The sequence below is a fragment of the Equus asinus genome, chromosome 25, assembly GCF_041296235.1.
Source record: "Equus asinus isolate D_3611 breed Donkey chromosome 25, EquAss-T2T_v2, whole genome shotgun sequence".
Lineage (NCBI taxonomy): Eukaryota > Metazoa > Chordata > Mammalia > Perissodactyla > Equidae > Equus > Equus asinus.
In genome coordinates this window covers 5,809,432-5,953,610 of record NC_091814.1, presented here as the reverse complement: position 1 = coordinate 5,953,610, position 144,179 = coordinate 5,809,432, and positions in this window count along the sequence as shown.

The window sequence follows — 144,179 nt, the reverse complement described above, 5'->3', positions numbered from 1 at the left end:
CCTAGTGTGCTCAGTGTGGCTCCAATCAAATTCTCTCCCCCTACCTCTTGCCACATAAGGATTATTGACTATGTGTTTTGACACCATATGTAAGGAAGTGGGCTGAAAATTTGGACATTACAATTCTGTTTCAAGAAAAATAAAGAAGCCAGGGCTGAGGATGTAAGGCAAACAAATGGCACAGCCTATAGAAATAAAGTAAGCCCGTATCTAGAGGAAATCTAGGAGAACATTCAAGGATCAGGTGTCAAGTTCGAAACTTTCCAAATCCAGAAAAAGACAGAAAAATATCTTTCCTGGAGAGATGAATTCATCAGATTTGTCTAATTTGTCTTGGAAACATTGTGTCCGTGAAGGGTGTTGCCAGGACCCCCACGAATTTGGAGTTTCTGATTAGGATGTCAAACCAACCCAGATGACCATGTGTTCTCAGTGCTTAGTTTGACCTATGCTAGGGTAGCAAAGATGGCTACTAGTGACTGGTGAAAATTCAAAGGGAACCACCAAGAATCGTGAAAGCAGTCATACCTCGGCCAAGAGAACATAGAGTGATTAAGGAAATACAAAACTAATCACTTAGACTGAAGGAGAATGGACTGATAAGCATGTCTAAGGGAGATAGCTGAGAATGACCATGACAAGTATACTATAGAAAAGAAAAAATGCTCCCATAAAATGGAAGGCGAACAGAAATCACACCTGAATAATCCACAATGAATGATGTCACTCTTTAGACAGACTCTGCTTGAACCTTTGAAAGTCAGAGAAATTTACTAGCCAAAAAATGGCAGCGAAGGTCAAACCTGGGCTAACTGGGAAAGGTGAGTTATGAGACTGCTATAAGCGGGCTCTGAAACCCTGTGTCCATGAAGCTTGGTGGGACAGAAGACACACAATTATGACAAATCCTCTGACATCACAATGTACGCGAAAAACAAACTGGCCTCATCTACACAGTGCCAGAGTTGGGCTCAAGTAGCATATACAAGTCCCATTGCAGTCAACTGCAGGTGGCCAATGGAACAGGAAAGCGGATGGCCAGAGGTGCAGAAGTGAGGCCCGCACCTACTGCGACGATTGCCTGGGGTGGGCCGGGTGGAATCCTGGGCGTGAGCCTGCTCACCACTGCTTCAGTCACTGGGGGGCAGGCGTTCGAGGTAGTGTAGAGGCAGATGGGAAGGGACGTTAGACAGGGCCAGACTTCCACAGCAAATACAGGAGCATTGCCAGAAGATGTGAGCACAGCGATGCACTTCTGCCAAAATAAAACCAATTAAAACTTGCACAGAATAGAAAAACTGACTCTGAAATAGAAAAAACCAGCTTGCCAGTTAGAAGAATAAGATCTCTATGAAGAATCGTAGCAAAACAGGTGTTAGCTATGTCAATCGAAAACTAGCAAACGTTTCGGTAAAGAAATTCAAGAAGACACAAGGAGAAAGAAGGATATTCCAGGATCTAGGAATGGAAGAATTAACACACTTGAAACGTCCATACTGGAAAAAGGAATCTCTGGATTCCATGCAATCCCAGTCAAAGTTGCAGCCATACTTGCCACAGAGATCGAAGAGAGAATCCTAAAATTTCTAGGCAGCAACAAGAGACCCTAACTAGGCAAAGGAATCCTCAGGAAAACGAAAAAAGCAGGACGTGGCACACTTTCTGATTTCAACATAGAGGATGAAGCGCTAGTTACCGAAATGGCACAATCTTGGCCCAAAAACATGCACAAGACCCATGCAACAGAATCGAGAGCCCAGAGCCCAACTCAAACGTACATGGACAGCCCATTTTCGGCCAGGGAGCCAAGAGGAGACAGCGAAGAAAGGAGAGTCTCTACAATAAATGGTGCTGGGAAGCCCGCACAGCCACATGGAACACAACGAGAGTACACCATGATCTTACACGTGGCACACACACCACCTCAAAATGGATTATAGCCTTGAATGGCAGACTTCAAACTATGAACCTTGTAGGAGAAGACATAGGCACACTGCTCTTTGCCATCTGAGTGAGAAACCTATTTGGAAGAAGCATGTCTGACTGGGAAAGGGCAACAAAGGAAACAAGAAACAAACGGGACCACATCAAATGCGGACGCTTCTGCCCAGTGAAGGAAACCATCGACTGAATGCAAAGATAGCACAAGAACTGGGAGAGGATGTTTGCAAACCACAAATCGGACACGGGATGAAAAGCCCAAAGATACAACCAACTCACATGTCTCCCCAAGAAAAAAAACAAGAACCCAATGAAAGCCTGGGCAAAAGATGGAAACAGAGATTTCTCCCAAGAAGAACTAAAGAGGGCCAACAAGTGCATGAAAACTTGTTCAGCATCATTAAGTCTCAGGCCATGGCAAATCCAAACTGCAAGGACATAGCATCTCACTGTGGTCAGAATGGCTATAAGGAAGCAGACAGGAAACCACAACTGTTAGAGGGGAGGTGGAGAGAAGGGAAGCCTTCTGTACTGCTGGTGGGAGTGTAAACTGGTGCATCCACTAAGCCAAGACGTGTGTAGCTGCATCAGAAGTTTAAGAATCCATGTTCCATATGATCCAGCTATTCCTCTGCAGCACGTTTATCCAAAGAACTGGGAAACACTACAGCATAAAGACATGTGCACAGCTGAGTTCACCACAGCCTTAATCTCGCTATCCAAGACTTGGTAGCCACCCTGGTGTGCAGCAAGGGATGAATGCAGAAGGAATATGGGCTATAACCACACCATGGCATACCACTCAGCCGGAACAAAGGATGCAATCCAGCCATTTGTGACCACCTGTATAGCTGTGAGGGTTTTAGGGGAAGTGAAAGAAGCCCCAGGGAGAATGTCAGATACCATAGGATCTCACTTACAAGAAGAAGAAAACGCAAGCACTAACCAACAGGTGGCAAGGGACATTAGATTCGGCGATCCCAGAGGCAAAGTGCAGGGGTGGGGAAGGGTGAAAGAGATGATGAGGCACAAGTGTGTGATGAGGGCCTGTGATTCGGCTTACGCAGGTGAAGGTGATGTAACCTACACAGATCCATGAGGATGCAAATCTGAAAGATATAGGATGTTCTAATGCAGGGTATGGCAATAAATTCACCTAAAATTAAAAATCCAAAAAGGGGTCCAGAATGACGGCATAAAGCTTTGGGGGTTGAAAGAGATTAGAGAAGGTGAACTTCCAAGGATGGAAAATCACCCCAAAATGCTTAATGATGCTACAGAAAGGTAGACCTTTCAAAATAGATGAAGATGAATACTACCCTGAAACCATCATCCATGCTAAACCCATGAACCAAGGGAAAATGTTACCGTCCATGATGTTACTACTAATCACCTCCAACAATAATACAAACAGGCCCACGTGTTCCCAAGCTCAGGCAAAAGGTTGATCCAAAAGTACAATTAAGGTCCGGTCATTGGTGGGGAGGGTAGGTGCCCACGTTCCGCTTGGGCGGCCCGAGTCTCACTGTTACACATCACGGGTGTAGATCACATTAGCAGTGTTAGGAAATATAGATTTCATAGTACGGTGTGGACAGGGATGATAAATAAGTAGCAATTGTGAGGATACGTTAATAATATGCACCAGAAAAAGAACGCTGAGAATATTACAATCGATGAAGGCATCTGGTACAATTCCCCAAAGAAAGTGGGAAGGAAAACATGTGACCTACCAACGTGGAATTGGCAGAGTGCTAGGAGATGACACGATCATTGTGCATCAGATAGCCTGGGCAACTTCAACTTGGGAGGGAGTCCAGGACTTTCTCTGGGGAAGGTCCACACACTTGGCCATCTACAAAAGATATAAGAGATACAATCCAGGATAATCTTACAGGAAAGAAAACAGTGTCTAGAGAGGATGTAGCAGCCTTTTTGAAGTTCGAGGAGAATGTCAGAAACTGACAAGAAATCCAGAAAAAGGACAACTATCCTACCTGGAAAGGGTGACGAGTCAGACTGGTCTGAGATGGCTCTGAAGATCTGTGTGCATGGAGGTTGTCAGGACAACTTAGAATTTTGAGGTTGTTTATGACATCACGGTGACCCTGTCCCCCAATATGGCCGCATGGTTGCAGTCTGAGGATTGGCCTAGGCTAGGCTATTAAAGGGACAGATACCCAGAAACAGCTTTGAAAAACAGAAAGTGGGCTCAGAAACTGGAAGAGATAAAACAGAGTCTGAATCAAGGGATAAGAGAGGAATCCTTGGCGAGAAGCGAGAATAGAGGGACAAGCACCGAGAGGAGAACATTGTCATCTATTCAAGTCTATGGGCAGGCCATGCTGACTCAAGCTTGCAACTTGATTGGAAACAAGAGGCCAGACTTGGGGCTCATCAGAACTACAGTGTGCTTCTGCCTTAAGCATAATGCAAAGTCAACAATGACGTCTTGAGGACATTGAAGAGAAGAATCGATGCCTCCTTTCCTAGGCCCCTGGCATTCTTTGCAGATCAGTCTCACTTTCCATAGCTCTGGCATCATGGGGGCCCACTGTGTACATGCTAATGTGTCCCAAGAGATGTCTTGGAAGCCTTGAAGGAATGGAGCCCTGTCACGCTTGGGGTATGTCTCTTTGAGTGGAAGGGCTCTACAAGTGTGCTGAAAATCACCCTTTTCCAGAGAGCTTCATTCCTTTGTGAAGGTTGCCCTCCCAGGCTAGAGTGGTCAGTTTTGCACCAATGAAATTCTCTGACCCTACTTCGTGCCGTGGAAGATTTATAGAGTGTGTGTTTTGACACCATATGTAAGGGAGTTGGCTGAAAAGTAGAATATTACAATCCTGTTTCAAGTAAAATAAACAGGCCAGGGCTGAGGATGTAAGGCAAACAAATGGCACAGCCTATAGAAATAAAGTAGGCCTGTATCTAGAGGAAATCTAGGGGAATGTTCTAGGATCAGGGGTCAAGTTTGAAACTTCCCAAATCCAGAAAAGAGACAGAAAGCTATCTTTCCTGGAGAGAGGAATTCATCAGATTTGTCTAATTTGTCTTGGGAACATTGTGTCCGTGAAGGGGGTTGCCAGGACCAACTAGAATTTGGAGTTTCTGATTAGGATGTCAAACCAACCCAGATGACCATGTGTTCTCAGTGCTTAGTTTGACCTAGGCTAAGATAGCAAAGATTCCTACAAGTGACCGGTGCAAATTCAAAGACAACAACCAAGAGTCACGAAAGCACTCACACCTTGGTGTAGATAACATACGGTTATTAAAGAAATACAAGATTAATCACTTGGAATGAAGGAGAACGGACTGATAAGCATGTCTAAGGGAGATAGCTGAGAAAGACCATTATGATTATACTATAGAAAAGAAAAAAAGTCCCAGAAAAAGGATGACGAACGGAAATCACACCTGGATAATCCACAATGAAAGATGTCAGTCTTTAGACAGACTCTGCTTGAACGTTTGAAAGTCACAGAAATTCACAAGCCAAAAAACGGCAGCAAAGGTCAAACCTAGCTAACTGGGAGGGGTGACTTATGAGACGGCTCCAAGTGGGCTCTGAAACCCTGTGTCCATGAAACTTGCTGGGACAGCAGAGACACAATTATGACAAATCCTCTGACATCACAGTGGACCCGAAAAACAACGTGGTCTGAACTACACAGTGCCAGAGTTGGGCTCAAGTAGCATATTGATGTCCCATTGCCCTCAACTGCAGGTTGGCAATGGAACATGAAAGAGGCCGGCCGGTGGTGCAGCAGTGAGTTCTGCACCTTCTGGGTAAGTGGCCCAAGGGTGGACCGGGTGGTATCCTTGGGGTCATCCTGCACTCCACGGCTTCAGTCATTCTGGGGCTGGCATCCCAGGTGGTGTAGAGGCAGATGGGAAGGGACGTTAGACAGGGCCAGACTTCCACAGCAAATACAGGAGCATTGCCAGCAGATGTGAGCTCAGCGATGCACTTCTGCCAAAACAGAACCAATTAAAAGTGGCACAGAATAGAAAAACTGCAGCTAAAAAAAAAAAGTACAGCTTTCCAGTGAGAAGAATAAGATCTGTAAGAAGAACATTAGCAAAACATTAGTAAGCTATGTCAATCGAAAACTAGCAAACATTTGGGGAAAGAAATTCAAGAAGACACAAGGAGAAAGAAGGATATTCCAGGATCTAGGAATGGAAGAATTAAAACACTTGAAACGTCCATACCGGAGAAAGGAATCTCTGGATTCCATGCAATCCCAGTCAAAGTTGCAGCAGTATTTGCGACAGAGATAGAAGAGAGAATCCTAAACTTTCTACCCAGCAACAAGAGATACTGAATAGACAAAGGAATCCTCAGGGAAATGAACAAAGCAGCACGTGTCACACTTTCTGATTTCAACATAGAGGACGAAGCGCTAGGTACCGAAACGGCAGTCTTGGTCCAGAAACAGGCACACAAACCCATGCAATAGAATCGAGAGCCAAAAGCCCAACTCAAACGTACATGGACAGCCCATTTTCGACCAGGGAAACAAGAGGAGACAGTGGAGAAAGGAGAATCTCTTCAATAAGCAGTGCTGGGAAGCCTGCATAGTCACATGGAACACAACGAGAAAAGATCATGATGTTACAGCTGGCACACATACCACCTCGAAATGGATTAAAGCCTTGAATGGCAAACTTGAAACCATGAACGTTGTAGAAGAAGACCTAGGCACACTGCTCTTTGTCATCTGAGTGAGAAGCCTATTTGGAAGAAGCATGTCGGACTGGGCAAGGGCAACAAGGGAAACAAGAAACAAACGGGACCACATCAAATGCACACACTTCTGCCCAGTCAAGGAAACCATCGACTCAATGCCAAGACAGCACAACAACTGGGAGAGGATGTTTGCAAACCACACATCGGACAAGGGGTGAAAAGCCCAAAGATACAATCAACTCGCACGTCTCCACAAGAAAAAAACAAGAAGCCAATGAAAACCTGGGCAAAAGATGGAAACAGAGATTGCTCCCAAGAAGATCAAAAGAGGGCCAACAGGTCCATGAAAACTTGTTCACCATCATTCAGTCTAAGGCCAATGCAAATCCAAACTGCATGGCAGCTCACTGTGGTCAGAATGGCTATAAGGAACCAGAGAGGAAACAACAAGTGTCAGAGAGGAGGTGGAGAGAAGGGAAGCCTCCTGCACTGCTGGTGGGAGCATAAACTGGTGCAGCCACCACGCCAAGCCATGTGGAACTGTCTCAGAAATTTAAGAAACCATTTCTGATATGATCCAGCTATTCCTCTGCGACGTGTTTATCCAAAGAACTCGGAAACAGTACTGAATGGGGACATGTGCACCTCGGAATTCAGCGGAGCCTTACTCCCGCTATCCAAGACTTGGAAGCTGCCCTGGTGCCCAGCAAGGGAAGAATGCAGAAGGAAGAAATGCTATAGCCACACAACGGCATACCACACAACTGGAACAAAGGATGCAAAGCGGGCACAGAAACTGGAAAAGATAAAACAGACGCTGATTCAAGGGGTAAGAAAGGAATCCTTGGCAAGAAGCGAGAATACAGGGACAAGCACTGAGAGGAGAACGTTGTCATCTATTCAAGTCTATGGGGAGGCCATGCTGATTCAATCTTGCAACTTGATTGGAAGCAAGAGGCCGGACTTGGGCCTTATCAGACCTACGTTGTCCTTCTGCCTTAAGCATAATCCAAAGTCAAGAGTGATGACTTGAGGACATTGAATAGAAGAATCAATGCATCCTTTACTAGGCCCTTAGCACGTTTTGAAGATCAGTCTCTTTTTCCATAGCTCTGGCGTCACAGGGGCCCACTGGGTACATGCTAATGTGTCCCAAGGGATGTCTTTGAAGCCTTGAAGGAATGGAGCTCTGTTATGCTTGGGGTATGTCTCCTTGTTTAGAAGGGCTCTACAAGTGTGCTGAAAAGCACCCTTTTCCACAGGGCTTGGTTCCCTTGTGAAGGCTGCCCTCCCAGTCTAGAGTGCTCAGTTTGCCTCCAATGCAATTCTCTCCCCCACCTCTTGCCGGAGACGGATCATTGATTATGTGTTTTGACACCATATGTAAGGAAGTTGGCTGAAAATGAGAACATTACAATTCTGTTTCAAGAAAAATAAACAGGCCAGGGCTGAGGATGTAAGGCAAACAAATGGCACAGCCTATAGAAGTAAAGTAAGCCCGTATCTACACGGAATCTAGGGTAAAGTTAGACGATCAGGGGTCAAGTTCGAAACTTCCCAAATCCAGTAAAGGGACACAAAAATATCTTTCCTGGAGAGTGGAATTCATCCGATTTGTCTAATTTGCCTCGGAAACATTGTGTCCCTGAAGGGGGTTGCCAGGACCAACTAGAATTTGGAGTTTCTGATCTCAGGATGTCAAACCAACCCAGATGACCACGTGTTCTCAGTGCTTAGTTTGACCTGGTCCAGGATAGCCAAGAGTCCTACAAGTGACCGGTGCAAATTCATAGACAACAACCACGAGGCACGAAAGCACTCACAGCTCGGCCTAGAGAACATACGGTTATTAGAGAAATACAAAATTAATCACTTGGACTGAAAGAGATCGGATCGATAAGAATATCTAAGAGAGATAGCTGAGAAAGACCATTACGAGTATACTATGGAAAATTAAAAAGGTCCCAGAAAATGGAAGGCGAACAGAAATCATACCTGAATAATCCACAATGAAAGACGTCAGTCTTTAAACAGAGTCTGCTTGAACGTTTGAATGTCAGAGAAATTCACAAGCCACAAAATGGCAGCGAAGGTCAAACCTGGGCTAACTGGAAAGGGCGAGTTATGAGACTGCTCCAAACGGGCTCTGAAACCCTGTGTCCATGACCCTTGCCGGCACAGCAGAGACACAATTATGACAAATCCTCTGACATCACAGTGGACCCGAAAAACTACCTGGTCTCATCTACACATCTGTAGCATCTGTAAGCATTTTGAGGTGATTTTCCATCCTTGGAAGTTCACCTTCTGTAAACTCTTTCCGCCCCCAAAGCTTTATGACATCATTCTGGACCCCTTTTTGGATTTTTGATTTTAGGTGAATTTATAGCCATGACCCTGCATTAGAACGTACTATAACTTCCAGATTCACATCCTCATTGCTTTAGACTTCTGTGTAGCTTACATCATCTTCACCAGTGTAAGACTAATCACAGGCCCTCACCACACACTTGTGCCTAATCTTCTCTTTCACCCTCCGTCACCGCCCCTCTTTGCCTCTGGGAGCCCGCATACAAATGTTCAGTGCCACCTGTTGGTTAGTGCTTGCTTTTTCTTCTCCTTGTAAGTGAGATTCTATGGTATTTGAATTTCTCACTGGGGCTTGTTACACTTCCCCTAAAACCCTCACAGCCATTCTGGTGGTCACAAATGGCTGGCTTGCATCATTTGTTCCGGCTGAGTGGTATGCCATTGTGTGGCTATAGCCCATCTTCCTTCTCCAATCATCCCTTGCTGGACACCAGGGTGCTTTCCAAGTCTTGGATATCAGGAGTAAGACTGTGGTGAACACAGCCATGCACATGTCTTTATGCGGTAGTCTTTCTGACTTTTTTGGATAAACAAGCGGCAGATTAATAGCTGGGTCATATGGGACATGGATACTTAAATTTCTGAGGCAGTTCCACACCTTTGGCATCGTGGCTGCACCGGGTTACACTCCCACCAGCAGTGCAGGAGGCTTCCCTTCTCTCCACCTCCTCTCTGACACTTGTGGCTTCCTGTCTGCTTCCTTCTAGCCATTCTGACCACAGTGAGCTGCCATGTCCTTGCAGTTTGGATTTGCATTTTCCTGAGACTTAATGATGGTGAACAAGTTTTCATGCACCTACTGGCCCTCTTTCTATCTTCTTCGGAGAAATCTCTGCTTCCATCTTTTGACCAGGTTTTCATTGGCTTGTTGTTTTTCTTGTGGAGACGTGCGAGTTGATTGTATCTTTGGGCTTTTCACCCCTTGTCCGATGTGTGGTTTGCAAACATCCTCTCCCAATTGTTGTGGTGTCTTAGTATTCAGTTGATGGTTTCCTTGACTGGCAGAAGTGTGTGCATTTGATGTGGTCCCGTTTGTTTCTTGTTTCCTTTGTTGCCCTTGCCCAGTCAGACATGCTTCTTCCAAATAGGCGGCTCAGACAGATGGCAAAGAGCACTCTGCGTAGGTCTTCTCCTACAAGGTTCACGGTTTCAAGTCTGCCATTCAAGGCTTTAATCCATTTCAGGTGGTGTGTGTGCCAGGTGTAACAGCATGGTGTACTCTCGTTGTGTTCCATGTGGCTGTGCAGGCTTCCCAGCACCGTTTATTGTAGAGACTCTCCTTTCTGCGCTGTCTCCACTTGGCTCCCTGGTCCAAAATGGGCTGTCCATGTAAGTTTGAGTTGGGCTCTGGGCTCTCAATTCTTTTGCATGGGTCTTCATGCCTGTTTTTGGGCCCAGACTGTGCCGTTTCGGTACCTAGGGCTTCGTCCTCTATGTTGAAATCAGAAATTGTGACACGTGCTGCTTTGTTCGTTTTCCTGAGGATTCCTTTGCCTAGTCAGGGTCTCTTGTTGCTGGCTAGAAACTTTAGGATTCTCTCTTCTTCTCTGTGGCAAATACTGCTGCAACTTTGACTGGGATTGCATGGAATCCAGAGATTCCTTTCTCTGGTATGGACGTTTCAAGTGTGTTAATGCTTCCATTCCTAGATCCTGGAATCTTCTTCTTTCTCCTTGTGTCTTCTTGAATTTCTTTCCCCCAATGTTTGTTAGTTTTCGATTGACATGGCTTTCACCTGTTTTGCTAAGGTTCTTCATAGAGATCTCATCCTTCTCACTGGCATGCAGTTTTTCACTTTTTCTTTTCAGCTTCAGTTTCTCTATTCTTTGCAACTTTGAATCGGTTTTGTTCTGGCAGAAGTGCATCGCTGAGCTCACATCTGCTGGCAATGCTCCTGTATTTGCTGTGGAAGTCTGGCCCTGTCTAACGTCCCTTCCCATCTGCCTCTACACTACCTCGGACGCCTGCCCCAGAATGACTGAAGAAGTGGTGAGGACGATCACCCACTTCATTCCACCCGGCCCACCCTGGGCCACCAAACCTGAAGGTGCTGACCTCGCCACTGCACCACCGGCCGGCCCCTTTCATGTTTATTGGAAACCTGTAGTTGAGGGCAGTGGAACTTGAATGTGCTACTTGAGCCCAACTTTGGCACTGTATAGATGAGGCCACGAAGTTATTCAGGCCCACTGTGATGTCAGAGGATTTGTCGTAATTGTGTCTCTGCTGTCCCGGCAATCTTCATGGACACAGGGTTTCAGAGCCCGCTTGGAGCAGTCTCATATCTCTCCCTTCCCAATTAGCCCAGGTTTGACCTTCGCTGTCGCTTTTGGCTTATGAATTTCTCTGACTTTACGACGTTCAAGCAGAGTCTGTGTAAAGCCTTACATCCTTCATTGTGAATTATTCAGGTGTGACTTCTGTTCGCCTTCCATTTTCTGTCACCTTTTTTTCTTTTCGACAGTATAATCGTCATGGTCCTTCTCAACTATCTCCCTTAGATATGCTTATCAGTCCGTTCTCCTTCAGTCCAAGTGATTAATTTTGTATATCTTTAATCACCGTATGTTCTCTAGGACGAGGTGTGAGTGCTTTCGTGATTCTTGGTTGTTGTCTTTGAATTTGCACCAGTCACTGCCAGGACTCTTTGCTAACCTAGCCTAGGTCACACTAAGCACTGAGACCACGTGGTCATCTGGGTTTGTTTGACATCCTGAGATCAGAAACTCCAACTTCGAGCTGGTCCTGGCAACCCCATTCAGGGACATACTGTTTCTAAGACAAATTAGAGAAATCTGATAAATTCCTCTCTCAGGAAAGAAATTTTTTCTTCTCATTTCTGGATTTTGGAAGTTTTGAACTTGACCCCTGATCCTTGGACTTTCCCTTAGAATGTGTCTTGATAGGGGCTTACTTTAATTCTCTAGAGTGTGCCATTTCTTTGCCTTACATCCTCAGCTCTGGAATGTTTATTTTTCTTGATACAGACTTGTAATGTTCTAATTTTGAGCCAAATTCCTCACATATGGTATCAAAACACATAATCAATAATCCTTGTACAGAAAGAGTTAAGGGGAGACAATTTCATTGGAAGCAAAGTGAGCACTCTAGCCTGGGAGGTCAGCCTTCACAAAGGAATGAAGCCCTCTGGAAAAGGGTGCTTTTCAACACACTTGTAGAGTGCTTCCAGACAAGGAGACATACCCACAGTGACAGGGATCCATTCCTTCAAGGCTTCCAAAACATCTCTTGAGACACATAAGCATGTACCCAGTGGGAACCCGTGACGCCAGAGCTATGGAAAGTGAGACTTATCTTCAAAGAATGCTAGGGGCCTAGGAAAGGAGGCATCGATTCTTTTCAGCAATGTTCGGAACAGATAATGCTTGACTTTGCATTATGCTTAAGGCAGAAGGACACTATGTCCGTGAAGGGGGTTGCCAGGACCTCCTCGAATTTGGAGTTTCTGATCTCAGGATGTCAAACCAAAACAGATGACCACGTGTTCTCAGTGCTTAGTTTGACCTAGGCTAGGATAGCAAAGATTCCTACAATGACCAGTGTAAATTCAAAGACAACAACCAAGAGTCACGAAAGCACTCACACCTCGGACTAGAGAACATATGGTGATTAAAGAAGTATAAAATTAATCACTTGGAATGAAGGAGAACGAACTGATAAGCATGTCTAAGGGACATAGCTGAGAAAGACCATGACGAGTATATTATAGAAAAGAAAAAAAGGTCCCAGAAAATGGAAGGTGAACAGAAATCACACCTGGATAATCCACAATGAAAGATGATGTCAGTCTTTAGACAGACTCTGCTGGAACGTTTGAAAGTCACAGTAATTCACAAGCCAAAAAGCAGCGAAGGTCAAACCTTTGCTAACTGGGAAGGGCGAGTTATAAGACTGCTCCAAGCAGGCTCTGGAACCCTGTGTCCATGACTATTGTTGGGCTAGCAGAGACACAATTATGACAAATCCTCTGACATCACAGTGGAAACAAAAAACACCTGGCCTCATCTACACAGTGCCATAGATGGGCTCAAGTACCATATTCAAGTCCCACTGCACTCAACTGCAGGTTGCCGATGGAACATGAAAGGGGCCGGCCGGTGGTGCAGCAGTGAGGTCCGCACCTTTTGGGTCAGTGGCCGGGTTTGGGCCGGGTGGAATCCTGGGGGTGAGCCTGCTCACCACTGCTTCAGTTATTCTGGGGCAGACGTCAGAGGTAATGTAGAGGGAGATGGGAGGGCACGTTAGACAGTGCCAGACTTAAACAGCAAATACAGGAACATTGCCAGCAGATGTGAGCTTAGTGATGCACTTCTGCCAAAGCAAAATCAGTCAAAATTTGCAAAGTATAGAAAACCTGAAACTGGAAGAAAAAACAACAGCTTGCCAGTTAGGCGAACAAGATCTCTATGAAGAACCTTAGCAAAACAGGTGAAGCTATGTTAATCGAAAACTAGCCGTCGTTTGGTGAAAGATGTTCGAAAAGACACAAAGAGAAAGAAGGAGATTCCAGGATCTGGGAATGGAAGAATTAGCACATATGAAACGTCCATACCAGAGAAAGGAATCTCTGGATTCCATGCAATCCCAGTCAAAGTTGCAGCAATATTTGCCACAGAGATAGAAGAGAGAATCTTAACGTTTCTAGGCAGCAACAACAGACCCTGAATAGGCAAAGGAATCCTCAGGAAACGAAAAAAGCAGGACGTGGCACACTTTCTGATTTCAATATAGAGGGCGAAACTCTAGGTACCAAAACGGCATAACCTGGGCCCAAAAACAGGCACACATACCCATGCAACAGGAGCGAGAACCCAGAGCCCAACTCAAACGTGCATGGACAGCCCATTTTCTACCAGGGAGCCAAGAGAAGACAGTTGAGAAGGGAGAGTCTGTACAATAAACGGTGCTGGGAAGCCTGCACATCCACAGGGAACACAACGAGAGAAAACCATGATGTTACACCTGGCACACACACCATGTGAAATGGATTGAAGCCCTTAATGGTAGACTTGAAACTGTGAAACTTGTAGCAGAAGACCTAGGCAGAATGCTCTATTCCATCTGTCTGAGCCACCTATTTGGAAGAAGCATGTCTGACTGGGCAAGGGCAACAACGGAAACAAGAAACAAACGGGACCACATCAAATGCACACGCTTCTGCCCACTCAAGGAAACCATCGACTCAATGCAAAGACAGCACAACACCTGGGAGAGGAAGTTTGCAAACCACAAATCGGAGAAGGGGTTAAAAGCCCAAAGATACAATGAACTCGCACGTCTCCACAAGAAAAAAAACAACAAGCCTATGAAAACCTGGTCAAAAGATGGAAACAGAAATTTCTCCGAAGAAGATGGAAAGAGGGGTAACAGGTGCATGAAAACTTGTTTACCATCATTAAGTCTCAGGAAAATGAAAATCCAAACTGCAAGGACATAGCAGCTCACTGTGGTCAGAATGGCTATAAGGAAGCAGACAGGAAACAACAAGTGTCAGAGAGGAGGTGGAGAGTACGGAAGCCTCCTGCACTCCTGCTGGGAGTGTAAAACAGTGCAGCCAGTATGTCAAGTGGTGTGTAACTGCCTCTGAAATTTAAGAATCCATGTCCCATATGATCCAGCTATTCCTCTGAGGCGTGTTTATCCAAAGAATTCGGAAACACTACCACATAAAGACATGTGCATGGCTGATTTCACCACAGCCTTACTCCCACTATCCAAGACTTGTAAGCCGCACTGGTGCCCAGCAAGGGACGAATGCAGAAGGAAGATGGGCTCTAGCCACACAATGGCATACCACTCAACCGGAGCAAAGGATGCAAACCAGCCATTTTTGACCACCAGAATGGCTGTGAGGGTTTTAGGGGAAGTGAAACAAGCTCCAGGGACAATGTCAAATACCGTAACATCTCACTTACAAGTAGAAGAAAAAGAAAGCAATAACCAATATGTGGCACGGGATATTTGTGCCTTCCCAGAGGCAAAGCAGTGCGGTGGAGAAGGGTGAAAGATATGATTAGGCACAAGTATGTGGTGAGGGCCTGCGATTCGGCTTACGATGGTGAAGATGATTTAACCTACACAGAAGTCTAAATCGATGAGGATGTAAATCTGAAAGAAATAGGATGTTCTAATGCAGTGTTACGGCAATAAATTCACCTAAAATCACAAATCCAAAAACGTTTCCAGAATGACGGCATAAAGTCCTGGGGACTGAAAGAGATAGGAGAAGGTGAACTTCCAAGCATGGAAAATCACCTCCAAATGCTTACTGATGCTACTGAAGGGTAGACCGTTCCAAATAGATGAAGAGGAATACTACCATGAGAAGATGATCAGTCCTAATCCCATGAACCAAGGGAAAAAGTTACCGTCCAGGATGTTACAACTAATAACCTTCATGACTAATCCAAACAGGCCCACGTCTTCCCCCATTCAGGCAAAAGCTTGGTCCAACAGGACAATTCATGGCCGGCCCTGTGGTGGAGTGTGTAAGTGCCCATGTTCCGCTTGTGTGGCCTGGGCCTCACTCCTTCACATCACGGGTGCCGATCACATGAGCAGTTTTAGGAAATATAGATTTCATGGTACGGTGCAGACAGGGATCATATATAAGTAACAATTGTGAGGATATGTTATCAATACACACCAGAAAAAGAACCATGAGAATATTACAATCTATGAACGCATCTGGTACACTTCCCCAAAGGAAGAAGGGAGGAAAACATGTGACATGCTAAGGAGGAATTGCCAGAGTGCTAGGAGATGACATGATCATTGCGCATCAGAGGATTGCCTGGGCAACTTCAACTTGGGAGGGAGTCCAGGACTTTCTCTGGGGAAGGTCCTCCCACTTGGCAATCTACACAAGATATAAGATACAACCCAGGATAATCTTACAGGAAAGAAACCAGTGTCTAGAGAGAATGTAGCAGGCCTTTCAAAGTTCAAGGAGAAAGTGAGAAACCGACAAGAAATTCAGAAAAAGGAAAACTATCCTACCTGGAAAGGGTGAGGAGTCAGACTGGTCTGAGATGGCTCTGAAACTCTGTGTGCATGCAGGTTGTCAGGACAACTTAGAATTTTGACGTTGTTTATGACATCATGGTACACATGTCCCCCAAGACGGCCGCATGGTTACAGTCTGAGGATTGGCCAAGGCTAGGCCATTAAAGAGAGAGATACCCTGAAACAGCTTTGAAAAACAGAAAGCAGGCACAGAAACTGGAACAGAGAAAACAGACTCTGATTCAAGGGATAAGAAAGGAATCCTTGGCAAGAAGCGAGAATAAAGGGACAAGCTCTGAGAGTAAAACATTGTCATCTATTCAAGTCTATGGGGAGGCAATGCTGATTCAAGCTTGCAACATGATTGGAAACAAGAGGCCAGACTGGGCCTTTTGAGACCTACAGTGTCCTTCTGCCTTAAGCATAATCCAAAGTGAAGAATGATGTCTTGAGGACATTGAAGAGAAGAATTGATGCCTCCTTTCCTAGGCCCCTAGCCTGCTTCAAAGATCAGTCTCACTTTCCATAGCTCTGGTGTCACGTGGGCCCACTGGGTACATGCTAATGTGTCCCAAGAGATGTCTTGGAAGCCTTGAAGGAATGGAGCCCCTGTCATGCTTAGGGTATGTCTGTTTGTTTGGAAGTGCTCCACAAGGGTGCTAAAAATCAGCATTTTCCAGAGGGCTTTGTTTTTTGTGAAGGCTGTCCTCCCAGGCTGGAATCCTCAGTTTGGCTCCAATGACATTCTCTCCCTTCACCTCTTGCTGTAGAAGGATTATTGATTATGTGTTTTGACACCATATGTAAGGACGTTGGCTGAAAATTAGAACATTACAATTCTGTTTCAAGAAAAATAAAGAAGCCAGGGCTGAGGATGTAAGGCAAACAAAGTTCACTCCCTATAGAAATAAAGTAAGCCCGTATCTAGACGGAATCTAGGGGAACGTTCAAGGATCAGGGGTCAAGTTTGAAACTTCCCAAATCCAGAAAATGAGAGAAAAATATCTTTTCTGGAGAGAGGAATTCATCATATTTGTCTAATTTGTCTGGGAAACATTATGTTCATGAAGGGTGTTGGCAGGACCCCCGTGAAATTTGGAGTTTCTGATCTCAGGATGTCAAAAAAACCCAGATGACCACTTGTTTCCGGGCTTAGTTTGACCAAGGCTAGAATAGCAAAGATTCCTACGAGTGACCAGTGCAAATACAAAGACAACAACCAAGAATCACGAAAGGACTCACACCTCGCCCTAGAGAACATAAGGTGACTACAGAAATGCAAAATTAAAGACTTGGAATGAAGGAGAACCCACTGATAAGCATGTCTAAGGGAGATAGCTGAGAAAGACCATGACGATTATACTATGGAAAAGAAAAAAAGGTCCCAGAAAATGGAAGACGAACAGAAATCACACCTTAATAATCCACAATGAAAGATGTGCGTCTTTAGACAGACTGTGCTTGAACGTTTGAAAGTTAGAGAAATTCACAAGCCAAAAAACGGCAGTGAATGTCAAACCTGGGCCAACTGGCAAGCATGAGTCATGAGACTGCTCCAAGCCGGCTCTGAAACCCTGTGTCCATGGAGCTTGCTGGGACAGCAGAGACACAATTATGACAAATCCTCTGACATCACAGTGGACCCGATAAACAACCTGGGCTCATCTATACAGAGCCACAGTTGGGCTCAAGCAGCACATTGAAGTCCCATTGCACTCAACTGCCGGTGGCCAACGGAACATGAAAGGGGCCGGCCGGTGGTGTAGCTGTGAGGTCCGCAACTTCTGGGTCGGGGTCACCTGGTGAGCCGGTTGGAAGCATGTGGGTGAGCCCCCTCACCACTGCTTCAGTCACTGTAGGGCAGGAGCCCGAGGTATTGTAGAGGCAGATGGGAAGGGACGTTAGACAGGGCCAGACTTCCACAGCAAATACTGTAGCATTGCCAGCAGATGTGGGCATAGCACTGTACTTCTGCTGAAACAAAACCAATTCAAAGTTGCAAAGAATAGAAAAACTCAAGATAAAAAAAAGAAGAAAATACAGCTTGCCAGTACTAAGAATAACATCTCTATGAAGAACCTTAGCAAAACAGGTGAAAGCTATGTTAATTCAAAAACTAGCAAACGTTTGGGGAAAGAAATTCAAGAAGACACAAGGAGAAAGAAGGATATTCCAGGATCTAGGAATGCAAGAATTAACACAGTTGAAACGCCCATACCTGAGTAAAGGAACCTCTGGGTTGCATGCAATCCCAGTGAAAGTTGCAGCAATGTTTCCCACAGAGACAGAAGGGAGAATCTGAAAGTTTCTAGCCAGCAGACAGAGACTCTGAATAGGCAAACGAATCCTCAGGAAAACGAACAAAGCAGCACATATCACACTTTTCGAATAAAACCTATAGGACAAGTCACTATGTACCGAAATGGCACAGTCTGGGACCAAACACAGGCACACAGACCCATGCAACAGAATCGAGAGCCCAGAGCCCAACTCAAATGTACATGGACAGCCCATTTTCTGCCAGGAAGCCAAGAGGAGACAGTGGAGAAAGCAGAGTGTCTAAAATAAATGGTGCTGAGAAGCCTGCACAGCCACATGGAATACAATGAGAGTAGACCATGATGTTACACTTGGCACACACACCACCTAGAAATGGATTAAAGCCCTGAATGGCAGACTTGAAACCGTGAACCTTGTAGGAGAAGACCTAGGCAGAGAGCTCTTTGCCATCAGTCTGAGCCGCCTATATGGAAGAAGCATGTCTGACTGGGCAAGGGCAACAAAGGAATCACGAAACAAACGGGACCACATCAAATGCACACGCTTCTGCCCACTCAAGGAAACCTTCCACTCAATGCGAAGACAACACAACAACTGGGAGAGGATGTTTGCAAACCACACATCAGATACAGGGTGGAAACCCCAAAGATGCAATCAACTCGCACGTCTCCACTAGAAAAAAACAAGAAGCCAATGAAAACCTGGGCAAAAGATGGAAACAGAGATTTCTCCCAAGAAGATCGAAAGAGTGCCAGGAGGTGCATGAAAACTTGTTCACCATCATTAAATCTCAGGCCATGCAAATCCAAACTGGAATGACAAAGCAGCTCACTGTGCTGAGAATGGTTAAAAGGAACCAGACGGAAAACAGTACGTGTCATAGGGGAGATGGCAGAAGGGAAGCCTCCTGTACTGCCGGTGGGAGTGTAATCCGCTGCAACCACTATGCCAAGAGGTGTCGTGCTGCCTCAGAAGTTTAAGAATAGATGTGACATATGATCCAGTTATTCCTCTGCGGCCTGTTTATCCTAAGAACTCGGAAACACTACAACATAAAGACATGTGCACCGCTGGGTTCAGCCTAGCCTGACTCCCGCTATCCAAGACTAGGTAGCCGCCCTGGTGCCCAGCAAGGGATGAAGGCAGATGGAAGACGGGCTATAGGCCCACAATGGCATACCACTCAACCACAACAAAAGATGCAATCCAGCCATTTGTGATCACCTGTATAGCTGTGAGGGTTTTCGGGGAAGCGAAAGAAGCCCCAGGGAGAATGTCAGATACCATAGGATCTCATTTACAAGGAGAAGAAAAAGCAAGCAGTAACCAAGAGGTGACAAGGGACATTTGATTGGACATTCCCAGAGACAAAGCGCGGTGGTGTGGGAGGGTGAAAGAGATGATTAGGGACAAGAGTGCAGTTAGGGCCTGCCATTAGGCTTATGCCGCTGAAGATGATGTAACCTACACAGAAGTCTAAATAGATGAGGATGTAAATCCGAAAGATATAGGATGTTCTAATGCAGGGTTATGGCAATAAACTCACCTAAAATCAAAAATCCAAAAAGAGGTCCAGAATGACAGCATAAAGCTTTGGAGGCTGAAGAGATTACAGAAGGAGAACTTCCAAGGATGGAAAATCACCTCAAAATGCTTACTGATGCTACAGAAAGGTAGATCATTCAAAACAGTTGAAGAGGAATACTACTAAGAGAACATGATCAGTCCTAAAACCATGAACCAAGGGAAAATGTTACCGTCCATGATGTTACTAGTAATCACCTTCATGAATAATCCAAACAGGCCAACGACTTCCGAAGTTCAGGCAAAAGGTTGGTCCAAAAGAACAATTCAGGGCCGGCCCTGTGGTGGATCGTGTAAGTGCCCACGTTCCCCTTGGGCCCCGGGCCTCACTGTTTCACATCACGGGTGCAGATCACATTAGCAGTGTTAGGAAATATAGATTTCATGGTACACTGCAGACAGGGATCATAAAATAAGTAGCAATGGTGAGGTCACCTTATCAATACGCACAAGAAAAAGAACCGTGAGGCTTTTACAATCCATGAACGCATCTGGTACACTTCCCCAAAGGAAGAAGGAAGGAAAACATGGGACCTGCCAAGGTGGAATTGGCAGAGGGCTAGGAGATGACACGATCATTGCCCATCAGAGGATTGCCTGGGCAACTTCAACTTGGGAGGGAGTCCAGGACTTTCTCTGGGGAACGTCCACCCACTTGGCCATCTACATAAAATGTAAGAGGTAAAACCCAGGATAATCTTACAGGAAAGAAACCAGTGTCTAGAGAGAATGTAGCAGGCCTTACAAAGTTCGAGTAGAAAGTCAGAAACTGACAAGAAATCGAGAAAAAGGAAAACTATACTACCTGGAAAGGGTGAGGAGTCACACTGGCCTGTGATGGCTCTGAAACTCTGTGTGCACGCAGGTTGTCAGGACAACTTCGAATTTTGAGGTTGTTTATGACATCACGATGAACATGTCCGCCAAGATGGCCGAAAGGTTACAGACTGAGGATTGGCCTAGGCTAGGCTATTAAAGGGAGGGATACCCAGAAACAGCTTTGAAAAGCAGAAAGTGGACACAGAAACTGGAAGACATAAAACAGACGCTGATTCAAGGGGTAAGAAAGGAATCCTTGGCAAGAAGCGAGAATACAGGGACAAGCACTGAGAGGAGAACGTTGACATCTATTCAAGTCTATGGGGAGGCCATGCTGATTCAAGCTTGCAACTTGATTGGAAGCAAGAGGCCGGACTTGGGACTTATCAGACCTACGTGGTCCTTCTGCCTTAAGAATAAACCAAAGTCAAGAATGATGTCTTGAGGACGTTGAAGAGAAGAATCGATTCCTCGTTTCCTAAGCCCCTGGCATTCTTTGCAGATCAGTCTCACTTTCCATAGCTCTGGCGTCATGGGACCCCACTGGCTTCATGCTAATGTGTCCCAAGAGATTTCTTGGAAGCCTTGAAGGAATGGACCCCTGTCATGCTTGCGGTATGTCTCTTTGTTTGGAGTGCTCTACAAGGGTGCTGAAAAGCACCCTTTTCCACAGGGCTTCGTTCCTTCGTGAAGGCTGCCCTCCCAGGCTAGAGTGCTCAGTTTGCCTCCAATGAAATTTTCTCCCCCACCTCTTGCCGTAGACGGATCATTGATTATGTGTTTTGACACCATATGTAAGGAAGTGGGCTGAAAATCAGAACATTACAATTCTGTTTCAAGAAAAATAAACAGGCCATGGCTGAGGATGTAAGGCAAACAAATGGCACAGCCTATAGAAATAAAGTAAGCCCGTATCTAGACGGAATCTAGGGGAACGTTCCAGGATCAGGGGTGAAGTTCGAAACTTCCCAAATCCGGAAAAGAGACAGGAAAATATCTTTCCTGGAGAGAGGAATTCTTCAGATTTGTCTAATTTGTCTTGGAAACATTGTGTCCATGATGAGGGATGCTAGGACTACCTGGAATTTGGAGTTTCTGAGCTCAGGATGTCAAACCAAAACAGATGACCACGTGTTCTCAGTGCTTAGTTTGACCTAGGCTAGGACAGCAAAGACTCCTTCAAGTGACCGGTGCAAGTTCAAAGACAACAACCAAGAGACACGAAAGCACTCACACCTCGGCCTAGAGAACATACGGTGATTCAAGAAATGCAAAATTAATCACTTGAAATGAAGGAGAACGGACTGATAAGCATGTCTAAGAGAGATAGCTGAGAAGTACCATGACGATTATACTATGGAAAAGAGAAAAAGGTCCCAGAAAATGGAAGGCAAACGGAAATCACACCTGGATAATCCACAATGGAAGATGATGTCCGTCTTTAGACAGACTCTGCTGGAACGTTTGAAAGTCAGAGAAATTCACAAGCCAAAAGACGGCAGCAAACGTCAAGCCTGGGCTAAGTGGGAAGGGTGAGTTATAAGAATGCTCCAAGCGGGCCAGGAAACCGTGTGTCCATGAAGCTTGCCTGGACAGCAGAGACACGATTATTACAGTTCCTCTGACATCACAGTGGACCCGAAAAACAACCTGGCCTCATCTACACAGTGCCAGAGTTGGGCTCAAGTAGCATATTCAAGTCCCATTGCCCTCAACTGCAGGTTGCCGATGGAACATGAAAGGGGCCGGCCGGTGGTGCAGCGGTGAGGTCCACACCTTCTTGGTCTGTGGCCAGGGGTGAGCCGTGTGGACCCTCAGGGTGAGCCTGCTCACCACTGCTTCAGTCATTCTGGGGCAGGCGTCCGAGGTAGTGTAGAGGCAGATGGGAAGGGACGTTAGACAGGGCCAGACTTCCACAGCAATTACAGGAGCATTGCCAGCGGATGTGAGCTCAGCGATGCACTTCTGCCAAATCAAAACCGATTCAGAGTTGCAAAGAATAGAAAAACTGAAGCTGAAAATAAAAAATGAAAAACTGCATGCCAGTGAGAAGAATAAGATCTCTATGAAGAAACTTAGCAAAACAGGTGAAAGCCATGTCAATCGAAAAGTAACAAACGTTGGGGGAAAGAAATTCAAGAAGACACAAGGAGAAAGAAGGAAATTCCAAGATCTAGGAATGGAAGCATCAACACACTTGAAACGTCCATACCAGAGAAAGGAATCTCTGGATTCCATGCAATCCCAGTGAAAGTTGCAGCAATGTTTCCCACAGAGACAGAAGGGAGAATCTGAAAGTTTCTAGCCAGCAGACAGAGACTCTGAATAGGCAAACGAATCCTCAGGAAAACGAACAAAGCAGCACATATCACACTTTTCGAATAAAACCTATAGGACAAGTCACTATGTACCGAAATGGCACAGTCTGGGACCAAACACAGGCACACAGACCCATGCAACAGAATCGAGAGCCCAGAGCCCAACTCAAATGTACATGGACAGCCCATTTTCTGCCAGGAAGCCAAGAGGAGACAGTGGAGAAAGCAGAGTGTCTAAAATAAATGGTGCTGAGAAGCCTGCACAGCCACATGGAATACAATGAGAGTAGACCATGATGTTACACTTGGCACACACACCACCTAGAAATGGATTAAAGCCCTGAATGGCAGACTTGAAACCGTGAACCTTGTAGGAGAAGACCTAGGCAGAGAGCTCTTTGCCATCAGTCTGAGCCGCCTATATGGAAGAAGCATGTCTGACTGGGCAAGGGCAACAAAGGAATCACGAAACAAACGGGACCACATCAAATGCACACGCTTCTGCCCACTCAAGGAAACCTTCCACTCAATGCGAAGACAACACAACAACTGGGAGAGGATGTTTGCAAACCACACATCAGATACAGGGTGGAAACCCCAAAGATGCAATCAACTCGCACGTCTCCACTAGAAAAAAACAAGAAGCCAATGAAAACCTGGGCAAAAGATGGAAACAGAGATTTCTCCCAAGAAGATCGAAAGAGTGCCAGGAGGTGCATGAAAACTTGTTCACCATCATTAAATCTCAGGCCATGCAAATCCAAACTGGAATGACAAAGCAGCTCACTGTGCTGAGAATGGTTAAAAGGAACCAGACGGAAAACAGTACGTGTCATAGGGGAGATGGCAGAAGGGAAGCCTCCTGTACTGCCGGTGGGAGTGTAATCCGCTGCAACCACTATGCCAAGAGGTGTCGTGCTGCCTCAGAAGTTTAAGAATAGATGTGACATATGATCCAGTTATTCCTCTGCGGCCTGTTTATCCTAAGAACTCGGAAACACTACAACATAAAGACATGTGCACCGCTGGGTTCAGCCTAGCCTGACTCCCGCTATCCAAGACTAGGTAGCCGCCCTGGTGCCCAGCAAGGGATGAAGGCAGATGGAAGACGGGCTATAGGCCCACAATGGCATACCACTCAACCACAACAAAAGATGCAATCCAGCCATTTGTGATCACCTGTATAGCTGTGAGGGTTTTCGGGGAAGCGAAAGAAGCCCCAGGGAGAATGTCAGATACCATAGGATCTCATTTACAAGGAGAAGAAAAAGCAAGCAGTAACCAAGAGGTGACAAGGGACATTTGATTGGACATTCCCAGAGACAAAGCGCGGTGGTGTGGGAGGGTGAAAGAGATGATTAGGGACAAGAGTGCAGTTAGGGCCTGCCATCAGGCTTATGCCGCTGAAGATGATGTAACCTACACAGAAGTCTAAATAGATGAGGATGTAAATCCGAAAGATATAGGATGTTCTAATGCAGGGTTATGGCAATAAACTCACCTAAAATCAAAAATCCAAAAAGAGGTCCAGAATGACAGCATAAAGCTTTGGAGGCTGAAGAGATTACAGAAGGAGAACTTCCAAGGATGGAAAATCACCTCAAAATGCTTACTGATGCTACAGAAAGGTAGATCATTCAAAACAGTTGAAGAGGAATACTACTAAGAGAACATGATCAGTCCTAAAACCATGAACCAAGGGAAAATGTTACCGTCCATGATGTTACTAGTAATCACCTTCATGAATAATCCAAACAGGCCAACGACTTCCGAAGTTCAGGCAAAAGGTTGGTCCAAAAGAACAATTCAGGGCCGGCCCTGTGGTGGATCGTGTAAGTGCCCACGTTCCCCTTGGGCCCCGGGCCTCACTGTTTCACATCACGGGTGCAGATCACATTAGCAGTGTTAGGAAATATAGATTTCATGGTACACTGCAGACAGGGATCATAAAATAAGTAGCAATGGTGAGGTCACCTTATCAATACGCACAAGAAAAAGAACCGTGAGGCTTTTACAATCCATGAACGCATCTGGTACACTTCCCCAAAGGAAGAAGGAAGGAAAACATGGGACCTGCCAAGGTGGAATTGGCAGAGGGCTAGGAGATGACACGATCATTGCCCATCAGAGGATTGCCTGGGCAACTTCAACTTGGGAGGGAGTCCAGGACTTTCTCTGGGGAACGTCCACCCACTTGGCCATCTACATAAAATGTAAGAGGTAAAACCCAGGATAATCTTACAGGAAAGAAACCAGTGTCTAGAGAGAATGTAGCAGGCCTTACAAAGTTCGAGTAGAAAGTCAGAAACTGACAAGAAATCGAGAAAAAGGAAAACTATACTACCTGGAAAGGGTGAGGAGTCACACTGGCCTGTGATGGCTCTGAAACTCTGTGTGCACGCAGGTTGTCAGGACAACTTCGAATTTTGAGGTTGTTTATGACATCACGATGAACATGTCCGCCAAGATGGCCGAAAGGTTACAGACTGAGGATTGGCCTAGGCTAGGCTATTAAAGGGAGGGATACCCAGAAACAGCTTTGAAAAGCAGAAAGTGGACACAGAAACTGGAAGACATAAAACAGACGCTGATTCAAGGGGTAAGAAAGGAATCCTTGGCAAGAAGCGAGAATACAGGGACAAGCACTGAGAGGAGAACGTTGACATCTATTCAAGTCTATGGGGAGGCCATGCTGATTCAAGCTTGCAACTTGATTGGAAGCAAGAGGCCGGACTTGGGACTTATCAGACCTACGTGGTCCTTCTGCCTTAAGAATAAACCAAAGTCAAGAATGATGTCTTGAGGACGTTGAAGAGAAGAATCGATTCCTCGTTTCCTAAGCCCCTGGCATTCTTTGCAGATCAGTCTCACTTTCCATAGCTCTGGCGTCATGGGACCCCACTGGCTTCATGCTAATGTGTCCCAAGAGATTTCTTGGAAGCCTTGAAGGAATGGACCCCTGTCATGCTTGCGGTATGTCTCTTTGTTTGGAGTGCTCTACAAGGGTGCTGAAAAGCACCCTTTTCCACAGGGCTTCGTTCCTTCGTGAAGGCTGCCCTCCCAGGCTAGAGTGCTCAGTTTGCCTCCAATGAAATTTTCTCCCCCACCTCTTGCCGTAGACGGATCATTGATTATGTGTTTTGACACCATATGTAAGGAAGTGGGCTGAAAATCAGAACATTACAATTCTGTTTCAAGAAAAATAAACAGGCCATGGCTGAGGATGTAAGGCAAACAAATGGCACAGCCTATAGAAATAAAGTAAGCCCGTATCTAGACGGAATCTAGGGGAACGTTCCAGGATCAGGGGTGAAGTTCGAAACTTCCCAAATCCGGAAAAGAGACAGGAAAATATCTTTCCTGGAGAGAGGAATTCTTCAGATTTGTCTAATTTGTCTTGGAAACATTGTGTCCATGATGAGGGATGCTAGGACTACCTGGAATTTGGAGTTTCTGAGCTCAGGATGTCAAACCAAAACAGATGACCACGTGTTCTCAGTGCTTAGTTTGACCTAGGCTAGGACAGCAAAGACTCCTTCAAGTGACCGGTGCAAGTTCAAAGACAACAACCAAGAGACACGAAAGCACTCACACCTCGGCCTAGAGAACATACGGTGATTCAAGAAATGCAAAATTAATCACTTGAAATGAAGGAGAACGGACTGATAAGCATGTCTAAGAGAGATAGCTGAGAAGTACCATGACGATTATACTATGGAAAAGAGAAAAAGGTCCCAGAAAATGGAAGGCAAACGGAAATCACACCTGGATAATCCACAATGGAAGATGATGTCCGTCTTTAGACAGACTCTGCTGGAACGTTTGAAAGTCAGAGAAATTCACAAGCCAAAAGACGGCAGCAAACGTCAAGCCTGGGCTAAGTGGGAAGGGTGAGTTATAAGAATGCTCCAAGCGGGCCAGGAAACCGTGTGTCCATGAAGCTTGCCTGGACAGCAGAGACACGATTATTACAGTTCCTCTGACATCACAGTGGACCCGAAAAACAACCTGGCCTCATCTACACAGTGCCAGAGTTGGGCTCAAGTAGCATATTCAAGTCCCATTGCCCTCAACTGCAGGTTGCCGATGGAACATGAAAGGGGCCGGCCGGTGGTGCAGCGGTGAGGTCCACACCTTCTTGGTCTGTGGCCAGGGGTGAGCCGTGTGGACCCTCAGGGTGAGCCTGCTCACCACTGCTTCAGTCATTCTGGGGCAGGCGTCCGAGGTAGTGTAGAGGCAGATGGGAAGGGACGTTAGACAGGGCCAGACTTCCACAGCAATTACAGGAGCATTGCCAGCGGATGTGAGCTCAGCGATGCACTTCTGCCAAATCAAAACCGATTCAGAGTTGCAAAGAATAGAAAAACTGAAGCTGAAAATAAAAAATGAAAAACTGCATGCCAGTGAGAAGAATAAGATCTCTATGAAGAAACTTAGCAAAACAGGTGAAAGCCATGTCAATCGAAAAGTAACAAACGTTGGGGGAAAGAAATTCAAGAAGACACAAGGAGAAAGAAGGAAATTCCAAGATCTAGGAATGGAAGCATCAACACACTTGAAACGTCCATACCAGAGAAAGGAATCTCTGGATTCCATGCAATCCCAGTGAAAGTTGCAGCAATGTTTCCCACAGAGACAGAAGGGAGAATCTGAAAGTTTCTAGCCAGCAGACAGAGACTCTGAATAGGCAAACGAATCCTCAGGAAAACGAACAAAGCAGCACATATCACACTTTTCGAATAAAACCTATAGGACAAGTCACTATGTACCGAAATGGCACAGTCTGGGACCAAACACAGGCACACAGACCCATGCAACAGAATCGAGAGCCCAGAGCCCAACTCAAATGTACATGGACAGCCCATTTTCTGCCAGGAAGCCAAGAGGAGACAGTGGAGAAAGCAGAGTGTCTAAAATAAATGGTGCTGAGAAGCCTGCACAGCCACATGGAATACAATGAGAGTAGACCATGATGTTACACTTGGCACACACACCACCTAGAAATGGATTAAAGCCCTGAATGGCAGACTTGAAACCGTGAACCTTGTAGGAGAAGACCTAGGCAGAGAGCTCTTTGCCATCAGTCTGAGCCGCCTATATGGAAGAAGCATGTCTGACTGGGCAAGGGCAACAAAGGAATCACGAAACAAACGGGACCACATCAAATGCACACGCTTCTGCCCACTCAAGGAAACCTTCCACTCAATGCGAAGACAACACAACAACTGGGAGAGGATGTTTGCAAACCACACATCAGATACAGGGTGGAAACCCCAAAGATGCAATCAACTCGCACGTCTCCACTAGAAAAAAACAAGAAGCCAATGAAAACCTGGGCAAAAGATGGAAACAGAGATTTCTCCCAAGAAGATCGAAAGAGTGCCAGGAGGTGCATGAAAACTTGTTCACCATCATTAAATCTCAGGCCATGCAAATCCAAACTGGAATGACAAAGCAGCTCACTGTGCTGAGAATGGTTAAAAGGAACCAAACGGAAAACAGTACGTGTCATAGGGGAGATGGCAGAAGGGAAGCCTCCTGTACTGCCGGTGGGAGTGTAATCCGCTGCAACCACTATGCCAAGAGGTGTCGTGCTGCCTCAGAAGTTTAAGAATAGATGTGACATATGATCCAGTTATTCCTCTGCGGCCTGTTTATCCTAAGAACTCGGAAACACTACAACATAAAGACATGTGCACCGCTGGGTTCAGCCTAGCCTGACTCCCGCTATCCAAGACTAGGTAGCCGCCCTGGTGCCCAGCAAGGGATGAAGGCAGATGGAAGACGGGCTATAGGCCCACAATGGCATACCACTCAACCACAACAAAAGATGCAATCCAGCCATTTGTGATCACCTGTATAGCTGTGAGGGTTTTCGGGGAAGCGAAAGAAGCCCCAGGGAGAATGTCAGATACCATAGGATCTCATTTACAAGGAGAAGAAAAAGCAAGCAGTAACCAAGAGGTGACAAGGGACATTTGATTGGACATTCCCAGAGACAAAGCGCGGTGGTGTGGGAGGGTGAAAGAGATGATTAGGGACAAGAGTGCAGTTAGGGCCTGCCATTAGGCTTATGCCGCTGAAGATGATGTAACCTACACAGAAGTCTAAATAGATGAGGATGTAAATCCGAAAGATATAGGATGTTCTAATGCAGGGTTATGGCAATAAACTCACCTAAAATCAAAAATCCAAAAAGAGGTCCAGAATGACAGCATAAAGCTTTGGAGGCTGAAGAGATTACAGAAGGAGAACTTCCAAGGATGGAAAATCACCTCAAAATGCTTACTGATGCTACAGAAAGGTAGATCATTCAAAACAGTTGAAGAGGAATACTACTAAGAGAACATGATCAGTCCTAAAACCATGAACCAAGGGAAAATGTTACCGTCCATGATGTTACTAGTAATCACCTTCATGAATAATCCAAACAGGCCAACGACTTCCGAAGTTCAGGCAAAAGGTTGGTCCAAAAGAACAATTCAGGGCCGGCCCTGTGGTGGATCGTGTAAGTGCCCACGTTCCCCTTGGGCCCCGGGCCTCACTGTTTCACATCACGGGTGCAGATCACATTAGCAGTGTTAGGAAATATAGATTTCATGGTACACTGCAGACAGGGATCATAAAATAAGTAGCAATGGTGAGGTCACCTTATCAATACGCACAAGAAAAAGAACCGTGAGGCTTTTACAATCCATGAACGCATCTGGTACACTTCCCCAAAGGAAGAAGGAAGGAAAACATGGGACCTGCCAAGGTGGAATTGGCAGAGGGCTAGGAGATGACATGATCATTGCCCATCAGAGGATTGCCTGGGCAACTTCAACTTGGGAGGGAGTCCAGGACTTTCTCTGGGGAACGTCCACCCACTTGGCCATCTACATAAAATGTAAGAGGTAAAACCCAGGATAATCTTACAGGAAAGAAACCAGTGTCTAGAGAGAATGTAGCAGGCCTTACAAAGTTCGAGTAGAAAGTCAGAAACTGACAAGAAATCGAGAAAAAGGAAAACTATACTACCTGGAAAGGGTGAGGAGTCACACTGGCCTGTGATGGCTCTGAAACTCTGTGTGCACGCAGGTTGTCAGGACAACTTCGAATTTTGAGGTTGTTTATGACATCACGATGAACATGTCCGCCAAGATGGCCGAAAGGTTACAGACTGAGGATTGGCCTAGGCTAGGCTATTAAAGGGAGGGATACCCAGAAACAGCTTTGAAAAGCAGAAAGTGGACACAGAAACTGGAAGACATAAAACAGACGCTGATTCAAGGGGTAAGAAAGGAATCCTTGGCAAGAAGCGAGAATACAGGGACAAGCACTGAGAGGAGAACGTTGACATCTATTCAAGTCTATGGGGAGGCCATGCTGATTCAAGCTTGCAACTTGATTGGAAGCAAGAGGCCGGACTTGGGACTTATCAGACCTACGTGGTCCTTCTGCCTTAAGAATAAACCAAAGTCAAGAATGATGTCTTGAGGACGTTGAAGAGAAGAATCGATTCCTCGTTTCCTAAGCCCCTGGCATTCTTTGCAGATCAGTCTCACTTTCCATAGCTCTGGCGTCATGGGACCCCACTGGCTTCATGCTAATGTGTCCCAAGAGATTTCTTGGAAGCCTTGAAGGAATGGACCCCTGTCATGCTTGCGGTATGTCTCTTTGTTTGGAGTGCTCTACAAGGGTGCTGAAAAGCACCCTTTTCCACAGGGCTTCGTTCCTTCGTGAAGGCTGCCCTCCCAGGCTAGAGTGCTCAGTTTGCCTCCAATGAAATTTTCTCCCCCACCTCTTGCCGTAGACGGATCATTGATTATGTGTTTTGACACCATATGTAAGGAAGTGGGCTGAAAATCAGAACATTACAATTCTGTTTCAAGAAAAATAAACAGGCCATGGCTGAGGATGTAAGGCAAACAAATGGCACAGCCTATAGAAATAAAGTAAGCCCGTATCTAGACGGAATCTAGGGGAACGTTCCAGGATCAGGGGTGAAGTTCGAAACTTCCCAAATCCGGAAAAGAGACAGGAAAATATCTTTCCTGGAGAGAGGAATTCTTCAGATTTGTCTAATTTGTCTTGGAAACATTGTGTCCATGATGAGGGATGCTAGGACTACCTGGAATTTGGAGTTTCTGAGCTCAGGATGTCAAACCAAAACAGATGACCACGTGTTCTCAGTGCTTAGTTTGACCTAGGCTAGGACAGCAAAGACTCCTTCAAGTGACCGGTGCAAGTTCAAAGACAACAACCAAGAGACACGAAAGCACTCACACCTCGGCCTAGAGAACATACGGTGATTCAAGAAATGCAAAATTAATCACTTGAAATGAAGGAGAACGGACTGATAAGCATGTCTAAGAGAGATAGCTGAGAAGTACCATGACGATTATACTATGGAAAAGAGAAAAAGGTCCCAGAAAATGGAAGGCAAACGGAAATCACACCTGGATAATCCACAATGGAAGATGATGTCCGTCTTTAGACAGACTCTGCTGGAACGTTTGAAAGTCAGAGAAATTCACAAGCCAAAAGACGGCAGCAAACGTCAAGCCTGGGCTAAGTGGGAAGGGTGAGTTATAAGAATGCTCCAAGCGGGCCAGGAAACCGTGTGTCCATGAAGCTTGCCTGGACAGCAGAGACACGATTATTACAGTTCCTCTGACATCACAGTGGACCCGAAAAACAACCTGGCCTCATCTACACAGTGCCAGAGTTGGGCTCAAGTAGCATATTCAAGTCCCATTGCCCTCAACTGCAGGTTGCCGATGGAACATGAAAGGGGCCGGCCGGTGGTGCAGCGGTGAGGTCCACACCTTCTTGGTCTGTGGCCAGGGGTGAGCCGTGTGGACCCTCAGGGTGAGCCTGCTCACCACTGCTTCAGTCATTCTGGGGCAGGCGTCCGAGGTAGTGTAGAGGCAGATGGGAAGGGACGTTAGACAGGGCCAGACTTCCACAGCAATTACAGGAGCATTGCCAGCGGATGTGAGCTCAGCGATGCACTTCTGCCAAATCAAAACCGATTCAGAGTTGCAAAGAATAGAAAAACTGAAGCTGAAAATAAAAAATGAAAAACTGCATGCCAGTGAGAAGAATAAGATCTCTATGAAGAAACTTAGCAAAACAGGTGAAAGCCATGTCAATCGAAAAGTAACAAACGTTGGGGGAAAGAAATTCAAGAAGACACAAGGAGAAAGAAGGAAATTCCAAGATCTAGGAATGGAAGCATCAACACACTTGAAACGTCCATACCAGAGAAAGGAATCTCTGGATTCCATGCAATCCCAGTGAAAGTTGCAGCAATGTTTCCCACAGAGACAGAAGGGAGAATCTGAAAGTTTCTAGCCAGCAGACAGAGACTCTGAATAGGCAAACGAATCCTCAGGAAAACGAACAAAGCAGCACATATCACACTTTTCGAATAAAACCTATAGGACAAGTCACTATGTACCGAAATGGCACAGTCTGGGACCAAACACAGGCACACAGACCCATGCAACAGAATCGAGAGCCCAGAGCCCAACTCAAATGTACATGGACAGCCCATTTTCTGCCAGGAAGCCAAGAGGAGACAGTGGAGAAAGCAGAGTGTCTAAAATAAATGGTGCTGAGAAGCCTGCACAGCCACATGGAATACAATGAGAGTAGACCATGATGTTACACTTGGCACACACACCACCTAGAAATGGATTAAAGCCCTGAATGGCAGACTTGAAACCGTGAACCTTGTAGGAGAAGACCTAGGCAGAGAGCTCTTTGCCATCAGTCTGAGCCGCCTATATGGAAGAAGCATGTCTGACTGGGCAAGGGCAACAAAGGAATCACGAAACAAACGGGACCACATCAAATGCACACGCTTCTGCCCACTCAAGGAAACCTTCCACTCAATGCGAAGACAACACAACAACTGGGAGAGGATGTTTGCAAACCACACATCAGATACAGGGTGGAAACCCCAAAGATGCAATCAACTCGCACGTCTCCACTAGAAAAAAACAAGAAGCCAATGAAAACCTGGGCAAAAGATGGAAACAGAGATTTCTCCCAAGAAGATCGAAAGAGTGCCAGGAGGTGCATGAAAACTTGTTCACCATCATTAAATCTCAGGCCATGCAAATCCAAACTGGAATGACAAAGCAGCTCACTGTGCTGAGAATGGTTAAAAGGAACCAAACGGAAAACAGTACGTGTCATAGGGGAGATGGCAGAAGGGAAGCCTCCTGTACTGCCGGTGGGAGTGTAATCCGCTGCAACCACTATGCCAAGAGGTGTCGTGCTGCCTCAGAAGTTTAAGAATAGATGTGACATATGATCCAGTTATTCCTCTGCGGCCTGTTTATCCTAAGAACTCGGAAACACTACAACATAAAGACATGTGCACCGCTGGGTTCAGCCTAGCCTGACTCCCGCTATCCAAGACTAGGTAGCCGCCCTGGTGCCCAGCAAGGGATGAAGGCAGATGGAAGACGGGCTATAGGCCCACAATGGCATACCACTCAACCACAACAAAAGATGCAATCCAGCCATTTGTGATCACCTGTATAGCTGTGAGGGTTTTCGGGGAAGCGAAAGAAGCCCCAGGGAGAATGTCAGATACCATAGGATCTCATTTACAAGGAGAAGAAAAAGCAAGCAGTAACCAAGAGGTGACAAGGGACATTTGATTGGACATTCCCAGAGACAAAGCGCGGTGGTGTGGGAGGGTGAAAGAGATGATTAGGGACAAGAGTGCAGTTAGGGCCTGCCATTAGGCTTATGCCGCTGAAGATGATGTAACCTACACAGAAGTCTAAATAGATGAGGATGTAAATCCGAAAGATATAGGATGTTCTAATGCAGGGTTATGGCAATAAACTCACCTAAAATCAAAAATCCAAAAAGAGGTCCAGAATGACAGCATAAAGCTTTGGAGGCTGAAGAGATTACAGAAGGAGAACTTCCAAGGATGGAAAATCACCTCAAAATGCTTACTGATGCTACAGAAAGGTAGATCATTCAAAACAGTTGAAGAGGAATACTACTAAGAGAACATGATCAGTCCTAAAACCATGAACCAAGGGAAAATGTTACCGTCCATGATGTTACTAGTAATCACCTTCATGAATAATCCAAACAGGCCAACGACTTCCGAAGTTCAGGCAAAAGGTTGGTCCAAAAGAACAATTCAGGGCCGGCCCTGTGGTGGATCGTGTAAGTGCCCACGTTCCCCTTGGGCCCCGGGCCTCACTGTTTCACATCACGGGTGCAGATCACATTAGCAGTGTTAGGAAATATAGATTTCATGGTACACTGCAGACAGGGATCATAAAATAAGTAGCAATGGTGAGGTCACCTTATCAATACGCACAAGAAAAAGAACCGTGAGGCTTTTACAATCCATGAACGCATCTGGTACACTTCCCCAAAGGAAGAAGGAAGGAAAACATGGGACCTGCCAAGGTGGAATTGGCAGAGGGCTAGGAGATGACACGATCATTGCCCATCAGAGGATTGCCTGGGCAACTTCAACTTGGGAGGGAGTCCAGGACTTTCTCTGGGGAACGTCCACCCACTTGGCCATCTACATAAAATGTAAGAGGTAAAACCCAGGATAATCTTACAGGAAAGAAACCAGTGTCTAGAGAGAATGTAGCAGGCCTTACAAAGTTTGAGTAGAAAGTCAGAAACTGACAAGAAATCGAGAAAAAGGAAAACTATACTACCTGGAAAGGGTGAGGAGTCACACTGGCCTGTGATGGCTCTGAAACTCTGTGTGCACGCAGGTTGTCAGGACAACTTCGAATTTTGAGGTTGTTTATGACATCACGATGAACATGTCCGCCAAGATGGCCGAAAGGTTACAGACTGAGGATTGGCCTAGGCTAGGCTATTAAAGGGAGGGATACCCAGAAACAGCTTTGAAAAGCAGAAAGTGGACACAGAAACTGGAAGACATAAAACAGACGCTGATTCAAGGGGTAAGAAAGGAATCCTTGGCAAGAAGCGAGAATACAGGGACAAGCACTGAGAGGAGAACGTTGACATCTATTCAAGTCTATGGGGAGGCCATGCTGATTCAAGCTTGCAACTTGATTGGAAGCAAGAGGCCGGACTTGGGACTTATCAGACCTACGTGGTCCTTCTGCCTTAAGAATAAACCAAAGTCAAGAATGATGTCTTGAGGACGTTGAAGAGAAGAATCGATTCCTCGTTTCCTAAGCCCCTGGCATTCTTTGCAGATCAGTCTCACTTTCCATAGCTCTGGCGTCATGGGACCCCACTGGCTTCATGCTAATGTGTCCCAAGAGATTTCTTGGAAGCCTTGAAGGAATGGACCCCTGTCATGCTTGCGGTATGTCTCTTTGTTTGGAGTGCTCTACAAGGGTGCTGAAAAGCACCCTTTTCCACAGGGCTTCGTTCCTTCGTGAAGGCTGCCCTCCCAGGCTAGAGTGCTCAGTTTGCCTCCAATGAAATTTTCTCCCCCACCTCTTGCCGTAGACGGATCATTGATTATGTGTTTTGACACCATATGTAAGGAAGTGGGCTGAAAATCAGAACATTACAATTCTGTTTCAAGAAAAATAAACAGGCCATGGCTGAGGATGTAAGGCAAACAAATGGCACAGCCTATAGAAATAAAGTAAGCCCGTATCTAGACGGAATCTAGGGGAACGTTCCAGGATCAGGGGTGAAGTTCGAAACTTCCCAAATCCGGAAAAGAGACAGGAAAATATCTTTCCTGGAGAGAGGAATTCTTCAGATTTGTCTAATTTGTCTTGGAAACATTGTGTCCATGATGAGGGATGCTAGGACTACCTGGAATTTGGAGTTTCTGAGCTCAGGATGTCAAACCAAAACAGATGACCACGTGTTCTCAGTGCTTAGTTTGACCTAGGCTAGGACAGCAAAGACTCCTTCAAGTGACCGGTGCAAGTTCAAAGACAACAACCAAGAGACACGAAAGCACTCACACCTCGGCCTAGAGAACATACGGTGATTCAAGAAATGCAAAATTAATCACTTGAAATGAAGGAGAACGGACTGATAAGCATGTCTAAGAGAGATAGCTGAGAAGTACCATGACGATTATACTATGGAAAAGAGAAAAAGGTCCCAGAAAATGGAAGGCAAACGGAAATCACACCTGGATAATCCACAATGGAAGATGATGTCCGTCTTTAGACAGACTCTGCTGGAACGTTTGAAAGTCAGAGAAATTCACAAGCCAAAAGACGGCAGCAAACGTCAAGCCTGGGCTAAGTGGGAAGGGTGAGTTATAAGAATGCTCCAAGCGGGCCAGGAAACCGTGTGTCCATGAAGCTTGCCTGGACAGCAGAGACACGATTATTACAATTCCTCTGACATCACAGTGGACCCGAAAAACAACCTGGCCTCATCTACACAGTGCCAGAGTTGGGCTCAAGTAGCATATTCAAGTCCCATTGCCCTCAACTGCAGGTTGCCGATGGAACATGAAAGGGGCCGGCCGGTGGTGCAGCGGTGAGGTCCACACCTTCTTGGTCTGTGGCCAGGGGTGAGCCGTGTGGACCCTCAGGGTGAGCCTGCTCACCACTGCTTCAGTCATTCTGGGGCAGGCGTCCGAGGTAGTGTAGAGGCAGATGGGAAGGGACGTTAGACAGGGCCAGACTTCCACAGCAATTACAGGAGCATTGCCAGCGGATGTGAGCTCAGCGATGCACTTCTGCCAAATCAAAACCGATTCAGAGTTGCAAAGAATAGAAAAACTGAAGCTGAAAATAAAAAATGAAAAACTGCATGCCAGTGAGAAGAATAAGATCTCTATGAAGAAACTTAGCAAAACAGGTGAAAGCCATGTCAATCGAAAAGTAACAAACGTTGGGGGAAAGAAATTCAAGAAGACACAAGGAGAAAGAAGGAAATTCCAAGATCTAGGAATGGAAGCATCAACACACTTGAAACGTCCATACCAGAGAAAGGAATCTCTGGATTCCATGCAATCCCAGTGAAAGTTGCAGCAATGTTTCCCACAGAGACAGAAGGGAGAATCTGAAAGTTTCTAGCCAGCAGACAGAGACTCTGAATAGGCAAACGAATCCTCAGGAAAACGAACAAAGCAGCACATATCACACTTTTCGAATAAAACCTATAGGACAAGTCACTATGTACCGAAATGGCACAGTCTGGGACCAAACACAGGCACACAGACCCATGCAACAGAATCGAGAGCCCAGAGCCCAACTCAAATGTACATGGACAGCCCATTTTCTGCCAGGAAGCCAAGAGGAGACAGTGGAGAAAGCAGAGTGTCTAAAATAAATGGTGCTGAGAAGCCTGCACAGCCACATGGAATACAATGAGAGTAGACCATGATGTTAGACTTGGCACACACACCACCTAGAAATGGATTAAAGCCCTGAATGGCAGATTTGAAGCCATGAAACTTGCAGGAGAAGACCTAGGCAGAGTGCTCTTTGCCATCTGTCTGAGCCACCTATTTGGATGAAGCATGTCTGACTGGGCAAGGGCAACAAAGGAAACAAGAAACAAACGGGACCACATCAAATGCACACGCTTCTGCCCAGTCAAGGAAACCAGTGACTCAATGCCAAGAGAGCACAACTGGGAGAGGATGTTTGCAAACCACACATCGGACAAGGGGTGAAAAGCCCAAAGATACATTCAACTCACACGTCTCCACAAGAAAAACAAGCCAATGAAAACCTGGGCAAAAGATGGAAACAGAGATTTCTCCCAAGAAGATCAAACGAGGGCCAACAGGTGCATGAAAACTTGTTCACCATCATTAAGTCTCAGGCCAATGCAAATGCAATCTGCGAGGACACAGCAGCTCACTCTGGTCAGAATGGCTATAAGGAAGCAGAAAGGAAACAAGTCTCAGAGAGGATGTGGAGAGAAGGGAAGCCTCCTGTACTGCTGGTGGGAGTGTAAACCGGTGCAGTCAGTACTCCAACCACTGTGGAACTGCCTCAGAAATTGAAGAATCCATGTCCCATAAGATCCAGCTATTCCTGTGTGGTGTGTTTATCCAAAGAACTCGGAAACACTACTGCATAAAGACATGTGCACCACTGAGTTCACCACAGCCTTCCTCCCTCTATCCAAGACTTGGAATCCGCCCTGGTGACCCAGAAAAGGAGGAATTCAGAAGGAAGATGGGCTATACCCACACAATGGCATACCTCTTAGCCGGAACAAATGATGTAATCCAGCCATTAGTGACCACCAGAATGGCTGTGAAGGTTTTAGGAGAAGTGAAACAAGCCCCAGGGAGAAAGTCAAATACTGTAAGATCTCACTTACAAGGAGAAGAAAAGACAAGCAGTAACCAGTATTGGCACGGGACATTTGATTAAGGGTTACCAGAGGCAAAGCGGTGAGGTGGGGTAGGGTGAAACAGATGATTAGGCACAAGTGTGTGGTAAGAGCCTGTGATTCAGCTTACTCTGGTGAAGATGATGTAACCTACACAGAAGTCTAAACCGATGAGGATGCAAATCTGAAAGATATAGGATGTTCTATCGCAGCGTTATGGCAATAAATTCACCTAAAATCAAAAATCCAAAAAGGGGTTCAGAATGAAGGCATAGAGCTTTGGGGGCTGAAAGAGATTAGAGAAGGTGAACTTCCAAGGATGGAAAATCACCTCAAAATGCTTACTGATGTTACAGAAAAGTAGACCATTCCAAAAAGAGGAAGAGGAATACTTCCAAGAGAACATGATCCGTCCTAAACCCATGAACCAACGGAAAATGCTACCATCCATGATGTTACTACTAATCACCTTCGCGCATAATCCAAACAGGCCCACGTCTTCCCAAGTTCAGGAAAAGGGTTCGTCCAAAAGTCAAAATCAGGGCTGTCACTGTGGTGGAGCGGGTAAGTGCCGACGTTCCGCTTGGGCGGCCAGGCCCTCACTGTTTCACATCACGGGTGCACATCACATTAGCAGTGGTAGGAAATATAGATTTCATGGTACAGTGCGGACAGAGGTCATAAATAAGTAGCAATTGTGAGGATACCTTATCAATACGCGCCAGAAAAAGAACCATGAGAATATTACAATCTATGAAGGCATCTGGTACACTTCCCCAAAGGCAGAAGGAAGGAAAACTTGTGACCTGCCAAGGTGGAATTGGCAGAGTGCTAGGAGATGACACGATCATTGTGCATCACAGGATTGTCTGGGCAACTTCAACTTGGGAGGGAGTCCAGGACTTTCTCTGGGGAACGTCCACCCACTTGGCCATCTACCCAAGATATAAGAGAAACAACCCAGGATAATCTTACAGGAAAGAAACCAGTGTCTAGAGAGAATGTAGCAGGCCTTTCAAAGTTCGAGGAGAAAGTGAGAAACCGACAAGAAATCCAGAGAAAGGAAAACCATCCTACCTGGAAAGGGCGAGGAGTCGGACTGACCTGAGATGGCTCTGAAAGTCTGTGTGCATGGAGGTTGTCAGGACAACTTAGAATTTTGAGGTTGTTTATGACAACACGGTGAATATGTCCCCCATGATAGCCACATGGTTACAGTCTAAGGATTGGCCTACGCTAGGCTATTAAAGGGAGAGATACCCAGAAACAGCTTTGACAAACAGAAAGCAGGCACAGAAACTGGAAGAGATGAAACAGACTGTGAATCAAGGGATAAGAAAGGAATCCTTGGCAAGAAGCGAGAATAGAGGGACAAGCCCCGAGAGGAGAACGTTGTCATCTATTCAAGTCTATGGGGAGGCCATGCTGATTCAAGCTTGCAACTTGATTGGAAGCAAGAGGCCGGACTTGGGCCTTATCAGACCTACGTGGTCCTTCTGCCTTAAGAATAAGCCAAAGTCAAGAATGATGTCTTGAGGACGTTGAAGAGAAGAATCGATTCCTCGTTTCCTAAGCTCCTGGCATTCTTTGCAGATCAGTCTCACTTTCCATAGCTCTGGTGTCACGTGGGCCCACTGGGTACATGCTAATGTGTCCCAAGAGATGTCTTGGACGCCTTGAAGGAATGGACACCTGTCACGCTTGGGGCATGTCTCTTTGTTTGGAAGGGCTCTACAAGTGTGCTGAAAAGCACCCTTTTCCAGGGGGTTCGTTCCTTTGTGAAAGCTGCCACCCAGACTGGAGTGCTCAGTTTGGCTCCAATGAAATTCTCTCCCTGTACCTCTTGCCCTAGAAGGATTATTGAATATGTATTTTGACACCACATGTAAGGAAGTGGGCTGAAAATTAGAACATTACAATTCTGTTTCAAGAAAAATAAACAGGCCAGGGCTGAGGATGTAAGACAAAGAAATGGCACAGCCTATAGAAATGAGGCAAGCCCGTATCTAGATGGAATCTAGGGGAACGTTCCAGGATCAGGGGTGAAGTTCGAAACTTCCCTAATCCAGTGAAGTGACAGAAAAATATCTTTCCTGGAGAGAGGAATTCATCAGATTTGTCTAATTGGTGTCAGACACATTGTGTCCCTGAAGGGAGATGCCAGGACCACCTCGAATTTGGAGTTTCTGATCTCAGGATGTCAAACAAACCCAGATGACCACGTGTTCTCAGTGCTTAGTTTGACCTAGGCTAGGATAGCAAAGATTCCTACAAGTGACCGGTGTAAATTCAAAGACAACATCCAAGAGTCACGAAAGCATTCATGCCTTGGCCTAGAGAACATACGGTGATTCAAGAAATGCAGAATTAATCACTTCGAATGAAGGAGAACAGACTGATAAGCATGTCTAAGGGAGACAGCTGAGAAAGACCATGATGAATATACTCTGGAAAAATAAAAAAGAGGTCCCAGAAAATGGAAGGCGAACAGAAATCACACCTGAATAATCCACAATGAACGATGATGTCAGTCTTTAGACAGACTCTGGTTGATCATTTGAAAGTCAGAGAAATTCACTACCCAAAACACAGCAGTGAATTTCAAACCTGGGCTAACTGGGAAGGGTGAGTTATGAGACTGCTCCAAGCGGGCTCTGAAACCCTGTGTCTATGAAGATTGCCGGGACAGCAGAGACACAATTATGACGAATCCTCTGACAGCACAGTGGACACGAAAAACAACCTGGCCTCATCTACACAGTGCCAGAGTTGGGCTCAAGTAGCATATTCAAGTCCCATTGAACTCAACTGCAGGTTGCCAATGGAACAGGAGAGGGGCTGACCGGTGGTGCAGCGGTGAGGTCCGCAGCTTTTGTGTCAGTGGCCCGAAGTGGGCCGGGTGGAATGATGGGGCTGAGCCTCCTCACCACTGCTACAGTCATTGTGCGGCAGCCGTCTGAGGTAGTGTAGAGGCAGATAGGAAGGGACGTTAGACAGGGCCAGACTTCCACAGCAAATACAGGAGCATTGTCAGCAGATGTGAGGACAGCAATGCAATTCTGCCAAAACAAAACCAATTGAATGTTGCAAAGAATAGAAAAACTGAAGCTAAACAAACAAAAAAAAAAACAGCTTGCCAGTGAGAAGAATAAGATCTTTACGAAGAACCTTAGCAAAACAGGTGAAAGCTATGTAAATCGAAAACTATCAAATGTGTGAGGAAAGAAATTCAAGAAGACACAAGGAGAAAGAAGGAAATTCCAAGATCTAGGAATGGAAGCATCAACACACTTGAAACGTCCATACCAGAGAAAGGAATCTCTGGATTCCATGCAATCCCAGTGAAAGTTGCAACAATATTGGCCACAGAGACAGAAGAGGGAATCTGAAAGTTTCCAGCCAGCAACAAGAGACCCTGAATAGGCAAAGGAATCTTCAGGAAACAGAACAAAGCAGGACGTGTCACACTTTCTGATTTCAACATATAGAATGAAGCAATAGGTACCGAAATGTCACAGTCTGGGCCCAAAAACAGGCACGCAGACCCATGCAACAGAGTCGACAGCCCAGAGCCCAAGTGAAACGTACATGGACAGCCCATTTTGTACCAGGGAGCAAGAGGAGACAGCGGAGAAAGGAGAGTCTCTACAATAAACGGTGCTGGGAAGCCTGCACAGCCACATGGAACACAACGAGAGTACACCATGCTCTTACACCTGGCACACACACCACCTCGAAATGGATTAAAGCCTTGAATGGCAGACTTGAAACCGTGAACCTTGTAGGAGAAGACCTAGGCAGAGTGCTCTTTGCCATCTGTCTGAGCCGCCTGTTTGGAAGAAGCAAGTCTGACTGGGCAAGGGCAACAAAGTAAACAAGAAACAAACGGGAGCAGGTGAAATGCAGACGCTTCGGCCCAGTGAAGGAAACCATCGACTCAATGCCAAGACAGCACAACAACTGGGAGAGGATGTTTGCAATGCACACATCGGACCAGGGGTGAAAACCCCAAAGATACAATCAACTCACACGTCTCCACAAGAAACACAACAAGCCAATGAAAACCTGGGCGAAAGATGGAGACAGAGATTTCTCCCCAGAAGATCGAAAGACGGCCAACAGGTGCATGAAAACTTGTTCACCATCATTAAGTCTCAGGCCAATGCAAATCCAAACTGCAAGGACATGGCAGCTCACTGTGGTCAGAATGGCTATAAGGAAGCAGACAGGAAACAAGTGTCAGAGAGGAGGTGGAGAGAAGGGAAGCCTCCTGCACTGCTGGTGGGAGTGTAAACCGGTGCAGCCAGTACTCCAAGCGGTGTGGAACTGCCTCAGAAATTGAAGAATCCATGTCCCATATGATCCAGCTATTCCTCTGTGGCGTGTTTATCCAAAGAACTTGGAAAAACTAACGCATAAAGACATTTGCACCGCTGAGTTCAGCACAGCCTTACTGCCGCTGTCCAAGACTTGGAAGCCGCCCTGGTGCCCAGCAAGGGACTAATGGAGAAGGATGATGGGCTATAGCCACACAATGGCATACCACTCAGCCAGAACAAGGTATGCAATCCAGCCATTTGTGACCACCAGAATGACTGTGAGGGTTTTAGGGGAAGTGAAACAAGCCCTAGGGAGAAAGTCAAAGGGGTAGGATCTCACTGACAAGGAGAAGGAAAAGCAAGCACTACCCAACAAGTGGCACAGGACATTTGATCGGGGGTTCCCAGAGGCAAAGCGGGGCGGTGGGGAAGGGTGACAGAGATGATGAGGCACAAGTGTGTGCTGAGGACCTGTGATTCGGCTTAGGTTGTTGAAGATGATGTAAGCTCCACAGAAGTCTAAATCGATGAGGATGCAAAGCAGAAAGATATAGGATGTTCTAATGCAGGGTTATGGCAATAAATTCACCTAAAATCAAAAATCCAAAAAGGGGTCCAGCATGACGGCATAAAGCTTTGGGGCTGAAAGAGATTAGAGAAGGTGAACTTCCAAGGATGGAAAATCACCTCAAAATGCCTACTCATGCTACAGGAATGTAGACCATTCCAAACAGATGAAGAGGAATACTACCAAGAGAACATGATCCGTCCTAAACCCATGAACCAGCGGAAAATGTTACCGTCCATGATGTTACTAGTAATCACCTTCATGAATAATCCAAACAGGCCCACGTTTTCCCAAGTTCAGGCAAAAGGTTGGTCCAAAAGTCCAATTCAGGGCCGGCCCTGTGGTGAAGCAGATAAGTTTCCACCTTCCGCTTCAGCACCCCGGCCTCACTCTTTCACATCACGGGTGCAGATCACATTAGCAGTGTTAGGAAATATAGATTTCATGGTACTCTGCGGACAAGGACCATCAATAAGTTGCAATTGTGAGGATAAGTTATCAAAACTCACCAGAAAAAGAGCCATTAGAATATTACAATCTATGAACGCATCTGGTACACTTCCCCAAAGGAAGAAGAAAGGAATACATGTGACCTGCCAAGGTGGAATTAGCAGAGTGCTAGGAGATGACACAATCATTGCACATCGGAGGATTGCCTGGGCAACTTCAACTTGGGAGGGAGTACAGGGTTTTCTCAGGGGAAGGTCCACCCACTTGGCCATCTACACAAGGCATAAGAGATACAACCCAGGATAATCTTACAGGAAAGAAACCAGTGTCTAGAGAGAATGTAGCAGGCCTTTCAAAGTTCGAGGAGAAAGTTAGAAACTGACAAGAAATCTGGAAAAAGGAAAACTATCCTACCTGGAAAGGCTGAGGAGTCAGACTGGTCTGAGATGGCTCTGAAACTCTGTGTGCATAGAGGTTGTCAGGACAACTTAGAATTTTGAAGTGGTTTATGACATCACAGTGAACATGTCCACCAAGATGTCCGCATGGTTACAGTCTGAGGCTTGGCCTTGGCTAGACTATTAAAGGGAGAGACACCCAAAAACAGCTTTGATAAACAGAAAGTGGACACCAAAACTGGAGGAGATAGAACAGACTCTGATTCAAGGGGTAAGAAAGGAATCCTTGGCAAGAAGCGAGAATAGGGGACAAGAACTGACAGGAGATCATTTTCATGTATTCAAGTCTATGGGGAGGCCATGTTGATTCAAGCTTGAAACTTGATTGGAAACAAGAGGCCAGACTTGGGGCTCATCTGATCTACTTTGTCCTTTTGCCTTAAGCACAATCCAAAGTCAAGAATGATGTCTTGAGGACATTGAAGTGAATAACCGATGCCTGCTTTCCTAGGCCCAGGGCTTTCTTTGATGATCAGTCTGACTTTCCCTACCTCTGGTGGCACGGGGGCCGACTGGGTACACGCTAATGTGTTCCAAGAGATTTCTTGGAAACCTTGAAGGAATGGACCCCTGTCATGCTTGGGGTATGTCTCTTTGTTTGGAAGGACTCTACAAGGGTGCTGAAAAGCACCCTTTAGCGTAGAACTTAGTTCCTTTGTGAAGGCTGCCCTCCCAGTCTGGAGTGCTCACTTTGGCTCCAATGAAATTCTCTCCCCCTACCTCTTGCCACATAAGGATTATTGATTATGTGTTTTGACACCATATGTAAGGAAGTGGGCTGAAAATTAGAACATTACAATTGTGTTTCAAGAAAAATAAACAGGCAAGGTCTGAGGATTTAAGTCAAACAGATGGCACAGCCTATAGAAATAAGGTGAGCCCGTATCTAGACGGAATCTAGGCGAACGTTCAAGGATTGGGGGTCAAGTTCGAAACTTCCCAAATCCAGAAAATAGACAGAAAAATATCTTTCTTGGAGAGAAGAATTCATCAGATTTCTCTAATTTGTCTCGGAAACATTGTGTTCCTGAAAGGGGTTGCCAGGACCACCTCGAAGTTGGAGTTTCTGATCTCAGGATGTCAAACAAACCCAGATGACCACGTGTTCTCAGTGCTTATTTTGACCTCGGCTAGGATAGCAGAGATTCCTACAAGTTACCAGTGCAAATTCAAAGAAAACAAGCAAGAGTCACGAAAGCACTCACACCTCAGCCTAGAACACATGAGGTCATTAAAGAAATACAAAATGAATCACTTGGAATGAAGGAGAACGAACTGATTAGCATGTCTAAGGGAGACAGCTGAGAAAGACCATGACGAGTATACTATAGAAAAGAAAAAAAGGTCCCAGAAAATGGAAGGCCAACAGAAATCACATCTGAATAATCCACAATGAAAGATCATGTCCGTCTTTAGACAGACTCTGCTTGAACGTTTCAAAGTCAGAAAAATTCACAAGCCACAAAACAGCAGCGAAGGTCAAACCTGGGCTAACTGGGAAGGGTGAGTTATGAGACTGCTCCAAGCAGGCTCTGAAACCCTGTGTCCATGAAGCTTGCCAGGACAGCAGAGACACAATTATGACAAATCCTCTGAAATCACAGTGTAGACGAAAATCAACCTGGCCTTATCTACATTGCCAGAGTTGGGCTCAAGTAGCATATTCAAGTCCCATTGCACTCAACTGCATCTTGCCAGTGGAACAAGAAAGGTGCCGGCCGGTGGTGCAGTGGTGAGGTCTGCACCTTCTGGTTTAGTGGCCCGGGTTCGGCCGATTGGAATACTGGGGGTGAGCCTGCTCACCACTGCTTCAGTCATTATGGGGAATACGTCCGAGGTATTTCAGAGGCAGATGGGAAGGGACGTTAGACAGGGCCAGACTTCCACAGCAAATACAGGAGCATTGTCAGCAGTTGTGAGCTCAGTGATGCACTTCTGCCAAAACAAAACCAGTTAAAAGTTGCAAAGAATAGAAAAACTGAAGCTAAAAAAAAATGCAGCTTGCTAGTGAGAAGAATAAGATCTTTATGAAGAACCTTAGCAAAACAGGTGAAAGCTATGTCAATCGCAAACTAGCATACGTTTGGGGAAAGAAATTCAAGGAGACACACGGAGAAAGAAGGATATTCCTGGATCTGGGAATGGAAGAATTAACACACTTGAAACGTCCATACTGGAGAAAGGAATCTCTGGATTCCATGAAATCCCAGTCAAAGTTGCAGCAATATTGGCCACAGAGATAGAAGAGAGAATCCGAAAGTTTCTAGCCAGCAACAAGAGACCCTGAGTAGGCAAAGGAATCCTCAGGAAAACGAAAAAGGCAGGACGTGTCACACTTTCTGATTTCAACATATAGGACGAAGCGCTATGTACCAAAACGGCACGGTCTGGGCCCAAAAACAGGCACGCAGACCCATGCAACAGAATCGACAGCCCACAGCCCAACTCAAACGCATATGTAAATCCCATTTTGGTCCAGAAAGTCAAGAGGAGACAGTGGAGAAAGGAGAGTCTGTACAGTAAACGGTGCTGGGAAGCCTGCACAGCCACATGGACACAACGAGAGTAGACCATGCTCTTACACCTGGCACACACACCACCTCGAAATGGATTAAAGCCTTGAATGGCAAACTTGAAACCGTGAACCTTGTAGAAGAAGACCTAGGCAGAGTCTACTTTGCCATCTGTCTGAGCCACCTATTTGGAAGAAGCATGTCGGACCGGGCAAGGGCAACAAAGCAAACAAGAAACAAATGGGACCACATCAAATGCGCACGCTTCTGCCCACTCAAGGAAACCATCGACTCAATGCAAAGAGAGCACAACAACCATGGGAGGCTGTTTGCAAAGCACACATAGGACAACGGTTGAAAAGCCCAAAGATATAATCAACTCGCATGTCTCCACAAGAAAAAAAACAACAAGCCAATGACAACCTGGGCAAAAGATGGAAACAGAGATTGCTCCCAAGAAGATTGAAAGAGGGCCAACAGCTGCATGAAAACTTGTTCACCATCATTAAGTCTCAGGCCAATGCAAATCCAAACTGCAAGGACATAGCAGCTCACTGTGGTCAGAATGGCTATAAGGAAGCAGACAGGAAACAAGTGTCAGAGAGGAGGTGGAGAGAGTGGAAGCCTCCTGCACTGCTGGTGGGAGTGTAAAACGGTGCAGCCACTACTCCAAGCGGTGTGGAACTGCCTCAGAAATTTAAGAATCCGTGTCTCATATGATCCAGCTATTCCTCTGTGGTGTGTTTATCCAAAGAACCCGGAAACACTACTGCATAAAGACATGTGCACCGCTGAGTTCACCACTGCACTACTGCCACTATTGAAGACTTGGAAGCCGCCCTGGTGCCCAGCAATGGACAAATGCAGAAGGAAAATATGCTATAGCCACACAATGGCATACCACTCAGCCGGAACAAAGGATGCAATCCAGCCATTTGTGACCACCAGAATGGCTATGAGGGTTTTAGGAGAGGTGAATCAAGCCCCAGGGAGAAAGTCAAATACCATAGGATCTCACTTACAAGGAGAAGAATAAGCAAGCACTAAATAACAGGTGGCACGGGACATTTAATTGGGGGTTCCACACGTAAAGAGGGGCGGTGGGGGAGGGTGAAAGAGATGATGAGGCACAAGTGTGTGGTGAGGGCCTGTCATTAGGCTTACGCTGGTGCAGATGATGTAAGCTACGCAGAAGTCTAAATTGATGAGGATGCAAATCTGAAAGATAAAGGATGTTCTAATTCAGGGTTATGGCAATAAATTCACCAAAACTCAAAAATCCAAAAAGTGGTCCAGAATGACGGCATAAATCTCTGGGGGCTGAAAGAGATTAGAGAAGGTGAACTTCCAAGGATGGAAAATCACCTCAAAATGCTTACTGATGCTACAGAAAGGTAGACCATTCCAAACAGATGAAGAGCAATACTACCAAGAGAACATGATCCGTCCTAAACCCATGAACCAACGGAAAATGTTACCGTCCATGATTTTACTACTAATCACCTTCATGAATAATGCAAACAGGCCCACGTCTTCCCAATTCAGGCAAAAGGTTGGTCCAAAATTACAATTCAGGGCCATCTCTGTGATGGAGCGCATAAGTGCCCACGTTCCTCTTGGGCGGCCCAGGCCTCACTGTTTGACATCACGGGTGCAGATCACATTAGCAGTGTTAGGAAATATAGATTTCATGGTAATATGCGGACAGGGATGATAAATAAGTTGCAATTGTGAGGATACGTTATCAATACGCACCACAAAATGAACCATGAGAATATTACAATCTATGAACGAATCTGGTACACTTCCCCAAAGGAGAAAGGAAGGAAAACATGTGACCTGCCAAGGTGGAATATGCAGAGTGCTAGGAGATGACACAATCATTGCACATCACAGGATTGCCTGGGCAACTTCAACTTGGGAGGGAGTCCAGGGTTTTCTCAGGGGAAGGTCCACCCACTTGGCCATCTACACAAGGTGTAAGAGATACAACCCAGGATAATCTTACAGGAAAGAAACCAGTGTCTAGAGAGAATGTAGCAGGCCTTCAAAGTTCGAGAAGAAAGTTAGAAACTGACAAGAAATCCAGAGAAAGGAAAACTATCCTACCTGGAAAGGGTGAGGAGTCAGACTGGTCTGAGATGGCTCCGAAACTCTGTGCGCATGGAGGTTGTCAGGACAAGTTAGAATTTTGAGGTTTTTTTATGGCACCACAGTGACCATGTCCCCGTCGTTTTCTAACTTTCTCTTCTAACTTTGAAAAGGTCTACTACATTCTCTCTACACACAGGTATCTTTCCTTTAAGATTATTCTTGGTTTTATCTCTTATCTTTTGTGGATATGGTTAAACTGGTGGACTTTCCCCGGAGACAGTCATGGAGGCCATCCCAAGCTGAAGTTGCCCATTCAATTGCCTGATGCACAATGATCATGTGATCTCCCAGCAGTCTGACAATTCCACCTTGGCAAGTCACATGCTTTCATTCCTTCATCATTTGGGGAAGTGTACCTGATGCGTTCACAGATTGTAATATTCTCAAGGTTCACTTTCTGGTGTGTATTGATAAGGTCTCCTCACCATTTCTACTTGTTTATGTTCTCTGTGCCCATCAAACCGTGTAATCTGGATTTCCTAATGCTTGTAATATGGTCTACACCCGTGATGCTAACCTTTGAAACCCAGTCAACTCAAGCGGAACATGTGCACTTACACGCTACACCACAGGGCTGGCCCTGAATTGGACTTTTGGACCAAACTTTGGCCTGAACTTCGGAATATGTTGGCCTGCTTCGATCATTTGTGAAGGGAATCAGTAGTAACATCATGGATGGTAACATTTTCCATCGGGTCATGTGTTTGGCTCGGACAATGTTCTCTTGCTAGTATTCCTCGTCATCTCTTTGCAAAGGTCTACCTTTCAGTAGCATCATTAAGCATTTGGAGGTGATTGCCAATCGTTGGAAGCTCATCTTCTCTAATCTCTTTCAGCCTCCAAAGCTTTAGGCCGTAAATCTGCACCCCTCTTTGGAGTTTTGATTTTATGTGAATTGATTGTCATAACCCTACATTGTAAGATCCTATAGCTTTCAGATCTACATCCTCATAGATTTAGACTTCTGTGTAAGTTACATCATCTTCACCACCGTAAGCCTAATTACAGGCCCTCACCACACACTTGTGCCTAATCAGCTCTTTCTCCCTCCGGTGGCCGCCCCCATTTCCCTCTGGGAACTACCAATCCTATGTCACGTGCTACCTGTTTGTTGGTCCATTTTTCCTCTTCTCCTTGTGCATGAGATCCTGTGGTATTTGACCTTTCCCCAGGGCTTTTTTCAGTTCCCCTAATACCCTCAGGAGCCTTTCTGGTGTTCACAAATGGCGGCACTGCCTCCGTTCCTACAACTGAGTGTTATGCCATTGTGTGGCTATAGCCCATCTTCCTTCTTTTTCCGTCACATGATGGCCACCAGGGCGGCCTCGAAGTCTTGGATATCGGGAGTAAGGCTGTGGTGAGCACAGTGGTGCACGGATCTCTATGCGTTAGTGTTTCCAAGTTCTTTGGATAAATATGCTGCCAAGGACTACCTGGATCTTATGGTAGATGGATTCTGACATTTCTGAGGCTGTTCCACACAGCTTTGCCTAGTGGCTGCACCGGTTTACACTCCCACCATCAGTGCAGGAAGCTTCTCTTCTCTCCACCTCCTCTCCGAAACCTGTGGTTTCCTGTCTTCCTCCTTATAGCCCTCTGACCACTGTGAGCTGCTATCTCAGTGCCGTTCGGATTCACATTGACCAGAGACTTAATGATGATGAGCATGTTTTCATATAGCCTGTTGGCCATCTTTCTATCTTCCTGGGAGAAATGTCTGTTTCCATCTTTTTAACAGGTTGTATTGGGCTCGTTGTTTTTTTTTCCTCTGGAGACATATGAGTTCATTGGATCTTTTGGCTATTCACCTCTTCTCCAATGTGTGGTTTGCAAACATCCTGTCACAGTTGTTGTGCTGTCTTTGCATTGAGCCGATGGTGTTGTTGGCTGGGCAGAAGGTTCTGCGTTGGATGGAGTCCTGCTTGATTCTTGTTTCCTTTGTTGCCATTGCTCAGTCACACATGCTTCTTCCAAACAGGCAGCCAAGCCAGATGGCAAAGAGCAAGCTGCCTGCGTTTTCTCCTCGTAGTGTCACGGTTTCAAGTCTTCCATTCAAGGCCTGAATCCATTTCAAGGTGGTGTGTGTGCCTGGTGTAACATCATGGTCTACTCTCATTGTGTTACATGCGGCTGTGCAGTCTACCCAGCACCGTTTCTTGTCGAGACTCTACTTTCTCTGCTGTCTCCTCTTGGCTCCCTGGTCGTAAATGGGCTGTCCATGGATGTGTGAGTTGACCTCTGGGGTCTCGATTCTGTTGCATGGGTCTGTGTGCCTATTTTGGAGTCCAGGCTGTGCTGTTTTGGGACCCAGCTCTTTGTTCTATATGTGGCAATCAGAAAGGGTGATAATTGCTGCTTTGTTCTTTTTCCTCAGGATTCCTGTGTCTATTCAGGGTCCTTTGTTGCTGGATAGAAACTTTAGGATTCTCTCTCCTATTTGTGTGGGACAGATTGCTGCAACTTTGACTGGGACTGCATGGAATCCAGACATTGCTTTGTCGTCAAAAATAATCCATAACCAATCTATAAATGAAACTTTTGTGAGCTTACTCTGAGCTTAAATCTGAGGATTATAACCCGGGCATCAAAGAAGTGGGGTGCACAGACTGGTTATATGCTCCCAGAGAGGATGTTTCACATAGGATTGAAATGTCCCATTTACAATAGTCACGAGACTACTCTGTTGGCACAGCGATTGATGGAAATAGCAGGTAGGTCTTCTGTCTCAGTGAACACAGCAGGTTGGCGGTCTGTTGCCTCCAGCTGACTGGTCACAGGTGGGCTGGGTGGTCAAATGTGAGTGCAGCAATCTGTTCATTGCCTAGGACAAAATGCTTATCCCTAAGGAAATGTTAATGTTGGGGAAGTTGCACCTTTATCTTAAGGGCCATTGGAAATGTCTAAGCAGATATGCAATGCGTGCTAAATAGCCATAGTCAGGCCCTTTTGGAAAAAACAAAATCAGGCCGAATTAGGTCTATACCAAATGGCTTCCTCATATACTCCAATATATCCTATTGCTTCCCATTTTTATTTGTCAGCTTTCTGCCGTATGGACGTTTCAAGTGTGTCCGTTGTTCCATTCGAAGGGCATGGAATAGCCTTGCATTGCCTTGTGACTTGTGGAATTTCTTTCCCCAAAACTTTGCTAGTTTTTGGTTTCCATCGCTTTCTCCTGTTTGGCAAAGGTTATTCGTAGATATAATTTTCTTCTCACTGGCATGGGTCTTTTTTATTTTGAGGTTCAGCTTTTCTATTCTTTGCAACTTTTAATTGGTTTTGTTTTGGCAGATGTTTATGGCTGTGCTCAAATCTGCTGGCCATGCCGCTGTATTCTCTGAGGAAGAGTGGTGCTCTCTAAAGTCGCTTCCCATCTGCCTCTACACTAGGTCACACGCCTGGCACAGAATGGCTGGACGATCATTGAGGAGGCTGACCCCCAGGATTCCACGTCGCTGACCATGGGCTATCGACCCAAATGAAGTGGACTCCACACTGCCCCACTGGCCAGCCCCTTTCATGTTCCATTGGCAACCTGCAGTTGAGTGGAATGGGACTTGAATATGCTACTTGAGCCCAAATCTGGCCCTGTGTAGATGCGGCCAGCCTGTTTATCTGGCACACTGTGATGTCGGAGGATTTGTCAGAATCGTGTCTCCTCTGTCCAGTCTAGCTTCGTGGACACAGGCTTCAGAGCCTGCGGGGAGCAGTCTCATAACTCACCCTTCCCAGTTAGACCAGGTTTGACCTTCGCTGTAATTTTTGGGGTTGTGACTTTCTCAGACTTTCAAGCGTTCAAGCAGAATCTGTCTAAAGACTGACGTCTATCACTGTGGATTATTCACTTGTGATTTCTGTTGGCCTTCCATTTGACAGGACCTTATTTTCTTTTCCATCGTCCAATCATCATGGTCTTTCTGAGGTATCTCCCTTTGGTATGCTTATCAGTGCGTTCTCCTTCATTCCAAGTTATGAATTTTGCATTTCTTTAATCACCTTAGGTTCTGTAGGCCGAGGTGTGAGTCCTTTCCTGATTGTTGGGCGTTGTCTTGGAATTTTTACAGGTCACTTGTAGGAATCTTTGCTATCCTGGTCGAGTTGACACTGCGCTCTGAGAACTCGTGGTCATCTTGGCTGGTTTGACATTCTGAGATCAGAAACTCCAGATTCGTGGGGGTCCTGGCAACCGCCTTCACAGACAGTATGTTTCTGAGACAAGTTCGCAAAATCTGATGAACTCCTCTCTCCAGCTAACAGATTTTTCTGTCTCTTTTCTGGATTTGGGAAATTTCGAACTTAACCCCTGATCCTTGGGCGCTCCACCAGATTAGGTCTAGATACTGGCTTACTTTATTTCCACAGGGTTTTCTATTGGTTTGACTTACATCCTCAGCTCTGGCATGTGTAGTTTTCTTTAAATATAATGGTAGTGTTCTAATTTTCAGCCAACCCCCTTCCATATGGTGTCAAAACACAGAGTCAGTACTCCTTCTACGGCAAGAGATAATGGGAGAGAATTTCATTGGAGTCCAACTGAGCACGCTAGCCTGTGGGGGCAGCCTTGACACAGGAACGAAGCCCTCTGGAAAAGGGTGCTTTTCAGCACACTTCCAGTGCCCTTCCAAACCAGCAGACATACTCAAAGAATGATCGGCGTGCAATTCTTCAAGTCTTCAAAGAGATGTCTTGGGACACATTAGCATGTACCCAGTGGGCCCCCATGACTCCAGAGCTGTGGAAAGGGAGACTTCTCTTCAAAGCATGCTAGGGGCGCAGGACGGAGGCTTCGATTCTTCTCTTCAATGTCCTCAAGAGATCATTCTTGACTTTGGATTATGAGTAAGGCAGAAGGCCAACGTAGGACTGATAAGCGCCAAGTCCGGCCTCTTATTTCAAATCAAGTTTCAAGGTTGAATCAGCACGGCCTCCCCATCTACTTGAGTAGATGACAATGTTCTCCTCTCAGCGCTTGTCCCTCTATTAGCGCTTCTTCCCAGTGATTTCTTTCTTATCCCTTGAATCAGCGTCTCTTTGATCTCTTCAAGTTTCTGTGCCTGGTTCCTGTTGGGAAAAGCTGTTTCTGGGTATCTCTCACTTCACTATCACAGCCTAGGCAAATACTCACCCGGGAAACATGCAGCCATCTTTGGTGACATGTTCACCGTGATGTCATAAACACCCTCGGATTTTTCTAAGTTATCCTGACAACGTCCATGCACACAGTGTTTGAGAGCCATCTCATACCAGTCTGAAGACTCCATCTTTCCAGGTAGGATAGTTCTCCTTGTTCTGCATTTCTTATCAGTTTCTAAGATTCTCCTCGAACATTGAAAGGTCTACTACCTTCCCTCCAGAGACCGGTTTCTTTCCTTTAAGATTATCCTGGGTTTTACCTCTTACCTTTTGTGGATATGGCCAAATGGGTGGATTTTCCACAGAGAAAGTCCTGGAGTCCCTCCCAAGTTCAATTTGCCCAGGCAATCCTCTGACTCGTGTGATCACCTGGCAGTCTGACAATTCCACCTTGTCGGGTCACATGTCTTCCTTCCTTCATCATTTGGGGACGTGTACCTGATACGTTCATAGATTGTAATATTCTCATGGTTCCTTTTCTGGTGCGTATTGATAAGTTCTCCTCACAATTTCTACTTCTTTATGATCTCTGTGCCGACCAGACCATGAAATCTGGATTTCCCATTGCTATTAATCTGACCCCCACCCATGATGCTAGGCGGTGATGCCCGGGCCGCCCAAGAGGAACGTGGGCACTTACTTGCTACACCACAGTGCCAGACCTGAATTGGACTATTGGAGCAATCTTTCGCTGAACTTGGGAAGAAGCTGGCCTTTTTCGATCATTCCTGAAGGTAATTATTAGTGACCTCATAGAGGGTAACATTTTCCCTTGGTTCATGAGTTTAGCACGGAACACATTCTCTTTGTAGTATTCATCTTAATCTATTTGCAATGGTCGACCATTCTGTAGCATCATTAAGCATTTTGAGGAGCTTCACAATCCTTAGAAGTCCATCTCTCTAATCTCTTTCAGCATCAAAAGCTTTATGCTGCAAATATGCACGCCTTTTAGGATCTTTTCTTTCCCTCTGGGAACCACCAATCCAAAGGGAAGGCTGGTATCCAAAGCTAGAATGCTCAGTTTGGCAACAATGAAATTCTCTCCCCCATCCCTCGCCATAGAAGAGTATTGCTTATGTGCTTTGACACCATATGTGAGGAAGTTGACTGAAAATTAGAACATTACACTTATATTTAACGAAAAATAAACATGACAGAGATGACGATGTAAGTCGAACAACTAACAAATCCTACAGAAATAAAGTAAACCAGCATCCAGACGTAGTATACTGAAATGATCAAGGATCCAGGTTCCACTTTGAGCGTCCCCAAATTCAGAAAAGAGACATAAAAATATCTTACCTGTAGGGATGAATTCATCAGATTTGTCTAATTTGTCTCGGAAACATTATGTCCATATGGTGGTTGCCAGGGCAACCTAGAATTTGGAGATTCTGATCTCAGAATGTCAAACCAACAAAGATGACCTCGTGTTCTCAGTGCTCCATTGGACCTAGGCTGGATAGCAAAGATTCCTTTAAGTGAACGATTGAAATTCAAAGACAATACCCAAAAATCACGAAAGCGCTCACACGTCGGCCTAGAGAACATATGGTGACTAAAGAAATACAAAATTAATAACTTGAATGAAAGAGAAGGGACTGATAAGCATATCTATGGGAGACAGCTGAGAAAGACCATGACAATTGATGTGGATTAAGGCCACCCCAGCTCGAAAAGCCCAAGGTTATGTGGTGTACATGCAGAACTATATGACCCGGTGATTTTCTTTTGGTATGAATTAGAGGTGCCCCAGTGAGAGAAGCCCAGGTCATGCTCACCTACATGCCTATCTATGGGGCCAGTTTTGTATCTAGTGTTATATGACCACACAATAACAAGAACCCATCTGAACTGAAATCATTTAATGACGTTTACATCATATTTTCTTTTTCCATTAAAAATGTCATGTACCCATGACTCATAAAATTAGCCCTTACCCTCAACTCAGGGCAGCAGCAGCAGCTCTTCGCTGCCCATGGGTTCTGTCCCCATGCATGCAGCTCTACACTGCCCATAGATCCTGTCCCCATGCAGCAACTCTTTACTGCCCATGGGTCCTGTCCCCATGTTATCCTGTAAAGTTCTCTAAATAAAAGAGCACCACTACCAGACGTTGAGAGTCCAAGAAATCTTTCAACTCTTCAGCTCGCTGAGTCTGCATCATATCTTGTGTCCTGTATGGGGAACTTGCTTCATCAGTTTTTGAGCTCGACTTCTGGTAAGTGCCCCTTTCTTCCTGGTGCCTCTCTCTTTTTCGAGGATGGATCTAAACTCACTTCTCCATCAGGAACTTTCTTGGTTAGCTCTATGAATCGATGTTTGTTGCCCATGGCTACTCTATGGGGCAAATCATGGCATTCAGCTTGAAGAGAATCAGTAGCTTTAGCCTCAGGGTGATGTAGCATGAATTGATCCATTCCTTCCTGAGTGTATCTCTAATATATAAATATTACCTGGGCATGCATAGGCCACTTAAGTCATTAGGATGGTTGGCAATCTGCAAGACTCCGGTGGAAGGTTTCTTCTCCTAAGGCTGGATTGGGATACCTCCCATGGCACCTGACCAGGCTCTGAACTGTGCAAATGTCCCAATCGGGAATCGAGTTCAAGGAAACTACCAAAGTCTAACCTTTTCTTGAGTAAGGGAAACCCTTCTTCAGAGAATGACTCCAACATGCAATTGGGTAGAATGTCCCTCAGAGCGGCGGAAAATTCCTCACACTTTTTCTCCATTATGTTCTCTCTTAAACTTCTCCTTTTGTCTCAGGGACCATTCACCAGGCACCTATTACTGCCAGGCAGAATAGGAAAGATGTTCACCAGGCACCTGTTACTGCCAGGCATCCGAGGGAAGGTATACAAGGGATGCAATGCTGGCAGACACCCCCGCCAGCCCTTGCTATAGGAACCCCACAGTAGGAACAACAGGTGGGATGCTGCCGTAGGTTCAGGGGGCATTTTCAAGGTAATGGACGTGTCTCTTTCATCTTTGTTAGAGATACAATGGCCATTTTCGTCTCCTTTTGAGCTTTGCAACCGGGAAACAAAGAAATCTTTCAAAAGTCAAGTCCTCCAACACTGGGAGCCCCAACTTTGGCTTTCTGGGCCTGATCACCCTGGCGACCCCAAGTAGGGTACCCTCTGTTGGCGGTTGACTCATTGAGTATTTTAGTCACCTACTGAGTTGGCTATGAGGGTAGGAAATCTGTGATTTTTTCCTGTGAACAGTCGTGCTATGGTAGTGTGCCACAGCACGGGAACTGTTGTGTGACTCTTATCTTGAGAACCCTCTGAGCGGCCATGAGGGTGAGGTCTGGTGTCTTCTATTCCTTTCTTTGTTTTGGTCATCATCTCCTCTGTTGTCACCAAGTCGAGGTTAAGATCAGGCTGGACCTGATCAGAACCTGCACCTTCTGTGAAATCGAAAAACTTGAAAACATTTTTCAAGGGACTAAAGTCTCAACCCGGGTACTTGGAGCCACGGCCCCCAGTCAGTTCCAGGCCTTTGTAGGCACTCCACCCTTCTCCACTCCACTGTCAGTCGCACTCCACTGTCATGGCTTTACTGCCATGGGGAATGCCATAAGCATCCCCAGAGACTCACCACTCAGGGTCATTCCAACTAATTAGAAACACTTTCAATTGTCTGGATTATGGCACAGAAACTGCAGCTGGGAGAAAGTTTGTGAGGTTTCTCTGTGCCTTTATGGTGCAGTTGGACAGGTAGATCAACCTAGAACGTCCTTCAAGTTACAGTCCAGTTTCTGAGAAATCAAGAGCAACCGTCCTTAGAAAGTCCTTGCAAGACTGGAAAGACAGTTCTAGAGGCAGCTCAGTTTCGACCTAGTTCCTTTATCATGAAAAGGATTATCATCCCCCCTCTCCAGGAACTACTATCTAGCCAATCACTCAGTCTTAAGACTCAAAAAAAAAAAAAAAAGAAAGGAGGGGAAAGGATAAATGGCCATAAGTGTGTCATTGCAAAAAGTATAGCATCTAGAGAGTCTTCTCCATAAGCATTAGTAAAAAGGCTCAAAACAAAGTTTAGATTCATAACTGGTGAGCTTTATATTATTGTACCTGATTCACGGCAGTAGCTTTTAAAACAATAGTTGTACAGTCTCTGTGTATGTGTGTCTATGTGTACGTTATACATGTGATATTTTTACCCCTGGATGGTATGGCCAAAATTAAGATATGTTTAGTTGGCTGAAAGTAAGTGCTTTCATAAATTCTAAATGTAGTAGAAATTAACTCAGTGCCTTTCAAAGTTAACATCATGTGAATTAACCTTTGGTAAATGAAAGTTTCTTTAAGTTTGTTGGTTTGATTGAAAATAGTCTTGTTGTCAGAGTTGTCAGTATTTGCATAGGATGCAGGCCTTCAGCCTCGGTTTACTAGTGATATAAGTTCACGTTGTCTGTTAAATTTGTCAGCAAAATAATATATTTAAATGATGACCAGTTTTGTCTAATGCCTCATGAGGTTTCCGTAGGTAATCTGAACATAATTGTTGGAAACAAATGGTTTAAATACATAAAACTCATAAAAGTGAATACAATAACATTTATGGTCTCTATACTTGGGGGAAAAAAACAGCTTTAAATTCTTTTGGTAACAATCTTGAATTTTGCCAAGTAAAGTTAAATAATAAATATCTGAATATCTGGATCATTTTTGGATAGGATGAAACACTGAATCATTATTAATAAACATATCTAAGTTATCTACTTTTGGCTTCTTATGGAAGAGGCTAAAAGCGTGTGGGTGTATTAAAAAGCATGCCGTGTGTTTAGTTGTAAAGCGGCGTGTTTCTAAACTTAGGAAGTGTTTAGAATGCTGATATAAAAGACAATCCATAATTGTTTACCTTTTTAGTGTTTACTAGGTCTGTTAAGGGTTAAAGTTCTAATTACCTTATGGAATTAAACCTACTGGAAACTACTAAGGAAAAGAGCTTTGTATTCAAGGAGTTTAAAATGGATGTTTTCAGTAAAAAAGGTATAAAGAATGGAAATATTTTTGTTTGATGGGTTAAGAAAGATAAATTTGCCGTGATGTACTAGAAAGGAAAAAACAAAGACGTTGGGTCAAATTCTGAAAACAAAAAAGAAAGTTGTAGAAGGTTTGTGAAGGAGAAATTCTGAAAGGAGTTTTATGCCTGGTCAAGTAGACTAAAGTAAGTTCAATTAAGTGCATGAGTTTGAAAGTTCAAAATAAGTAGGTGCAGAAATTCAAATTTGGTTTTCTCTAAAAGGATACATTTTCTTGAACTTTTGATCTGCTCTTGGTAAAGAGGTCTTAAAAGCTGTTCCTTTGAGTAAGTCTACGTAAGAGACAAATCTGTTTTGTGAAAATAATGACTGAGGTCACTCTTAAGATTTTTGACTCTGTTATCACTTTGAATAGATACCCGAGCATTGCTTCACAGCGAGTGTTGCTTTCTATTTGAACAAGCATTTGAAAAGCTTTTCATATGTTTTGACAAGCTTCTCCCTCAAAAATATTCAAATGCTGAATGAAGGCTTTCTTTTGACCTGGTAGGCAGAAGAAAAATTACTCTGAGGATTTTTAGAGGGCCCCTGAGACTTCTCGAAGACATTTGCTCTCTCTTCCTATAAGAAGGAAGATATTAAACTAATTAGGCTTACTTGGTCTATTAAATTACATGGGAAACATTGTGAAATAAGTGATGATAGACTTCCTTAGGTGGTATAAGATGGGTAAATGTTATTAATATAGGTGTCTTAAAATTATATAACATTCCTAAGAGTGTGATCTTTCCTGGTTAACAGTCATAAGTCCAATTATTATCAGCAAGTGTTATATGTCACTGAAGTAGCCAAGTTTCTTTGTCAATTGCACTTTTGAGTCCTTTGTCCATTTCCAGGTAGTTGTTGTTTTACTCTGATGCTTTTTTCTTTTGTAAATATGCTTCATCTTCCCAGAAATTCCAGGAAAGGGTTCTGACACAAAGTTTCTAAATGACAGGTTTCTGATAAACTTTCAGATTGTAAAACTGAACGGAGTAAGAAATTACAGAATTCTAACAGAAACTAAGCTCATCGATCTCCTAACAGAAAACTCAGCTCAAGAATTCATTATACAGGACTGTGTGAACTGATGAGGATGGTTGTAATTTTTTAGAACTTCTGTTTGAAATATTGTTGAGTTTTGATGTGTTGTTTTGTTTTCTCGTAATGAAGGAAAGCTTTTTCTCTTTTCCCTTATGCTAACAATGACCTACAGCCTTTTGGTGAAATTATACCTTCATGAGCAAAACTGAAACATTTATCTTTTTCTCCCTACCTTATCCCTAAGGAATTTGGAAACCCTTTGTCACTGAGTATGGTTATTTAGTGGCAATATTTGCATAAGTTCCATAAGAATCTGTTCACCTTATAACAGGCCACATTGGTTATACTACCAAGGCTTTGACTGGAATGTCATATTTGAAACATACAGGCTCAGATATGACAAGACAGCATTTCAGGAACAAAGATTGGACTTTCTGGAATACAGTCCCTAGGAAACATGGGCCTGGTACCTTGTTTACAGAGATTCTGGCAATCTTGCCCGGTCGCTAAGGAAGCTTGCTTATCTGCCAGGTGCAAGGAACCTCCGAATATTTTGGTGGACCTCAAAGAGAACTCAACTCACATCTGTAGGTACTGCAGGCCAAATCTGATGGCAAGTCCTTGGCTTGGCTTTTCTGGCATCTAGAGGCCTTCACAGATCAATGTGAGATTACTCTCCCTGGGGCAGCCCCAATTCATATTAGAAAAATATCCACCAGCTCATGTAGTTTGGCATGTAGGCCAGGTCACCTTGGGCTTCTCTAGCTTGGGCAGCATTAATCCACATCATAAACCACCCCTGAACCCATTATGACCGGAAATCTTTGGGGATATGAATGATGGTCAGTCTTCTGTAACTACTTCTGGCTGTACAAGGTCGTAGAGCTGCCCCAAAATGGGGCCATAGGTACAGGTAGGAAGTTCAGTGGACCAGAAATCTTCACCGGTGGAGTTCAAGGGTGACAAGTTGTACAGAGCCTCTGGAGACGAGAGAATCCTTTGACGAGAGGTGGTCCAGGAGGTGAAACATTTTTGACATGCTAAAGACAAACAACGAAAGAGACAACAAATTATAATAAGAAATACAAGCAGTATGTTTAACCCAATGAATAAGATTTTGAAGTACTGCAGAAACCTGGTTCTGACTAGGAGTTCAACCAGTCGTTTACAGTTAGGGTTGGTCAGACATGGATTTAATTTGGTGGCTGGGATAGGAAGCCAGAAATATTTTGATGGTAGTCAGGAATATAGACACAACATTGTTTTTATAATGACACTGGTGCCCCCTTGTGCTGCTGTCAAGACATCCAGTGCCATTTGGATTTGGAGGACTGCCTTACACACTTGGGATACTTCTAAATTGAGCAGCGAAATGCTATGTTGTGTATCATTTAATGCCTTCATAGTAAATTTGTTTAGGACTTCCGTGTGCAAGATGATATTTTCGATTCCTAATTGGGGAAGGAAAATTGCGGAAAGATGGTCATACCAGTGGAAGACAGAGCGGGTCCAGTGCTGTTGCACGTTGGGTAGCTTAGCAGGAGGAGATATAGTAAATGTAGTTCTACCTTGCATCCAGACAAAGCCTAGGGTGCATCATCCAATCCATCCAGGTGGCAGCCAAGGTAATAAATTGGAGCCACATATCCACTGAGCACCGTTAGCGGCTAACCAATGCATTCTGGGCTGTCTATCCCAGTCAGTCCCAAACTAACCTGCATTTTTTTTTAAGGCTATGACATAAGAACACATATAAAAGGGATTTTTTCCCAAGGTCAGCTGCTATTAGGCCATGTATCACAGGTGTGGTTGGTTTCTTCCCAACAGAGAGCGGCCTTTTACTGAGTTGCCCACTAGTAGGAGTGAACCAAATATATTCGTCACAAATTTGATATGGTCCATCCTGTGTGTATCGATAAGTTGGGGACTTTACTGTTGGAACTTGTTTTGTTTGATACACCTGTGACAAGGCAAATCTAGTTAGTATTTGGACAGTAGTATTGAAGGAAAATGTTTGATTGTGGCCAGGGAACTCCGAGGTGTCAGATAGATGGCCACAAGGAGACATTACGATTAGTAATAGATGAATCTTGCAGAAGAAAAGAGCTAGAATCTAGTATCCATGAATGGCTACTGTAGCTTCTACAGAAGCGTAATTTTTGCTCTCTTAAATCATCCTCATTTTTACAAAAGATAGCCAAATTATGATTAACACGTTTGCAAATAAAGTGTAGTTTCAATACAACTTGCTCCAATTATTTACATAAGAGCAGAAAGAATCGGAATTGCTTATACAGGTTTTTAAAAATCTGCTTTGCTGGAATTTTTTCTGAGGAGTCTCAGATTGAACTGTGAAGGCCTCTAGAGGCCAGAAAAGCCAAGCCAAGGACTTGCCATCAGATTTGGCCTGCAGTACCTACAGATTTGAGTTGAGTTCTCTTTGAGGTCACCCAAAATATTTGGAGGTTCCCTGCACCTGCCAGATAAGCAAGATTCCTTAGTGACCGGGCAAGATTGCCAGAATCTCTGTAAACAAGGTACCAGGCCCATGTTTCCAAGTGGCTGTATTCCAGAAAGTCCAATCTTTGTTCCTGAAATGCTGTCTTGTCATATCTGAGCCTGTATGTTACAAATATGACATTGCAGTCAAAGCCTTGGTAATATAACCAATGTGTCTTGTTATAAAGAGAACAGATTCTTATGGAACTTATGCAAATATTGCCACGAAATGACCATACTCAGTAACAAAGTGTTTGACAATTCCTTCGGGATAAGGTAGGGAGAAAAAGGTAAATGTTTCAGTTTTGCTCATGAAGGTATAATTTCACTAAATGGCTGTAAGTCATAGTTAGCATAAGAGAAAAGAGAAAAAGCTTTCCTTCATTACGAGAAAACAAAACAACACATCAAAACTCAACAATATTTCAAATAGAAGTCCTAAAAAATTACAATCATCCTTATCAGTTCACACAGCCCTGCATAATCAGTTCTGGGGCTGAATCTTCTGTTAGTAGATTGACGAACTTGGTTTCTGTTAGAATTCTGTAATTTCTTACTCCATTCAGTTTTACAATCTGAAAGTTTATCAGAAGCCTGTCATTTAGAACCTTTGTGTCAGAACCCTTTCGTGGAATTTCTCAGAAGATGAAGCATATTTGCAAAAGAAAAAAGCATCAGAGTAAAACAACAACTACCTGGAAATGGACAAAGGACTCAAAAGGGCAATTGAGAAAGAAACTTGGCTACTTCTGTGACATATTAAACTTCCAGATAATAAGTGGACTTATGACTGATAACGAGGAGAGATCAGAATTTTAGGAATGCTAAATAATTTTAAGACATCTATATTAATAACATTTACCCATCTAATAACACCTAAGAAAGTCCATCATTACTTATTTTACAATGATTCCCGTGCAATGTAATAGACCAAATAAGTCTAATTAGTTTAGTATTTTCCTCCTTTTGGAAGAGAGAGCAAATGTCTTTGAGAAGTCTCAAGGGCCCTCTGAAAAGCCTCAGATTAATTTTTCTTTTGTCTACCAGGTCAAAAGACAGCCTTCATTTAGGATTTGAATATTTTTGAGGGAGAATCTTGTGAAAACATATCAAAAGCTTTTCAAATGCTTGTTCAAATGTGAAACAACACTCACTGTGAAATATGCTCAGGTATCTATTCAAGGTGATAACAGAAAGAGTCAATAATCTTAATAGTGACCTAAGTCATTATATTCACAAAACAGGTTTGTCTCTTAGGTAGAGTTACTCGAAGTAATAGCTTTTATAACCTCTTTATCAAGAGCAGATCAAAAGTTCAAGAAAATGTATCCTTTTAGAGAAAACCAAATTTGAATTTCTGCACCTACTTATTTTTAACATTCAAACTCATTCACTTAATTGAACTTACTTTAGTCTTCTTGACCAGGCATAAAACTCCTTTCAGACTTTCTTCTTCACAAACCTTCTAAAACTTTCTTTTATGTTTTCAGAATTTCTCCCAAAGTCTTTGTTTTTTTCTTTCTAGTACATCAGGACGAATTTATCTTCCTTAACCAATCAAAAAAAATATTTCCTTTATTTATACCTTTTTTACTGAAAACGTACATTTTAACTTGCTTGAATACAGAGCTCTTTTTCTTAGTAATTTCCTGTAGCTTTAATTACGTAGGTTAATTAGAACTTTTAACCCTTAACAGACCTACTAAACACTAAAAAGGAAAACAATTATGAATTGTCTTTTACATCAGTATTCTGAACACTTCATAAATTTAGAAACACGCCACTTTACAACAAAACACAAGGCATGGCTTTTAATACACCCACACGCTTTTAGCCTCTTCAAGAAGAAGCCAAAAGTAGATAACTTAGATGTGCTTATTAATAATGTTTCAGTCTTTCGTCCTATCCAGAAATGACCCAGATATTCAGATTTTTATCATTTAACTTAACTTGGCAAAACTCAAGATGGTTACCAAAAAGCATTTCGAAGCTGTTTTTCTTTCCCAAACTATACAGACCATAAAAGTTTTTGTACTCACTTTAATGAGTATTATCTATTTAAACCATTTGTTTCCATCAATTATGTTCAGATTACCTACTGAAACCTCATGAGTCCTTAGACAAAACTGGTCATCATTTAAAGCTATTACTTTGCTGACAAATTTTGCAGACAACGTGAACTTATATGACTAGTAAACCCAGGCTGAAGGCCTGCATCCCTATGCAAATACCGACATCCCTCACAACAAGACTATTTTGAATCAGACCAACAAACTTAAACAGTCTTTCATTTACCAAAGGTTAATTCATATGACATTAACTTTGAAAGGCACTGAGTTAATTTCTACTGCATTTAGCATTTATGTAAACACTTACTATAAGCCAACTAAACAGAGATCTTAATTTTGGTCATACCACCCAAGGCTGAAAATATCACATGTATAACCTACACATAGACACGCATACACAGAGACTGTACAACTACTGTTTTAAAAGCTACTGCCGTGAATCAGGTACAATAATATAAAGCTCACCAGTTATGAAGGTAAACTTTGTTTTGAGCCTTTTTACAAATACTTATGGAGAAGACCCTCGAGATGCTAGACTCTTTCAATGGCACATTTATGGCCATTTCTCCTTTCCCCTCCTTTCTTTTTTTCAGTCTTAAGAGTGAGTGATGGGCTAGATAGTAGTTCCTGGAGAGGGGGGATGATAATCCTTTTCATGATAAAGGAACTAGGTGGAATCTGAACTGCCTCTAGTGCTGTCTCTCCAGTCTTGCAAGGATTTTCTAAGGACAGTTGCTCTTGATTTCTCAGAAACTGGACTGTAACTTGAAGGACGTTCTAGGTTGATCTACCTGTCCAACTGCACCATAAAGGCACAGAGAAACCTCGCAAATTTTCTCCCAGCTGGAGTCTCTGGGGCATAACCCATGCAATTGAAAGTGTTTCTAATTAGTTAGAATGACCCTGAGTGGTGAGTCTCTGGGGATGCTTATGCCATTCCCCATGGCAGTAAAGCCAGTGTGCGACTGGCAGTAGACTGGAGAAGGGTGCAGTGGCTACAAACACCTGGAACTGGCTGCAGGCCTGGGCTCCCAGTACCGGGGTTGAGAGTTAAGGTCCTTGCCAAATATTTTCAAGTTGTTCGATTTTACAGAAGGTCCATGTTCTGGTCAGGTCCAGCCAGAACTTAACCTCGACTTGGTGACAACAGATGACATGATGAGCAAAACAGAGAAAGGAAAAGAAGACACCAGACCTCACCCTCATGGTTGCTCTCACAGGGTTCTCAAGATAAGAGTCACACAACAGTTCCTGTGTTGTGGCACACTACCGTAGCATTGCAGTTCTCAGAATAAATCACAGGTCTCCTACCCTCATAGCCAACTCAGTAGGTGACTAAAATACTCAATGAGTCAACCGCCAAGAGAGGGCACCCTACTTAGGGTCGTTGGGGTGATCAGGCCCAGAAAGCCAAAGTTGGGGCTCCAGTGGTGGAGGCCTTGATCCATGAGAGATTCCTTCGTTTCCCCAGTTGCAAAGTTCAAAAGGAGATGAAAATGGCCATTGTAACTCTAACAAAGTTGAAAGAGACATGTCCATTACCTTGAAGATCACCTCTGACCCTACGGCAGCATCCTACATGTGGTTCCTACTGTGGGGTTCCTATAGCAAGGGGTGATGTGCATGGCCCCCAGCATTGCATCCCTTGTGTACCTTCCATGGTATGTCTGGCAGTAACAGCTGCCTGGTGAACATCTTTCCTATTCTGCCTGGCAGTAATAGGAGCCTGTTGAATGGTCCCCAAGAGAAAAGGAGAAGTTTAAGAGAGAAGAGGATGGGGAAAAATAGTGTAGAATTTTCCACTGAGCTGGGGGACATTCTACCCAATTGCGTGTTGGAGCCATTCTTTGAAGAAGGGTTTCCCATATGCAACCAAAGGTTAGACTGTGGTACTTCCCTTGAACTGTAGTCCCGATGGAGACATTCACACAGTTCAGAGCATGGTCAGGTGCCATGGGAGGTATCCCAATCCAGCCTTAGGAAAAGAAACCTTCCAGGGGAGTCTTGCAGATTGCCGGCCATCCTAAGGACTTAAGTGGCTGACCCGTGCTCACCTAAAATTTGTATATTAGAGATAGAGTCAGGAAGGAATGGAGTAATTCACTCTACATCGCCCTTAGGCTTAAGGTACTGATTCTCTTCAAGCTAAATGCCATGATTTGCCCTATAGAGTAGCCATGGGCAGCAAACGTGGATTCAAGCAGCTATCCAAGAAAGTTCCTGATGGAGAGGTGAATTTAGATCCATCCTTGAAAAAGAGAGATGCACAACGAAGAAAAGGGCACTTACCAGAAGTCGAGCTCACAAACCTATGAAGCAAGTTTTTGATATGGGCCACAAGATATGATATGGGCTTGGTGAGCTGAAGAGTCAAAAGAAAGATTTCTTGGACTCTCAAATTCTGGAAGTGGTGCTCTTTTACTTATAGAATGGTACAGGACAACATGGCGACAGGACCCATGGGCAGTAAATACTTGCTGCATGGGGACAGGACATATGGGCAGTGAAGAGCTGCTGCTGCTGCTGCATTGGGAAAGGTTCCATGGGAAGTCAGAGGTCCTGCTGCTGCCCTGAGTTGAAGGTAAGGGCTAATTTTATAATGCATTGGTACGTGACATTTTTACTGGAAAAAGAAAAGATGATGTTAAACGTCATTAAATGATTTCAGTTCAGATGGGGTCTGGTTATTGTGTGGTCATATAGCATTAAATACCAATCTGGCCATATAGATAGGCATGTAGGTGAGCATGAAATGGGCTTCTATCACTGGGACACCTCTAATTCATACCAAGAAAAACACAAAAAAACTCACCGGGTCATGTAGTTTGGTATGTAGGCCAGGTAACCTTGGGCTTTTCGAGCTGGGGCAGCCTTAATCCACATCATTCATCATGGTCTTTCACAGCTATCTCCCATAGATATTCTTATCAGTCTTTTCTCCTCCATTCCAAGTTATGAATGTTGTATTTCCTTATTCACCATACGTTCTGTAGGGGTCCAGATTTACGGCCTAAAACTTTGGAGGCTGAAAGAGATTAGAGAAGATGAACTTTCAAGGATTGGTAAACACCTCAAAATGCTTAATGATGCTACAGAAAGGAAGACCATTACAAAGAGTTGAAGAAGATCATTACCAAGAGAACACGTTCCATGCTAAACTCAGGAGCCAAAAGAAAAGGTTACACTCCACAATGTTACTACTAATTACCGTTACAAATAACCAAAGCAGGCCAACATCATCCCTAGTTCAGGCAAAAGTTTGATCCAAAAGTCCATTTCAGTGCCGGCCCTGCGGTGTACTGGTTATGTGCCCACGTTCCGCCTGGGCGGCCAGGGCTTCATTGGTTAGCACCACGGGTGTGGATCAGATTAGTAGCTTTAGCAAATATAGATTTCACGGTATGGTGCGGACAGACATCCTAAAGAAATCGAAATTTTGAAGAGATGTTATGAGTACACACCAGAAAAAGAACCATGGGAATGTTACAATCTATGAATGCATCAGGAACACTTCCCCAAATAATGAAGGAAGGAAAACATGTGACCTGCCAAAGTGGAATTGTCAGACTGCTAGGAGATGACACGATCATTGCGCATCAGAGGATTGCCTGGGAAAAGTCATCTTGGGAGAGCCTCCGGGACTTTCTCTTGGGAAAGTCCACCCATTTGGCCTCATCCACAAAAGATAAGAGAGAAAACCCAGATTAATCCGAAAGGAAAGAAACCAGTGTCTAGAGGGAAGGTAGCAGACCTTTTCAAGTTTGAGGAAAAAGTTAGAAACCGACAAGAAATACATAAGGGCGAAAACTATCCTACCTGGAAAGGTGGAGTAATCAGACTGGGATGAGATGGTTCTGAAGAACTGTGTGCATGGAGGTCTTCAGGACAACTTTGAATTCTGAGGGTGTTTATGACATCACGGTGAATATGTCACCCAAGATGGCCACAGGTTTCCAGCCCGAGGATTGGCATAGGCTAGGATATTCAAGTGAGGGATACTCAGAAACAGCTTTTGCCCACAGAAACAGGGCACAGAAAGTTGAAGAGATCAAAGATACGCTAATTCAAGGGATAAGACAGGAATCATTGGGAAGAAGCCATAATAGAGGGACAAGCACTGAGTGGAGAACATTGCCATCTCCTCACGTCGAAGAGGCGGCTGTTCTGATTCAAGCTTCAAGCTTGATTTGAAACAAGAGGCTGGAACTATGAGACCTATGTTGTCCTGCCTCACTCATAATCCAAAGTCAAGAATGATCTCTTGAGGTCATTGTAGAGAAGAATCAAGGCTGCCGTCCTAGGCCACTAGCATTTTTTAAAGAGAAGTCTCATTTTCCATAGCTCTGGCATCATGGGTGCCCACTGGCTACATGCTAATGTGTCACAAGACACCTCTTTGAAGCCTGGAAGGAATGGACAACTGTCATGCTTGGGGTATGTCTCTTGGTTTGGAAGGACTCTAGAAGTCCCTTAAAAGCACCCTTTTGCAGAGGGGGTCATTCCTTGGTGAATGCTGCACTCCAAGGCTAGAGTCCTAAGTTGGGATCAATGAGATTCTCTCCCCCTTCTCTTGCCGTAGAAGGAGTATTGATTATGTGTTTCAACACCACATGTAACGATGTTGGCTGAAAATTAGAACATTATCATTATATTTAAAGAAAAATAAACACGCCACAGTTGAGGATGTAAATCAAACAAATAACAAACCCTGTGGAAACAAAGTAAGCCAGTATCTAGACATAATCTAGCAGAGCATTCAAGGATCAGGGGTGAAGTTCGAACTTTCCAAATCCAGAAATAGAAGGATCTCTCACCTGGAAAGAGAAATTCATCAGATTCGTCTAATTTGTTGCGGAACCATTGTGTCCGTGAAGATGGTTGCCAGGACAACCTCAAATCTGGAGTTTCTGATCTCAGAAGATGCCCACATGTTCTCAGTGCTCAGTGTCACCTCGGCCAGGATAGCAGAGATTCCTTCAAGTGACCGATGGAAATTCAAAGACAACACCCACCAATCACAAAAGCACTCGCACAACAGCCAACAGAACATATCGTGATCAAAGAAATGCAAAATTTATAACTTGGAATGAAAAGGGAACACACTGATAAGCATATCGAAGGGAGATAGCTTAGCAATACCATGATGATTAGCCTATGGAAAAGAAAAAAAGGTCCCAGAAAATGTAAGGCAAACAGAAATCACAACTGAATAATCCACAGTGAAAGACGGCCATGTTTAGACAGATTCTGCTTAAACGTTTGAAAGTCAGAAAAGTCACAACCCCAAAACCTGCAGTGAAGGTCAAACCTGGGCTAAATGGAATGGGTGAGTTCTGAGACTGCTCCAAGCGGGCTCTGAAACCTTGTGTCCATGATGCTTGCTGGCACAGCACAGACACAATTCTCAGAAATCCTATGACATCACAGTGGACCAGGAAAACAACATGGCTTCATCTACACAGGGCCAGAGCTGGGCTCCAGTAGCATATTGAAGTCACATTCCAAAACAGCAGGTTGCCAATGGAACATGAAAGGGGCTGGCCACTGCTGAAGCTGTGAAGTCCGTGCCTTCTGGGTCTGCAGCCCGTGGTCGTCCATTTGTGCTCTTGGGGTTGAGCCTCCTCACCGCTGGTACAGCCATCCTGGGAGAGTCCTGGGAGGTAGTGTAGAGGCAGATGGGAAGTGACGTTAGACAGTGCCACTCTTGCTCAGCAAATACAGCAGCACGACCAGCAGATGTGAGCACTGCCATAAACTTCTGCCAAAACAGAACCAATTGAAAGTTGCAAAGAATAGAAAAACTGAGCCTCAAAAAAGTAGCATGTCACTAAGAATAATAAGATATCTAGGACTAACCTTCACTAAACAGGTGGAAGCATTTTAAACCGATACTAGCAAAGCTTTGGCTAAAGAAATTCCAGAAGACACAATGAAACGGAAGACTATTCCATGCTGTTGGAATGGAAGAACTAACACACTTGAAACGTCCATAGCGGATAGAGGAATCTGTGGATTCCAAGCAGTCCCAGTCAAAGTTGCAGTGATCTTTCCCACAGAAATAGAAGAGAGAATAATAAAGTCTCTATCCAGAAGGAAAGCACCCTGAATACCCAAAGGAATCCTGAAGAAAATGAACAAAGCAGGACGTATCACACTTTCTGATTTCCACATATAGGACGAAGTGCTAGGAACCGAAACGGCACAGTCTGGGCCCAAAAACAGGCACACAATTCCATGGAACAGAATCGAGAGCCCAGAGGTCAACTCATGCATATATGCACATGCATACATGCACAACACAATTTCAACCAGGGAACCAAGAGTACACAGCGGAGAAAGGAGAGTCTCGACAAGAAACGGTGCTGGGAAGACTGCACAGACAAATGTAACACAATGAGAGTAGAGCATGATGTTACACTAGTCACACACACCACCTCGAAACTGATTAAAGACTTGAATGGAAGACTTGAAACCGTGAGACTTCTAGGAGAAAACCTAGGCAGCATGCTCGTTGCCATCTGTCTTAGCAGCCTATTTGGAAGAAGCGTGTGTGACAGGAATGGGCAACAAAGGAAACAGGCAGATGGGAAGCGACGTTAGACTGGGCCAGTCTTCCTCAGCAAATACAGCAGCATTGCCAGCAGATGTGAGCACAGCAGTAAACATCTGCCTAAATAAAACTAATCAAAAGTTGCAAAGGATAGAAAAACTGAACCTCAAAAAAAAAAAAAAAGCATGCTAGTAGGAAGAACAAAGTATCTAGGAATAAGCTGTGCCAAACAGGTGAAAGCTATGTAAACCGAGAAGCAGCAAAGCTTTGGGGAAAGAAATTCCACAAGATACAAGGAAACGGAAGGGCATCAGTGCTCATGGAATGGAAGAAAACGAAGGAAGAATGAAGTATCATCACAATGATACCTTTCTTATCCCTGGAATCAGCATCTCTTTGATCTCTTCAAGTTTCTGTGCCTGGTTTCTGTTTGGAAAAGCTGTTTCTGGTTATCTCTCACTTGAGTATCCCAGCCTAAGCCAATCCTGGTACTGTAAACATGCAGCCATCTGGGGTGACACGTTCACTGTAATGTCATAAACACTCTCAGAATTCAAAGTTGTCCTGACAACCTCCATGCACGCAGTGTTTCAGAGCCGTCTCCTCCCAGCCTGACTATTCCTCCTTTCCAGGAAGGATAGTTTTCCTTGTTCTGGATGTGTTGTCGTTTTTCAACTTTGTCCTCTAACTTGCAAAGGTCTACTACATTCCCACAGACACTGGTTTCTTTCCTTTAAGATTATCCTGGGTTTTACCGCATATCTTTTGTGGATATGGCCAAATGGGTGGACTTTCCCCAGAGAAAGTCCTGGACTCCCTCCCAAGTTGACGTTGCCCAGGAAATCCTGTGATGCACAATGATCGTGTGATCTCATGGCAGTCTGACAACTCCACCTTGGTGGGTCACATATTTTCCTTCCTTCATGATTTGGGAAAGCGTACCAGATGCGTTCATAGACTCTAATATTCTCATGGTTCTTTTTCTGGTGAGTATTGATAAGGCCTCCTCACAATTACTACTTCTTTATGATCTCTGTGCCAACCATACCTTGAAATCGGGATTTCCTAATGCTAGAAATCTGATCTGTACCCATGATGCTAGCCCCTGAAGCCCGGGCCACGCAAGAGGAAGTTGGGCACTTCCCTGCTGCACCACAGGGCCGGCAATGAATTAGACTTCTGCACCAACCTTTGGCCTGAACTTGGGAAGATGTTGGCCTGCTTCAAACATTCGTGAAGGGAATCAGTAGTAACATCATGGAAGGTATTATTTTCCATTGGTTCATGAGTTTATCACGGAACATGTTCTCTTGCTAGTATTCCGCTTCATCACTTTGCAAAGGTCTACCATTCTGTAGCATCATTAAGCACTTTGAGGTGATTACCAATCCTTGGAAGTTCATCCTCTCTGATCTCTTTCAGCCTATAAAGCTTTAGGTCGTAAGTCTGCACCCCTTTTTGGAGTTTTGATTTTATGTGGATTGATTGCCGTAACCCTGCATTCTAACATGCTATGGCTTTCAGATCTACATCCTCATAGATTTAGACTTCTGAGTAGGTTACATCATCTTCACCACCGTAAGGCTAATTACAGGCTCTCACGATACTTGTGCCTAATCAACTCTTTCTCCCTCTGGCCCTCGCCTACTTTTCCTCTGGGAACTACCAATCCCATGTCACATGCTACCTGTTTGTTGGTCCGTTTTTCCTCTTCTCCTGTACGTGAGATCCTGTGGTATTTGACCTTACCCCGGCGATTGTTTCAGTTCCTCTGGTACCCTCAGGAGCCATTCTGGTGGTCACAAATGGCTGGACTGCATCCATTCCGACAGCTGAATGCTATGCCACTGTGTGGCTATAGCCTACCTTCCTTCTCCATTCGTCCCTTGATGGGCATCAGGGAGGCTTCCAAGTCTTGGATATCGGGAGTAAGGCTGTGGTGCACACAGCAGTGCACGGATCTCTGTGCATTACTGTTTCCATGATCTTTGGATATATACGTCACAGAGGAATAGCTGGATCATATGCTAGGTGGATTCTGAAACATTCTGAATTTTCACTCCTTTGTGTAGTGGCTGCATCGGCTCAAACTCCCACCTGCAGTGCAGGAGGCTTCCCTTCTCTCCACCTCCTCTCTGAAACTTGCTGTTTCGTGTCTTCACCCTTATAGCCATTCTGACCACTGTGAGCTGCTATCTCATTGCACTTCGGATTTGCATTGGCCTCAGACTTAATGATGAGGAACATGTTTTCATACAGCCTGTTGGCCATCTTTCTATCTTCCTGGGAGAAATGTGTGTTTCCATCTTTTGCCCAGGTGTTGTTGGGCTCATTGTTTTTTTTCCTGTGGAGATGTATGAGTTCACTGGATCTTATGGCTGTTCACCCCTTCTCCAATGTCTGTTCTGCAAACATCCTGTCGCAGTTGTGCTGTCTTTGCATTGAGTCGATGGAGTCGTTGGCCGGGTAGAAGCTTCTGCGTTGGATGGAGTCACGCTTGTTTCTTGTTTCTTTTGTTGCCCTTACCCAGTCACACATGCTTCTTCCAAGTAGGCGGCTATGCCAGATGGCAAAGAGCAAGCTGCCTGCATTTTCCCACAGCAGTTTCATGGTTTCAAGTCTTCCATTCAAAGCTTTAATCCATTTCAATGTGGTATGTGTGCCTGGTGTAACATCATGGTCTAGTCTCATTGTGCCACTTGTGGCTCTGAAGTCTTCCCAGCACTGTTTCTTTTCGAGACTCTCCTTTCTCTGCTGTCTCCTCTTGGCTCCCGTGTCGAAAATGGGCTGCCCATATATGTGGCAGTTGACTGCTGGGCTCAATTCTGTTCCATGGGTCTGTGTGCCTATTTTGGGGGAAAAGCTGTGCTGTACCGGTACCTAGCGCTTTGTCCTATATTTGGCAATCAGAAAGTGTGATACATGCTGCTTTGTTCGTTTTCCTCAGGATTCCTCTTCCTATTCAGGGTCCTTTGTTGCCACATAGAAACTTTAGTATTCTCTCTTCTATTTCTGTGGGAAAGATTGCTGCAACTTTGACTGGGACGACATGGAATGCAGACATTGCTTTTTGCGGCATGGATGCTTAAAGTGTCTTCGTTCTTCCATTCAAAGAACATGGAATAGACTTCCGTTTCCTTGTGTCTTGTGGAATTTCTTTGCCCAAAGCTTTGCTAGATTTCGGTAGACATAGCTTTCTCCTGTTTGGCCAATGTTATTCCTAGCTGTTTTTTTCTTTTTACTGGCATGCTTTCTTTTTTGCTGTTCCTTTTTTCTATTCTTAGCAACATTTAATTGGTGTGTTTTGGCAGAAGTTTATGGCTGTGCTCACATCTGCTGGCCATGCTGCTGTATTTGCTGAGCAAGAGTAGCGTGGTATAACGTTGCTTCCCATATGCCTCTACACTGGGTCGCACGCCTGGCCCAGAACAGCTGAATGAGCGGTGAGGAGGCTCACCCCCAGGATTCCATGTGGCCGACCCTGGGTTGCCGACTCAGAACGCAGGGACTTCATGGCTGCCCCACTGGCTGGCCCCTTTCGTATTCCATTGGCAACCTGCAGTTGAGTGGAATGTACTTTAACATGTTACTTGAGCCCAACTCTGGCCCTGTGTAGATGAGGCCAGCTTCTTTTTCTGCACCACTGTGATGTCGGAGTATTTGTCAGAATCGTGTCTCTTTTCCAATCAGGCTTCGGGGACACAGGGTTTCAGAGCCCGCGTGGAGCAGTCTCAGAACTCACCCTTCCCAGTTAGCACAGGTTTGACCTTCAATGCAAGTTTTGGGGTTGTGACTTTCTCGGACTTTCAAACGTTCAAGCAGACCCTAACTAAACACTGAAGTCATTCACTGTGGATTATTGAGGTGTGATTTCTGTTTGCCTTCCATTTTCTGGGTGCTTGCTTTCTTTTCCATAGTCTAATCATCATGGTTCTGAGCTATGTCCCTTCGATATGCTTATCAGTGTGTTCTCCTTCATTTCAAGTTAGGAGTTTGGTATTTCTTTAATCACCATAGGTTCTGTAGGCTGATGTGTGAGTGCTTTCGTTACTGTTGGGTGTTGTCTTTGAATTTCCATCGGTCATTTGAAGGAATCTTTGCCATCCTAGCCTAGATCCACCTGAGCACTGAGTAAACGTGGTCATCCTGGTTGGTTCGATATTGTGAGATCAGAAACGCCATGTTTGAGGTTGTCCTGGAAACCATCTTCCCAGACACAATGGTTCTGAGACAAATTAGATGAATCTGATGGATTCCTCTCTCCAGGTGAGAGATCCTTTGGAAAGTTCAGAAGTTCACACCTGATCCTTGAACGCTCCACTAGATTACGTCTAGATACTGGCTTACTTTATTTCCACAGGTTTTGTTATTTGTTTAATTTACCTCCTCAGCTGTGGCATGTTTATATTCCTTTAAATAGAATGGTAATGTTCTAAGTTTCAGCAAACATCGTTATGTGTGGTGTCAAACACCTAATCAATACTCCTTCTACGGCAAGAGATGGGGGAGGGAATCTCATTGATCTCAACTGAGCACTCTAGCCTGGGAGGACAGCCTTCACACAGTAACGAAGCTTTCTGCAAAAGGGTGCTTTTGCACACTCTTCCTGAGTCCTTCCAAACCAAGAGACATACCCCAAGCATGACAGGGGCCCATTCCTTCCAGGCTTCAAAGAGATGCCTAGTGACACATTACCATGTAGCCAGTGGGTGCCTATGACGCCAGAGCTATGGAAAGTGAGACTTCTCTTCACCGAATACTAGGGACCTAGGACCGAGGCCTCTATTCTTATCTTCAATGTCTTCAAGAGATCATTCTTGACTTTGGATTATGAGTAAGGCAGAAGGCCAACATAGGTCTGATAAGCCCCAGGTCCGGCCTCTTGTTTCAAGTCAAGTTTCAAGCTTGAATCAGCTTGGCCTCCCCATCGACTTGAGGAGATGGCAATGTTCTCCTCTCAGTGCTTGTCCCTCTGTTATCACTTCTTCCCTATGATTCCTTTCTTATCCATTGAATTAGCGTCTCTTGCATCTCTTCACGTTTCTGCGCCCAGATTCTGTTTGCAAAAGCTGTATCTGGGTATCTGTCACTTGAGTATCCAAGCCTAGGCCAATCCTCGGGCTGGAGACCTGCGGCCATCTTGGGTGACATGTTTACCGTGATGTCATAAACACCCTCAGAATTCTAAGCTGTCCTGAAAACCTCCATGCACACAGTTCTTCACGACCATCTCATACCAGTCTGACTACTTCCCCTTTCCAGGTAGGATAGTTTTCCTTGTTCTGGATTCCGTGTCTGTTTATAACTTTATCCTCGAACTTTGAAAGGTCTACGACAATCCCGCTGGACACCAGTTTCTTTCCTTTCAGATTATCCTGGGTTTTATCTCTTATCTTTTGTGGATGAGTCCAAATGGGTGGACTTTCCCCAGAGAAAGCCCTGGAGTCCCTCCCGAGATTGACTTTCCTGGTCAATCCTCTGATGCGTAATGATCGTGTCATCTCCATTTCCACCTGGCAGGTCACATGTTTTCCTTCCTTCATCACTTGGCGAGGTGTTCCTGATGCATTCATAGATTGTAATATTCTCATGGTTCTTACTCTGATGTGTATTCACAACGTCTCTTCACAATTTCGACTTCTTTAGGATGTCTGTCTGCACCATACCGTGAAATCTATATTTGCTAATGCTACTAATCTGATCTGCACCTGTGTTGCTCGCCGATGAAGCCTGTACCACCCAAGTGGAATGTGGGAACTTACCCAGTACACCACAGGGCCGGCACTGAATTGGATTCTTGGACCAACATTTTGTCTGAACTGGGGAAGATGTTGGCCTGCTTTGATTATTTGTAAAGGTAATTAGTAGTAACATCATGGACGGTAACCTTTTCCTTTGGATCCTGAGTTTAGCACGGAACATGTTCTCTTGGTAGAGTTGTTCTTCATCTCTTTGCCACTGTCTACCTTTCTGTAGCATTATTAAGCACTTGGAGGTGATTATCAATGCTTGGAAGTTCATCTTCTCTAATCTCTTTCAGCCTCCAAAGCTTTAGGCCATAAACCTGCTTGCCTTTTTGTAGTTTTGATTTTACATGAATTGATTGCCATAACCCTGCATTATAACACCCTATTGTTTTCAGATTTACAACCTCCTAGATTTAGACTTCCTTGTATGGTACATCATCTTCACCACCATAAGCCTAATGACATGCCCATACCACACACTGGTGCCTAATCAACTCTTTCTTCCACTGTCTTCTGCCACCGATTCCCTCTGGGAACCACCCATCCCTTGTCATGTGCTACCGGTTTGTTTCTCCTTATTTTACTCTTCTCCTTGTAAGTGAGATGCTACGGTACTTGACTTTCTCCCTGGGGCTTCTTTCAGTTCCCCTCATACCCTCAGGAGCCATTCTGGTGTCACAAACGGCTGGACTGCACCCTTTCTTGCAGCTGAGTGCTATCCCATTGTGCGGCTATAGCCAATCTTCCTTCTCCATTCGTCCCTTGATGGGCCCCAGGGCGATATCCAAGTCCTGGACATCAGGATTAAGGCTGTGGTGAACACAGCGGTGCAGGGATTCCTATGCGTTGGTGTTTCCAAGTTCTTCGGATAAATACGACGCAGAGGAATAGCTGGATCATATGGTAGATGGATTCTGAAATTTCTGCGGAAATTCCACACCGCTTTGCATAGTTCCCGCACCGGCTTACACTCCCACCAACGGTGCAGGAGGCTTCCCTTCTCTCCACCTCCTCTCCGACACTTGTTGTTTCCTGTCTTGTTCCTTATGGGCATTCTGACCACAATGTGCTGTTATCTCATTGCCATTTGGATTTGCATTGGCCTTAGACGTAATGATTATGAACATGTGTTCATAAAGCTGTTGGCCATCTTTCTATCTTATTTGGTAAAACTCTGTTTCCATATTTTGCCCAGGTTTTAATGGGCTTGTTTTTTCTCTTGTGTTGACATGTGTGGTCGTTGGCTCTTTTGGCTATTCAGTCCTTCTCCGATGTGTGGTTTGAAACATCCACTCGCAGATGTTGTGCTGTCTTTGCATTGAGTGGATGGTTTCCTCGGCTGGGCAGAAGCTTCTGCGTTGGATGCAATCCCATTTGTTTCTTGTTTCTTGTTTCGTGTGTTGCCCTTGCCCAGTCACACATGCTTCTTCCAAATAGGCGGCTATGCCACATGGCCATGAGCAAGGTGCCTGGTTTTCTACTAGAAGTTTCAGGGTTTCAAGTCTTCCGTTCAAGGCTTTAATCCATTTCGAGGTGGTGTGTGTGCCTGATGTAACATCATGGTCTACTCTCATTGCGTCACATATGGCTGTGCAGTTTTCCAGCACCTTTTCTTCTTGAGACTCTCCTTTCTCCACTGATCCTCTTGCCTTCCTCATTGCAAATGGGCTGTCCGTATATGTGTGAGTTGACCTCTGGGCTCTCGATTCTTTTCCGTTGATCTCTGTGTCTGTTTTTGAGACCAGACTGTGCCGTTTCGGTACGTAGCACTTCGTCCTACATGTTGAAATCAGTACATGTGATATGTCCTGCTTTGTTCGTTTTCCTCAGGATTCCTTTGGGTATTCAGGGTCCCTTGTTGCTGGATAGAGAATTAAGGATTCTCTCATATTTCTGTGGGAAAGATTCTGCAACTTTGACTGGGATTGCATGGAATCCAGAGATTGCTTTATCCGTTATGGAGGTTTCAAGTATTTTAGATCCTACATTCCTATAGCACGGAATACCCTTCCATTTGCTTGTGTCTTCTGGAATTTCTTTCCCCAAAGTTTTGCTAGTTTCCGATTTCCATAGCTTGCACCTGTTTGGCTAAGCTTATTTCTGGAGATCTTATTCTTTTTTTGCTGAGGTTCGGTTTTTCTGTTCTTTTCAAGTTTTCATTAGTTTTGTTTCGGCTGATGTTTATGGCTGTGCTCAGATCTGCTGTCGATGTTGCTGTATTTGCTGAGGAATACTGACCCTGTCTGACGTTGCTTCCCAGCTGCCTCTACACTACCTCCCATGCCTCCCCGAGAATGGCTGGACCAGCTGTGATGCAGTTCACCCCCAGGATTCCGCATGGCCAGCCCCGGGATGCCGACCCAGAATGTGCAGACTTCACCACTGCACCACGGGCCGGCTCCTTTCATGTCCCATTGGCAACCTGCAGTTGAGTGGAATGGGACTTGAATATGCTACTTGAGCCCAACTCGGGCACTGTGTAGATGAGGCCAGTTTGTTTTTCTTCTCCACTGTGATGTCAGAGGATTTGTCAGAATTGTGTCTCTGCTGTCCCTGCAAACTTCATAGACACAGGCTTACAGAGCCTGATTTTAGCAGTCTCATAACTCACCCTTACCAGTTAGCCTAGGTTTGACCTTCGCTTGGGTTTTTAGGATTGTGACTTACTCCGACTTTCAAACGTTCAGAGTATGTCTAAAACTGACATATTTCTTTATGTATTATTCATGTGTGATTTCTGTGTGCCTTCCATTTTCTGGGACCGTTTTTTATTTTCCGTGGTAGAATCGTTGATATGGGCTCAGCAAGCTGAAGACTCGAATGAAAGATTGCTTGGACTCTCAAGATCCTGCATTGGTGTTCTTTTATTGAGAGAACAGTACACGATAGCATGGGGACAGGACACATTAGCAGTGAAGATCTACTGCTGCTGCTGCCTGGGGACAGGACCCATGGGTAGTCAGAGCTATTGCTGCTGCCCTGACTAGAGGGTTAGGGCTAATTTCATAAGGCATGGGTATATGACTTATTTTTACTCTAAAAAGAAATAATGATGTAAAATGTCTTTAAATGATTTCAGTACAGATGGAGTCTGGACATTGTGTTGTCATATTTTTAGATACGAATCTGGCCATATAGATCAGCATGTAGGTGAGAATGCCCTGGGCTTCTCGCCCTGGGGCAGCCCTAATTCATACCATAAAAAAATCCACTGGGTCATATAGTTTGGCATGTAGTCCAGGTCACCTTCAGCTTCCCTAGCTGGGGCAGCCCTGATCCACATCATAAAACCTCCCTGAACCTATTTGGACTGGAAATCTTTGGGGATATGGATGATGGTCAGTCTTCTGTGACTACTTCTGGCTGTACAGGGTCGTAGAGCTGTCCCTAAATGGGGCCATAGGTACACTTAGGCAGTTTAGTGGACCAGAAGGCTTGCCCCATTGAGTTCAAGCCTGACAAGTTATACAGATCCTCTGGAGATGAGAGAGTCATTGACAAGAGGTGGTCCAGGAAGTGAAACATTTTTGACATGCATAAGACAAACAATGAAACAGACAACAAAATATCATAAGAAATACAAGCAGTATGTTTAACCCAATGAATAAGGTTTTGAAGTAGTGCAGAAACCTTGTCCTGACTAGGAGTTCAACCAATCATTTAGATTTAGGGTTGGTCAGACATGGATTTAATTTGGTGGCTGGGATACCAAGCCAGAAATATTTTGACGGTAGTCAGGAATAGGGACGCAACATTCAGTTTTTATAATGGCACAGGTGCCCCCTTGTGCTGCTGTCAAGACATCCAGAGCCATTTGGATTTGGAGGACTGCCTTACACACTTGGGATACTTCTAAATTGAGCAGTGAAATGCTATGTTGTGTATCATTTAATGCCTTCATAGTAAATTTGTCTAGGACTTCCATGTGCAAGACTTGAATATGCTACAACAGTCGATTCCTAATTGGTGAAAGAAAATTGCGGAAAGATGGTCATACCAGTGGAAGACAGGGCTGGTCAAGTGCTGTTGCAAGTTGGGTAGGTTAGCAGGAGGAGATATAGTAAATGTAGTTCCACCTTGCATCCAGACAAAGCCTAGAGTGCATCGTCCAATCCATGCAGGTGGTAGACAAGGTCATAAATTGGAGCCACATATCCACTGAGCACCGTTAGGGGCTAACCAACGCATGTTGAGCCATGTATCCCAGTCAGTCTGAAACCAATCAGTATTTTTTTTAAGGCTATGATATGAGAACACATCTAACAGGGATTTTTTCCCATAGGTCGAGTGCTATAAGGCCATGTATCACAGGGGCGATATTTTTTCCCCAAAAGAAAGTGGCCTTTTACTGAGTTGCCCACTAGTAGGAGTGAACCAAATATATTCATCCCAAATTTTGTATTGTCCATCCTGTGTGTATTAATAAGTTGGGGACATTACCTTTGGAACTTTTTCTGTATGATCCAAGTGTGAGAAGGCAAATCTAGTTAGTATTTGGACAGTAGTATTGAAGGAAAATGTTTGATTGTGGCCAGGGAACTTCCAGGTGTCAGAGGTAGATGGCCACAAGGAGACATTACTATTAATAATACATGAATATTGCGGAAGAAAAGAGCTAGAATCTAATATCCATGAATGCCTACTATAGATTCTACAGAAACATAATTTTTCTCTCTTAAATCACTCTCATTTTTACAAAAGATAGCCAAATCAGGATTAACGGGTTTGCAAATCAAGTGTAGTTTCAATACAACTTGCTCCAATTATTTACATAAGAGCAGCAAGAATAGTAATTGTTCATACAGGCTTTTTAAAATGTGCTTCGCTGGATCTTTTCCTGCGGAACCTCAGATTGAACTGTGAAGGCCTCTAGAGGCCAGAAAAGCCAAGCCAAGGACTTGCCATCAGATTTGGCCTGCAGTACCTACAGATTTGAGTGGTGTTCTCTTTGAGGTCTCCCCAAATATTCGGAGGTTCCTTGCACCTGCCAGATAAGCAAGCTTCCTTACTTACCGGGTAAGATTGCCAAAATCTCAGTAAACAAGGTACCAGGCCTGTGTTTCCGAGTGGCTGTATTCCAGAAAGTCCAATCTTTGTTCCTGAAACACTGTCTTGTCATATCGGAGACTGTGTGTTTCAAATATGACATTCCAGTCCAAGCCTTGGTAATATAACCAATGTGTCCTGTTATAAGGAGAACAGATTCTTATGGAACTTATGCAAATATTGCCACGAAATGACCATACTCAGTCACAAAGGGTTTCCAAATTCTCGAGGGATAAGGTAGGCAGAAAAAGATAAATGTTTCAGTTTTGCTCATAACGGTATAATTTCACCAAATGGCTGTAAGTTATAGTTAGCATAAGAGAAAAGAGAAAAAGATTTCCTTCATTATGAGAAAACAAAACAACACATCAAAACTCAACAATATTTCAAACGGAAGTCCTAAAAATTTGTAATCGTCCTAATCAGTGCACACAGTCCTGTATAATCAATTCTTGAGCTGAATCTTCTGTTAGCAGATCGATGAGCATAGTTTCTGTTAGAATTCTGTCATTTCTTACTCCGTTCAGTTTTACAATCTGAAGGTTTATCAGAAACCTGTCGTTTAGACTCTTTGTGTCAGAACCCTTTCCAGGAATTTCTCGGAAGCTGAAACATATTTGCAAAAGGAAAAAGCATCAGAGTAAAACAACAACTATCTGCAAATGGACAAAGAACTCAAAAGGGCAATTGGCAAAGAAACTTGACTACTTCTGTGACATATAATAGTGCCAGATAATAAGTGAACTTATCACTGATAACCAGGGCAGACCAGAATTTTACGAATGCTATCTAATTTTGAGACGTCTATATTAATAACATTTACCCATCAAATACCAGGTAAGAAAGTCTATTGTCACTTATTTCACAATGTTTCCCATTTAATTTAATAGACCAAATAAGCCAAATTACTTTAGCATTTTTCTCCTTGTAGGAAGAGAGAGCAAATTTTTTGAGAAGTCTCAGGGACCCTCTGAAAATCCTCAGAGTAATCATTCTTCTGTCTACCAGGTCTAAAGAACGCCTTCATTCAGGATTTGAATATTTTTGAGGAGAAGCTTGTCACAAAATATCAAAAGTTTTTAAAATGTTGTTCAAATAGCAAACAACACTCACTGTGAAACAATGCTCAGGTATCCATTCAAAGTGATAACAGAAAGAGTCAAAAATATTAAGAGTAACCTCAGCCATTATTTTCACAAAACAGATTTGTCTCTTAGGTAGACGTACTCAAAGGAACAGCTCTTACATCCTCTTTACCAAGAGCAGATCAAAAGTTCAAGAAAATGTATCCTTTTAGAGAAAACCAAATTTGAATTTTTGCACCTACTTATGTTTCACATTCAAACTCATTCACTTAATTGAACTTACTTTAGTCTACTTGAGCAGGCATAAAACTCATTTCAGAATTCCTCTTTCACAAACCTTCTACATCTTTCTTTTTCATTTTCAGTACTTGTCCCAAAGTCTTTGTTTTTTCCTTTCTAGTACATCAGGAGCAATTTATCTGTCTTAACCCCTCAAACAAAAATATTTCCATTCTTTATACCTTTTTTACTGAAAACATACATTTTAACTTCCTTGAATACAGAGCTCTTTTGCTTAGTAATTTCCAGTAGCTTTAATTCCATAGGTTAGTTAGAACCTTTAACGCTTAACGGACCTAGTAAACACTAAAAAGGTAAACGATTATGAAATGTCTTTTATATCAGTATTCTAAACACTTCACAACTTAAGAAACATGCCACTTCACAATAAAACACAAGGCATGCTTTTTGATACACCCAAACGCTTTTAGCCTCCTCAATAAGAAGCCAAAAGTAGATAACATAGATATGTTTAACAATAATGTGTGAGTGTTCCATTCTATCCAAAAGTGACCCGCATATTCATCTTTTTATCATTTAACTTAACTTGGCAAAACTCAAGATTGTTACCAAAAAGGATTTTGAAGCTGTTTTTTTTCCCCAAGTATACAGACCATAAAAGTTATTGTACTCACTTTTATGAGTTTTATGTATTTAAACCATTTGTTTCCAACAATTATATTCAGATTACTACGGAAACCTCATGAGGCATTAGACAAAACTGGTCATCATTTAAAGCTATTATTTTGCTGACAAATTTAACAGACAACGTGAACTTATATGACTAGTAAACCGAGTCTGAATGCCTGCATCGTATGCAAATACTGACAACTCTGACAAGAAGACAATTTTCAATGAAACCAACAAACTTAAAGAAGCTTTCATTTACCAAAGGTTAATTCACATCACGTTAACTTTGAAAGTCACTCTGTTAATTTTGACTACATTTAGAATTTAAGAAAGCACTACTTTAAGCCAACTAAACAGAGATCTTAATTTTGGCCAGACCATCCAGGGGTTAAAATATCACACGTATAATGTACACATAGACACGTATACACAGAGACTGTACAACTATTGTTTTAAAAACTACTGCCATGAATCAGGTACAATAATATAAAGCTCACCAGTTACAAATCAAAACTTTGTTTTGAGCCTTTTTACTAATACTTATGGAGCAGACCCTCAAGATGCTAGACTTTTTGCAAGGGCACACTTATGGCCATTTATCCTTTCCCCTCCTTTTTTTTTTTCAGTCTTAAGAAAGAGTGATATACTAGATAGTAGTTCCTGGAGGGGGGGAAGATAATCCTTGTCATGGTAAAGGAACAAGGTGGAATCTGAACTGCCTCTAGAACTGTATTTCCAGTCTTGCAAGGATTTTGTAAGGACAGTTGCTCTTGATTTCTCAGAAACTGGACTGTAACTTGAAGGACATTCTAGGTTGATCTACCTGTCCAACTGCACCAGAAAGGCAGAGAGAAACATCACACATTTTCTACCAGCTGGAGTTTCTGGGGCATAACCCATACAATTGAAAGTGTTCCTAATTAGTTAGAATGACCCTGAGTGATGAGTCTTAAGGGATGCTTATCTCATTCCCCATGGCAGTAAAGCCAGTGTCCGACTGACAGTGAAGTGGAGAAGGGTCGAATGCATACAAAGGGCTTGAACTGGCTGGAGGCCGGGGCTCCCAGTTCAACCCGGGTTGAGAATGAAGTTCCTTGCAAAAGGTTTTCAAGTCTTCCGATTTTACAGAAGTTCCAGGTTCTGGTGAAGTCCAGCCTGAACTTAACCAAGACGTGGTGACAACAGAGGACATGATGAGCAAAACAAAGAAAGGAAATGAAGACATCAGACCTCACCCTCATGGCCGCTTAAAGAGGGTTATCAAGAGAAGACTCACTCAACAGTTCCCGTGCTGGGGCACACTACTGTAGCATGACAGTTCACAGAATAAATCCCAGGTCTGCTACCCTCATAGCCAACTCAGTAGGTGACTAAAACACTCAATGAGTCAACCCCCAAGAGAGGGCACCCTACTGGGGCTTTCCGGGGTGATCAGGCCCAGAAATGCCAAGTTTGGGCTCCCAGGGGTGGAGGCCATGACTGTTGACAGATTTCTTTGCTTCCCTGTTGCAAAGCTCAAAAGGAGACGAAAATCGCCATTGCAACTCTAAGAAAGATGAAAGAGACAGGTCCATTACCTTGAAAATCCCCCCTGAACCTGGGGCAGCATCCTACCTGTCATTCCTACTGTGGGGTTCCTATAACAAGGGGTGATTGGGGTGTCCCCCAGCATTGCATCCATTGCATATCTTCCCTGGTATGCCTGGAAGTTACAGGTGCCTGGTGAACATCCTTCCTATTCTACCTGGCAGTAATAGTTGCCTGATGAATGGTCCCCAAGACAAAGGGAGAAGTTCAAGAGAGAACAGGATGGAGAAAATTAGTGAGGCATTTTCTGCCGCTCTGGGGGACATTCTACCCAATTTCGTGTTGGAGGCATTCTCCGAGAAGGGCTTCCCATATGCAACCAAAGGTTAGACTTTGGTACTTTCTTTGAACTGGAGTCCCAATTGGGACATTCACACAGTTCAGAGCATGGTCAGGTGCCATGGGAGGTATCCTAATCCAACCTTAGGAAAAGGAACCTTACAGGGGAGTCTTGCAGATTGCTGACCATCCTAATGACTTAAGTGGCCGACCCGTGCCCACCTAAAATTTGTTTATTAGAGATAGGGTCAGGAAGGAATGGAGTAATTCACTCTACATCACCCTTAGGCTTAAGGTACTGATTCTCTTCAAGCTGAATGCCATGATTTGCCCCATAGAGTAGCCATGGGCAGCAAACGTGGATTCTTACACCTATCCAAGACAGTTCCTGATGGAGAAGTGAATTGTGATTCATCCTCGAAACAGAGAGAGGCACAAGGAAGAAAAGGGCACTTACCAGAAGTTGAGCTCAGAAACCGATGAAGCAAGTTCCCGGTGGGGGGCCACAATATATGATGGTGGGTCAGCGAGCTGATGAGTCGGAAGAAAGATTTCTTGGTCTCTCAAGGCCTTCCAGAGGTGCTCTTTTATTTAGAGAATGGTACAGGATAACATAGGGACAGGACCCATGGGGAGTAAAGAGTTGCTTCCTGGGGACAGGACCTATGGGTAGTGAAGAGCTGCAGGCATGGGAACTGGACACACGGGCAGTGAATAGCTGCTGCTGCTGCATGGGGAAAGGAGCCATGGGCAGTCAGATGTCCTGCCGCTGCCCTGAGTTGAGGGTAAGGGCAAATTTTATAAGGCATGGGTACGTGACATTTTTACTGGAAAAAGAAAAGATGATGTAAAAAGCCATTAAATGACTTCAGTACAGAATGGGGTCTTGTTATTGTGTGGTCGTATAACATTAGATATGAATTTGGCCATATAGATAGGCATGTAGGTGAGCATCGCCTGGGCTTCTCTCACTGGGGCACCTCTAATTCATACCAAAAAAAATTCACCGGGTCATATCCTTTGACATGTAGGCCAGGTAACCTTGGGCTTTTCGAGCTGGGGCAGCCTTAATCCACATCAATCATCATTGTCTTTCTCAGCTATCTCCCATAGATACGCTTATCAGTCCGTTCTCCTTCATTCCAAGTTATGAATTTTGTGATTCTTTAATCACCATATGTTCTCTAGGCTGATGTGTGATTGTTTTCATGATTGTTGGGCATTGCCTTTGAATTTCCATCGTTCACTTGAAGGAATCTTTGCTATCTTAGCCTAGGTCCAACTGAGCACTGAGAACACGAGGTCACCTTGGTTCGTTTGACATTCTGAGATCAGAAACTCCAAATTCTAGGTTGTCCAGGCAACCACCTTATTGACATAATGTTTCTGAGACAAATTAGAGAAATCTGATGAATTCCTGTCTCCAGGTAAGATATTTTTATGTCTCTTTTCTAAATTTGGGAAGGCTGGAACTTGACCCTGGATCCATGGTCCTCGTAGTAGATTACGTCTAGATACTGCTTTACTTTATTTCTGTAGGGTTTGTAAGTTGTTTGATTTACACCCTAAGCTCTGGCATGTTTATTTTTCATTAAATATAAGTGTAATGTTCTAATTTCAGCCAACTTCCTCACATATGCTGTCAAAACACATAGTCAATAATCTTCTACGGCCAGAGATGGGAGAGAATTTCGCTGGTGCCAAACTGAGCATTATAGCTTTGGATGTCAGTCTTCACTTTGGATTGGTGATTCCCAGAGGGAATGAAAAAATCCAAAAAGGCGTGCTGATTTGGGGCATAAAGGATTTGAGGCTGAAAGAGATTAGAGAAGATGAACTTCCAAGGACTGTGAATCTCCTCCAAATGCTTAATGATGCTACAGAAAGTAGACCATTGCAAATAGATTATGGGGAATACTATGAAGACAATGTGTTCTGTGCTAAACAGATGAACCAAGGGAAAATGTTACCGTCTATGATGTTACGAGTAATTACATTCACGAATAATCACAGCAGGCCATCTTCTTCCCAAGTTCAGGAAAAATATTGGTCCACAAGTAAAATTCAGGGCCAGCCATGTGTTCAGGAGTGTAAGTGCCCACATTCCTATTGGGTGGCCTGGGATTCATGGATTCGCATCACTGGTGCTGATCAGATTAGTAACGTTGGGAAAGATAGATTTCATGGTATGGTGTGTACAGAGATCACAAAGAAGTCGAAATTGTGAGCATACGTTAGAGATAGGCAATAGGAAAAAAACATGAAAATATTGCAATCTATCACACATCTGGTACACTTCCCTAAATACAGACTGAAGGAAGTGATGTGACCTCCATAGGTAGAATTGGCGGACTGCATGAGATGACACGATCATTGCACATCAGAGGCTTGAGTGGGCAACTTCAACTTTGGATGGACTCCAGGACTTTCACTGGGGAAAGTCTACACATTCGGCCATATTCACAAAATGTAACAGATAAAACCCAGGATAAACTTAAAGTAAAGAAACCATGTCTAGAGAGAATGTAGTAGACATTTAAAAGTTCAAGGATAAAGTTAGAAACCCACAAGAAATCCAGGAAATGGAAAACTATTCAAGCTGGAAAGGGAGAGTAGTCATGTGCATAGAAGATGCTGGGACAACTTAGAAGTTTGAGGGAGTTTATGACATCACAGTGAACATGTCACCCAAGATGGCCTCATGGTTATAGTCTGAGGATTGTCCTAGGCTACGATACTCAAGTTAGAGATACCCAGAAGAGAATTTAAAAACAGAAACCAGGCACTGAAACTTGAAGAGAGAGAATACACGCTGATTAAAGGGGTAAGAAAGAAGTCATTGTGAGGAAGCAATAATAGGGGGACAAGCGCTGAGTGGAGAACATTGTAATCTACTCAAGTGTATGGGGAGGCCATGCTGATGCAAGCTTGAAACTTGATTTGAAACCAGAGGCTGGACTTGGGGCTTATCAGACCTACATTGTCCTTCTGCCTTAATCATAATCCAAAATTAAGAATGATCTCCTGAAGACACTGTAGACAATGATTGATGCTTCCTTTCCTATGCCCCTAGCATTCATTGAAGAGAAGTCTCACTTTCCATAGCTCTGGCATTACAGAGGCCCATTGGGTACATGCTAATGTGTCACAAGTTATCTCTGTGAACCCTTGAAGTAATGGACCCCCGTCATGCTTTGTGTATGTCCCATTGTTTGACAGGGCTCCAGAATTGTGCTAGGAAGCACCCTATTCCAAACGGCTTCATTGCTTTGTGAGGGCTACCCTACCAGGCTAGTATGCTTGGTTTGGCTTCAATGAAATTCTCTCCCTGGAAACAGACAGCTCTCCCAGGAAGATAGAAAGATGGCCAACAGGCTGTATGAAAACATGCTCATCAACATTAAGTCTCTGCTCAATGCAAATATGAACGGCACTGAGATAGCAGCTCACAGTGGTCAGAATGGCTATAAGGATGAAGACAGGAACCAACAAGTTTCAGAGAGGAGGTGGAGAGAAGGGAAGCCTCCTGCACTGCTGGTGGGAGTGTAAACCGGTGCAGCCACTACGTGAAGTGGTGTGGAATTGCCTCAGAATTTTCAGAATCCATCTACCACATGATGCAGGTATTCCTCTGTGGCGTATATATCCAAAGATCTTGGAAACACTAATGCACAGAGATCCGTGCATCGCTGTATTCCCCACAGCCTTACTCCCAATATGCAACATTTGGAAGCCTCCCTGATGCCCATCAAGGGACGAATGGAGAAGGAAGATGGGCTATAGCCACACAATGGCATAGCATTCAGCTGTAGGAACAGATGCAGTGCAGCCATTTGTGACCACCTTAATGGCTCCTGAGGGTATCAGGGGAACTGAAACAAGCCCTGGGGTAAGGTCAAATACCACAGGATCTCACGTGCAAGGAGAAGAGGAAAAATGGACCCACAAACAGGTAGCACGTGACATAGGATTGGCAGTTCCCAGAGGGAAAGGGGGGCGGGGGACGGAGGGACAAAGAGTTGATTAGGCACAAGTGTGTGGTGTGGGCCTGTAATTAGGCTTACGCTGGTGAAGATGATGTAGCCTACACAGAAGTCTAAATCTATGAGGATGTAGATTTGAAAGCTATAGGATGTTAGAATGCAGGGTTACGGAAATCAATTCACATAAAATCAAAACTCCAAAAAGGGGTGCAGATTTACGGCCTAAAGCTTTGGAGGCTGAAAGAGATTAGAGAAGATGAACATCCAAGGATTAGCAATCGCCTCCAAATGCTTAATGATGATACAGAAAGGTAGACCTTTGCAAAGAGATGAAGAGGAATACTACCAAGAGAACATGGTCCGAGCCAAATCATGAATCAACGGCAAATGTTACCGACACTAATGTTACTACCGCTTCCCTTCACGAATGATGGAAGCAGGCCAACATCTTCCCAAATTCAGGCCAAAGGTTGGTCCAAAAGCCCAATTTGGGGCCGGGCTGTGGTGTAGCAGGTAAGTGCCCACATCCGCTTGGGCGGCCCGGGCTTCACCGGCTAGCATCACGCTTGGGGATCAGATTACTAGCATTAGGAAATACAGATTTCAATGTCTGGTGGTCACAGAGATCATAAAGAAGTAGAAATGGTGAGGAGACCTTATCAGTATGAACCAGAAAAGGATCCACGAGAATATTACAATCTATGAATGCATAAGGAACACTTCCCCAAATGATGAAGGAAGGAAAACATGTGACCTGCCAAGGAAGAATTGTCAGACTGCTAGGAGATCACACGATCAGTGTGCATCAGGGGAATGCCTGGGCAACTTCAACATGAGAGGGCCTCCCGGACGTTCTCTGGGGAAAGTCCACCCATTTGGCCATATCCACAAAAGATAAGAGATAAAACCCGGGATAAGCTTAAAGGAAAGAAACCGGTGTCTAGAGGGAACTTAGTAGACCCTTCAAGTCCTTGGAGAAAGTTAGAAACCGACAAGAAATCCAGAGCAAGGAAAGCTATCCTACCTGGAAACGGGGACTAGTCAGATTGGGATGAGACGGCTCTGAAACACTGTGTGCATTGAGGTTGTCAGGACAACTTAGAATCTGAGGGTGTTTATGACATCACGGTGAACATGTCACCCAAGATGGCCGCATGTTTACAGTCCGAGGATTGGCCTAGTCTAGGACACTCAAGTGAGAGATACCCAGAAACAGCTTTTCCAAACAAAAACTTGAAAGGATCAAACAGACTCTGATTCAAGGGAGAAGAAAGGAATCATTGGGAACAAGCGATAATAGATGGACAAGCACAGAGAGGAGAACATTGTCACCTACTCAAGTAGATGGTGAGGTCGTGCAGATTCAATCTTGGAACTTGATTTGAAACAAGATGCCAGACTTGGGGCTTATCAGACCTACATTGTCCTTCTGCCTTACTCATAATCCAAAGTACAGAATGATCTCTTGGGGACGTTGAAGAGAAGAATCGAGGACTCCTTTCGTAGGCCCCTAACATCCTTTGAAGAGAACTCTACCTTTGCATAGCTCTGGCCTCACGGGGGCCCACTGGCTACATGCTAATTTTTCCCAAGAGATCTCTTTGAAACCTTGAAGGCATGGACGCCTGTCATGCTTGGGGTATGTAGCTTGGTTTGGAAGGGCTCTAGAAGTGTGCTGAAAAGCACCCTTTTCCAGAGGGCTTCATTCCTGTGTGAAGGCTGCCCTCCCAGGCTACAGTGCTCAGTTGGGCTCCAATGAAATTAACTCCCCCATCTCTTGCCGTAGAAGGAGTACTGATTCTGTGTTTTGACACCATATGGAAGGAGGTTGACTGAAAACTAGAACATTACCATGATATTTAAAGAAAAATACACATGCCAGAGCTGAGGATGTCAATCAAACAGTAACAGACTCTGTAGAAATAAAGTAAGCCAGTATCTAGATGTAATCTAGGGGAGCGTTCAAGGTTCAGGGCTGAACGTCGAAACTTCTCAAATCCAGGGAAAGAGACGGAAGGATTTCTCACCTGGAGAGAGGAATTCATCAGACTCATCGAATTTGTCTCGGAACCATTGTGTCCGTGAAGGTGGTTGCCAGGACAACATCTAACCTGGAGTTTCTCATCTCATAATGTCAAATGAAGCAAGATGGACACGTGTCCTCAGTTCTCAGTTGGACGTAAGCTAGGATAGCAAAGATTCCTTCAACTGACAGATGGAAATTCGAAGACAACATCCAACAATCACCAAAGCACCCACACGTCGGCCTACAGAACATATGGTGATTAAAAAAATACAGAAATCCTAACCTAGAATGAAGGAGAACCCACTGATAAGCATATCGAAGGGAGAGAGATCAGAAAGACCACTACGATTAGACTAAGGAAAGAAAACAAGCTCCCAGAAAATGGAAGACAAACAGAAATCACACCTGAATAATCCACAGTGAATGAAGACAGTGTTTACAAAGAGTCTGCTTGAACGTTTGAAAGTCCGAGAAAGTCACAACCCCAAAATTTGCGGTGAATGTCAAACCTGGGCTAACTGGGAAGGGTGAGTTCTCAGACTGCTCCAAGCTGGCTCTGAAACCCTGTGTCCATGATGCTTGCTGGGACAGCAGAGAGCCAATTCTGACAAATCCCAGTGGACCGGAAAAACAACCTGGCCTCGTCTACATTGGACCAGATTTGGGCTCAAGTAGCATATTCAAGTCACATTCCACTCAACTGCAGGTTGCCAATGGAACACGAAAGGGGCTGGCCAGTGTTGCATAGGTGACGTCCGCGTGTTCTGTGTCGGCAGCGTGTGGTTGGCCGCGTGGAATTCTGGGGGTGAGCCTCCTCACCGCTCGTGCAGCCTTTCTGGGGCAGGCGTCCGAGGTAGTGTAGAGGCAGATGGGAAGCGACGTTAGACAGGGCCAGTCTTCATCAGCAAATACGGCAGCGTTGCCAGCAGATATGAGCACAGCAGTAAACATCTGCCTAAACAAAACCAATTAAAAGTTGCAAATGATGGAAAAACTGAACCTCAAAAAAAAAAGCATGCTAGAAAGAAAAACAAGTAATCTAGGGATAACCTGCACAAAACAGGTGAAAGCTACGTAAACCGAGAAATAGCAAACCTTTGGGAAAGAAATTCCAGAGGACACAAGGAAACGGAAGGGAATTCAGTGCTCTTGGAATGGAAGAAAACGAAGAAAGCATGAAGTATCATCACAATGATTCCTTTCTCATGCCTTGGATCAGCGTCTCATTGGTCTCTTCAAGTTTCTGTGCCCGGTTTCTGTTTGGAAAAGCTGTTTCTGGGTGTCTCTCACTTGATTCTGCTAGCCTAGGCCAATCCTTGGACTGTAAACATGTGGCCATCTTGGGTGACATGTTCACCGTGATATCATAAACACCCTCAGAATTCTAAGTTGTACTGACAACCTCCATGCACTCAGTGTTTCAGAGCCATCTCATACCAGTCTGACTACTCCCATTTTCCAAGTAGGATAGTTTTGCCAGTTTTGGATTTCTTGTCGGGTTCTAACTTTCTCCTCGAACTTTGAAAGGTCTACAACATTCCCTCTAGACACGGGTTTCTTTCCATGAAGTGTATCCCCGGTTTTCTCCCTTATCTTTTGTGGATGTGGTCAAAGGAGTGGACCTTCCCCAGAGAAATTCCTGGAGCTCCTCCCAAGTTGAATTTACCCAGGCAATTCTCTGATGCGCAATGAGCGTGTCATCTCCTAGGAGTCTGACAATTCCACCTGGGCAGGTCACATGTTTTCCTTCCTTCATCATTTGGGAAATTGTACCTTATGCATTCATAGGTTGTAATATTCTCAGGCTTCATTTTCCGGTGTGTATTGAAAATGTCTCCTCAGAATTTCTACTTCTTTATGATCTCTGTGCCCACCATACTGTGAAATCTGTATTTCCTAATGCTAGTAATCTGATCTGCAACCCTGATGATAGCAGGTGAAGTCCGGGCCGCCCAATCAGAACTTGGGCGCTTACCTGCTACACCACAGGGCCGACCCTGAATTAGGATTTTGGACAAACATTTGGCCTGTTCTTGGGAAGATGTTGGCCTGCTTCGATCATTCGTGAAGGCAGTTAGTAACATCATGGACGGTAGCATTTTCCACTGGTTCATGAGTTTAGCATGGAACACGTTCTCTTGGTAGTGTTCCTCTTCATCTCCTTGCAATGGTCTACCTTTCTGTAGCGTCCTTAAGCATTTTGAGGTGATTACCAATCCTTCGAAGTTCATCTTCTCTAATTTCTTACAGACTCCAAAGCTTTAAGCCGTGAACCTTAACGTCTTTTGGGAGTTTTGATTTTACGTGAATTGTTTGCCATAACCCAGCATTATAACATCCTATACCTTTCAGATCTACATCCTCATAGATTTAGACTTCTGTGTACGTTACATCATCTTCACCACCGTAAGCCTAATTACAGGCCCTCACCACACACTTGTGTCAAATCAACTATTTCTCCCTCTGGGCCCCGCCACCTTTCCCTCTGGGAACCAGAAATCCCATGTCATGTGCTACCTGTTTCTTGGTCCTTTTTTTCCTCTTCTCCTTGTAAGTGAGACCCTATGGTATTTGACCTTCCCTCTGGGGCTTGTTTCCATTCCCCTAAAACCCTCAGGAGCCATTCTGTTGGTCACAAATGGCTGGAAGGCATCTGTTCCTGCAGCTGAGTGCTATGCCGTTGTGTGGCTATAGCCCATCTTTCTTGTCCCTTGATGGGCACCAGGGAGGCTTCCCTGTCTTCGATATCGGGAGTAAGGCTGTGGTGAGCACAGCAGTGCACGGATCTCTGTGCATTAGCGTTTGCAAGTTCTTTGGCTATATATGCCACATAGGAGTACCTGGATAATGTGGTAGATGGATTCTGAAAATTCTGAGGCAATTCCACACCACTTTGCGTAGTGGCTGCACCGGTTTACACTCCCACCAGCAGTGCAGGAGGCTTGCCTTCTCTCCACCTCCTCTCTGAAACTTGTTGGTTCCTGTCTTCATCCTTATAGCCATTCTGACCACTGTGAGCTGCTATCTCAGTGCCGTTCATATTTGCATTGAGCAGAGACTTAATGATGATGAGCATCTTTTCATACAGCCTATTGTCCATCTTTCTATCTTCCTGGGAGAGCTGTCTGTTTCCATCTTTTGCCCAGGATTTATTTGACTCGTTGACTTTTCTCCTGTGGAGATGTATGACTTCATTGGATCTTTTGGCTATTCACCCCTTCTCCGATGTGTGGTTTGCAAACCTGCTGTCGCAGTTGTTGTGACGTCTTTGCACTGAGTCGATGGTGTCATTGGCTGGGCAGAAGCTTCTGCGTTGGATGGAGTCCCGCTTGTTTCTTGTTTCCTTTGTTGCCCTTGCCCAGTCACACATGCTTCTTCCAAATAGGCGGCCAAGCCAGCTGGCAAAGAGCAAGCTGCCTGCGTTTTCTCCTCGAAGTGTCACGGTTTCAAGTCTTCCATTCAAGGCTTTAATCCATTTCAAGGTGGTGTGTGTGCCTGGTGTAACATCACGGTCTACTCTCATTGTGTTACATCTGGCTGTGCAGTCTTTCCAGCACCATTTCCTGTCTAGAGTCTCTTTTCTCTGCTTTCTCCTCTTGGCTCCCTGGTCGAAAATGGGCTGTCCATAGGTGTGTGAGTTGATTTCTGGGCTGTCGATTCTGTTCCATGCATCTGTGTGCCTCCTTTGCAGGCCAGGCTGTGCTGTTTTGGTACCTAGCTCTTCGTCCTATATGTGGCAGTAAGAAAGTGTGATAATTGCTGCTTTGTTCGTTTTCCCAAGGATTCCTTTTGCTATTCAGTGTCCTTTGTTGCTGGATAGAAACTTTAGGATTCTCTCTTCTATTTCTGTGGGAAAGATTGCTGCAACTTTGACTGGGACTGCATGGAATCCAGACATTGCTTTGTCGACAAAATAATCCGTAACCAATCTGTAAATGAAAATTTGGGGGAGTTTATTCTGAGCTTCAATCTGAGGATTATAACCCGGGGCCTTTTTACCCAAAGGAAGAAAGAGCATCAGAGAAGTGGGGGTGCACAGACTGGTTGTATTCCCCTCATAGAGGATGTTTCACATAGGATTGAAATGTCCCTTTTACAATAGTCGCGAGACTGCTCTGTTGGCACAGCGATTGATGGAAATAGCAGGTAGGTCTTCTGTCTCAGTGAACACAGTAGGGTGGCAGTCTGTTGTCTCCAGCTGACTGGTCACAGGTGAACTGGGTGGTCAAGGGTGAGTGCAGCAATCAGTTCCTAGCCTAGAGAGAAATGCTTATCCCTAAAGAAATGCTAATGTGGGGGAAGTTGCACCTTTATCTCAAGGGCCATAGGAAATGTCTAAGCAGATATGCAATGCATGCTAAATAGCCATAGTCAGGCCCTTTTGGAAAAAACAAAATCAGGCCGAATTAGGTTTATACCAAATGGCTTCCTCATATAGTCCAATATATCCAATTGCTTCCCATTTTTATTTGAGCTTTATTCCGTATGGACGTTTCAAGTCTGTCCGTTTTTCCATTCGAAGGGAACGGAATAGCCTTGCATTTCCTTGTGTCTTGTGGAATTTCTTTCCCCAAAACTTTGCTAGTTTTTGTTTCCCATCGCTTTCTCCTGTTTGTCCAAGATTATTCGCAGGTATCATTTTCTTCTCACTGGCATGGGTTTTTTTTGAGGTTCAGCTTTTCTATTCTTTGCAACTTTTAATTGGTTTTGTTTGGCAGAAGTTTATGGCTGTGCTCAAATCTGCTGGCCGTGCTGCTCTCTTTGCTGAGGAAGAGTGGCGCTGTCTAACATCGCTTCCCCTCTTCCTCTACACTAGCTCGCACGCCTGTCCCAGAATGGCTGGACGAGCGTTGAGGAGGCTCACCCCCAGGATTCCACGCGGCTGACCCTGGCCTGCTGACCCAGAACACGTGGACTTCACCGCTGGCCCACTGGCTGGACCGTTTCATGCTGCATTGGCAACCTGCGGTTGAGTGGAATGTGACCTGAATATGCTACTTGAACCCAACTCTGGCCCTGTGTAGATGAGGCCAGGTTGTTTCTGTGGCCCACTGTGATGTTGGAGGATTTTTCAGAATCGTGTCTCTGCTGTCCAGTCTAGCTTGGTGGACACAGGGTTTCAGAGCACGCGTGGAGCAGTCTCATAACTCACCCTTCCCAGTTAGGCCAGGTTAGACCTTCCCTGCAGTTTTTGGGGTTGTGACTTTCCCGGACTTTCAATCGTTCAAGCAGAGTCTGTCTAAAGACTGACATCTTTCACTGTGGATTATTGAGGTGTGATTTCTGTTGGCCTTCCATTTTATGGGACCCTGTTTTCTTTTCCATGGTCTAATCGTCATGTTCTTTATGAGCTTGTCCTTTGACATGCTTATCAGTGCGTTCTCCTTCACTCCATTTTAGGAATTTTGTATTTCTTTAATCACCATATGTTCTGTAGGCCAAGGTGTGAGTCCTTTTGTGATTGTTGGGTGTTATCCTGGAATTTTCATCGTTCACTTGAGGGAATCTCTGCTATCCTAGCCTAGATCCAACTGAGCACTGACTACACATGGTCATCTTGGTTCGTTTGACATTGTGAGATGATAAACTCCAGGTTCGAGGTTATCCTGGCAACCACTTTCATGGGCCCAATGGTTCCGACACAAATTAGATGAATCTGATGAATTCCTCTCTGCAGGTGAGAGACCTTCTGTCCCTTTTCTGGATTTGGGAAGTCTCGTGCTTGACCACCGATCCTTGAACTTTCCACTAGATTACGTCTAGATACTGGCTTACTTTATTTCCACAGGGTTTGTTATTTGTTTGATTTACATCCTCAGCTGTGGCATGTTTATTTTTCTTTAAGTATAATGGTAATGTTCTAATTTTCTGCCATCCTTTCTACGTGTGGTTTCGAAACACATAATCAATACTCCTTCTACGGTAAGAGATATGAGGAGAGAATCTCACTGATCCCACTGAGCCCTGTAACCTGGGAGGCCAGCCTTCACAAAGGATGGAAGCCCTCTGCAAAAGGGTACTTTTCAGCACACTTCTAGAGCCCTTCCAAACCAAGAGACATACCCAAGCATGGCAGGGGTCCATTCCTTCAAGGCATCAATGAGCTCTCTTGTGACATATTGGCATATACCCAGTGGGCCCCCGTGACTTGAGAGCTGTGGAAAGTGAGAATTCTCTTCAAGAATGCTAGGGGCCTAGGAAAGGAGGCCTCGATTCTTCTCTTCAATGTCTTCAATTGATCATTCTTGACTTTGTCTTATGGGTAAGGCAGAAGGACAACGTAGGTCTGATAAGCCCCGGGTCCGGCCTCGTTTTTCAGAACACATTTCCAGCTTGAATCAGCATGGCCTCCCCAGACTTCCGTAGATGACAATGTTGCCCTCTGAGTACTTGACCCTCTATTGTCTCTTCTTCCCAATGATTCCTTTCTCATCCCTTGAATTAGCGTCTCTTTGATGTCTTCAAGTTTCTGTGCCCGGTTTGTGTTTGGAAAAGCTGTTTCTGTGTACCTCTCACTTGAATATCCTAGCCCAGGCCAATCCTAGAGCTGGAAACCTACGGCCAACTTTGGTGACATGGTCACCGTGATGTCATAAACATGCTCAGAATTCTAAGTTGTCCTGACAACCTCCATGCACACAGTGTTTCAGAGCCATCTCATACCAGTCTGACGACTCCCCCTTTCCAGGTGCGATAGTTTTCCTTTTTCTGGACTTCTTGTCGGTTTCTAACTTTATCCTCGAACCTTGAAAGTTCTACTACATTCCTTCTAGACAATGGTTTCGTTCCTTTAAGATAGTCCAGGGATTTATCTCTTATCTTCTGTGGATGTGGCCAAATGTGTGGACTTCCCCACAGAAAGTCCTGGAGTCCCTGCAAAGCTGAAGTTACCCAAGCAATCCTCTGATGAGCAATGATCATGTCAACTCATAGCAGTCTGGTGTTTCCACCTTGGCAGGTCAGATGTTTTCCTTCCTTCATCATTTGGGGAAGTGTACCTGATGTGTTCATAGATTGTAATATTGTCATGGTTCATTTCCTGGTGTATATTCATAAGGTATCCTCACAATTTCTACTTCTTCATGATCTCAGTCGGCACCATACCTTGAAATCTATATTTCCTAATGCTCCTAATCGGATCTGCACCTGAGATGCCAGCCTGCCAGTCCCAGGCCGCCCAAGTGGAACATGGACACTTACCCACTACACCAGAGGGCTGGCCCTGAATTGGACTTTTGGACCAACCTTTGGCTTGAACTTGGGAAGATGTTGGTCTTCATAGATTATTCAAAAAGTAATTACCAGTAACATCGTGGACAGCAACATTTTCAGTTGGCTTAGGGGTTTAGCACGGGTCATGTTCTGTTGGTAGTGTTCCTCTTCATCTCTTTGCAATGGTCTACCTTTATGTTGCATCATTAAGCATTTCGAGGTAATTGTCAATCCTTTGAAGTTCATAATCTCTAAAGTCTTTCAGCCTGCAAACTTTATCCCTTAAACCTGCTTGCCTTTATGGAGTTTTGATTTTAGGTGAATTGATTTCCATAACCTAGCATTAGAGAATCCTATAGCTTTCAGATTTACATCCTCATAGATTTAGACTTCTGTGTATGCTACATCTTCTTCCCCACAGTAAACCTAATTACAGGCGCACACCCCACACTTGTGCCTAATCAACTCTTTCTCCCGCCGTCCACTGCCACCCGTTCCCTCTGGGAACCACCAATCCCATATCACGTTCTACCTGTTTGTTGGTCCTTATTTTAATCTTCTGCTTGTAAGTGAGATGCGATGGTATTTGATTTCTCCCTTGGGCTTGTTTCAGTTCCCCTCCCACCCTCAGGAGTGATTCTGCTGTCACAAATCGCTGGACTGCACTCTTTCTTACAGCTGAGTGTTTTGCCTTTGTGTGGATATAGCCCAACTTCCTCCTCCATTGGTCCTTTGATGGGCACCAGGGCGGCTTCCAAGTCTTGGATATCGGGAGTAAGGCTGTGGTGAACACAGCGGGGCACGGATCTGTGTGCATTAGTGTTTCGCAGTTCTTTGGATAAACACACTGGAGAGGAATAGCTGGATCATATGGTAGATGGATTTGGAAATTTCTGAGGCAATTTCACATGGCTATGCCTAGTGCCCTCACCGGTTTGCACTCCCACCAGAGGTGCAGGACTCTTCCCTTCTCTCCACCTTCTCTCTGACACTTGTTGTTTCCTGTCTTGTTCCTTATAGCCATTCTGAACACAGGGAGCTGTCATCTCATTGCCGTGAGGATTTGCATTGGCCTTATACTTAATGGTGTTGAACATGTGTTCATACAGCTGTTGGCCACCTTTCTGTCTTCTGGGGGTAAATCTCTGTTTCCATCTTCTGTCCAGGTTTTAATGGGCTTGTTTTTTCTCTTGTGGAGACGTCTGTGGTCCTTGGGTCTTTTGGCTATTCAGCCCTTCTCAGATGTGTGGTTGAAACATCCTCTCCCTGTTGTTGTGCTGTCTTTGCATTGAGTGGACGGTTTCCCCGGCTGGACAGAAGCTTCTACGTTGGATGGAGTCCTGCTTCTTTCTTCTTTTCTTTGTTGCCCTTGCCTAGTCACACATGCTTCTTCCAAACAGGCGGCTACCCCAGATGGCAAAGAGCAAGCTGCCTGTGTTTTCTCCTAGAAGTTTCACTGTTTCAAGACTTCCGTTGAAGGCTTTAATCCATTTCGAGGTGGTGTGTGTGCCTGGTGTAACATCATGATCTACTCTTATTGTGTTACATGTGGCTGTGCAGTCTACCCAGCACCATTTATTTTAGAGACTCTCCTTTCTCCACTGTCTCCTCTTGCCTTCTTCATTGCAAATGTGCTGTCCATATATGTGTGAGTTGACCTTTGGGTTCTGCATCCTGTTCCATTGGTCTTTGTGCCTGTTTTTGGGACCAGGCTGTGCTGGTTCGGTACCAAGCGCTTCATCCTACATGTTGAAATCAAAGTGTGATACGTCCTGCTTTGTTCATTCTCCTCAGAATTCCTTTGGGTATTCAGGGTCCCTTGTTGCGGGATAGAGACTTTAGGATTTTCTCTTCTATTTCTGTGGGAAAGATTGCTGTAAATTTGACTGGGATTGCAAGCAATACAGAGATTGCTTTATCCATTACGGACGTTTCAGGTATTTTAGATCTTACATTCCTAGAGCACGAATACCCTTCTGTTTCCTTGTGTTTTCTGGAATTTCTTTCCCTAAAGCTTTGCTAGTTTTCGGTTTCCATAGCTTGCACCTGTCTGTCTAAGCTTATTCCTAGAAATCTTATTCTTCTTACTTGCATTTTATTCCCAGAGGTTCAGTTTTTCTATTCTTTGAAACTTTTCATTGCTTTTGTTTTGGCAGCTGTTTATGGCTGTACGCACATCTGGTGGTGATGCTGCTGTATTAGCTGGGCAAGAATGACACTGTCTGACGTTGCTTCCCATCTGCCTCTACACTACCTTGGACGCCTGCCCCAGAATATCTGGACCATCGGTGAGGAGGTTCACCTCCAGGATTCTGCATGGTCTGCCCTGGGTGCCGACCCAGAATTTGTGGACTTCACCACTGCACCACTGGCCAGCACCTTTCATGTTCCATTGGAAACCTGCATTTGATGTGGAATGTGAGTTGAATATGCTATTTGGGACAAATCTTGCACTGTGTAGACGAGGCCAGTTTGTTTTTCTTCTCCACTGTGATGTCAGAGGATTTCTCAGAATTGTGTCTCTGCCATCACGGCAAACTTCATTGACACAGGTTTTCAGAGCCCCATTTTAGCAGTCTCATAACTCACCCTTACCATTTAGCCTAGGTTTGACATTTGCTGCATTTTTTGGTTTTGTGACTTTCTCTGTCTTTTGAACGTTCAGGGTATTTCTGAAACGGACATCTTTCATTGTGGATTATTCAGCTGTGATTTCTGTGTGCCTTCCATTTTCTGGGACGGTTTTTTGTTTTCCATGTTATAATTGTTAATATGGGCTCGGTGAGCTGAAGACTCGAATGAAAGATTTCTCGGACATTCAAGGTGTGGCACTGGTGTTATTTTATTTAGAGAATAGTACGGGATAGCATGGGGACAGGACCCATGGGTAGTGAAGAGTTGCTGCTGCTCCCTGGGGATGGGACCCATGAGCAGTCAAAGCTCCTGCTGCTACCCTGAGTTGAGGGTTAGGGCTAGTTTTATAAGTCATGGGTACATGATTTATTTTTACTGGAAAAAGAAATGATGTGGTAAAATGTCTTTAAATGATTTCAGTGCAGATGGGGTCTGGTTATTGTGCAGTCATGTAACTTTAGATACAGATCTGGCAATATAGATCAGCATGTACATGATGATGCCCTGGGCTTCTCTCCCTGAGTCAGCTCTAATTCCACCGGCTCATATAGTTTGGCATGTAGGCCAGATCACCCTGGGCTTCCCTAGCTGGGGCAGCTTTAATCCACATCATAAACACCCCCTGAACCCATTTGGACTGGAGAGGTTTGGGGATATGGACGATGGTCAGTCTTCTGTAACTACTTATGGCTGTACAAGGTCACAGAGCTGTCCCTAAATGGGGTCATAGGTACAAGTAGGAAGTTCAGTGGACTGGAAGGCTTCACCTGTGGAGTTCAAGGCTGACAAGGTATACAGAGCCTCTGGAGACGAGAGAATCATTTGACGAGAGGTGGTCCAGGAGGTGAAACTTTTTTCACATGCGGAAGACAAACAATGAAACAGACAACAAAATATCATAAGAAATACAAGCAGTATGTTTGACCCAATGTATAACGTATTGAAGTAGTGCAGAAACCTGGTCCTGACTTGGAGTTCAACCAATCGTTTAGAGTTAGGGTTGATAAGACATGGATTTAATTTGGTGGTTGGGATAGGAAGCCAGAAATATTTTGATGGTAGTCAGGAATATAGACACAACATTCAGTTTTTATAATGGCATAGGTGCCCCCTTGTGCTGCTGTCAAGACATCCAGTGCCATTTGGATTTGGAGGACTGCCTTTCACACTTGGGATACTTCTAAATTGAGCAGCGAAATGCTATGTTGTGTGTCATTTAATGCGTTCATAATAAATTTGTTTAGGACTTCCATGTGCAAGACGACACTTTCGATACCTAATTGGGGAAGGGAAATTGCGGAAAGATGGTCATACCAGTGGAAGACAGAGCTGGTCCAGGGCTGCTGCAGTTGGGTAGGTTAGCAGGAGTAGATGTAGTAAATGTAGATCTACCCTGCATCCAGCCAAAGCCTAGTGTGCATCGTGCAATCCATTTAGGAGGCAGCAAAGGCCATAAATTGGAGCCGCATAGCCACTGAGCACCATTAGGGACTAACCAAAGTGTGCTGGGCTGTCTATCCCAGTGAGTCCCAAACCAATCAGTACTTTTTTAAGACTATGATATGAGAACACATATAACAGCGAATTTTTCCCATAGGTCGGCTGTTATTAGGCCACGTATCACAGGTTTGATTGGTTTGTTCCCAACAGAGAGTGACCTTTTATTGAGTTGACCACTAGTAGGAGTGAACCAAATACATGCATCCCAAATTTCATATCGTCCACCCTGTGTGTATCGATAAGTTAGGTAATTTACCTTTGGAACTTGTTGTTTCTAATCCACCTGTGACAAGGCAAATCTAGTTAGTATTTGGGGAGTAGTTTTAAAAGAAAATGTTTGAATGTGTCCAGGGAACTCGCAGGTGTCAGACATAGATGAGCACAAGGAGACATTACGATTAGTAATAGATGAATCTTGCGGAAGAAAGAGCTAGAATCTAATATCCATGAATGCCTACTATAGCTTCTACAGAAACATAATTTTTTCCTCTCTTAAATCACCCTCATTTTTACAAAAGATAGCCAAATCAGGATTAACAGGTTTGCAAGTAAAGTGTAGTTTCAATACAACATGCTCCAATTATTTACATAACAGCTACAAGAATAGCAATTGTTTATACAGGCTTTTTTAAGTATGCCTTGCTGGAAATTTTTATGAGGAATCTCGGATTTAACTGTGAAGGCCTCTAGAGGCCAGAAAAGCCAAGCCAAGGATTTGCCATCAGATTTTGCCTGCAGTACTTACAGATTTGAGTGGAGTTCTCTTTGAGGTCCCCCAAAGTATTTGGAGGTTACTTGCACCTGCCAAATAAGCACATTTCCTTACTTAACGGGTAAGATTGCAGGAATCTCTGTAAACATGGTAGCAGGCCCGTGTTTCCGAGTGGCTGTATTCCAGAAAGTCCAATCTTTGTTCCTGAAATGCTGTCTTGTCATAGCTGAGCCTGTATGTTTCAAATATGACATTCCAGTCAAAGCCTTGGTAGTATAACCAATGTGTCCTGTTATAAGGAGAACAGATTCTTATGGAACTTATGCAAATATTGCCACGAAATGACCATACTCAGTCACAAAGGGTTTCCAAATTCTCAAGGGATAAGGTACAGAGAAAAAGATGAATGTTTCAGTTTTGCTCATAAAGGTATAATTTCACCAAATGGCTGTAAGTCAAAGTTAGCATAAGAGAAAAGAGAAAAAGATTTCCTTCATTATGAGAAAACAAAACAACACATCAAAACTCAACAATATTTCAAAATAGAAGTCCTAAAAAATTATAATCGTCCTCATCAGTTCACACAGTCCTGTATAATCAATTCTTGAGCTAAATCTGTCCTTAGCAGATCGAGGAGCTTAGTTTCTGTTACAATTCTGTAGTTTCTTACTCAGCTCAGTTTTACAATCTGAAAGTTTATCAGTAACCTGTAGTTTAGATCCTCTGTGTCAGAATCCTTTCCAGGAATATCTCGGAAGATGAAACATATTTGCAAAATAAAAAAGCATCAGAGTAAAACAACAACAATCTGCAAATGGACAAAGGACTCAAAAGGGCAATTGACAAAGAAACTTGGATACTTCTGTGACATATGACCCTTGCAGATAATAAGTGGACTTATGACTGATAACCAGGAAAGATCAGAATCTTAGGAATGCTATATAATTTGAAGACATCTATATTAATATCATTTACCCATCTAATACCACCTAAGAATATCTATCATCACTTGTTTCACAGTTTTCCATGTAATTTAATAGAAAAAATAAGCCTAATTAGTTTAATGTTTTCCTCCTTACAGGAACAGAGAGCAAATTTCTTTGAGAAGTCTCAGGGGCCCTCTGAAAATCCTCAGAGTAATTTGTCTTCTGTCTACCAGGTCAAAAGAAAGACGTCATTCAGGATTTGAATATTTTTGAGGGAGAAGCTTGTCAAAACATAGCCAAAGTTTTTAAATTGCTTCTTCAAATAGGAAACAACACTCACTGTGAAACAATGCTCAGGTATCTATTCAAAGTGATGACAGAAAGAGTCAAAAATCTTAAGAGTGACCTCAGTCATTATTTTCACAAAACACATTTCTCTCTTAGGTAGACTTACTCAAAGGAAGAGCTTTTATAACCTCTTTATCAAGAGCAGCTCCAAAGTTCAAGAAAATGTATCCTTTTAGAGAAAACCAAATTTGAATTTCTGCACCTACTTATGTTTCACATTCAAACTCATTCACTTAATTGAACTTACTTTAGTCTACTTGAGTAGGCATAAAACTCCTTTCAGAATTTTTACTTCACAAACCTTCTTCAACTTTCTTTTTCGTTTTCAGAATTTGTCAACAACTCTTTCTTTTTTCCTTTCTAGTACTTTAGGACAAATTTATTTTTCTTCACCCATCAAACAAAAATATTTCCATTCTTTATACTTTTTTACTGAAAGCATACATTTTAACTTCCCTGAATACAGAGCTCTTTTCCCTATTAATTTCCTGTAGCTTTAATTCCATAAGTTAATTAGAACTTTTAAGCCTTAACAGATCTACTAAACGCTAAAAAAGTAAATAATTATGAATTGTCTTTTATATCAGCATTCTAAACACTTCATAACTTTAGAAACATGCCGCTTTACAATAAAACACAAGGCATGCTTTTTAATACACCCAAACGCTTTTAGCCTCTTCAAGAAGAAGCCAAAAGTAGATAACTTAGATATGTTTATTAATAATGATTCAGTGTTTCAGCCTATCCAAAAATGACCCACATATTCATCTTTTTATCATTTAACTTAACTTTGCAAAACTCAAGATTGTTACACAGAAAAATTTCGAAGTTGTTGGTTTTTCAACAAGTATACAGAGCATAAAAGTTGTACTCACTTTTATGAGTTTTATGTATTTAAACCATTTTTTCCAACAATTATGTCCAGATCACCTACAGAAACCTCATGAGGCATTAGACAAAACTGGTCATCATATAAAGCTATTATTTTGCTGACAAATTTAAGAAAGTGAGCTTATATGACTAGAAAACCCATGCTGAATGCCTACATCCTATGCAAATACCGACAACTCTGACAACAAGATAATTTTCAATCAAACCAACAAACTTTAACAAGCTTTCATTTACCAAAGGTTAATTCACATCACGTTAACTTTGAAAGGCACTGAGTTAATTTCTACTACATTAGAATTTATGTAAGCACTTACTTTAAGCCAACTAAACAGAGATCTTAATTTTGGCCATACCATCCAGGGGTAAAAATATCACACGTATAATGTACACATAGACACACATAGACAGAGACTGTACAACCATTGTTTTAAAAACTACTCCAGTGAATCAGGTACAATAATATAAAGCTCACTGTTATGAGTCCACACTTTGTTTTGAGCCTTTTTACTAATACTTATGGAGAAGACCCTCGAGATGGTAGACTTTCTGCGAGGGTGCACTTATGACCATTTATCCTTTCCCCTCCTTTTTTTTTCAGTCTTAAGAATGAGTGATGGGCTACATAGTAATTCCTGGAGAGGGGGGATGAGAAACCTTTTCATGGTAAAGGAACAAGGTGCAATCTGAACTGCCTCTAGAGCTGTCTTTCCAGTCTTGCAAGGATTTTGTAAGGACAGTTGCTCTTGATTTCTCAGAAACTGGACTGTAACTTGAAGGACATTCTAGGTTGATCTACCTGTCCAACTGCACCAGAAAGGCAGAGAGATGCCTCTCAAATTTTCCCCCAGATGGAGTTTCTGGGGCATACCCATACAATTGAAAGTGTTTCTAATTAGTTAGAATGACCCTGAGTGGTGAGTCTCTTGGGATGATTACGTCATTCCCCATGGCAGTAAAGCCAGTGTTGGACTGACAGTGTACTGGACAAAGGTGCAGTGCCTAAAGAGGCCTGGAACATGCTGGAGGCCGGGGCTCCCAGTACCCCGGTTGAGAGTTAAGTCCCTTGCAAAATATTTTCAAGTTATTCGATTTTACAGAAGGGACAGGTTCTGCTCAAGTCCAGCCTGAACTTAAGCTCAACTTGCTGACAACAGAGGACATGAGCAAAACAAAGAAATTAAAAGAAGACATCAGACCTCACCCTCATGGCCGTTCCCAGAGGGTTATCATGATAAAAGTCACACAACAGTTCCCATGCTGGGGCATACTACCCTAGCACGACAGTTCACAGAATAAATCACAGGTCTCCTAACATCATAGCCAACTCAGTAGGTGACTAAAATACTCAATGAATCAACCGCCAACAGAGGGCACCCTACTTGGGGTCGCTGGGGTGATCAGGCCCAGAAAGCCAAAGTTGGGGCTCCCAGTGTTGGAGGACTTGACTGTTGAAAGATTTCTTTGTTTCCCGGTTGCAAAGCTCAAAAGAAGACGAAATTGGCCATTGTAACTCTAAGAAAGATGAAAGAGACAGGTCCATTACCTTGAAAATCCCCCCTGAACCTAGGGAAGCATCCTACCTGTTGTTCCTACTGTGGGGTGCCTATAGCAAGGGGTGATGGGGGTGTCCCCCAGAATTGCATCCCTTGGATATCTTCCCTGGTATGCCTGGCAGTATCAGGTGCCTGGTGAACATCTTTCCTATTCTGCCTGGAAGTAATAGGTGCCTGGTGAGTGGTCCCCAAGAGAAAAGGAGTAGTTTAAGAGAGAACATGATGGAGAGAAATAGTGAAGAAGTTTCCGCTACGCTGGGGGACATTCTACCCAATTGTGTATTGGAGCCATTCTCCGAAGAAGGGTTTCCAATACTCAACCAAATGTTGGAGTTTGGTACTTTCCCTGAACTGCAGTCCCGATTGGGACATTCACACAGTTCAGATGGTCAAGTGCAATGGGACGTATCTCAATCCAGCTTTAGGAATAGAAAACTTCCACAGGAGTCTTGGAGATTGCCAACCATCCTAATGACTTAAATGGCTGACCTATTCCCACGTAAAATTTATATATTAGAGATAGGGTCAGGAAGGAATGGATTAATTCATTCTACATCACTCTTAGGCTTAAGGTACTGATTCTCTTCAAGCTGAATGCCAGATTTGCACCATAGAGTAGCCATGGGCAGCAAACATGAATTCATGCAGCTATTCAAGACAGTTCCTGATGGAGAAGTGAATTTAGATCCATCCTCGAAAAAGAGAGAGGCACAAGGAAGAAAAGGGCACTTACCAGAATTCGAGCTCACAAACTGATGAAGCATGTTCCCCATACGGGCCACAAGATATGATGCATGGTCGGTAAGCTCAAGAGTTGAAAGAAAGATTTCTTGGACCGTCAAGGTCTGGCAGTGGTGCTCTTTTATTTAGACAATGGTACAGGATAGCATGGGGACAGGACCTATGGGCAGTGAAGATCTGCTGCTGCTGCATTGAGGAAGGACCCATGGGTAGTCACAGCTCCTGCTGCTTTCCGGAGTTGAGGTTAAGGACTAATTTTATAAGGCATGGATACGTGACTTATTTTTCCTGGAAAAAGAAAAGATGATGTAAAAAGTCATTAAATGATTTCAGTTCAGATGGGTTCTTGTTATTGTGTGGTCATATAACACTAGATACAAAACTGGCCCCATAGATAGGCATGTAGGTGAGCATGACCTGGGCTTCTCTCACTGGGGCACCTCTAATTCATAGCAAAAGAAATTCAATGGGTCATATAGTTCTGCATGTTCACCAGCTAACCTTGGGCTTTCGAGTGGGGGCAGCCTTAATCCACATCAATCCTCATGGTCTTTCACAGCTGTCTCCCATAGATATGCTCATCAGTGTGTTCTCCTTCATTCCAAGTTAGGAATTTTGTATTTCTTTAATCACCATATGTTCTCTAGGCTGATGTGTGAGTGCTTTCGTGATTGTTGGGTTTTGTCTTTGAATTTCCATCGTTCACTTGAAGGAATCATGGTTATCCTGGCCTAGGTCCAACTGAGCACTGAGAACATGAGGTCATCTTGGTTGGTTTGACATTCTGAGATCAGAAACGCCAAATTCTAGTTTGTCCTGGCAACCACCTTATGGACATAATGTTTCCGAGACACATTAGAGAAATCTGATGAATTCCTCTCTCCAGGTAAGATATTTTTATGTCTTTTGTTCTGAATTTGGGTAGGCTAGACCTTGACTTCGGATCCTTCATTGTTCCAGTACATTACGTCTAGATGCTTGTTTACTTTATTTCTGTAGGGTTTGCTAGTTGTTTGGTTTACATCCTCAGTTCTGGCATGTTTATTTTTCGTTAAATATAAGTGTAATGTTCTAATTTTCAGCCAACCGCCTCACATACAGTGTCAAAACACATAATCAATACTCTTCTATGACAAGAGATAGGGGGAGAGAATTTCACTGGGGCCAAACGGAGCATTTTAGCTTTGATGGCAGCCTTCACTTTGGCTTGGTGGTTCCCAGAGGGAAAGAAAAAATCCAAAAAGCTGTGCAGATTTACGGCATAAAGCTTTTGAGACTGAAAGAGATTAGAGAAGGTAAACTTTCAAGGATTGTGAATCTCCTTCAAATGCTTAATGATGCTACAGAAAAGTAGACCATTGCAAACACATTAAGAAGAATACTACAAAGACAACGTGTTCCATGCTAAACTCATGAACCAAGGGAAAATGTTACCTTCTGTGAGGTTACTACTCATTACCTTCACGAATAATCACAGCAGGCCAGCTTCTTCCCAGGTTCAGGCAAAAGATCGGTCCAAAAGTAAAATTCAGGGCCAGTCATGTGTTCTGGTGTGTAAGAGCCCACGTTCCTAGTCTGTGGCCTGGGACTCATGGATTCGCATCACGGGTGCTGATCAGATTAGTAACATCAGGAGAGATAGATTTCATGGTATGGTGCGGGCGGAGATCAAACATAAGTGTAAATTGTGAGCATACCTTATCCATATGCACCAGGAAAACAACATGAAAATATTGCAATCTATGACACATCTGGTAGACTTCTCAAATACAGAACGGAGGAAGTGATGTGACTTGCATAGGTGGAATTGTCAGACTGCACAAGATGACACGATCATTGAACATCAGAGGATTGGCTGGGCAACTTCAACTTGGGAGGGACTCGTGGACTTTTTCTGGGGAAAGTCTACATATTTGGCCATTTCCACAAAATGTGACAGATAAAACCAAGGATAAACTTAAAGTAAAGAATTCAGTGTCTAGAGAGAATGTAGTAGACATTTAAAAGTCCAAAGATAAAGTTATAAACAGACAAGAAATCCAGGAAATGGAAAACTATCAGACTGGTATCAGATGGCTCTGAAATACTGTGTGCATGGAAGATGCCGGGACAACTGAGAAGTTTGAGGGTGTTTATGATATCACAGTGAACATGTCACCCAAGATGGCCTCATCTTTATAGTCTGAGGATTGTCCTAGGCTACGTTACTCAAGTGAGAGATACCCAGAAAAGAATTTAAAAACAGAAACCAGCACTAAAACTTGAAGAGTTAGAATTGCCACTGATTAAAGGGATAAGAAAGAAGTCATTGTGAAGAAGCAATAAATAACAGAGAGACAAGCACTGAGTGGAGAACATTGTGATCGTCTCAAGAATATGGGTAGGCCATGCTAATTCAAGCTTGAAACTTGATTTGAAACCAGAGGTGGGACTTGGGTCTTATCAGACCTACGTTGTCCTTCTGCCTTAATCATAATCCAAAATCAAGAATGATCTCCTGAGGACATTGTAGTGAAGGATCGATGCTTCCCTTCCTATGCCCCTAGCACTCATTGAAGAGAAGTCTCACTTTCCATAGCTCTGGCATTATGGAGGCCCACTGGGTACATGCTAATGTGTCACAATACATCTCTTTGTACCCTTGAAGCACTAGAACCCCGTCATGCTCCAGGTATGTCGCATTGTTTGGCAGGGATCCAGAAGTGTGCTGAAAAGCACCCTTTTCCACAGGGCTTCCTTGCTTTGTGAGGGATGCCCTACCAGGCTAGTGTGCTCAGTTTGGCTCCAATGAAATACTCCCCCTATCTCTTGGACTAGAATGATTACTGATGGCGTGTATTGACACCATGTGAAAGGAGGTTGTCTGAAAATTAGAACATTACACTTATCATTATAGAAAAATAAACATGCCATAACTAAGGTTGTAAATCAAACAAATAACACACCTTATAGAAATACAGTAAGCCAGTATCTAGACATAATCTAGTGGAACGTTCAAGGATCGGGGGTCAAGATCGAAACTTCCCAAATCCAGAAATGAGACAGAAAAGTATCTTACCTGGAACGGAATTCATCACATCTGTCTAATTTGTCTGGGTACATTATGTTCATGAAGAAGGTTAACATGACAACCTAGAATTTGGAGTTTAAGATCTCAGAATGTCAGATCAACCAAGATGAACGCGTGTTCACAGTGCTCATTTTGACCAAGGCTAGCATGGTAAAGATTGTTACAAGTGACCAATGTAAATTCAAAGACAACACCCAACAATGAAAAGCACTCACAGGTAGGCCTATAGAACATAGGGTGGTTAAAGAAATAGAAAATTGATACCTTGGGATGACGGAGAACTGGCTGACAAGCACACCAAAGGGGGAAATCTGAGAAAGACCATGATGATTATACTATGGAAAACAAAATAGGCTCAGAATAGGGAAGGCAAACACAAATAACACCTGAATACTTCACAACGAAAGATGTCAGGCTTTAGACAGACTCTGCTTGAACTTTTGAAAGTCAGAAAGTGACACAAACCAAAAAATTGCAGCGAGGTAAAACCTGGGCTACCTGGAAAGGGTGGGTATGAGACTCCTCCAAACGTCCTATGAAACCCTGTGTCCATGAAGCTTGCCGGGAGAGCAGAGACACAATTATGACAAATTCTCTTACATCACAGTTGAACAAAAATACAAACTGGCTACATCTAATCAGTGCCAGAGTTGGGCTGAAGTAGCCTATTTATGTCACATTCTCCTCAAATGCAAGTTGCCGAGGGAACATGAATGGGGCTGGTGAGTAAAGAATTGGAGAAGTCCGCGCATTCTGCGTCGGCAGCAATGAGTTGGCAGGGTAGAATCCTGGGGGTAAACCTCCACACCGCTGGTACAGCCATTCTGGGGCAGGCGAGGGAGGTAATGTAGAGGCAGATGAGAAGTGACGTTAGACAGGGCCACTCTTCCTCAGCAAATACAGGAGCATTTCCAGCAGATGTGAGCACAGTGATAAATCTCTTTCAAAGGAAACAAATTAAAAGTTGCAAAGAATAGGAAAATTGAACCTCAATAAAAAAGAAAAAGGATGCCAGTAAGAAGAATAAGATACCTAGGAATAACCTCACCCCAACAGGTGAAAGCTCTGTAAATAGAAAACTAGCAAACCTTTGCAGAAAGAAATGGGAGAAGACACAAGGAAGTGGAAGGATATTCCATGCTCTTGAAATGGAAGAATTAACACACTTGAAATGTCCACACCGCATAGAGAAATCTCTTGATTCCATGCAGTGCCAAAGTTGCAACAATATTTCTCACAGAGATAGAAGCGAGTATCCTACAGTTTACATCCAGCAACAAAAGAACCCGAATAGCCAAAGGAATCCTGAGGAAAAAGAACAAAGCTCAATGTATCACACTTGCTGATTTCAACATATAGGATGAAGAAATTGAAATGGAAACAGCGGAGGCTGGGATGCAAAACAAAGAAACAGAACCAAGGAACAGAATCAAGAGCCCAGAGGTATAGGGACACATATATGGACACCCCATTTTCGACCACGGAGCCAAGAGGAGACAGTGGAGAAAGGAAAGTCTCTACAATGAACGGTGTTGGGAAGAGTGCAGAGTCTCATGTAAGACAAGGAGAGTAGACCACGGTGTTACACCAGGCACATACACCAACTCAAAATGGATTAAAGTCTAGAATGTAACACTGGAAACCATGAGACTTCTGGAAGAAAATGTAGGTAACGTGCTCTTTGTCATTTGTCTTAGCCTCATATTTGGAAGAAGCATGTCTGTCTGGGAAAGGGCAATAAAGGAAACAAGAAACAAATGGGACTACATCAAACACAAAAGCTTTTGCATAGCCAAGGAAATCATTGATGCAATGCAAAGACAGCACAACAACTGGGAGAGGATGTTTGCAAGCCACACATTGGTGAAGGGGTGAGTAGCCAAAAGATCCAATAAACTCATATGGCTTCACAAGAAAAAAAAAAACAAGCCCCATTAAAATCTGGGCAAAAGCTGGAAACAGAGATTTCTCCCAGGAAGATAGAAAGATGGCCAACAGGCTGTATGAAAACATGTTCATCATCATTAAGTCTCTGGTCAGTGCAAATCTGAAAGGCAATGAGATAGCAGCTCACGGCAGTCAGGATGGCTATAAGGATGAAGACAGGAAACAATAAGTTTCTCAGAGGAGGTGGAGAGTAAAGAAGCCTCCTGCACTGCTGTAGGAATGTGAACTGGTGCAGCCACTATGCAAAGTGGTGTGGAATTGCCTCAGAAATTTCAGAATCCACCTACCATATGATCCGTCTATTCCTCTGTGGCGTATATATCCAAACATCATGGAAACACTAATGCACAGAGATCGATGCACTGCTGTGTTCACCACAGCCTTACTCCCGATATCCAAGACTTGGAAGCGTCCGTGGTGACCATCAAGAGATGAATGGAGAAGGAAGATCGGCTATAGCCACACGATGGTATAGCTCTCAGCTGTAGGAATGGATGCAGTCCAGCCATTTGTGACCACCAGAATGGCTCCTGAGGGTCTTAGGGGAACTGAAGCAAGCCCCAGGGATAAGGTTGTATACCACAGGATCTCACGTACAAGGAGAAGAGGAAAAACGGAGCAACAAAAAGGTAGGACGTGACATGGGATTGGTAGTTCCCAAAGGGAAATGGATGCGGGGGTCTGAGGGAGAAAGAGTTGATTAGGCACAAGTGTGTGGTGAGAGCCTGTAATTAGGCTTACAGTGGTGAAGATGATGTAACCTACACAGAAGTCTAAATCTATGAGATTGTAGATGTGAAAAGCTATAGGATGTTATAATGCTGGGTTACGGCAATCAATTCACATAAGATCAAAACTCCAAAGAGGGGTGCAGATTTACGGCCTAAGCTTTGGAGGCTGAAAGAGATTAGAGAAGATGAACTTCCAAGGATTGGTAAGCACCTCCAAATGCTTAATGATGCTACAGAAAGGTAGACCTTAGCAAAGTGATGAAGCGGAATACTAGCAAGAGAAAATGCTCGGTGCTAAACTCATCAACCAAAGGTAAATGTTATGGTCACTCATGTTACTACTGATTCCCTACACGAACGATCGAAGAAGGCCAACATCCTCCCAAGTTCAGGCCAAAGGTTGGTCCAGAAGTCCAATTCATTGGCGGACCTGTGATGTAGCAGGTAAGTGCCCACGTTCTGCTTGGGCGGCCTGAGCTTCACAGGATAGCACCACGGTTGTGGATCAGATTACTAGCATTAGGAAATCCAGATTTCACGGTCTGGTGGGCACAGAGATCATAAAGAAGTAGAAATGGTGAGGGAAACTGAGCAATACGCACCAGAAAAAGAACCATGAGAATATTACAATCTATGAACGCATCAGGTACACTTCCCCAAATGACAAAGGAAGGAAACATGTGACTTGCCTGGTGGAATTGTCAGACTGCTAGGAGATGACACGATAAGTGTGCATCAGGGGATTGCCTGGGCAACTTCAACTTGGGAGGGAGTCCATGACTTTCTCTGGGGAAAGTCCACCCATTTCACCATATCCACAAAAGATAAGAGATAAAATCTTTGATAATCGTAACGGAAAAAGACTGGTGTGTAGAGGGAATGTAGTAGACCTTTCAAAGTTCGAGGAGACATTTAGAAACCGACAAGAAATCCAGAACAAGGAAAACTATCCTACCTGGAAATGGGGAGTGGTCAGACTGGTATGCGATGGCTCTGAAACACTGTGTGCATGGAGGTTGTCAGGACAACTTAGAATTCTGAGGGTGTTTATGAACATGTCACCCAAGATGGCCACATCTATACAGTCCGAAGTTTGGCCATTGTGTGGCTATAGATCGTCTTCCTTCTCCATTCCTCACTTGATGGGCACCACGTAGGCTTCCAAGTCTTGGATATTGTGAGTAAGGCTGTGGTGAACACAGTGGTGCATGGATCTCTGAGCATTAGTGTTTCCAAGTTCTTTGGATATATATGCCACAGAGGAATAGCTGGATCACATGGTAGATGGATTCTGAAAATTCTAAGGCAATTCCACAGCACTTTGGGTAGTGGCTGCACCTGATTACACTCCCCCCAGCAGTGCAGGAGGCTTCACTTCTCTCCACCTCCTCTCCTAGACTTGTTGTTCCCTGTCTTCATCCCTATAGCCATTCTGACAACTGTGAGCTGCTATCTCATTGCCGTTCGTATTTGCATTGCCAAAGACTTAATGATGATGAACATGTTTTCATACAGGCTGTTGGCCATCTTTTATCTTCCTGGGAGAAATATTTCTTTCCATCTTTTGCCCACCTTTTATGGGGATCGTTGTTTTTTTACTCTGGAGACATATGAGTTCATTGGATATTTTGGGTAATGATCCCTTCTCCGATGTGTGGTTTGCAAACATCCACTCGCAGTTGTTGTGCTGTCTTTGCATTGAGTCGATGGAGTCGTTGGCTGTTCAGAAGCTTCTGCGTTGGATGGAGTCCCGCTTGTTTCTTGTTTCCTTTGTTGCCCTTGCCCAGTCACACATGCTTCTTCCAAATAATCGGCTAAGCCAGATGGCAAAATGCAAGCTGCCTGCGTTTTCTCCTAGAAGTTGCATGGTTTCAAGTCTTCCATTCAAGGCCTTAATCCATTTTGAGGTGGTGTGTGTGGCTGGTGTAACATCATGGTCCACTCTCATTGTGTTACATGTGGCTGTGCAGTTTTCCCAGCACCGTTTCTTCTCGAGACTCTCCTTTCTCTGTTGTCTCCTCTTGGCTCCTTGGTCTAAACTGGGCTGTCAATATATGTGGGAGTTGACCTCTGGGCTCTCGATTCTGTTCCTTGTGTCTGTGTGCCTCTTTTTGTGGCCAGCCTTTGCCGTTTCGGTACCTAGGAGTTCGTCCTATATGTGGAAATTCGAAAATGTGGTACTTGCTGAGTTGTTCGTTTTCCTCAGGATTCCTTTGGCCGTTCCTGCTCCTTTGTTGCTGGATAGAAACTTTAGGATTCTCTCTTCTATTCCTGTGGGAAAGATTGCTGAAACTTCGATGGGACTTGTGTGGAATCCAGAGATTGCTTTATCCAATATGGACGTTTCAAGTGTGTTCGTTCTTCTGTTCAAAGAGCGTGGAATAGACTTCCGTTTCCTTGTGTCTTCTTTAATTTCTTTCCGCAAAGCTTTCCAGTTTGTTGGTCCTTGTTTGTCTCTTCTCCTTGTAAGTGAGCTCCTACGGTATTTGAGTTTCTCCCTGCGAGCTGTTTCACTTCCAATGAAACCGTCAGGAGCCATCCTTCTGGTCACTAATGGCTGGATTCTCTCTTTTGTTATGGCTCAGAGATATGCCATTGTGTTCATAAAGCCCAGCTTCCTTCTCCAATCTTCTTTCTCTATTCGTCCTTCTGCCTTGATGGGCATCAGGGCGGCTTCCAAGTCTTGGATAACGGGAGTAAGGCCAGGGTGAACACAGGGGTGCACATATATCGGTGCAAGACTTTTTCCAAGGTCTTTTGAGAAACACGCCACTGAATAATAGCTGGATCATATAGTAGATGGATTCTGACATGTCTGAGGCAATTCCACACTGATTTGCGTCGTGGCTGCACCAGCTTACACTCACAGCAGCACTGTAGGAGTCTTCCCATCTCTGCAGCTCCTCTCTGACACTTGTTTCCTGACTTTTTACCTATAGTCATTCAGACCACATTGAGCTGCTATCTCACTGCCATTTGGATTTCAATTGCCCTGAGTCTTAATGATGATTAACATGTTTTCATACACCTGTTGGCCATCTCTATATCTTCTTGGGTGAAATCTCTATTTCCACCTACTGCCCAGGTTTTAATGGGCTTATTTTTTTCTCTCTTGTGGACCCATATGAGTTCACTGCATCTTTTGGCTATTCACCCGTTCACCGATATGTGGTGTTCAAACATCCTCTCCCAGTGGTTGTACTGTCTTTGCATTGAGTCGGTTTCCTTGGCTGGGCTGAAGCTTTTGCATTTGATGTAGTCCCATTTGTTTCTTGTTTCTGTTGTTGCCCTTGCCCAAGCAGACCTGCATCTTACTAACAGGAGGCTAAGACAGATGTCTAATAGCATGCTGCCTAGTTTTCCTTATAGAAGTCTCGTGGTTTGCAGTCTTACATTCAAAACTTTAATCCATTTTGAGTTGGTGTTTGTGCCTGGTGTAACACCGTGGTCTACTCTCCTTGTTTTACATGGGGCTCTGCAGTCGTCCCAGCACCATTTATTGTAGAGACTTTCCTTTCTCCACTATCTCCTCTTGGTTCCATGGTCGAAAATGGGCTGTCCATGTATGTGTGTGTATACCTCTGGGCTCTCGATTGTGTTCCATGGTTCTGCGTGTCTGTTTTCATCCCAGCCTGTGCCGTTTCCAATCCTATTTCTTCATCCTATATGTTGAAATGAGAAAGTGTGATACATTGAGCTTTGTTCGTTTTCCTCAGGATTCCTTTGGCCATTCATGGTCTTTTGTTGCTGGATGTAAACTTTAGGATGCTCGCTTCTATCTCTGTGAGAAATATAGCTGCAACTTTGACTGGGACTTCATGTAATCTAGAGATTGCTTTATCCGGAGTGGAGGTTTCCAGTGTGTTAATTCTTCCATTTCAAGAGCATGGAATATCCTTCTGCTTCCTTGTGTCTTCTCCCATTTCTTTCCACAAGGTTTGCTAGTTTTCGATTTACCGAGCTTTCATCTGTTGGGGCGAGGTTATTCCTAGGTATCTAAATCTTCTCACTGGCATTTTTTTTTGAGGTTCAATTTTCCTATTCTTTGCAACTTTTAATTTGCTTCCTTTTGACATAAGTTTATCGCTGTTCTCACATCTGACGACAGTGCTCCTGTATTTGCTAAGGAAGAGTGGACCTGTCTATCGTCACTTCTCATCTGCCTCTACACTCCTTCCCACGCCTGCCACAGAATGGTTTGGCCAGCGGTGAAGAGGTTTACCCCCAGTATTCCACCCTGTCAACTCCAGGCTTCCGACCCAGAATGCACGGACTTCCCCAATTCTCCACTGGCCAGCCCCTTTCATATTCCCTTGGCAGCCTGCAGTTCAGTATAATGTGACTTAAATATGCTACTTCTTCCCAAGTCTGGCACTGAGTAGACGTAGCCAGTTTGCATTTTTGGTCAACTGTGAAGTCAAACAATTTGTCAAAATTGTGTCTCTGCTGTCCCGGCAAGCTTCATGGACACAGTGTTTCTGAGCACGTTTGGAGCAGTCTCATTCTCACCCTTTCCAGGTAGCCCAGGTTTTACCTCACTGCGGTTTTTTGGTTCGTGACACTCTCTGACTTTCAAAAGTTCAAGCATAGTCTGTCTAAAGTCTGACATCTTTTGTTGTGGATTATTCAGGTGTGATTTGTGTTTGCTTTCCCTTTTCTGAGCCCATTTTGCTTTCCATAGTATAATCATCATGGTCTTTCTCAGATTTCTCCCTATGGTATGCTTGTCAGTCAGTTCTCCTTCATCCCAAGGTATCAATTTTCTATTTCTACAATCACCCTATGTTCTATAGGCCTACCTGTGAGTGCTTTTCATTGTTGGGTGTTGTCTTTGAATTTACATTGGTCACTTGTTGCAATCTTTATCATGCTAGCCTAAGTCAAAGTGAGCTTGAGAACACGTGGTGATCTTGCTTGGTCTTACCTCCTGAGATCTTAAACTCCAAACCATAGGTAGTCATGGCAACCTCCTTCATGAACATAATGTATCTGAGACAAATTAGACGAATCTGATGAATCCGCTTCAGGGAAGGTACTTTTCTGTTTCATTCCTGGATTTGGGAAGTTTCGAACTTGACCACTGATCGTTGAACGTTCCCTTAGACTACGTCTAGATATCGGTTTACTTTATTTCTATAGGGTGTGTTGTTTGTTTGATGTACATCCTCAGATCTGGCATGTTTATTTTTCTATAAAGATAATGGTAATGTTCTAATTTTGAGCCAACCTCCTTACATATGGTGTCAATACACGTTATCAATAATCATTCTACTCCAAGAGATAGGGGGAGAGTATTTCATTGGAGCCAAAGTGAACACACTAGCCTGGCAGTGCAGCCCTCACAAAGCGACGAAGCCATCTGGAAAAGGGTGTTTCTCAGCGCACTTCTGGCGCCCTGCCAAAAAATGAGGCATACTAGAAGCATGACGGGGTTCCATTCCTTCACGGGTTCCAAGAGATGTATTGTGACACATTAGCATGTACCCAGTTGGCCTCCATAATGCCAGAGCTATGGAAAGTGAGACTTCTCCTCAATTAATGCTAGAGGCAAAGGAAAGGAGGCATCAATCCTTCTCTACAATGTCCTCAGGACACCATTCTTGATTTTGGATTATGATTAAGGCAGGAGAATTTGTACGTCTGATAAGCCCCAAGTCCAGCCTCTGGTTTCAAATCAAGTTTCAAGCTTGAATCAGCATGGCCTCACCATATACTTGAATAGATGACAATGGTCTCCACTCAGTGATTGTCCCTGTATTATTGCTTCATCACGATGACTTCTTTCTTACCCATTTAATCAACGTCTATTCTATCTCTTCGTTTCAGTGCTTGGTTTCTGTTTTTAAATTCTTTTCTGGGTATCTCTCACTTGAGTATCATATCCCAGGATAATCCTCAGACTATAAAGATGAGGGCATCTTGGGTGACAGGTTCACTGTGGTGTCATAAACACCCTCAAACTTCTAAGTTGTCCCGGCGTCTTCCTTGCACACAGTGTTTCAGAGCCATCTCATACCAGTCTGGCACTCACCCTTTCCATTTCCTGGATTTCTTGTCAGTTTATAACTTTATCCTTGAACGTTTAAATGTCTAGTACATTCTCTCTAGACACTGGTTTCTTTATTTTAAGTTTATCCTGGGTTTTATCTGTTACATTTTGTGGATATGGCCGAGTGTTTAGACTTTCCCCAGTGAAAGTCTTGGAGTCCCTCCCAAGTGGAAGCTGCCCAGGCAATCCTCTGACGTGCAATGATCGTGTCATCTCGTGCAGGCTGACAATTCCACCTATGCAGGTCACATCACTTTCTTCCCTCTGTATTTAGGGAAGTGTACCAGATGTGTCATAGATTGCAATATTTTCATGTTTTTTTCCTGGTGCATATCTATAAGGTATGCTCACAATTTCCACTTATTTATGATCTCTGTCTGCACCATACCATGAAACCTATCTTTCCTAATGTTACTAATGTGATCCATACGTGTCATACGAATCCATGAATCCCAGGCCGCCCACTAGTAACATGGACTCTTACACACCAGAACACATGGCTGGCCCTGAATTTTACTTTGGGACCAATTTTTTGCCTGAACTTGGGAAGAAGCTGGCCTGCTGTGATTATTCATGAAGGTAATTAGTAGTAACCTCATAGACGGTAACATTTTCCCTTGGTTCATGAGTTTAGCACGGAACACGTTCTCTTCGTAGTAGTCCTCTTAATCTATTTGAAATGGTCTACCTTTCTGTATCATCATTAAGCATTTGGAGGAGATTCACAATCCTTGGAAGTTTATTTTCTATAATGTCTTTCAGCCTCAAAAGCTTTTTGCCACAAATCTGCATGCCTTTTTGGATTTTTTCTTTCCCTCTGGGAACTTCACATCCAAAGTGAAGGCTGCCATCCAAAGCTAGAATGCTCAGTGGCCCCAGTGCAATTCTCTCCCCCGATGTATTGCCATAGAAGAGTATTGATTATGTGTTTTGACACCATAATGAGGAAGTTGGCTGAAAATTACATTACACTTATGTTTAATGACAAATAAACATGCCAGAGCAGAGGATGTAAATCAAACAACTAACAAATCCTACAGAAATAAAGTAAACCAGTATCTAGACATAATCTACCTGAACGATCAGGGATCTGGACTCAAGTTCGAGCCTTCCAAAATTCAGAAAAGAGACATAAAAATATCTTACCTGGAGAGAGGAATTCATCAGATTTGTCTAATTTGTCTCGGAAAGATTATGTCCATAAGGTGGTTGCCAGGACAACCTAGAATTTGGCTTTTCTGATCTCAGAATGTCAAACCAACAAACATGACCACGTGTTCTCAGTGCTCAGTTGGACCTAGGCTAGCTTAGCAAAGATTCCTTCAAGTGAACGATTGAAATTCAAAGACAATACCCAACAATCAGGAAATCACTCATACATCAGGCTGGAGAACATATGGTGATGAAAGAAATACAAAATTAATAACTTGAATGAAGGAGAATGGACTGATAAGCATATAGATGGGAGATAGCTGAGAAAGCCCATGACGATTGATGTGGATTAAGGCTGCCCCAGCTCAAAAAGCCCAAGGTTACCTGGCCTACATGCCAAACTACATGACGCGGTGAATCATTTTTTGGTATGAATTAGAGGCGCCCCAGTGAGAGAAGCCCAGGTCATGCTCACCTACATGCCTATCTATATGGCCAGACTCGTATCTAATGTTATCCGACCACACAATAACCAGACCCCAACTGAACTGGAATCATTTCATGACATTTTGCATCATCTTTTCTTTTTCCAGCAAAAGTAAGTCACGTAACTATGCTTATAAAATTAGCACTTACCCTGTACTCAGGGCAGCAGCAGGAGCTGTGACTGCCCATGGGTCCTGTCCCCATGCAGCAACTCTTTAGTGTCCATGGGTCCTGTCCCCATGCTATCCTGTACCGTTCTCTAAATAAAAGAGCACCACTGCCAGACCTTGAGAGTCCAACAAATCTTTCTTTTGACTCTTCAGTTCGCCAACCCCGTATCCTATCTTGTGGCCCGTACGGGGATTTTGCTTCATCGGTTTGTGAGCTTGACTTCTGGTAAATGCCCTTTCATTCCTTGTGCCTCTCTCCTTTTCGAGGATGGATCTAAATTCACTTCTCCATCAGGAACTTTCTTGGATAGCTGTATGAATCCACCTTTGCTGCCCATGGCTACTCTGTGGGGCAAATCATGGCATTCGGCTTGAAGAGAATCAGTACCTTAAGCCTAAGGGTGATGTAGAATGAATTAATCCGTTCCTTCCTGACTCTATCTCTGATATATAAATTTTACGTGCGCACGGGTTGGCCACTTAAGTCATTAGGATGGTCGGGAATCTACAAGACTCCCGTGGAAGGTTTCTTTTCCTAAGGCTGTACTGGGCTACCTCCCATGGCACCTGACCATGCTCTGAACTGTGTGAATGTCCCAATTGGGAGTCCAGTTCAAGGCAAGTAAGAAAGTCTAACCTTTGGTTGAGTATGGAAAACCCTTCTCGGAGAATGGCTCCAACACGCAATTGGGTAGAATGTCCCCCAAAGCTGCGGAAAATTCCTCACTATTTTTCTCTATCCTGTTCTCTCTTAAACTTCTCCTTTTCTCTCAGGGACCATTCACCAGGCATCTATTGCTGCCAGGCAGAATAGGAAAGATGTTCACCAGGCACCTGTTACTGCCAGGCATCCGAGGGAAGGTACACAAGGGATGCAATGCTGGTGGACTTCCCCATCACCCATTGCTATAGGAACCCCACATTAGGAACGACAGGTGGGATGCTGCCCTAGGTTCACAGGGGATTTTCAAGGAAATTCACGTGTCTCTTTCATCTTTGTTAGAGTTACACGGGCCATTTTCATCTCCTTTTGAGCTTTGCAACCGGAAAACAGAAGAATCTTTGAAGAGTCAAGGCCTCCACGCCTGGGAACCCCAACTTTGGCTTTCTACCCTGATCACCACGGCAACACGAAGTAGGGTGCCCTTTTTTGGCAGATGACTGATTGAGGATTTTAGTCACCTACTGAGTTGGCTATGAGGGTAGCAGACCTGTGATTTATTCTGTGAACTGTCGTGCTAGGGTAGTGTGCCCCAGCACGGGAACTGTTGTGTGACTCTTATCTTGATAACCCTCTGGGAGTGGCCATGAGGGTGAGGTCTGGTGTCTTCTTTTCCTTTCTTTGTTTTGCTCATCATGTAGTCTGTTGTCACCAAGTCGAGCTTAAGTTCAGGCTGAACCTGACCAGAACCTGGACCTTCTGTAAAATCGAAAAACTTGAAAACATTTTGCAAGGGACTTAACTCTCAACCCGGCTGCTGGGAGCCCTGACCTCCAGCCAGTTCCCGGCTTATGTGGGCACTGCACCCTTTTCCAGTCCACTGTCAGTCAGACACTGGCTTTACTGCCATGGGGAATGCCGTAAGCATCCCCAGAGACTCACCACTCAGAATCCTTCTAACTAATTAGAAACACTTTCAATTGTATGGGTGATGCCCCAGAAACTCCAACTAGGAGAAAATCTGCGATTTTTCTCTGTGCCTTTCTGGTGCAGTTGGACAGGTGGATCAACCTAAAAGGACCTTCAAGTTACAGTCCAGTTTCTGGGAAATCAAGAGCAACTGTCCTTACAAAATCCTTGCAAGACTGGAAAGACAGCTCTAGAGGCAGTTCAGATTCCACCTAGTTCCTTTATCATGAAAAAGATTATCATCCTCCCTCTCCAGGAACTACTGTCCAGTCCATCACTCATTCTTAAGACTGAAAAACAAAAAAGGAGGGGAAAGGTTAAATGAACATAAGTGTGTCTTTGCCAAAAGTCTAGCATGTCAAAGGTCTTCTCCATAAGTATTAGTAAAAAGGCTCAAAACAAAGTTTGGATTCATAACTTGTGAGCTCAATATTATTGTTCCTGACTCACAGCAGTAGTTTTTAAAAGGATGGTTGTACAGTCTCTCTGTAGGTGTGTCTATGTGTATGTTATAGGTGTGATACTTTTATCCTGGATGCTATGGCCAAAATTAAGATTTCTGTTTAGTTGGCTTAAAGTAAGTGCTTTATGAAATTCTAAATGTAGTAGAAATTAACTCAGTGCCTTTCAAAGTAAACGAGATGTGAATTAACCTATGTTAAATGAAAACTTGTTTAAGTTTGTTGGTTTGATTGAAAATAGTCTTCTTGTCAGAGTTGTCGGTATTTGCATAGTATGCAGGCATTCATCCTGGGTTTACTAGTCACATAAGTTCACGTTGTCTGTTAAATTTGTCAGCAAAATAATAGCTGTAAACGATGACCAGTTTTTTCAAATGCCTCATGAGGTTTCCGTAGGTAATCTGAACATAATTGTCGGAAAAAAATGGTTTAAATACATAAAACTCACAATAACTTTTACAGTCTGTATACTTGGGGAAAAAAACAGCTTCGAAATTCTTTTTGGTAACAACCTTGAGTTTTGCCAAATTAAGTTAAATGATAAAAATCTGAATACCTGGGTCATTTTTGGATAGGATGAAACACTGAAACATTATTAATAAACATAGCTAAGTTATCTGATTTTGGCTTATTAGTGAAGAGGCTAAAAGCGTTTGGGTGTATTAAGAAGCATGCCTTGTGTTTTGTTGTAAACTACCACGTTTCTAAATTTATGAAGTGTTCAGAATACTGATATAAAAGACAATTCATAATAGTTTACATTTTTAGTGTTTACTAGGTCTGTTAAGGTTTAAATGTTCTAATTAACCTATGGAATTAAAGCTACTGGAAATTAATAAGTAAAAGAGCTGTGTATTCAAGGAAGTTAAAATGGATGTTTTCAGTAAAAAAGGTATAAAGAATGGAAATATTTTTGTTTGATAGGTTAAGAAACATAAATTTGTCCTGATGTACTAGAAAGGAAAAAGAAAGACTTTGGGACAAAGTTGTAGAATGCTTGTGAAGGAGAAATTCTGAAAGGAGTTTTATGCCTGGTCAAGTAGACTAAAGTAAGTTCAATTAAGTGCATGAGTTTGAATGTTAAAAATAAGTAGGTGCAGAAATTCAAATTTGGTTTTCTCTGAAAGGATACTTTTTCTTGAACTTTGGATCTGCTCTTGATAAAGAGGTTATAAAAGCTATTCCTTTGAGTAATTCTACCTAAGAGACAAATCTGTTTTGTGAAAATAATGAGTGAGGTCACTCTTAAGATTTTTCACCCTTTCTGTTATCACTTTGAATAGATAGCTGAGCATTGTTTCACAGTGAGTGTTGTTTCCTATTTGAAGAAGCATTTTAAAAACTTTGGGTATGTTTTGACAAGTTTCTCCCTCAAAAATATTCAAATCCTGAATGAAGGCTTTCTTTTGACCTGGTAGACAGAAGAAAAATTACTCTGAGGATTTTCAGAGGGCCCCTGAGTCGTCTCAAAGAAATTTTCTCTCTCTTCCTATAAGGAGGAAAATACCAAACTAACTAGGCTTATTTGGTCTATTAAATTACATGGAAAACATTGGGAAATAAATGAAGATAGACTTTCTTAGGTGGTATTAGATGGGTAAATGTTATTAATATAGATGTCTTAAAATTATATGGCATTCTTAAGATTCTGATCTGTCCTGGTTATCAGTCATAAGTCCAATTATTATCTGGAAGTGTTATATGTCACAGAAGTAGCCAAGTTTCTTTGGCAATTGCCCTTTGGAGTCCTTTGTCCATTTGCAGATAGCTGTTGTTTTACTCTGATGCTTTTTTCTTTTGCAAATATCTTCCATCTTCCGAGAAATTCCTGGAAAGGATTCTGACACAGAGGTTCTAAACTACACGTTTCTGATAAACTTTCAGATTGCAAAACTGAGCTGAGTAAGAAATTACAGAATTCTACCAGAAACTAAGTTCATCGATCTGCTGACAGAAGATTCAGCTCAAGAGTTGATTATACAGGACTGTGTGAACTGATGAGGATGATTATAATTTTTTAGGACATCTGTTTGAAATATTGTTGAGTTTTGATGTGTTGTTTTGTTTTCTCACAATGAAGGAAATATTTTTTCTTTTCTCTTATGCTAACTTTCACTTACAGCCGTTTGGTGAAATTATGCCTTTATGAGAAAAACTGAAACATTTATCTTTTTCTCCCTACCTTATCCCTCAGGAATTGGGAAACCCTTTGTGACCGAGTATGGTTATGTAGTGGCAATATTTGCATAAGTTCCATAAGAATCTGTTCTCCTTATAACAGGACACATTGGTTATACTACCAAGGCTTTGACTGGAATGTCATATTTGAAACACACAGGCTCAGATATGACAAGACAGCATTTCAGGAACAAAGATTGGACTTTCTGGAATACAGCCGCTTGGAAACATGGGCCTGGTACCTTGTTTACAGAGATTCTGGCAATCTTACCCAGTAAGTAAGGAAGCTTGCTTATCTGACAGGTGTAAGGAACTCCGAATATTTTGGGGGACCTCAAAGAGAACACCACTCAAATCTGTAAGTACTGCAGGCCAAATCTGATGGCAAGTCCTTGGCTTGGCTTTTCTGGCCTTGCAAGGCCTTCACAGTTGAATCTGAGATTCCTCACAAAAAAGTCCAGCAAAGCAGATTTTAAAAAGCCTGTATAAGCAATTACTATTCTCGTTCCTCTTATGTAAATAATTGGAGCAAGTTGTATTGAAGCTACACTTTATCTGCAAACCAGTTCATCCTAATTTGGCTATCTTTTGTAAAAATGAGGGTGATTTAAGAGAGAAAAAATACGTTTATGTAGAAGCTATAGTAGGTATTCCTGGATATTAGATTCTAGCTGTTTTCTTTTACAAGATTCATCTATTGCTAATCGTAATGTCTCCTTGTGGCCATCTATCTCTGACACCTGGGAGTTCCCTGGCCACCATCAAACATTTTCCTTCAATACTACTGCCTGAATACTAAATAGATTTGCTTTGTTACAGGTGGATCCTAAACAACATGTTCCAAATTTAAAGTCCCCAGCTTATCAAGACACAGGATGGACCATATCAAATTTGGAATGAATATATTTGGTTCACTTCTACTAGTGGTCAACCCAGTAAAAGATCATTCTCTGTTGGGAACAAACCAATCACACCTGTGATACATGGCCTAATAGCACTCGACTTATGGGGAAAATTCCCTGTTATTTGTGTTCTCGTATCATAGCCTTAAAAAAAATACTGACTGGTCTGGGACTGACTGGGATAGACGGCCCAGCACGTTTTGGTTAGCCCCTAATGGTGCTCAGTGTTGATGAGGGTCCACTTTATGGCCTTGGCTGCCACCTGGATGGATTGGATGATGCACCCTAGGCTTTGTCTGCATGAAAGGTAGAACTACATTTAATATATCTCCTCCTGCTAACCTACCCAACTGCAACAGCGCTGGACCAGCTGTGTCTTCCACTGGTATTTCCATCTTTACTCAATTATCCTTCACCAATTAGGAATTGAAAATGCTGTCTCGCACATGGAAGTCCTAATCAAATTCAGTAGGAAGGCATTAAATGACGCACAACATAGCATTTCGCTGCTCAATTTAGAAGTATCCCAAATGTGTAAGGCAGTTCTCCAAATCCAAATGGCACTGGATGTCTTGACAGAAGCACAAGGGGGCACCTGTGCCGTTATAAAAAGTGAATGTTTTGCCTATATTCTTGCCTACCATCAAAATATTTCTGGCTTCCTATCCCAGCCACCAAATTAAATCCATGTCTGACCAACCCTAACTCTAAACGATTGGTTGAACTCCCAGTCAGTACCAGGTTTCTGCACTACTTCAAAACCTTATTCATTGGGTTAAACATACTGCTTGTATTTCTACTTGTAGTTTGTTGTCTGTTTCGTTGTTTGTCTTCTGCATGCCAAAATATTTCACCTCTTGGAGCACATCTCGTCAAATGATTCTCTCCTCTCCAGGGGCTCTGTATAACTTAGCCTTGGACTCCACAGGTGAAGACTTCTGGTCCACTGAACTTCTACCTGTGCCTATGGCCCCATTTAGGGACACCTCTACAACATTGTACAGCCAGAAGTATTTACAGAAGAGTGAACATCGTCCATATCCCCAAATATTTCCGGTCCAAATGGGTTCGAGGGGGGTTATGTCGTGGATTGAGGCTGCTCCAGCTAGAAAAGCCCAAGGTGACCTGGCCTACATGCCAATCTATATGACCCGGTGGATTTTTTGTTGATATGAATTAGGGCTGTCCCATGGAGAGCATCTCAGGGCATACTAACCTACATGGTAATATATATGGGCAGATTCGTATCTAAAGTTATGTGACCACACAATAACCAGACCCCATCTGCACTGAAATCATTTAAAGACATTGAACATCATCATTTCTTTTTCCAGTAAAAACAAGTCATGTACCCATGCCTTATAAAATTATCACTAACCCTCAACTGAGGGATGCAGCATTAGCTCTGACTGCTCATGGGTCCCATCCCCAGGGAGCAGCAGCAGCTCTTCACTGCCCATGGGTCCTGTCCCCATGCCATCCCGTACTATTCTCTAAATAAAAGAGCACCAATGCCAGACCTTGAGAGTCCAAGAAATCTTATATTTGAGTCTTCAGCTCGCCGAGCCCATATCAACAATTATACCATGGAAAAGAGAAAACGGTCACAGAAAATGGAAGGCACACAGAAATCACATCTGAATAATCCACAATGAAACAATTAAGTTTTAGTCATACTCTGAACGTTCGAAAGTCAGAGAAAGTCACATCCAAAAAAACTGGAGCAAATGTCAAACTTAGGCTAATTGGTAAAGGTGAGTTATCACACTGCTAACATCGGGCTCTGAAAACCTGTGTCAATGAAGTGTGCCAGGACAGCAGAGACAGAATTCTGACAAATCTTCTGACATCACAGTGGAGAAGAAAAATAAACTGGCCTCATCTACACAATGCCACATTTGGCCCAAGTAGCCCATTCAAGTCACATTCCACTCAACTGCAGGTTGCCAATGGAACATGAAAGGTCCCGGCCCGTGGTGTAGTGGTGAACACTGCACGTTGTGGTCAGCAGCCCTGGGCAGGCCATGCGCAATCCTGGGGGTGAACCTCATCACAGCTGGTCCAGCCATTCTGGGGCAGGCGTCTGAGGTAGTGTAGAGGCAGATGGGAAGCAACGTCAGACAGCGTCAATCTTCCTCAGAATGTACAGCAGCATCGCCAGCAGATGTGAGCACAGCCATGAACATCTGCCAAAACAAAACCAATGAAAAGTTGCATAGGATAGAAAAAACCTCAGAAAGAAAAAACATGCACGTAAGAACAATAGGATTTCTAGGAATTAGCTTAGACAAACAGGTGCAAGCAATGGAAACCGAAAACTAGCAAAGCTTTGGCGAGAGCAATTCCAGAAGACACAAGCAAACGGAAGGGTATTCCATGCTCTAGGAATGTAAGAACTAAAACAACTGAAATGGCCGTAAAGGATAAATCAATCTCTAGATTCCATGCAATCCCAGTCAAAGTTGCAGCAATCTTTCCAACGGAAATAGAAGAGAGAATCCTAAAGTCTCTATATAGCAACAAGAACCCTGAATACCCAAAGGAATCCTGAGGAAAAAAGCAGGACGAACAAAGCAGGATGTAAAACACTTTCTGATTCCAACATGTAGGACGAAGAGCTAGGTACCGAAACATAGCCTGCTCCCAAAAACAGGCACACAGACCAATGGAACAGAATCCAGAGCCCAGAGGTCAACTCGCCCATATTTGAACAACTCATTTGCAACGAGGAAGGCAAGAGGAGACAGTGGAGAAAGGTGAGTCTCTAAAAGAAACGGTGCTGGGAAGCCTGCACAGCCACATGTAACACAATGAGAGTAGACCATGATGTTACACCAGACACACACCCCACCTCGAAATGGATTAAACCCTTCAACTTAAGACTTGAAACCGTGAAACTTCTAGAATAAAACCCAGGGAGCTTGCTCTTTGCCATCTGGCATAGCCGCCTATTTGGAAGAAGCATGTGTGACTAGTCAAGGTCAACAATGGAAACAAGAAACAAACGGGACTCCATCCAATGCAGTAGGTTCTGTCCAGCCAAGGAAACCGTCGACTCAATGCAAGGACAGCACAACAGCAGGAAGAGAATATTTCAAACCGCACATCGGAGAAGGGCTGAATAGCCAAAAGATCCAATGACCTCACACGTCTCGACAAGAGAAAAAACAACAAGCCCATTAAAACCTGGGCAAAAGATGGAAACAGAGATTTACACCAAGAAGACAGAAAGGTTGCCAACAGCTTTATGAACTCATGTTCATCATCATTGAGTCTAAGGCCAATGCAAATCCAAACGGCAATGAGATAGCAGCTCACTGTGGTCAGAATGGCTATAAAGAACAAGACAGGAAACAAGTGTCGGAGGGGAGGTGGAGAGAAGGGAAGAGTTCTGCATCGCTGGTGGGAGTGCAATCCGGTGAAGGCACTAGGCAGCCTTGTGGAATTGCCTCAGAAATTTCAAAATACATCTACCATATGGTCCAGCTATTCCTCTGTGGCGTGTTTATCCAAAGAAATTGGGAACACTACTGCACAGAGATCCGTGCAGCGCTGTGTTCACCACAGCCTTCCTCCCGATATGCAAGACATGGAAGTTCCTCTGGTGCCCATCAAGGGACCCATGGAGAAGGAAGGTGGGCCATATCCACACAATGGCCTAGCACTCAGCTGTAAGAAAGGGTGCAGTCCAGCCATTTGTGACACCAGAATGGCTCCTGCGGGTATGAGGGGAACTGAAACAACCCCCAGGGAGAATGTCAAATACCATAGGATCTCACTTACAAGGAGAAGATTAAAATAGGGACCAACAAACATGTAGAACATGACATGGGATTGGTGGTTCCCAGAGGTAACGGGTGGCAGGGGACGGTGGGAGAAAGAGTTGTTTAGGCACAATTTTGTAGTGTGGGCCTGTAATTAGGCTTACAGTGGGGAAGATGATGTACCATACACAGAAGTCTAAATCTATGAGGATGTAAATCTGAAAGTTATAGGATGTTATAATGAAGGGTTAGGGAAATCAATTCACCTAAAATCAAAACTCCTTAAATGCAAGCAGGTTTATGGCATAAAGATTGCAGGCTGAAAGAATTTAGAGAAGATGAACTTCCAAGGATTGATAATCACCTCCAAATGCTTAACGATGCTACAGAAAATTAGACCATTGCAAAGAGATGAAGAGGAACACAACCAACACAGCACGTTCTGTGCTAAACTCATGAGCCAACGGAAAATGTTACCGTCCATGATGTTTTTACTAATTACATTTATGAATAATCAATGCAGGCCAACATCTTCCCAAGTTCAAGCCAAAGGTTGGTCCAAAAGTCCAATTCAGGTCCGGCACTGTAGTGTAGCTGGTAAGTGCCCATGTTTCACTGGGGCGGCCTAGGCTTGGCAGGGTGGCATCAAGGGTCTGGATCAGATTAGGAGCAGTAGGAAATATGGATTTCAAGGTATGGTGCCAACAGAGATCATGAAGAAGTAGAAATTGTGAGGATACCTTATGAATACACACCAGCAAATAAACCATGAGAATATTACAATCTATGAACGCATCAGGTACACTTCCCCAAATGATGAAGGAAGGAAAACATGTGACCTGCCAAGGTGGAATTGCCAGACTACTATGAGATGACATGATCATTGCTCATCAGAGGATTGCCTGGGTAACTTCAACTTTGCAGGGACTCCAGGACTTTCTGTGGGGAAAGTCCACACATTTGGCCACATCCACAAAAGATAAGAGATAAATCCCAGGACGATCTTAAAGGAAAGAAACCAGTGTCTAGAAGGAATGTAGTAGACCTTGCAAGGTTAGAGGAGAAAGTTAGAAACCGACAAGAAGTCCCGTAAAAGGAAAACTGTCCTACCTGGAAAGGGAGAGTAGTCAGACTGGTATGAGATGGGTCTTAAACACTGTGTGCGTGGAGGTTTTCAGCACAACTTAGAATTCTGAGGGTGTTTATGACATCATGGTGACCATGTCACCCAAGATGGTCCCAGGTTTCCATCCCGAGGATTTGCCTAGGCTAGGATATTCAAGTGAGAGATTCCCAGAAACAGCTTTTCCAAACAGAAACCGGGCACAGAAACTTGAAGAGATCCAACAGATGCGTATTCAAGGGATGAGAAAGGAATCACTGAAATGAAGCGACAATAGAGGGACAAGCACTCAGAGGAGAACATTGTCATCTACTCATGTAGATGGGGAGGCCATGCTGATTCAAGCTTGAAACTTGTTTTGAGAAAAGAGGCCGTACCTGGGGCTTATCAGACCTACATTGTCCTTCTGCCTTACCCATAACCCAAAGTCAAGAATGATTACTTGAGGACATTGAAGAGAAGAAGTGAGGCCACCTTTCTTAGGCCTCAGCAAACTTTGAAGACAAGTCTCCCTTTCCATAGCTCTCAAGTCACGGGGGCCCACTGGGTACATACCAATGTGTCTCAAGAGATCTCATTGAAGCCTGGAAAGAATGGCCCCCTGCCATGCTTGGGTATGTCGCTTGGTTTGGAAGGGCTCTAGAAGTGTGCTGAAAAGCACCTTTTCCAGAGAGCTTTGTTCCTTTGTGAAGGCTGCCCTCCCAGGCTAGAGTGTTCAGTTGGGATCAATGAGATTCTCTCCACCCTCTCTTGCCGTACAAGGAATATTGATTACGTGTTTCGATACCACACGTAATGAGGTTTGCTGAAAATTAGAACATTACCATTATATTTAAAGAAAAATAAACTCGCCACAGCTGAGGAGGTAAATCAAACACATAACAAAACCTGTAGAAACAAAGTAAGCCAGTATCTAGCCATAATCTAGTGGAAAGTTCAAGCATCAAGGGTGAAGTTTGAAACTTCCCAAATCCAGAATAGAGACAGAAGGTCTCTCACCTGGACAGAGGAATTCATCAGATTCATCTAATTTGTTTCAGAAGCATTGGGTTCCTGAAGGTGGTTGCCAGGACAATGTCGTACCTGGAGTTTCTCATCTCACAATGTCAAACGAACCCAGATGACCACGCGTACTCAGTGCTCAGTTGCACCTAGACTAAGAGAGCAAAGACTCCCTCAAGTGACCGATGGAAATTCAAAGACGACACCCAGGAATCACGAAAGCACTCACACATCGGCCTACAGAACATATGGTGATTAAAGAAATACAAAATTCCTAACTTGGAATGAAGGAGAATGTACTGACAAGCATCTCGAAGGGACATACCTCAGAAAGACCATGACGATTAGACTATGGAAAAGAAAACAGGGTCCCAGAAAATGGAAGCCCAACAGAAATCACACCTGAATGATCCACAGTGCAATACGTCAGTCTTTAGACAGACTATGCTTGAACGTTGGAAAGACCGAGAAGGTCACAACCCCAAAACTTGCAATGAAGGTCAAACCTGGGTTAACTGGGAAGGGTGAGTTACGAGACTGCTCCAAGCGGGCTCTGAAACCCTGTGTCCATGAAGCTTGCTGGGACAGCAGAGACAAAATGCTGACAAATCCTCTGACATCACAGTGGACCGGATAGAAAACCAGGCCTAGTCTACACAGGGCCAGATTTGGGCTTATGTAGCATATTTAATTCACATTTCACTCAACAGCAGGTTGGCAATGGAACATGAAAGGGGCCAGCCCGTGTTGTAGCAGTGAAGTCCGTGCATTCTGGGTTGGAAGCCCGTGCTAGGCCACATGGATTCCTGGGGGTGAGCCTCCTCATCGTTGGCCCAGCCATTCTGGGGCAGGCGTCCGAGGTAGTGCAGAGGCAGATGGGAAGCAACGTTAGACAGGGCCACTCTTCTTTAGCAAATACAGCTGCAGTGTCAGCAGATGTGAGCACAGCCATAAACGTTTGCCAAAACAGAACCAATTAAAAGGTGCAAAGAACATAAATATTGAACCTCAAAAACAGAAGCATACCAGTAAGAAGAATAAGATATCTATGAATGACCTTAACCAAACGGGTGCATGCTATGTAACACGAAAGGGAAGAAAGCTTTTGGGAAATAAATTCCAGAAGAGAGAAGGAAACGGAAGGCTACACTGTGCTCTTGGAATGGAAGAACTAACACACTTGAAAAGTTCGTAACAGATAAAGCAATCTCTGGATTCCATGCAATCCCAGTCAAAGTTGTAGTAATTTTTCCCACAGAAATAGAAGAGAGAATCCTAAAGTCTCTATCCGGGCATAAGGGACACTGAATAGCCAACGGAATCCTGAGGAAAATGAACAAAGCTGGACGTATCCCCCTTTCTGATTTCACCATACAGGACGAAGCACTAGGTACTGAAACAGCACAGTCTGGGCCCAAAAACAGACACACAGACGAATAGAACACGATCAAGAGCGCAGAGGTCTACTCACACAAATATGGACAGCTCATTTTCGACCAGAGGGACAAGAGAAGACAGCGGAGAAAGGAAAGTCTAGAGAAGAAAGGTTTCTTGGAAGACTGCACAACCACAGGTAACAAAATGAGAGTAGGACATGATGTTAAACGAGGCACATACCACCTCGAAATGGATTAAAGCCTTGAATGGAAGACTTCAGTCCATGGAACTTCTAGGAGAAAACCCAGGCAGCGTGCTCTTTACCATCTGGCTTAGCTGCCTATTTGGAAGAAGCATGTGTGACTGGGCAAGGGCAAGAAAGGAAACAAGAAGCAAACGGGACTCTATCCAATGCAGAAGGTTCTGCCCAGCCAAGGAAACCATAACTCAATGCAAAGACTGCACAGCAACTGGCAGTGGATGTTTGCAAACCACACATCAGAGAAGGGCTGAATAGCCAAACGATCCAATAACCTCACACGTCTCCACAAGAGGAAAAACAACAAACCCAGTAAAACCTGGGCAAAAGATGGAAACAGAGATTTCTCCCAAAGAGAGAAAGATGGGCAACAGCTGTATGAAAACATGTTCACCATCATAAATTCTCAGGCCAGTGCAAATCCAAACGGCAATGGGATAACAGCTCCCTGTGGTCAGAATGGCTATAAGGAACAAGACAGGAAACAAGTGTCAGAGAGGAGGTGGAGACAAGGGAAGCCTCCTGCACCACTGGTGGGAGTGTAAACCGGTGCAGCCAGTAGGAAAAGCAGTGTGGAATTGCCTCAGAAATTTCTACCATATGATCCAGCTATTCCTCGGCAGCTTGTCTATCCATAGAACTTGGAAACACTAATGCATAGAGATCCGTGCACCACTGTGTTCACCACAGCCTTACTCCCGAGATACAAGACTTGTAAGTCGCGCTGGTGCCCATCAAGGGACGAATGGAGAAGGAAGATGGGCTATATCCACACAATGGCATAGCACTCAGCTGTAGGAATGGATGCAGTCCAGTCATTTGTGACCACCAGAATGGCTCCTGAGGGTATGAGGGGAATTGAAACAAGCCCAGGGAGAAGGTCAAATACCATGCGATCTAAGTTACAAAGAGATATAGAAAAAAAAGGACAAACAAGCTGGAATCACGTGAGATGGAACCGGTGGTTCCCAGAGGGAATGGGAGACTGGGCCCGGAGGGAGACATAGTTGAATAGGCACAAGTGTGTGGTGAGGGCCTGTAATTAGGCTTATGGTGGTGAAGATGATGTAACCTACACAGAACTTTAAATCTGTGAGGATGTAAATGTGAAAGATATAGGATGTTATAATGCAGGGTTACGGCCACCAATTCACATAAAATCAAAACTCCAAAAAAGGGTGCAGATTTACGGCCTAAAGCTTTGGAGGCTGAAACAGATTACAGAGGATGACCTTCCAAGGATTGGTAATCACCTCAAAATGCTTAATGATGCTACAGAAAGGTAGACCTTTGCAAAGAGATGAAGAGGACTACTAGGAAGAGAACATGTTCCGTGCTAAACTCATGAACCAACGGAAAATGCTACCTTCCATGTTGTTACTACTGATTCCCTTCATGCATGAGCCAAGCAGGCCAACATCTTCCCAAGTTCAGGCCAAAGTTTGGTCCAAAAGTCCAATTCAGGGCCTGCCCTGTATTGCAGCAGGTAAGTTCCCACGTTCCGCCTCGGTGGCTGGGGCTTCATTGGCTAGCATCACGTGTGTGGATCAGATTACTAGCATTAGGAAATCCAGATTTCATGGTCTCGTGGGCACAGAGATAATAAAGAAGTAGAAAGTGTGAGGTGACCTTGTCAATACTCACCAGAAAAAGAACCATGAGAATATTACAATCTATGAACGCGTCAACTACACTTGCCCAAATGATGAAGGAAACAAAACATGTGAGTTGCCAAGGTGGAATTGTCACACCGCTAGGAGATCACACGATCATTGTGCATCAGGGGATTGCCTGGACAACATCAACTTCTTACGGACTTCAGGACATTCTCTAAGGAAAGTCCACCCATTTGGCCATATCCACAAAAGATAAGAGATAAAACCAGGGATGATCTTTAAGGGAAGAAACCGGTGTCTAGAGGGAATATAGTAGACCTTTCAAAGTTCGAGGAGAAAGTTAGAAACTGACAAGAATTCCAGAACAAGGAAAACTATCCTACCTGGAAAGGGGGAATAGTCAGACTGGTATGAGATGGGTCTGAACCACTGCGTGCATGGAGGTTTTCAGGACAACTTAGAATTCTGAGGGTGTTTATGACATCGCGGTGAACATGTCACCCAAGATGGCCGCATGTTTCCAGTCCTAGCATTGGACTAGGCTAGGATAGTCAAGTGAGAGATACCCAGAAAAAGCTTTTACAAACAGAAACCAGGCACAGAATCTTGAAGAGACCAAAGAGACGCTGGTTCAAGGGATAAGAAAGGAATCATTGTGATGATACGTCATGATTTCTTTGTTTTCCTCAGGATTCCTTTGGTTCTTCAGGGTCTTTTGTTGCTGGAGAGAAACATTAGGATTCCCTCTTCAATTTCTGTGGGAAAGATTGCTGCAACGTTGACTGGGATTGCATGGAATCCAGAGATTGCTTTATCCAGTACGGACGTTTCAAATGTGTTACTTCTTCCATTCCAAGAGCACTGAATGCCCTTGCAGTTCCTTGTGTCTTGTGGAATTTCTTTCCTCAAAGCTTTGCTATTTCTCGGTTTACATAGCTTTCACCTGTTTGGCTCAGGTTATTCCTAGATACCTTAATCTTCTAAAGCATGCTTTTATTTTTTTTTGAGGGTAAGTTTTTCTATCATTTGTAACTTTTAATTGCTTCTGTTTAGGCAGAAGTTTATCGCTGTGCTCACATCTGTTGGCAATGCTCCTGTATTTCCTGATGAAGAGGGCCCTGTCTAACGTCTCTTCCCATCTGCCTCTACACTACCTCGGACGACTGTCCCAGAATGGCTGGACCAGCTGTGAGGAGGTTCACGCCAGGATTCTATGCTGCCACCGCTGGCTGCCGAACCAGAGCGCGTGGACGTCACCGCTGCACCACTGGCTGGCCCCTTTCATGTTCCATTGACAGCCTGCAGTTGAGTGGAAGGTGACTCGAGTATGCTACTTGAGCCCAACTCTGGCCCTGTGTAGATGAGGCCAGCTTGTTTATCTGGTCCAGTGTGATGTCAGAGGATCTGTCAGAATTGTGTCTCTGCTGTCCCGGCAAGCTTCATGGACACCGGCTTTCATAGCCCACTTGGAGCAAACTCGTAACTCACCCTTCCCAGGTAGCCCAGCTTTGACCTTCGCTGCAGTATTTGGGATTGTGAATTCCTCGGACTTTCAAACATTCCAGCAGAGTCTGTCTAATGAATGACATATTTCACAGTGGATTATTCAGGTGTGATTTCAGTTTGCCTTCCATTTCGGGGACCTTGGTTTCATTTCCATAGTCTAATCATCATGGTCTTTCTCAGCTATCTCCCTTACATATGCTTATCAATCCGTTCTCCTTCATTCCAAGTTATTAATTTTGTATTTTTTTAATCACCATATTTTCTGTAGGCCGAGGTGTGAGTCCTTTCGTGATTGTTGGGTGTTGTCTTGGACTTTCCATCTGTCACTTGAAGGAATCTCTGCTATCCTAGCATAGGCCAAACTGAACACTGAGAACACCAGGTCCTCTTGGATGGTTTGACATTCTGAGATCAGAAACTCCAGATTCATGGGTGTCCTGGCAACCACCTTCACGGAAATTATGTTTCCGAGACAAATTAGACAAATCTGATGAACTCCTCTCTCCAGGCAACAGATTTTTCTGTCTCTTTTCTGGATTTGGGAAGTTTCTAACTTGAGCCCTGATCCTTGAACATTCCACTAGCTTACGTCCAGATAGTGGCTTGCTTTATTTCTATATGGTTTATTTGTTTGATTTACATCCTCAGATCTGGCATGTGTAGTTTTCTTTAAATGTCACTGTAATGTTTAATTTTCCACCAACTCCTTACATAAGGTGTCAAAACACATAATCAATACTCCTTCTAGGGTCAGAGATATGGGGAGAGAACTTCATTAGAGTCCAATAGAGCAATCTAGCCTGGGAGGGCAGCCTTCACAAAGGAACGAAGCCCTCTGGAAAAGGGTGAATTTCAGCACACTTCTGGAGCCCTTCCAAACAAGGAGACATACCCCAAGCATGACAGGTGCCCACGCCTTCAGGGCTTCAAAGAGTACTCTTGTGAGACATAACCGTCTACCCAGTGGGCCCCCGTGATGCCAGAGCTATGGAAAGGGAGACTTCTCCTCAAAGAATGCTAGGGGCCCAGGAAAGGAGGCATGGATTCTCCTCTTTGATGTCCTGAAGACTTCATTCTTGACTTTGGATTAAGATTAAGTCAGAAGGACAATGTCGGTCTGATAAGCCCCAAGTCTGGCCTCTTGTTTCCAATCAAGTTTCAAGCTTGAATCAGCATGGTCTCCCCATCTACTTGAGTAGATGACAATGTTCCCCTCTTGGTGCTTGTCCCTCTATTATTGCTTCTTCCCAATGATTCCTTTCTTATCCCTTGGATCATAGTCTCTTTGATCTCTTCAAGATTCTGTGCCCAGTTTCTGTTTGTAAAGGCTGTCTCTGGGTATCTCTCACTTGAATATCCTAGCCTAGTCCAACGCTCCAACTGGAAATATGCGGCAATCTTGGGTGACATGTTCACCGTGATATCATGAACACCCTCAAAGTTACAAGTTGTCCTGACAACCTCCCTGCACACCATGTTTCAGAGCCATCTCATACAAGTCTGACCACACACCTTTTCCAGGCAGGATAGTTTTCCTTTTTCTGGATTTCTTGTCGGTTTCCAACTTTATCCTCCAACTTTGAAAGGTGTACTACATTCTGTCTAGACACCAGTTTCTTTCCTTTAAGATTATCCTAGGTCATCTCTCATAATTTGTGGCTATGACCAAATGGGTGGACCTTCCCTATAGAAAGACCTGGAGTACTTCCCAAGTTGAGGTTGTCCAGGCAATCCCCTGATGCGCAATGATCGTTTCATCTCATAGCAGTCTCACAAGTCCACCTTGGCAGGTTAAAAGTTTTCCTTCCTTCTTCATTTGGCAAGTGTACCAGCTGCGTTCACACATTGTAGTACCCTCATGTTTCTTTTTCTGGTGCGTATTGCTAACACATCCTCACAATTTCTACTTCTTTATGGTCTCTGTCCACACCATACCGTGAAATCTACATTTCCGATTGCTACTAATCTGATCCCCACCCATGATGCGAACCACTGAAGCCCGGGCCGCCCAAGCAGAACGTGGGCACTTACACCCTACACCACAGGGCCGGCCCTGAATTGGACTTTTGGGCCAATCATTGGCCTGAACTTGGGAAGATGTTATCCTCCTTTGATTATGGGTGAATGGAATTACTAGCAACATCATGGACGGGAACATTTTCCGTTGGTGTGTGAGATTAGCACGGAACATGTTCTCTTGGTAGTATTCCTCATCATCTCGTTGCAATGGTCTACCTTTCTGTAGCACTATTAAGCATTTGGAGGTGATTGTCAATACTTGGAAGTTCATCTTCTCTCATCTCTTTCAGACTCCAAAGCTTTATGCCGTAAGTCCGCACGCCTTTCTGGATTTTGGATTTTATGTTAGTTTATTGTTGTAACCCTGCGTTATAACATCCTGTAGCTTTCAGATTTCCACCCCCAGAGATTTAGACTTCTGTGTAGGTTATATCATCCTCCCCTCCGGAAGCCTCATTACAGGCCTGAACCAAATGCTTGTGGCTAATCATCTCTTTCACCCTCCCTCTGCCCCCCAGTCCCCTTGGGAACCACCAATCCACTGTCCCATGGTACCTGTACATTAGCCCAAGTTTTTCTGTTCTCCTTGTAATTGAGAACCTACAGGATTTGACTTTCTCCCTGTGACTGGTTTCACTTCCCATAAGACCCTCAGGAGCCATTCTGGAGGTCACAAAGGGCTGGATTACATCCTTACTTATAGCTGAGTAGTATGCCCTTGTGTCGCTATAGCCCACCTTCCTTCTCCATTGGTCCCTTGATGGGCACCAGGGCAGCTTCCAAGTCTTGGATATCAGGAGCAAGGCCGTGGTGAACACAGCGGTGCAGGGATTTCTATGCATTGGTGTTTCCAAGTTCTTTGGATAAGTACACCACCGAGGAAGAGCTGGATCATATGGTAGATGGAATCTTAAATTTCTGAGGCAAGTCCACACTGCTTTGTGGAGTGGCAGCATCGGTTTACACTACCACCAGCAGTGCTGGAGGCTTCACTTCTCTCCACCTCCTCTCAGACACTTGTTTCCTGGCTTGTTACTTAGGGCCATTGTGACCACAGTAAGCTGCTATCTCATTGAAGTTTGGATTTGCACTGGCATGGGACTTCCTGATGAGGAACATGTTTTCATACAGCCTATTGGCCATCTTTCTATCTTCTGGGGAGAAATCTCTGTTTGAATCTTCTGCCCAGGTTTTAGTGGGCTTGTTGCGTTTCTCTTTTGGAGACGTATGAGGTCATTGGATCTTTTGGCTCTTAACCCCTTCTCTGATGTGTGTTTTGAAAACATCCTCTCCCAGTTGTTGTGCTGACTTTGCACTGAGTCGATGGTTTCCTTGTCTGGGCAGAAGCTTCTGCAGTGTATGAAGTCCCGTTTGTTTCTTGCTTCCTTTGTTGCCCTTGACTAGTCAAACATGCTTCTTCCAAATAGGTGGCTAAGCCAGATGGCAAAGAGCAAGCTCCCTGGGTTGTCTCCTAGAAGTTGCACGGTTTCAAGTCTTCCATTCAAGGCTTTAATCCATTTCGAGGTGGTGTGTGTGCCTGGTGTAACATCATGGTCTACTCTCATTGTGTTACATGTGGCTCTGCAGTCTCCCAGCACTGTTTCTGTTAGTCTCTCCTTTCTCCACTGTCTCCTCTTGCCTTCCTCGTTGCAAATGTGCTGTCCATATATGTGTGAGTTGAACTCTGGGCTCTGGATTCTGTTCCGTTGGTCTGTTTGCCTGTTTTTGAGACCAAACTGTGCCGTTTCAGTACCTAGCACTTCGTCCTACATGTTGAAATCACAATGTGTGATACGTCCCGCTTTGCTTGTTTCCCTCAGGATTCCTTTGGGTATTCAGCGTCCCTTTTCACTGGATAGAGACTTTAGGATTCTCTCTTCTATTTCTGTGGGAAAGATTCTGCAACTTTGACTGGGATTGCATGGAATCCAGAGATTGCTTTATCCATTACGGAAGTATCAAGTGTTTTAGTTCTTACATTCCTAGAGCACGGAATACCCTTCCGTTTGCTTGTTTCTTCTGGAATTTCTTTCCACAAAGCTTTGCTAGCTTTCGGTTTCCATAGCTTGCAGCTGTTTGGCTAAGCTTATTACTAGAAATCTTTTTGTTCTTACTGGCATTTTTTTTTTGAGGTTCAGTTTTTCTGTTCTTTGCAACTGTTCATTGATTTTGTTTTGGCATATGTTTATGTGTGTGCTCACATCTGCAGGCGATGCTGCTGTATTTTCTGAGGAAGAGTGATGCTGTCTGACATCACTTCCCAGCTGCCTCAACACTACCTTGGACGCCTGCTGGAAAATGGCTGGACCAGCAGTGAGGAGGGACACACCCAGGATACCACGTGTCCGGCCCCGGGCTGCCGACCCAGAACATGCGGACATCACCACTGCGCCACTGGTGGCGCATTTCATGTTTCATTGGCAACCTGCAGTTGAGTGGAATGTGACTTGAATATGCTACTTCAGCCCAACTCTGGCCCTGTTTCGACTAGGCCAGGTTGTTTTTCTGGTGCACTGTGATGTCAGAGGATTTGTCAGAATTTTGTCTCTGCTGTCCCGCAAGCTTCATGGACACACGGTTTCAGAGCCCGTTTGGAGTAGTCTGAGAACTCACCCTTCCCAGTTAGCCCAGGTTTGACCTTCACTGCAGGTTTTGGGGTTGTCACTTTCTCAGACTTTCCAACATTCAAGCAGAGTCTGTCTAAAGACTGACGTCTTTCACTGTGGATTATTGAGGTGTGATTTCTGTTGGCCTTCCATTTTCTGGGACCATGTTTTCTTTTCCATAGTCTAATTGTCATGGTCTTTCTGAGCTATCTCCCTTTGACATGCTTATGATTGCATTCTCCTTCATTCCAAGTTAGGAATTTTGTATTTCTTTAATCACTGTATGTTCTGTAGGCTGGTGTGTGAGTGCTTTTGTGATTGTTGGGTGTTATCTTTGAATTTCTATTGGTTACTTGAAGTAATCTTTGCTATGCTAGCCTAGGTGCAACTGAGCACTGAGTACATGTGGTCATCTTGGTTCGTTTGACATTGTGAGATGAGAAACTCCATGTTGTCCTGGCAACCACCTTCAAGGACGCAAGGGTTTCGAGACAAATTAGATGAATCTGATGAATTCCTGTCTCCAGGGGAGAGATCCTTCCATCCCTTTTCTGGATTTGGGTGGTTTCGTACTTCACCCCTCATCCCTGAACGCTCCACTAGATTACATGTAGATCGTTTCTTACTTTATTTCTACAGGGTTTTTTTATTTGTTTGATTTACATCCTCAGCTGTGGCATGTTTATTTTTCTTTAAATATAATGGAAATGTTCTACTTTTTCAGCCAACCTCCTTACATGTAGTTCGAAACACATAATCAATACTCCTTCTAAGATAAGAGATGGGGGAGAGAATCTCATTGATCCCAACTGAGCACTCTAGCCTGGGAGGGCAGCCACCACCAAGGAACGAAGCCCTCTGGAAAAGGGTGCTTTTTAGCCCACATCTAGAGCCTTTCCAAAGCAAGAAACGTAGCCAACCATGGCAGAGATCCATTCCTTCCAGGCTTCAATGAGATCTCTTGAGACACATTGGCATGTACCCAGTGGACCCCTGTGAAGCCAGAGCTATGGAAAGAGAGACTTGTCTTCAGGATGCTAGGAGTCTAGAAAAGGAGGTCTGGATTCTTCTCTTCAATGTCCTCAAGTGATCATTCTTGACTTTGGATTATGAATAAGGCAGAAGTACAACGTAGGTCTGATAAGCCCCAGGTCCAGCCTCTTTTTTCTAAACAAGTTTCAAGCTTGAATCAGCACAGTCTCCCCATCTACTTGAGTAGATGACACTTTTCTCCTCTCAGTGCTTGCCCCTCTAGTATCGCTTCTTCCCAATGATTCCTTTCTCAACTCTTGAATCAGCGTCTCTTTGATCTCTTCAAGATTCTGTGCCAGGATTCTGTTTGGAAAAGCTGTTTCTGGGTAACTGTCACTTGAATATACTGTCCTAGGCCTATCCTCGGGCTGGAAACCTCAGCCGACTTGGTTGACATGGTCACCATGATGTCATAAACACCCTCAGAATTCTAAGTTGTCCTGACAACCTCCATGCACACAGTGTCTCAGAGTGATCTCATACCAGTCTGACTACTCTCCCTTTCCAGGTAGGACAGTTTTCCTTTTTCTGGACTTGTCGGTTTCTAACTTTATCCTCGAACCTTGAAAGGTCTACTACATTCCTTCTAGACACTGGTTTCTTTCCTTTAAGATCGTTCTGGGATTTATCTCTTATCATTTGTGGATGTGGCCAAATGTGTGGACTTTCCCCAGAGAAAGTCCCGGAGTCCCTGCCAACTTTATGTTCCCAGCAATCCTCTGATGCACAATGATCGTGTCATCTCATAGCACTCTGGCAATTCCACCTTGGCTGGTCACATGTTTTACTTCCTTCATCATGTGGG